Genomic DNA, 140,621 nt, shown 5'->3' with positions numbered 1-140,621 from the left:
GGGAGGGGTTGCTTTGAAGGAAGGCCCAGTTGGAGAGAAGCATGAGTTCAGACAGTTTCTCATTGGCTGAGTTGCTGGGGCAGTTTCTCGTAGGAGATGTGATGTGCATCTTTTCCTTTTGGGAGCTATAACTGAGGATTCTTTGCTGTTGGGGATTCTTCCCTTGGGACCTAATTGACCCTTCTTCCTGTAATTGGCTGCCAGTGGTGTGGTGTGAGAGCTCCCCCTTCTGGCCTCCTGGCTCCGTTTTAGCAAAGCTTTTCCTTTATTAATTTTCAGAGTAAGTCCTCTATATAGGTTAGCCATCATCATGATCACCATTTAAAAAATGGGGACATAGAGACTCAGAGAAGTAAAGATCACAAGTCAGGTGATGGAAAAGCCAGGGAATGGACCCGTGTCCATCTGACCCCCAAACTAGTGCCCTTTTCCTATAACCAGACCTGTCGGCAGGGGTTTGGAATGAGAATATGTGGGGGAGCTCGTGTCCTGTAGCCCACCTGGACCTGTCAGCCCCTCCGTGGCTCACACCCTTACTAGCAATCCTGGGAGAGGCACATGTCAGCATCCCAGAGCCCAGATGAGACAAGGAACCTGGAGGGGAAAGACAGCCTCCGTGGCCCCTGGACGGTGGGGCAGGGCCAGGCCGAGGGCACTGTGGCAGCACCTGGGTAGGTGGCTGTCTGTCTGCTTTTGAGCTGGGGCCTGGAGAGATGAACGGCTTCCCTGTCCTGCCCTTGAGATGCTCTTCGGCCGGAGGATGCATATTGGGCTTTCTGCAGCTCGAATTTTGCAAGCAGAAAGTTAATTTTTAAAAATAAAACAGGGCGGGCAGCTGAGAAGTGCTTTGTGAACTGGCGTGTGCACAGTCAGAGCCGAGGGTCCCCGGACAGCCTGTCCCACCTGCTCATTGGGCAGACAGCACACGGAGGCCCAGCCTCGTGCCACCGCAGCTGGCTGGGGCGTGCTGGGCTGGAGGAGAGGGAAGGAAGGCTGCCCTTGTCCGAGGGCCTGCTCAGATCCTGGCTCGGTGCTGGCACCACCACCACTTTGTCTCTAGGAAACGTGAGGCCCACGGAAGGGTGTTAAGGAGCCTGACGTCCTGGCAAGCAAATGAACCAGAGCCCAATCCTGGCTTTCTTCCCTCAGTGTTCTTCTAGGGGATGGCAGGAGGGAGGGACAGAGGGGCCGTGTCGAGCGTGTGCAGAAAGTAGTGTCCGGAAGAGGACCTGAGGAAGCCCTCCCACCGTGAGCCACACGACCTCTGACCTCCCTGTGTTCATGCTCACAGTGGCCTCCCTGGGAAGGGACCTGGAGCCTCGTTTTACAGGCTGGGAAACCAAGCCTCAGAGAGGCACACGGCACTTGCCCAAAGCCACACCCAGCCAAGTAGTGGAGGAGAATGGGCTCTACAACCCCCCGCCCCACCACGTGCTTTCTTCTGCATTCCCTTGTCACTATTAGGGTTAAGACGCAGGTGACAGCATGAGTAGGAGCCATGCACTCTGCCGAGGAGGTCTCGAGAGAAGGGACACAGGCTTTGGAATTGGCCAGCCTTGGGCTCGAACCTGCCTCCACGACCGGCCTGCAGAGTGACACCGGGCAGGTAGCATCCCTTCTCTGAGACCCACTTCTCCCTCGACAAGGACTGAGCGAGATGACGGAGGAGGGGCTGTCGTGTGGTCTCTGGGTCATTCGAGGACAGGATTCGGATCCAGAGAGTGAGTGTGGGAGGGACCCTCCTGCCTCCCTGTCCAGCCCCTTGTTGCACAGGCAGTGCACCCGAGGCCTGGAGACGCTGGGCCCCTGGGAGGCAGTGTAAACACAGTGGCTAGAGCCGGGGTGAGCTTCCCTGCAGGGCCACTCCCTAGCTGTGCGCCCTTCGGTGAGACAAATCCCTGCCCTGAGCCCGCGTCTTTTCCCCCGGAAGACGTGCCGGCATAGGCAAGTGCTCAACCAATATCAGCTAATGATGCTCTTCGGATGGGAATGAGGCAGGACGCTTGCTCTCACAGTCAGAGCTTTCCAAAGATCATCAGGATGGCGGCCGACACAGCGTGGCGCTTCTGGGTTTACGGCACGGTTCAAGCACCGGCCGTGCACTGCCCGGCTTCATCCTCACGCAGCCGTGTTCGCAGACGAGGAAAGGGGGTGCAGGGAGGGTCTGTGTCCCAGTGGGGGTATGCTCCCCGGCTTGCCCCAGAGCCTGGTGCCGAGCCACTGTGTATGCTCCACCTTTGGGTGTCCCAGGGGGGCGTGACCTCCTCCTTCTGGAAGGTGGAGTGGTGGGGGGAAGGATTGCACATCAGGGGGCCCTCTGGCTAGGCCGTTTCTGGGATTTCCCACCCCTTTTCCTGCTCTGAGTGTGCAATGGCCTTGGAGCTCAGGGGAATGTGTCACACGCAAAGGGGGAGGGGTTCCTGCTGGGCCAGAGGCCCACTCCCTTCTGGGACCCTGGAGCCAGTGCGCGCAGCCTGCTGGTCGTCTCGGTAACCGATACCCAGGCGGCCAGACAAAGTTATGGTGTGTGGCTGGGAGGCTATTTTGTCTAATATGCTAAAAGGCCTTTGGAAATTCCTGGAGCCCATCTGGTCCTAGTTACACCACAATATTGCTGTCTCTTCAACTCACAGACAAGGGAACACTTTTTATTTCTCCTTTCGGAGCTCAGGAATGTGCCTTAAACGCAGCCCGCAGCCGCCCATTTGGTTCCCCGAGTTCCTTGATCATGTGTCAGACCCATCATCCTTTTAAATGCCCACCGCTCCTTCCCCTCGGCTCCCCCCACCTCAGACAACCCCTTCGAATCCTGAGGGCACCACGGGGAGGGCTGAGGCTTTAGAGGTGGGCCTGCTCGGCTTTGCGATATGCCCCCGACCTCTGTGCTTTCTTGGCCGTGCAGCAGAGACAGGAACCCCCGAGAAGCGGCATGTGGTGGTTGCTTAGTAAATGCGGGTTTCCCAATTAGCTCCATGAATTTGAGAAAGTTCCTTGACCCATCTCAGCGCTGGTAGCTTCTGTAAAATGGGCTCCACAGCTCTAAGGGGTGTCGGCAAGCTTTCTTTTTTCACCTGGCACCTGTCCACCCACTCACGGCCGCCCCAAGAACTGCATAGGTAGAGATGCTGCATCTAAAACAGCTCTGAGGAATCCAGGCAGGGCCACCTGAGCACTTCTCCCTGTGCTGGAGTCTGTGTGATTCTTCCCTGGATTTCTGGTCCCTGTGGGGCCCTCGGGGCTCCTGCTGGCTACAGTGTCCGGGGGGGCTGGGTGTGGCTGCTCTGTGCTGTCTGGCTGACACATGGCCCTCCCGCCCTGCGCTGGCTGGCTCCTGGCTGCTACCCTGGGCAGTTGTTGGGGTAGCCGGTACCCTCCCCACTTCCTGAGGAACTCCTACTCCCCAGTCCCAGGCTGTAACAATCACAGTCCGCTGCCTACTCCCAGCCTAGCTGCCCTGCCCCAAAGGTAACAACGTGACTCAAGTTCAGAGCATCCTCATCCAGACCCCTCCTTCCAGGCCAGGGCAGGGCTGTACCCCCCTCCCCAACCCCCTGTCCTCTGAAGTTGGATGTAGCCGTGAACTTTCTTTATGGACTGTGAGCTCAGGGGCTTGTGCACCTCCTGGGTGGAAGCTTTCCGAGCCAGTGGGTGATTTTCTGGGTCCTCCCGTCCCCTTTGTCATGGTGATGGTAGGAGCACATTTTGAGCCATAGCATCTGATAGTCTGGGTCCCTGAAAGCCCAAGGTGAGCAGAGTACCCATTCAAACAGGGGTGGACATTCAGTATGAGTGAGAAATAACCCTTTGTCATTTAAGCCACTGAGGTCTTGGGTGGCTTCTTACACAGCATAACCTCGCCTGTTCTGACTGACACACGTCCCCTTTCCATGATCACAGAGGTGGTTTAGCGATGCAATGTTATTCAACCTGGACCAGAGTCCTTACCTAGACTTTTTTTTATTTTGGGGTGAGAAGGGAAGGGACCTTGTTTCTTGAGTTATAGAGCAGTCATGGTTTGACCACAAAGATAAAGCCCATCTAACATATGAAAGAGTAAAATGGAGGCAGAAAAAGATAAAATGTGATAAGATGTGATAAAAATTCTGGTGACATCAAAACAGAACTGCCATGAACAGCTGTACAAGTTGTGCACTACACAATTCTAAATAGGGGTATGTGCATTGCTATCACAATGTATTTGTGTATTTATCAGGACAATTTCCCAGCAGGTGGCAGTAAAGTGTCTTAAGGAAGTGGAACTTTTCTCTATTTGGCACAAATTTGCTATACAGGCTAAAACCATGCTGTGTCAAGTCCCCAGTTTCAGTCATTAGGTGCCCAGAGCTTCCTGAGTTCAAGCTCAGTAGAATTTATTCTTTTGATAATTGCCTTTGTTGCTGAGCCGTGCTCACAACAGAATCATTGACATTCCAGTCACCAACAAGATGCATCAAGCCTATTTTTCACTTTCCGGAGCAGACCTTGAAGTGCTTTTAGAAATAGAGTCCAGGGGTGCCTGGGTGGCTTAATCAGTTAAGTGTCCAGCTCTTGGTTTCGGCTCACAGGTTCGTGAGATCAAGCCCCGTGTCGAGCTCTACACTGAACAGCGCAGGGCCTGCTTGGGATTCTCTCTCCCTCTCTCTCTCTCTCTCTCTCTCACATAATAAGTAAATAAACTTAAAAAAAGAAAAGAGATACAGTCCAACAACAAGAGAGGACACAGAACAACCATTAAAAGCAGACCTAACGGGGGGTGCCTGGGGGGCTCAGTCAGTTAGGCATCTGACTCTTCATCTTGGCTCAGGTCTTGATCTCACGGTCATGAGTTTGAGCCTCGTGCTGGGCTCCACACTGGGCATGAAGCCTGCCTAAAAACAAACCAGAACAAAAGGAACAGACATAACAACAACAACAACAACAACAGCATCGGTTTGAGGCCATTTGTGTAGATACAAGTCATTTTCTTATCTCAATAAGCACCTTGGTTCTTACCCTACGGTGCTGTGGCCTAAAAATGGTTTGCAATAGTAATTTTTCTAGGGACACAGAGCAGACATTGTATAGACTTCATTTCCTCTTCAATGGTTAAATTATAACTATGTTGTTGCTTAACAGCATTATCTGGAGAGTTCACATATGTGTGGCTTAAGCTGGATAAATAATGTATCATCGTAAAAGAAAGGATGGTGTCCAGTGAGGTCCAGCCCCCCTGCCATTCCCAGCACAGGGGGAGGCTTCCCCACCAGCCGGGGCCCTGACCCCGCTCTGCCCTGTGCGGGATAGCGCACTCCCACGACCCTAAACGCCAGGAGTTTCCAGGAAAGGTTTAGGGGAGGCTGTGGGCCCAGGCGTCAGATGATCTGGGACGGGGTCCTGGCACTGCCTTTTTTTTCTAGCTGGGTGACACCAGACAAGTACCCCCCACCCCCTCATCTGGAGCCTCAGTCGCCACTTATCCAAAATGGGAATGCTGACACCCACCTGCGGGGTCGTTGGGAGGGTCAGGTGGGTGTGGGAACCACCAGCCTGTAGTTGGTGCTCAGTGAACAGCCTTCGTCACAGCTCATCCCACTGTCCGCCCCCCCGCGGCCAGCCCGTGAGGGGGCGGGGATTGGTCTGCCCTGCCAGCCTGCACTCACAGCAGGGCCTGTTGCCACCTGGTAGGTGCTCCATAAACACCCTGTCACTGTTCCAGTTGTGAGGGAAATTGGCTTGTGCCTGTCGGGGCTGTCCCTGCCCTCCAGGCTGCGGGGGAACAGGCCAGGAACAGTCTTTGGCCGGTCATGCTAGAGATCCACTTCTCCCTGACACTTCTGGGGGCAGGGGGCCCCCGTGTCCCCTCTGGATCCATGGGGCCCCCACCCCACTCCTGAGCAAGCACTCCCCATTCCCTACGCCCCTCCGGGCCCTTCCCTGCTCTCCCAGTCAGCACCTCTTGGCAGCGGGACATAGAGAAGGGGAGCTCCCAGGCCCCTCCAGGAGCCCTGGGCCAACACAATGGTTTTTCTGCCTAAGGCTTCTGGTTTGCTGCTGGCAGCCAGCCTGGGGGGCTCCGGGTGAGACACCAGTGGGCGTGGGAGGAACCAAATTCTCTGTCTCCGCCCAAGAGGGAGCTCTGGGATCCGCTGGACGGCACTGGTTGGGGTCCACTTTCCTTTGACCTTGGGTGAATGACTTAACCTCCCTGGTTTCGGTTTCTTTATCTGTAAAATGGGATAATCTCAGTACGGTGGGGGGGGGGGAGGTGAGGGGGTGGGGGGGTGGGTCTTAGCCAGGCTGTGAGGGATGGATTAGTGGGCCCAGGCCAAGCACTTACAACAATGCCTGGCAAGTAGTGAATGCCCCAGAAATGAGTTGTCACGATTATTATGACCGTAAGTCGTTCCTGGCAGGCTTCTAGTGGCGCAGGGCTGTCATTCCCCATCTCCGAACCTCAGTGTGCCCAGCGTGTGGGAGGCTGTGAGTGCCCCGAGGCTGTGTGAAGGAGGCGGAGTGTAGGTGAAAGTTGCCTTCCTCCCTCCCCACCCCCCACCCTTCCTCCATTCCTTCTTCCTTTAGCCTGGGAGCTGCCCCCGAGGCCGGGCGTGGGCCACCTGCCCCCTGGGAGGGTCTGCCAGCTCCATCAGCAGCAGAAAAAGTGGACCTGTGGGCCCCGGGGTATTTCACGTCCCACCTTCCTTTGCATGGGATTAAAAATGGAGGCCTGAGAGGGACAGGGCTGGCTGCTGAGCAGATGTTAGGTCCAGCAGAGCTAGGTGTGGTCAGCCAGGTTCCCCTGGGCCCAGCTATGGGAACAGGCTGTCCCGACTCTCTGGCTGCCGTCCCCTGCTGTTGTTTGGAAGAGAGAGCAGTTGTCAGCCGCAGCCCCGCCCGCCCCTTGGCTCCCCTGTCTCCTTGGCCTGCGCGGCCCCTACCGGTGGAGGTCATGCTAGGTGACCCGGGGTAGCCCTGCTGCCCCCAGGACCTCGGTCCTTCGCCTCCACCTGAACACCAGTGCACGGAGCTGCTGTTCTCTGAGTGCCCCTCCCCCCCAAGACCATGGGGGCAAGAGGATAGGAGGTGTGGCGCAAAGGGCCGACACTTGGCGAGTGCCTGCTGGGCACCAGGAGCCACTCAGGACTCCACACCCCTGATGGCATCTGGGAGGCAGACACAGGCACTGCCCTTTTATGAGTGGAGTGTGCACGTCCGGCGGGAGGGGCGTCTTCCTTACCACAGCCTCAGCCATCCCACCTCGTCCACCACCTACCCCCTGCCCGGACCCAGCGTGGGTCTGGGCTGGGCAGAGCGGCCCCTGGGCTGCGCGGATGGACCACATTCCCCAGAACTGCGCAGGGTTGCAGAGCGAGCCGCGGGGGCCCTCGGGAAGGGGAGGGGCTGGGGGAGTGCGTCCTGGGTCCCGGGCAGGCAGATCCAGGGGAGGCAGACCCCAGTCTCATTCCTGTGCGCTGGAACCGGGAGAGGCAGCAGAACCCAGCCTTCTCGGCAGCAGGGGAAACTGAGACAGGAGCCCCCTCACGGGCCTGAGGAACATGGCTCCTGTGTGGACACTCGGGCCCCAGGGTCACTGTGAACCCGGGGCTCCAGGCCACTGACTCCAAACCCTACCTGCTGGTGGAAAGGAGGCTGTGGCCCGCTTCGTCACTGGTCAGGTCAGGCCCAGCCCCAAACAGGGAGAGACTGCCTTGAGGGGTGTTGGAGACTGGGTCCTGGGTTCAAATCCCACCCATATCACTTCTTAGCTGCATGACCTTGGGCAAGGCCCTTCTCCTCTCGGAGTCCCCACGTCCTCTTCTACAAACAGGAGAGTCATGCCCTCGATGTGTGAACTTTGGACACAGTGTGCACGAAAGGCCTAGGGTGTAGTCGGTGCTCCGTGCCTCTGTCCTCCTCCACCTTCACTTCCCTGCCTAGGGTGCCCGAGGAAGCAGGCACGGGTGATGCTCGTGCTGGCATCGGTTCCCAAGTCCCTGGCAACCTCTAGGCCAGGCCTCAGCTGCCTCTCCCAGATGATGCCAGCCCAGGGACACGTTCTCTGCCCATGGGAACTTGGGCCCATCCCAGGAACGTGGGCCGGATGGTGGGAAAGAGAGGGCAAGGTGCAGGCTTGACCGGGGCTCTGCCAAGGTCTCCTAGTCACAGGATGGAGAGTGGGCCCTGCCTGCTGAGCCCAGCGCCAGGGGCTGGCGGCCAGGGTCCAGTGCGAACCGTGGCGCTCCCCACTGAGAGCTGGAAACGGGAGCCTGGAGAAGCCTGCAGGCGGTGAGTAAATATTTTCCCAAAGGATGCTGGAACAAAGCTCACTCAGGGAGCTCCCTATGGTGGCTGGACACATGGAATTCTGGGTGGGGGGAGGGAGGCAGCACCTGCCGACAGTGAGAAGAGGGTGTCCAGCCGGGGTTGACAGTCAGACCGCAGGGCCGGGGACTGGGACCAGGTGTCCTGGCCTGGGGCCGAAGCTCCAGGGGCCAGAGCTCCCTCTCTGGGAGGGCTGGCAAGACGCAGCAGGCCCCAGTGCTAGACCTCAGCATGCCCCCGTGCACGTTAGAAGAAAGTGCCCCCTTGGCAGACACAGCTGGCACACTCCACCAAGTGCCCATGTCACTAGACACGGCAGCCCTGGGCATCCTCAGAGCTGATGCCTTCCCAGGCTGATCCTGAAACAGCGTCCTCCTTAGTCAGGGGCTGGGGGGCGGGGGGGGGGGGCGGGCTTGGATCACAGTGTCCCCGCTGACTCTGACCCACGTCCTCCCTCCCTCCCTCCCCAGCAACTTCAGGCCTTGCTGTGGGGGTCGGGTGACCTTTCTCTCAGACACCCTGGCCCCAGCATGCTGGAGGTCCTGCCCTGGGGCCCTGCAGCACCAGGGTTAGACTGTTTACAGAAACTTGTGATGACTTAGGACAAGAGGGAAGTGAGAGTGGAGCGTCACCAGTGGGAGACCACGGAGCTCACTGTGAATGACCGGCTGCCCCATTGATAGCCATGGGCTCATGGGCTGCACCTTCACCCTGTGCTCTCCTGCCTCCCTCCCTCCTTGCTTCCCGGCACGGCAGAGATGCCCCCTGCCTGCGCCCCTGGCCCTGGCCTGCCCCCCTCTTTCCCTCCTCCTCCCCCAGGCTGGGGAGGTCTCTGAGGGGCACCCAGCCCTTTGTAGTTTGAGCTTTGCAGAGATGTGGAGAGTCCCCCGCTCTTCTGGGCCTCTGTTTTCTCAACTCCGGCTCTTTCCACACTGTTCCTGGGGACTTCTCATTGGATTCCGAGGCCTGCAGCGGGAAAGGCTGAGTGGCCAGCTGCCCAGGTGGGGGCAGAGCTCTGTCCCACATCTGGGAGGCCCCTGCCCTCCAAGCATCCCTTCCCACCCATTAAAGAAAGAGCTTTGCAAAAATGCAAGCTCATTGGCTTTTCATTTTGAAAGAGTAGCTATTTTTCACACAAATATGTTATTTATTATTTAAGAAAATAGATGTATATTCAAACAAGTTTTCCATTCTAGTTTCCAAATATCCAATGGTGATATTTACAACTCGCATAAACTAAAATTGTTTGAAGTTCTCAATGCTATTTAAGAGCGTAAAGAATAGGGTCGCCAGATAAAATGTGAGTTTGTCCTACGCAGTCTTTGGGACACGCTCATATTACAAAGGTTATTTGGCAATTATCTGAAATTCAAACTGAACTGGGCATTCTGTGTTTTTATGTACTAAACCTGGCAGCCCTATCCGAAGACCGTGAGAGCCAAATATCTGAGGACCGCTGGTATGATGTACAAGTGTTATTCTGGGTAATAATCCAGAGATTGAGGGAGATCACTAGTTCAGTGTGGTCGGGGACACAGTGACATTGGGTGGACCGTGAAGGGGAGGGAGCTCACACAGGAGTCTCTGTGACTACCAGGGGCCTGGTCCAGGCTTGGGTGTTGGAATCGTGGCAAGGAGGGAGGGGGATGTGATCCCCCAGCACCCTCAGATATGTTCTGGGAGGTCGAACATCTCTAGATCCAGGAAGTGGGGCACAGGGCGACTCAGGAACGGGCCTGTATTTGTGTAGCTCGTGTGTGGCCATCGGGAGCAAACCCCCCTGGGGGGGACACCAAAGCCCACGCTTGGCCTCTCTAGCAACTTTCCCAGCTGCAGGACAAGGGCAGGCCAGCACAAAGCCTGCTGGTGGTAGAGACAGGGCAGGAAGCCTCCTTTCTCCCGGGCTGTGGGGAAGGCCGCGATGGGGGCCGGGGGCAAGGGGCAGAAGAACAAAGGCCGTTTGTGAGACACAGATTTCAGGCTGGCCCCATCCGCACGTGGGATGAGGGTCATCAGTCTTGGCAGAGCAGACACGGGTTAATCCAGGCCGCATGCCGAGCCTGGGATTCCTGCTGGAGGGGGGCTTGGCCACTAGGTTGCATTTCCATGGCAGTGGGCTCATGACCATCTGGGCTGGGAGAGTGAGGAAGGGACCCTGACAAGTGTCTTTCTGGAATAATAGGGCAGAGCCAGAAGTGTCCTCATTCTCAGAGACGCCCCCCCCCCCCGCCCCGGGGCTTGTCCTGCCACTCTCGTCAGGGGCCTGGTGGTTGCCCTGGCCAGGACGCCGTCGGGGTGGCGACCCGATTGATAACCGGCCTACCAGGTGGGCCGAGAGAAAAAGACAAAGGCTCCAGCCACAGCCCTGTGTGGGGGTCACAATGCTAGGCCCGGGCAGTAGGAGAAAGCCTCTTTCACAGCTGGTGCCACTCGAGGACCACGACGGACCAAGGGCAGGCGGTGGGACCAGTTTCTCCTGGCACAGCCCACAGGGGGTGTGTGGACTGTACATGATTTGATTTGAATCAGTAACAAACCCCACCAAAAGGCGGTCTGCTTTTTATTATCACCATGCTCTGGGAATTCTAAAAAAGGATCAGTGATAAAAATATTCCTCCCTGTTGTAAACAATTACAGTAGATACTGTTAAGTTTTAATAATATAGATGCGTGCCTCAGATTCGCATGTTTTGCTAATGTATAAACTCCCCCTACACAGACACGCAGACACGTGGGGACTTAACAGCGAACATATGTTTGGAGGGCAAGTTTGTGACAGTTTGGAAGCCTTCAGGCAATTTCATTCATTCATTCATTCATTCGTTCATTTTTAAGTAGGCTTCACGCCCAGTGCAGAGCCCAAGGTGGGGCTTGAACTCACACCCCAAGATCAAGACCCGATCCGAGATCGAGAGTTGGATGCTTAACCGACTGAGCCACCCAGGCACCCACATTTGGGCAACTTGGCATCTCCACCCGCCTGTGGCACCGTCTACTCTCGTGTGGGGCAGTGGACTTGAAACAATCACTAATTGCACAGTGATGATAACGATGGGAGGAGCAGTATTTGACTTAGGTCCTTTCTGTGTGACCACACAGAATTTCTATTTAAGCTTAAAATTTCGTACGGTGAAAAGAAATGCAAACTTGGAATGAAACGCTTTTGCTGGGTAAGTGCACATGTTTGTTCACACATAAAATATTTCCATTTTGTGATTATTACAAGCAAAAAGTTTGGCATATAGAGAACAGGGCTTGTGAACAGTGATCCTGAGTGTCCAACACGCTAGGTCGGCCACTGGGTCAAAGCAGCCACAGAAAGAGCTGAATTGGGTCTGAGAAACTGAGTCCTACAGAAGGTGGCTCTAAATCCCAAGTCGGAGTAGAAGGCAAGGCTGGGCCGGGGAGGGGGTTGCTGAAGGCACAGCTGAAGTAGGAGGAGGTAAGAGGTCCCAAACTGAGGCTGTGGATGGCCAGGTTCCAGATGGAGCCTAGAGAGGGCTGGGGGCAGCTGTGACTGGGACGAGTTTACCAGAACCACCACTCCCACTTTCTGCACATTGTATCTCTGTTAACATGACCTTTGGCTGCCTCTGCTTGGTGGACAGCCCCACCACTCTGCAGCAAATGATGGCTGTTCTGCCAAGCCCTAGCTCCTTCATTCTTTCTCTGCACTCATTTGTCTGACACCAAGGGCAGGACAGCACGGGAGAGGGGGCCTCAGGGCAGGGAGCATGCCCTGATGGAATGCCCCCTGTGCACCCTCTCTGCCACCCTCTGTGGACTGCGCCTCTCTGGGGCTTCCCACCTGGCTCCTCCCCAACCCTTTCTCTCTGGTTTCCTCTTGACTGGCTTCACCCCCCTCTTCACCCCACCCCAAGGTTCTGCCTCCATTCCCTGACTTTTCCCACCCAGATCTTCTGGAAATTTCCCTCAATCCCACATGTTCCTTTAGCCTCTCTCTTTTAGAAACCCCAAACCTGGTTTGGCCCAGAACACTCCCCTGAACTCCAATCCTGCTTCTGGGCGGAGCCCCGATGGACAGTCATACTCAGCACGTCCATCCCAGGCTCACCCCTGCTCCCTGAGCTGGCTCCACACCCCGTGCCCCCCTCTCCTCCTCCTCAACGTCCCCAGTCACCAAGCCCAGCTGGTTCTGCCTCTGTCGTAGCTGATCAGTGTCTCACCTCTCCAGCCCCCAGCCTCCTGACTGCTCCCTCCACCCCACCCGCTGGGCCCCATTCCTCACCCTGGTCACCACTTCCTGCACATCCGTATTGGGCTCACTGTCAGCTTACTGAGTTCCTGCTGCACACTCACCCCTGGGTCAGGCTCTGTGGGAGATCCACAGGGCAGATAAAAATGCCGTCCCCTTCCCAAGGGCCTCACCAGCAGCGGAGTAAGGAGAGCTGTCCCACCCTCTCCCTTCCCTCCCTCCGTCTGTCCCTCCAGTCACCTCTCCCTTGCTCCAGCCCCCTTCCCTGTCTTTTCCTCCCTCCATCCAGCCTCTGTCCATCCCTCCATCCCTCTGCCTAGTCCCCTCTCTACCCATCTCTGCCCCCATCCATCCCTGCATCCACTTATTTATCCATTTGGCCCCATTTTGTTCCAGGCCTTCAGCTGGCCATGGGGGGGTCAGTCATGACTCAGGTGTGAGGGTGATCAGAGCTGTAAGGCAGACACATAGGGGCGGGGGACCATGCCTGAGCCGGGTTCTGGAGGTAAGTGGGAGTTTACCAGGGAAAAAGGCGAGGAAACAGTATCTGCAAAGGCACGGGGATACGAACGGTGTGGTGTGCAAGGGGGGCAGATGTGTGGGACTCGAGACGGGGAGTAGGGGAGGGCTGAGCCCACTCACATGGGCCTTGAAGGCCAGGGTGATGCGGTCAGACTCCATCCTCAAGGCACTGGGGCCGAGGCAGGTTTCTAGGGAGAGGAGTTCCGCGGACAAGGTGCGTTTCCGAAAGCGCCTCCTCATGGCCGCTTTCTGGGCAGATCAGAGGGGAGCCAGGCAGCAGCAAGACACAGTGAGGTGGGCACAGGGGTCTGCGTGAACCAGGGGAGAGGTGGCAGAGCAGAAGAATGGGGACACAGGCGAAAGGGCCACACTCATCCTGCTGGCGAAGGACTGGTTGTGGGCCTGGGCAGATGGCGGTGGGGACCCAAGAGCAAAGTGGGCTGGAGGTGGGGTGTGCGGCTGAATCACCACGTTTCTCTTTGAGCATCCAGCCACCACTCACACCGTCAGGTTTTCATTCGGTGTCTGTTATGCAGCCCGAGAGGCCTGGGTCTCTCAGGCCTGGGTCAGCTCAGGTCACATCACGGCTCGTGGGTTCGAGCCCCGCATCGGGCTCTGTGCTGTCAGCTCAGAGCCTGGAGCTTGCTTCAGATTCTGTGTCTCCCTCTCTCTGTGCCCCTCCCCTGCTCGTGCTCTGTCTCTCTGTGTCTCTCAATAATAAATAAACATTAAAAAAAAAAAGTGGCAATGATATTCATGTTGGGGGGGAGGGGAGGCGAAGGCAGGCCGGGAGGCTAATGTGGTGGCACTGGGGCGGGTCCTGTCTGTTCCCAAACCTCTAAGGCATCTAATCCCTCTGCAACAGGATGAGGGCTCTGCACAGCCGATGAGCATGCTTGGTTCCACAGACGCCCTGGGCCTTGCTGTGACCTCCGCACCCAGCAGAGGGACGCTTGTTGACGGGAGGAGGGAACTGGAATGGAAGTGAGACGGGCGGGTTCAGCTCAGGCTCTACCTGCAATTTTCGGTAGAAGTTGAGTTTGCATATTGCGTATACAAGTTTACGGGTGTGCGTCTACTTTATCAGATGAAGGAAGCTGCCTTCTGTTCCTGGCTTGCGAGGAGATGCTGCCCTGAGGAAAGACATTCTTCTCCCCACACCTATGGGGACGCCCGTATGGTTGTTCTCCTTTCGCTTACGTACGTGACGAACGAAATGATTTGCTCTTCCAGAGTTAAGCCGGACTCGTGACGCTGGATAAATCATACTTGCACGTGCTGCATTACCTTTTTAGAGATGGCTGGATTTGGTTCGTCCCTATTCGTTTAGGATTTTTGCCTCTGTGTCTCGGGATGAGTCTGGCTTGTGCTTTACCTTCCCATACTTGCGGGGGTGGGCGGAAAGCTTCTATTTCTCAGCACATCCACACCCCAGCCATGCTCATGAGCTCAGTCAGCAAAGCTGGACAGGGCCCCAAGACGGAGGGCCCTGGGTGGGGCCTTGGGTGGGCATGAGCCCATCTGTGCAGCCTGGAGGGCTCTGGGGGGAGGGTTCATGATGTGTGAAGTTGGTGGCTCCTGGCAAAGTCACTGAGGGAGTAGAGACCACCCCCTCCCGCCGACTCCCCTAGTCTGCACAGTGGGTAGGGGCCTGGTGTGGCAGATGCGGACAGGGTTTGGGGACAAAACCTAGAGTTCTCTGACAGGAAGAGTCAGGTTCAGGTCCCTGGGCACTTAAAATCTCCTCCCTCCCCCACCCCTCCTTTTTCCTTCAGATTTGGATTCTGCCTGTGGCCCTGGACAGGGTGGGGAGGGCGTGGCCTCTTCCCCTGCTCTCCCCACCCTCTTCTGCAATCCAGCGTGGGGAGGCAGGAGGTTGCTGGGAGGAAGGCCAGCCTCTCTCTGTCCATCTCTGTAGCCTCCTAGGCTGCACTGACAGACTATCAATGCCGACAGTGTCCTTAGTGTGGCCTCCATCCCCACCAGCACATTCCTGGGCACATGTAATTCTTCCCAAAGCCCTATTGGGAGAAGCCCCCTCTGCAAAAAGCCCCTAGATGCCGCTGGATTCCTTCCTACCTGCTCATTTCCTGCTCCCAGCAAGGTCCCCTGCTGCTGTTGTCCCCCCATAGCCAGGCATCCCCATAGGGCAAGGAACTGGCAAGGCAGTCCACACCTGGCCCCCTATTGTGGTGACCATCCGTGGGCCCTGACAGGCAGTCCCTGTGCCTTCTGCCTGCCCTGCCCCATCTTTCCCACTCTCTTCTCCCTTGCGCACACAGGCCCAGGACCCAGGGGTCCTGGTCCATTCCAAGAGATGACATCCAAACTGAGAGTGGGGTGCCCACCTTCCCTCCTTGCAGATCTACCCAATCCCTTAGCATTCTGGCTTTTGAGGGGGCTTTACTTTTCGGGGGGGAAAGGAAGCTTGGCTCCTGCCCCCATAAGCAACAGTTTATGCCCCTCCTCCTGGTGGTCTGTATATGCAGACTGATGGGGTAGGGCAGAGGGTTCCTGGGATGACGGCTGGCGCTGCAGGCTGCTTCCGTCCCTCATTGGCTTCTGGCTTTCTTTCCTTCTTTCTTTTTACTTTTTTTTAACGTTTATTTATTTTTGAGAGAGAGAAAGAGAGAGAGAGTGTGAGCGGGAGAGGGGCAGAGAGAGAGAGGGAGAGGGAGACACAGAATCCGAAGCAGGCTCCAGGCTCTGAGCTGTCAGCACAGAGCCCGACGCGGGGCTCCAACTCATGAACTGTGAGTTCATGACCTGAGCTGAAGCTGGAGGCTCAACCGACTGAGCCACCCAGGCACCTCGTCTGGCTTTCTTTAAAATGTGGGCTTCGGGGACTTCTTTGTCCTCAGCTCTGGGTCATGGCCACCAGTTCCTGCTAAAGTGAGAATCTCAGCACCCTGTGCTACTACTGACAGGCTCAGATAAGCAGGTAACTTGCCCATGGCCACATGGGGTCTTCTCGTCAGATCTGGGACTGGCTTCCCTCCCCTGATGGGGACCCTCCCTCCGTCATTCTCTCTTGTCCTGACATTTAGGGTTACAAAAGATGATGTGGGGCAAGGATTTGAGTGCAGGTAGTGTATTTGGGATATGATTCCAGAAACCACAGTGACGATGTGAGGCAGGGGAAGGAAGAAAGCCAACAAAAGCTGCCTTTACCAAAGAGTCACCATTGGAGGCAATTGGGGCGCGAGCCAGCTGGGGACCCTGAGGGGACTGTGCAGGGCAAACCTCAGAATTGCCCGGCATGGGCCGAGGAAGCTGGGATGTGCGCCCACCAGTCCTGCCCCTTATTGGTTGAGGCTGTTCCCGGAGGCACGAACCGCACGGCACCTGGGGCTGTCCTGCAGGCCAGGTGCTCTCTTGTCAACAGAAGACATTGGTGTGTGCAGCGGGGACCACGGAGGCCACAGTGACGTCCCTCGCGGGCTGACAAGTGACGGGCAGGGCATGGATGTTGTCTGCCACTGGGCCACTCTCTAGCCATCCCTTTAGAGTCTTAATAAAAGCAGAAGCAGACCAGTGAGGGACATTGCGGCTTACCCCGCAGCCCTGTCCTTTATTAATTCCTTAGGCCTCCGTCCTAAGTGTGTGCATGCTGGATTTTCACAAATCAAACCCAGTCATGAAACTGGCACTCAGATCAAGAAGCAGAACCCAGCTGGCCCCCTGAGAGTCGCCCCCGTGCCCCCTTCCGGTCACCACCGCACACAGGGGACCTGCTCCCAACTCCTAACGGCAAGGGATTCGTTCCGCCCGTTGTCGAACTTGGTAAACAACGGACTCATACGTGTGTAATCTGTTGAGCCCGACTTGAGCTCGGAGCTGTATTAGTGAGCTACATCCGTGTTGGTGCGTGTGGCCGTGAACTCTTTGCTTTCGCCGCGCTGCGGTACCCTCGGCTGTGCGAACGCACTGCGACCTGCGTCTCCATCCTGCTGCTGTTGGACGTTTGCGTGGGTGTCCGGGCTGGGGAATCACGAACAGGGCTGCTGGGGACCAAGGTCTTGTCCTCACTTCTGGAGGACACATGCTGTCCTCCTCTGGATTCGACACTCAAGAGTGGAATTTCTGGGTCATAGGCTGTGCATGTGCTCAGCTTTAGTCAATCCCACCAAATAGTTTCCTAAAATGATTGTACCATGTGAGACTCCCACCAGCGGCGGACAAGAATTCCAGTTGCTTCACTTTCTTGCCCACACTTGATCCTTCCATTATTTTCCCTCTGCAACTCCGGGGGGTCGAGTGGCCTCGGCTTTGGCACACTCTCCGTGTTGTGCTGTCCCCACCCCCCCCCACTCCCCCACCCCCCCAGCCCTCATTCACATTTCGAGGGTGAGAAAATGCAGGCTCAGAGAGGGGAGGCCCTTGCCCCGCATCACACAGCTTGTGGGTGGCAGGCTGGGAACTTGAGTTCTTTGCAGGAGACCTTCTGAGGGCTGGCAGGCAGGCAGGGTGGATACTCAGATTTCCAGATGTAAAGTGGCGAGTGGGGCTGGGGCCTCCCCCTCTTCCCCTGGAAGCTGTCGAGCAGGCCGGCGCTGACACCCTGTCCCTTTCCACTCTCGGACTCTCTGAGGGGAAGCCGCACGGCCCGCGTGTTCTTGCAGGGAGGCCAGGGTGAGGTCTGGTGGAAGAGGACGCCCCCTGCAGCCCACCTTGATGGCAGAGAGTGCGCTGGGGTGTGGTCCCGGGCAGGACCCCTCAGGGCAGCAGAGCAGTGGAGTCAGGCTGCCCACATGTGGTCCGCCCTCTGCCTCTCCTGGCTGAGCCCAGGGCTCGTGACCATGACCTCTAAGCCTTCCGCATTTCTCATCTGCTAAGTGGGCCTGGTGGCAAGGCCTGCCTGGAGGGTTGGCGTGAGCCTCGCTTGACAGGAGAAGAGGGCACACGCTCTGGCTGGCTCCCCCCGCCCCACAGGAGACTCAGACGGGAGTGGCTGGGGGTGTGGGGGGCAGCAGAAGGGGGGCTCTTCTCAGCGTCTGTGGCCTCTGGCACTCTGGGCAGGGCCTGGAGTTGAGAGGGGTGCTGGGATGCTGCCTGCACACCCACCCCCTCCTCCCACGTGTTGGCATGTGGTTTTGTTCAGCTGGGGCCAAGCTGTTGGGGGGGGAGTTTCCGTGAAAGAGGCTGGGAACAAGGCCCCTTTGTCTGGCCTGGGGTCTGCCAGCTCACTGGGCCTGAAATTGTAGGTCAGACCTCAGGCCGGCCATCCAGGGGCACATCTCTGATGGGAAGAAGGCTGGGGATCCCTTCTTTGAGATGGGGAAACTGAGACAGAGAAGATATCAGGCTTGTCTAGAAAGCTCCATCCGTCAGCGGGGGAGGCAGGACCCAGTTCCCCTCCTCCACCTTAGTGTTGGATCCTAGTGGCCCCTGGGTCCCTCCCAGGGTCTGCGTTGGTGAAAGCGCTTCTCTTTAACAGTCCCGTGCTGCCCCTGCCATCCCTCCCTCCTTCTCCCCCTTCCACAGATTCTTAGAGAGCTGGCCGACTGCGGCCACATTTCCAGTTACCAGGAATATAAGCCTGCAGAGCAGTCACTGTCTTGGCCCTCAGGGAGTTTGCCGTCCAGTTTCTGGCACAGGGGTGGTGGCCGTGAGACAGAGTGAGCAGGCGCTGTGGCCCTACAGTCTGGGTGGGGGTGGGGAGAAGCCAGGAGGGTTCCCTGGAGGAGGTGATGTTTTAGCTGAGACTTGAAGGCTGAGAAAGAAGTAGCCAGGCAAGGATGTGGAGTCCGTAGGGAGAGGGAGGCATTTTCTGGCAGTGGCCCAGAGCAAGCAGGAGCTGGAAGGTTGCAGAAGCAGGGTGTAGGCAAGCAAGTGGAAGAGGGGAGGGGAGAATGTGAGAAGAGAGTGTCAGGAAACAGCTCCTATCAAGAATGGAGACACAGATGGGAGCCAAACCACTGTAGGGCCTTGTTGGCCAGGCCACTGGGCATGAGCTTTACTCTGAGGCCCCCTGGGAGTCACCGAAGGGCTTAAAGGCGGGGAGTCACATGGCCGGACTGTGCTTTAGAAATCAATGATTTCCAAGAAGAATACAATGTTTTTTTAGGGGCAAAAGACATACGCAGAAATTGCATAAAAGAGGCAACGCAGATGGCTGACAAACACATGTCAAGATGCTCATCCTCGTTAGTGACAAGGGACACGGAAATTGAAACCGCACCGAGATGCCATCTCACACCTGCTGTGTGGGCAAATGCTGACAAGGGTTTTTGAGGAGGTGCAGCCCTCAGCAGCAGCTGGCGGGATGGGTACGAACCCTCTGAAACAACAGTCTGGCATGAGCCAGTGAACTTGAACATGTGCACACCCCATGACTCAGCGCTCCCTCTCCTGGCCGCTGGCCCTAGAGCACTAAAACAAATGTCACAGGAAGACCGGTACAAGGATCATTACAGCAGCGCTATTTGTTAAGAGGAAAGAAAACCCAGAAAACAACCTAAACAGCTGTAGACGAGAGAATCGCTCTGTGTTAGCCAGTCGGAGGAATACTATACAGCACTAAAAAGAAAGGAAGGAACGGCTACAGGCACTGATAGGGGGCTCTCATCGATGCAAATAGGAACATTTACAGTGTGTCTGCTTACGTCAAGTTCACAACCAGCCCGAACTCAATAACAGTTTGAGGATGCATAAACTGGAGAGGGCTTGCAGCTAAGGAGGGGCGCAGGAGAGGATTTCTAGGTCTGGTAGTCTCTGTCTCTCAGAGTCCCCCATTCTGGTATTTCCACATAACTGGAATCAGACACTGGGCTCGTATCACATTCCCTCCTGCCGGCTTAACAGTTTTGCAATGGGCGTAACCTGCTTGTTTTATTATTAGTCACCAACCACAGGCGAGGACTTTCCTATCAGACGCATTTTGCGCTGTGCCTGGCCCCTGGTACCCAGCCTAGTGTGAGTCAATGACGTGTGAGATCCAGGAATCTCTGGGCTCTCATTGGCTGGACTAGCCAGGGGCTCCCTTGGCTGACAGCCAATCACCGACAAACTTGATGAAGTCCCCTTGTGACTGTTGGGGATTTTACAGAGAACATGTTTTAAAAATATGTGCTATTATCTGACACTGTCTGAATCTAATGTCGACAAAAATCAGCTTCAGGTCCAAGGCTGCAAGTCACCCACCCTGCCGGGGCCATTCATGGATTCCTCTCCAGCATCTGGCAACGGCCCCCAGTTTCCATTTAGAAGTTCATCTCACCCCTGCTTTAGGCTTTTAGGGGAGAGCATAGGACCTGGGCTGAGCCAATCAGCACAGCCCATTCTTCTGGCTGCAGTGATTCGTTTAGGCCTGGGCACCTGACTTAAGACCCTCCAATCAGAGAGAACTTTAAGATGAGTGGACTAGTGTTTCATTTTGTCTGGATGGAAAGGGTTGGAGGCGGGAGCTGCTGGGAAATTTGGTCACCAGGAGAGGTGCTTTTGGTGGTAAATGGAGGAGAGGGGAGGAGAGCTGAGGGACAAGGGGAGAGAAACTTGTTCCTGGAGACATTTGCAGACCTGGATCCAGCTATGCTTGAAGTCCATCCCTCTGCTCTTTTATGGAATTTACCATCTCCCTTCTTTGGGCTTAAGCCTGTTTGAGTCAAGTGCACTATGATTTGCAGACCAGCACCCCTCCCCAGCTAATCAGGGGCACCTCCTGAACCAGAAGCTGGGGAGTCATCCCTGCCTCTCCCTTTCCTGGCTCCCAACATCACGTCCTCTCCTGAGCCCCTCCCCAGCTGCAAGGTCTCAGCAAGTTAATACCTTCTCAAATTGTTATTTAGTTCGGGCTGGTTTTGGAACCAATGTAAACAGACGTACCGTAAATGTTCCTATTTGCATTGGTGAGACGCCCGCCTGAGTGCACAGTCTCTCTTCTCAGTATCTCTCCGATCCTGTCACCTCCCGGTGCCACTACCCCCATCTGAACCCTATCATCTCCCACCTGGAGTCTACCACCCGCCTCATTGGGGGCTCCATTGAAATCCTCCAAGGACTCCCCTTGCTCTGAGAAGAAGCGCCTAATTCTTCCTGTGGCCCTTTGCCTGCCACATCCTCTGTCCCACAGCCCTTCCTTCAAAAAGTGCCCCAGTTTCCACAGCACCCCCAGGGAGCACTTTCCTTAAGCATTTACCATGTGCCTGGCCCTGTAAAGGTCCTGCCCACCTGTGAGCGCATGTAACCCTCACGAAACCTGATGAGTTAGGCGCCATTGTCCCCATGTATAGAGGAGGAAATGAGGTCCAGAGAGGTTGGGAGCCTCCCCCGGTCATCATGCAGCTAGGACCCAGACACTGAGGCGCCAGCGTCTGTGGGCTGACCACTGCCCCACGCTGCCTCCCCTGCACGGCCTCTTCAGGGTGCTTCTTACTGTTTGTTGGCGAGGCTGCTGAATGTATATCCGTGGCAGGCTCCGTGACGGCAAGGGGGAGTCTGCCTTCCTGCTGGGCCCCATGCTTGGCCCAGAGTGGGTGCTCAGGAAAGACCTGTTGAGTGAATAGCCAGGACTCACTGAGCACTTGCCGTGTGGAAGCCGCCTCCTAAGCATTTCCCACGTATTAGCTCCCTCAGTCCTCACAAGAGCACGCTGCTGTTGGAGGTTACTTTCCAGCTATGAACCCTGAGACATAGACAGGGAACGTTCCCAGGTCACATAGCTAGTCAGTGGCAGAGCTTAGGCTCGAACCCAAGCAGCGTCGCTCCAGAACCTGTGCGTGGGTGGACAGATGGATGGAAGGACAATGAGGAAGGATTCCGTTGGGGGGGGGGGGGCTTCAGGGTGAGTGGAGATCAGGTATGTGAAGCCAAGACTGGGCCCACGTCCCGAGCGTGTCAGGAGGCCAGGGCTGGACAGATAGCGATGCGGGATTAAGATATACCTCACCGGGGACCTTCTTTGCCCGCTGGGGTCGGAGCCAGCTGGCTGATGTGCTGCAGAGGGTGTGAGTCCCCTGCCGGCTGCCTTATCAGGGCCTCGGTGAGGAGGGTGGAAGGAAGACGAGGCCCGGCAGGCTTCAGGGAGAACTGCGTGGGCTGGAAAGGGACCAGAGGGCAGCTCAGTGCAGATGCCCAGGACAGATGGCCTGGCCGGCTCACAGGTTCCCGAGCCCAGTTGGGTTAGCGCAGAGCCAAGGAGCCCTGTGTGCTCAGCTGGGAAGTTGAGAGATCCTGCAGTCAGTGTGTGTTGGCATGAAATAACTGCCTCTACCTTGGACCACATTACCTGAAGTCTAAAGGTTGGAATGTGGAAGGTGAATGCTCTCTGGGCCGTGCAGACCGCCCCCGGGTCCTGTGCTCAGCTTGGCCCGGCCCTGGGAGGGGGACAGGACGAGCTGTCCGCGGGGTACCGGAGGAGCTGGGGTGGCTTGGCGTGGACAATAGCAGCCTTGGGGCTCTGACTGAAGAAGAGAAGGAAAGTCTGGAGCAACAGAGGGCACGACTGGAATTGAAGAAGGCAATCACCACCCTGTGTGTGATTTTTGCTCAACACCTAAAGTTGCCTAAGAATGGGCATGCTGCCTTCCCATCCCATAGCTGAGTTTCTGGCTCCTTCCTCTGAGTTCGGTTGGGGCAGGGGGACCTGGGCTCCTTGCACCCAGGGAAGGGGGTTCTGGGCACTGTCTGTCTGACATTCATACGGCTTAGAGGGGCCTAAGGGTCTTAGAGTTGGAGGAGCAAACACAGAGCCTTCTGGGCTGTGGCCCCAGGGGAAATGCTACGGACCCGGATGCCCAGACTGAAGACCTTGGTACTCCCGGGGGGCCACGGGGCTCTCCCCAGATTCCTGGTGGGAAGGAGAGAGCCTGGATTTTGACCAAAGACAGAGATCCTGTCTCTGAGCCTCAGTCTTCTCATCTGTAAAGTGGGAACAGCGTTTAACCTCCAGCGTGTGAGAGAGGGATACAAGAGAGATGGCTGTAGCCGAGGTTTATAAGCATGTAACAGTGACGACTTTAGTTACTACCTTTATCATCTCATTAGTTTAGGTCAAGAAGCCGAAACTAATTTTGCCAAGACAGGATAGATGCGAGAGGACATTACTGGGAGAGGGAGTGGGAGAAGGCAGGAGAAACCCAGGCCAGTGCAGCTCAGACACTTGCTACAAGAGATGGGGAAGGGAGAAGGACGGGGAGGAAGCATCTCGGAATGTGGCGCAATTCCTGAAAGCTTCAGGCCGGATGAGGGGGAGCCCTTGGCCAGTTTCCTGCTGGGGGAAGCCCCAGTCTTGCTGGAATGATCCTGCATTAGTAGTCACGGGGAGGGGTGGGGTGGGGAGCAGCTCACTGTGGCCTCAGCAGAAATGCAATGGTGGCTCTACAGGGATGGGCAGCCACCTGTGCCGCCTGAAGCAGGAGGTCTCAGTGATGCGCCTTCCTGGTGGCCATAATTACCCGCATTCTAACCTTTTTGATATCCGAGGACTGCTTGGGCAAGCCCTGTCAGGTAACCAGAGATTGTTTTGAGTCTCAGAGGCTAAGATTTGTTATTTAAGCAGAGATGCCTTCCCTCCGCACATTCCTAGAAGGGGAAGCTTCCAGGGATTACTGGAAATTTCTGCCCCACAGCAAGGCAGTGTGTTGGAGGACCCAGCCGCCAGCTGTGCGGGGTGGGGTGGCCAGAGGCCTTGGGGTTAGATGCAAGGGCAACAATGAATGAAAGATGGATGGATGGGTGAAAAAGGCACCGTAAGAGAACATAGGTAGCTTACTATGTCTGCCTTAGAATGGGGAAAGCCTTTCCAGGCACAAAGGAAAGTAGCGGTAGGTTTTTCTACATCACATTTTACAGGTTCTGTATGTAAAAAAAGTATAGCACCAAAGTTAAAACAGGGGTGTTTGCTGCGTGTGCGTGGGAGATGAAGGGCCAGCTCTCCTACTATATAAAGAATGGTTAAAAATGGTCGAGCTAAAGTCGAACACTTCAGTAGTGGAAATGAATGACGAATATGTACGGGAGTTCTAGAAGAAACACAGGTGGTTGGTAACTGTTTAAAAAGATGGTCAACTTCAAATAACAGAATACTACCTTCACCTAAGAGATGGACTAAACATCAGCAAGACTGAGAACACCCAGGGGTGGTATTCTCACCATTACTGGTGGGAGGAAATTTGTACAACTTCCGGGGAGGGTCCTTGGCAGTATATCTCAAAAGCAGTTAAAAACGTACATGCCTTTTGCCCTTGCAACTTCTTGGAGGGGGACAAGTGTCCAAATACACAGATTGAGGGTTGTTTTTCCAATCAGCTTTTAATTTTTTTTAAGTTTATTTATTTATTTTGAGACAGACACAGACAGTGCGAGTGGGGGAGAGAGAGATAGATAGAGAGATAGAGAGAGAGAGAGAGAGAGAGAGAGAGAGAAAGAGAGAATCCCAAGTAGGCTCCACACTGCCAGCTGTGGAGCCTGACGTGGGGCTGGAACTCACGAACCGTGAGATCATAATCTGAGGCAAAACCAAGAGTCGGACGCTTAACCGACCGAGCCACCCAGGCGCCCCAAATCAGTTTTTATAATAAAGAAAACTAGGAATGATCAGTGGAGGGTCAAATAAGTAAACTGTGGTGAAAGCAGACAGTGGAATTCTCTGCAGCTGTTGACAGTGATTGTGTAGACACATTATTGACATAGAAAAATGGCTACGATATATGGAGAGGAAAATGGAGCAGAAAAAAAAATGTCCGTTAGAATTTGTGCACATCTGTATGTAAATACGTCCATGCATATGCACACTTTCCTATATATACACACATACGTATAGAACAAAAGTGGCTGGAAGGCGTTCTCTTGCGAAGGTAGATCTGCTGGTGTTAACTGTTCTATTGTATGTTTTCTCCAACTTATTTAGTAAAATCAGAGCCAGCCTCTCCCATTTCACAAGTGGGAAAACTGAGGCTCAGAGCGGACAAGACGCTTGCTGGGACCAGGCCTCCTGTCTCTGGGCTGCTTTCGCCGTCTCGAGGGCCCCTTTCGGCCCCTTTGGGCTTCACTGTGTGGCCTTAAGCAAATCCCTTCCCTCTCTGGGCTGCTCTAGTAGGGAAGGGGCTCTGAGACCCTGCAGCCCACTGGGTAGATCTCGGCCTCTGAGCTCAGCGCTCAGTGGGTCTTGCCCACTGCCAGGAGAGCTGGCTTAAACGGCAAGGCTGAACCAAGTCTTGTCTGGGGTGACCAGAACTTTTCAGAAGTGCCAGAAATTTCATCACACCAGGCGGAGAGACGGGTGGGAGTGAGTCACGAATGAGCCGAGCGAGCCGGGCTTCGAGGAGGTAGGGGCTGACCATTCCCAGATGGGAGGCGTCGGGCTGGCCAGCTTTCCTGTAAGAAGCAGACAGCTTGGGAAAGTGCAGAGAAGCCCCAGAGCAGAAGGAAAATTGTAACGTTTTCCCCACCTCTTCTCTCCGCGCACCCCGTTCTGTGTGCTTCAGCCCCTCCGACCACTATGGCAAGGGGCCACCCAGTCCCTGCTCACGTACCCGAGGAAGGGGAGCCCATGGCCTCACTGCAGCGTGCTCCATTCCTCCCTCTGCAAGGGCAGGGCGAAGGGTCCAGACTCTGAGTCAGACAGCTCTGGGCAGGGGCCCTGGCTATGCCGCTAAGCCCGACTCTTTCTAAAATGGGGGTAATAATATCCAGCATCTCTAGGATCGTTTGGAGGATGAAATGAATGAATCAATAGAAGGTGCCTATTCAAATCGATGCTTGGCACGCAGTGTATGATTAACAGATAGGAGTTTATTTTTCATTCCAGCCATTGTCTCCTTCATTCAGGACAAAGCACCTTTGGGGAGAGTCTGGACATCATAAAATCTGATCCCTATATTGCTGACTAGCCCCGGTGTCGGAAGCAAGCCTGGGGAGTGCAGGCGCCAGACGTGGTTGGTAACGTTGCCTCGATGAGACCAATTCTGTTGGTCATGACTCTTGGGTGCAAGTGATAGAGCCCCAACTGAAATGGGCTGAAGCCCCAAAGGGGATGTATTGGCCTTTGTGACTGAAACATCCAGGGGTGGCTTGGCCAGGCCAAGCTATAATCAGGTGCTTAAATGTTAGGCCATCCGAAAGCCGTCTCTCTCTCCTCTCTGCCCGGCTTTCCTCTGAGCTGGTGTTTCCTTCTTAGCAGGCTTCCCTACGCGGTGGCTCCCATGCCACAGGCTCATACCCGCCGCTGGGGAATGCGGCACAAAGAGCGCCTCCGTCCCGGGCTCCGACGCGGGAGGTCCTCCTGAAATAAAGGGGCTCCTCCCTTCGTCTGGATGGATTACTTTAGCAGGTGCCCCCCACTCCTCCCCGGAAGGGAGGATCGGCTCCATCCGAACAAAACCCATGGACTCGGAATGGAGAGAAGAGGGTTCTGTGCAGGACACTCAGGAGGCTGGTGGCCACGGCCGATGTAGATTGCACGGGTGTTTACGGAGGCCTCGGAACCATGAGCGCAGCGCCTGTGGAAGAACAGTGCATACGATGCGTCTGTGACTTGTTCATGGAGCACCGGGGCCAGCAGTTGAAGTGGGATGGGGGTATTAGTTAGGTACAGGTTAGGCTGCTCTATCCAAGAGACCCTAAGACACTGGCTTGTGCATTTGAAAGCTTATTTCTCTTCCAGGGGATGATCCAGGCCGGGTATGGTGGCTCCGCGATGCTCAGGGGTTCCTTTCACCCAAGCGCGACTTCTGCCCACTCTACAGGCTGGCTTCTCCTGCTCTCTATCCACCACCAGGTCCTCACTCAGCCAGCAGAAAGGGGGGAGGGAAGGGGAAGGCCACATCATTTCTGCTTCCGTTCAGTGGTGCCACACCTCCTACCTGGCCGCCAGGGGGGGTGGGGATGTGTCTTTAGCTAGGAGGCCAGTGGTCTGCGTAAAACGTCTACAGTTAGGTTTCTAACATGAAGAGTGGGGCATGACTGTTCTGGATGGAACAGCTTTCAGGTGGATGGAAAGGCAGGGAAGTGGGGTGTAGAATCAGTTCCCGGTGTATAATCAGCTCTTCACTGGGTTGAAGAGTAGAGACAGGGGTGTGTGTGGGGGCAGAGGCCGGAGGACCGGGTGAGGTCCGGGCCTGGGTTCCAAGGACCGATTGTGTGCCCACGGATTGGGAACGTCATTCACGTCACCTGCCGGCAGCTGCCCGCAGCCACCCCTTGGGCCTGGGATGTGTCTGCTGGTGCTATGGCCCAGTCCTGGGGAGAGAGAGGGATGAGTGGAAGAAGCCAGCACAAACCCTGGGGCTCAGGGCCACTCGGGAGGGAATTCAAGGACTGGTGTGAGGCGTCATGGGCCCCAGGTGGGCACAGTTCCTTGGTCTCTCCTTGGGGAGGGGCACAGCCGGAAGAAGAAAGCCAGAGGGAAGTCCTTGAAGCAGTGTTTTTCCATACTTGGCTGTTCCTTACAGTCGGCTGGGGGTTAGAAAAAATACCGAGGCCTCGCCACACCCACGGAGACATAGATTTAATTGTTCTGGAGTAGAATGCAGACATTGGCATTTGAAAAAAATAAAAATAAAAGGGCCTGGGTGATTCTCCAGGACTGCCTTGTTCCAGAGCTTGAGTGTAGATGCCGCCCTGGGTCTCAGTTGGACAGCAGGATGGCAGGCAATGCCTCCTCCCTGGGTGAGGAGAGCCTCTGTCTGCAAATCGCCACCAACATCCTTGAATATCATTCCCGTATTTGTGGGATTCTCCCCTTTGGCGGTCTGGCTGGGCCCAAACACCCTCTCTCCTAGCTTTCTTTGTGGCCAGGGACACACAGCTGCCTCATACTGTCCAGTCACTGTGGCCACAAGAGATGTGGGAGGGAAGGCAGGAGCTACGACTAAGTGAACCCAGCACAGAGGAAGGAGTCTCCCATCAGCTCTCAGAAGTGGCGGCCGGAGAAGTTCTGGTGTGGAGTCCCGGGCCCATCATTCAAGGAGTGGGCAGCCCCGTGCTGTCTGCACGCAGGTGGGTTGCGGGCTCACGCTGGTTTCGGCTGTGTGCAATTAACACCAACAAATCTTAAAGAGAAATTTAGGTTTATTTATTTTTCAAACAGTGAGAGAGAGAGAGAATGAAAGGGGGAGGGGCAGGGGACACAGGATCCAAAGTGGGCTCTGAGCGGACAGCAGAGAGCCGTGTCAGGCTCCGAACCCATGAGTGGTGAGATCGTGACCCGAGCCGAAGTCGGTCGCTTAACCGATTGAGCCGCCCAGGTGCTCCAACAACAACATTTAATTGAGGGCTTATCACACGCCAAACTCAGCTCTCCGAATCTTGACTTCAAAACTATCCTATGAAGCAGCAACTATTTTATAGATGAGGGCGCTGAGGCCAGAGGGTTGAAGCCACTTGCTGAATGTCACACAGGGGGATGTGGCTTTAAATCAAGGCCATTTGGCTGCAAGTTCACTGCTCCTAGAGCCTAGGCTGTTGTTGTATGGGGGGTGTTATTGTTATTCCCGTGTCTCAGAGAAACGGGAGAGGTGTGGTGACCTCCCGGAGGCCACCCGAGTGAGGACTCCGTCTCATGAAGCCCAGTGAGCCTGAGCCTGAGCCGAGCCTTCTCCTCCCCAGCCCCGCTGGCCAGGGAGTACAGGTGTGCTCCCGGCCTGCGAGCCGCGGCACCTTGGTGCCCAGGGGGCTGGTCACATTGTCGCTGATGTGAATAACTCCGCTGCCCACTGTGAGCACTATCTGCACCTTATCGGCCTGGAACTTCCTCCAACCCTGGCGTCTCGGCCAGGCCCCGGGCCCCAAATTCCTGGTGGGTGATGCGCACTCTGTGTGTGATAACAGCCCTGGCAGGACTCCGAGGAGTCAGCTGCCTTGGCCACATCTGCAGCTCAGATAACAGAGGACGGGCAACGTGTCTCCACTTTATCTTGTGAAAGCTGGCCAGGCCTTGGGTTCCGCCTCCGCTGCAAGGTGAGGCCAAATCTTGGCTCACTGCCTCTCCTCCAGGCCTGGGACCTGTGGGGGGTGGGGGTAGGGGAAGCGGGGGAAGGGAGCCTCGCCAGGGGGCGGTGAGTTAGGTGAGTTACGGTGCAAGGGAGGCAAGGCCCAGTGCCTTCTATGCCCCAGGACTCCTCCCCTGCTGACAGAAGGAAGGATTCAATCTATCACTCACTCATTAGCTATTTGCTAAACACTCCCTTGGGCCAAGCCCTCTTCACAGTACTTTTATTTTTTGATTCACTTAATCCTCCCAATAGCCCCTTGAGATAGGCCCTGTCGTCCTTCTGCACATTTCACAGTTGAGGAATTCAAGGCCCAGAGAGGTGCAGTAACGGGCTCAAAGTCACACAGCTGGTGAGTGGTGGAGTTCTTAACCGCAGGCTATGCTGCCTACAGCCGCTTTTATTTAAAAAAAAAAAAAAATTTTTTTTAACGTTTACTTATTTTTGAGACAGAGAGAGACAGAGCATGAACGGGGGAGGGGCAGAGAGAGAGGGAGACACAGAATCGGAAGCAGGCTCCAGGCTCTGAGCCATCAGCTCAGAGCCCGACACGGGGCTCGAACTCCTGGACCGTGAGATCGTGACCTGAGCTGAAGTCGGACGCTTAACCGACTGCGCCACCCAGGCGCCCCTACAGTCGCTTTTAAATGAAGAAAAAAAGTCAGCTAGTGACAAGTACTCTGGAGAGTAGAGAGGGTAGACAGTGAGAGAGTGGTAGTTTCCACCTCTGCCGGGGTCTTAGGGTAGTGACGTGGATGAGCCAGTCATGAGGATGCAGGTATGTGCAAAGGCCCTTGGGGAAAAGCAAGCTCCAGCTGGCAAAAGGGCCCAGAGAGCCCAGGGTTAGACAGAAAGCTGGGGCAGGCTGGACCGACGTTCTCAGTTCAGGCTTTGGCCCTCCATCCCCTCCTGGCTCTTCTTTGGTCAGCCCCGTCCTCGCCCCCGGCCACGTGACCTTGAACAAGCTGCTTCCCTTCTCTCTGCCTTTGCTCTTGGCGGCCTTATCCTTGTCCTGGGCTACAGCGAGAACTCTGGGTGGGGGTGGGGGGACACGGCTGCTGCCCAGATGGGAGGTGGCAACTGTTGGCTACCTGTCTCCGGGCAGGTGGAAGACGGTCCTGGAGGTCCTGGTCTGGGCTTCGGGTCCTAGAGGTGTGGCCCCGGGACTGAGAAACACAAGGAGAGCAAGAGATAGAGTCATAGGGAAATGAAGAGACCAAGGAAGAGAGAGTCAGATGGAGAGACAGAGTGGTATGAAAGCAGAGACAGAGACACGGACAGAGACATGGAAAGGAGAGACAAAGTGGGGCAAGAGTGAGAGACCTGAGAGAGAGAGACCCGGCCAAGATAGATGCAGATAGAAGTTGATTCACAGCAACAGAGAGAGACAGAGACAGACGGACAGACAGGTAGAGATGACGTGGCCAAGAGGGGACCACAGAGAAAGTTGTGAATGTTCTAAATGCCCCTGAATTGGACACTTTAAAATGGTTAAAATGGCGAATTTTATGCTGTTGTGTCTTTTGCCACAATAAAAAGAGAAATCAGGAGACAGAAGATGGCAAAGAGAGGGACAGAGAGGGATGGAAGGACAGAATTCCTGGATCCTGACTCTCTTCGGGGCTGACTGGCCTTTGGGACGCTAGAGAGTGGGGGGGCTGGGGGCTTGGGGTCCCTGTGCCAGAGTCCAGGCCTGCAGGGCCCAAAGGCTTGAGGGTCAGTTCTGTTCCACCTGGGCTGTTCTGGGGCTAACAGCACAGGAGTTAGGGGACTGGCAGCACCAGAGTTTGCTTGTGTGTTTTAGGGATGGGGCTTCGAGCCCTTGGCAGGGAGGAAGTGGGGGGAGGCTAGCTCAGGGCCAACTGCTGCTCCCCACGGGGCCTCCTGCCAGGCACAGGCTCCTGGTCCGCTCCTAGTCAGACGGGGGATGCCCCACTCTGCCTCAACTGGGGGCATGACAGCCACAGTAACTGACATTTAGTTTCCCTTTTGCAGTGTGTTCACCACCTGTTGGGGCCTGTGGTGTGGGTATGACACCCGGTTCTCCTGGGCTACCCATCACCAGTCGGGGTTAACCCATTCAAGAGATGAGGAGGCTGAGGTCACACCAGGGTCACAGGCAGCTAGCTGGATGCGCCGAGGAAAAGGACAAACCTGGACTGCTCCGAAGCCGGGGCTGGGAACCATCTGCCCAAGGACCTGCGGTAGCAGTGTGGGGGTGCATGCAGGTCAGGCGGAGCGCGGGAGCTCCCAGGGTGGGCAGCAAGGGGGACGAAGAAGCCTGCCTTCTGCCCCTATCACACCGCCTGCCCCTTGGCAGCGTGGTACCCACACCCTCAGGCCCTCCCAGCGTGCCCCGGTTGCTGAGCCCATCTCCCAGGTGGGAACACTGAGGCCCAGGCTGGCTGAGGAACTCGGAGTTTAGACCGGGCGGGGCAAGAGGGGTGCCGGGCGGGTCGGGTACTCAGGGCTCCACCGCTGACGCGCCGGGGCGGAGGCGGGGGGGGCAGTCTCTGGGCGTCGGTTCGCAGGCTCCGCTCGCCGCCAGAGGCACGGGCTCGGCCCCCTCCCCGGCCCGCGGCGAGACCCCGCCCCGGAGGCGGAGGCAGGGGAAGGGGCCCGGGGCCGGCTGGGGCCGCCCCTCTGCGCCTCCGCCCCGCCCCGCGCCGCGCACAGACGGGGCTCGCGGCTTTCGACGCGCCGACGGCCGGGCGGACTGACGGACGGGCGGCCAGACGTGCGGAGCGCCCCGCGGTGAGTGCGCGCCGAGCCCCTGCCGCGCGGGGTCCCCACCTCCTCTCCCGCGCCGCGACCCCGCTAGCCCGCCGCTCGCCGCTCGCCGCGGTGGGCTTGGGGGCCCTCGGACGCCCCGACGGTTCGGCCGCCCCGCGGACGGGCGCCCGGAGCCACGGGGTGTCCACACCCGCCCCGCCGCGGGCTTGCCATCCCGGTCCCGGTCCCATTGGACGGATGCGGGCACTGAGGCCAGCGCTGGGAGGGGGGTGCGGGGGGTCTCGGGGTCCGCGGGCAGGGTCTCCCCAGCCACCCCCCCTCCCTGCCCCCTGTGCTGCCGCCCCTTCCCTCCGCTGCACCCAGCCGGTCACCGCCCCCCAGCCCCAGCATGGCTCCACTCCTTCCCTACGCCCCCTCCCCCTCTCCCCCTGCCCCTCAGGTCCCTCCGTTGTCGGGCACCACCCCCACCGTCAACGCTCACATCGTCAGTCCCCCCCCCCCCCCCCCCCCCCCCCGCCCGTCACGCTCACTGCCACACAGGCACCCACACCAGTATCCAGAAGTTCCTGCACCCTCTGCCTGGGCGCACCCACCATCCCTCACCCCATCCCCCCAGTCATGAAGTCCCATGCTCAGGGCTGCCCCCCCTCCCATCTCTCACACACATGATCCGGGTCCTCACACTCATCTCCCACACACGTCGCTCTTGCACACCCATGCCTCATACACACGTGCCTCTCGCTCGGGCGTCTCCCAGACACGCACACCTCTCTCACACAGTTGTGTCTCCGTTCCACGCGTGTGCCTCCCCTAACACGCATGCGTGTCTGCCACACGTGTGTCTGTCACACAGGCATATCTATCTCACATGTGTCACACACGTGTCTTGCGCGTAGCTGGAGTAACAAACATCCCGCACGCACTGAGTCTTGCACAGAGTCACAGACGCCGACAACTTCACTGTCCCCCTGTGCCCTGACACTCCCGACTCTAACCGGCACTGCTCTCCTGAGTTTGCTGGGAGCCAGAGTAGGGCTGGGGGGATGTCTCTTGGCTGAGGCTGTCTTGCCCTGGGGCCTGGGAGGCTGTGGGAGCACTGAGAGCCTAGGGAGGGGCCTTCGGGGATGGGCCAGACTCCACCAGCCTGCTCACTCCTTATCAGCCCCTGCATCCTCTCCCCTTCCCTCACCCTGCTCTCCCAAGCAGGGTTGCCCTTTTCTGTCTTTACTGTTACCAGGTTGGACTGGTCCAAAGCTGGTGTGAGCCAGCAGGTGTTACCATGGCAAGCCAAACCAAAAAAAGATTTGGGTGCGGGGCATCACCCAGAGCCCCTCGAATGGGGACTGGTCTAGGTCCCTGGCAGAGCAAGCCCCCACAGTGGTGCCAGCGTGGGTTTGCAGCTGAAAGATTGGGGCCCTGAGCCTGCCTCACCTTCCCCACATGCAGATGAGGGTGAAGACCCCCGCCAGGAGGAGGGAGGGACCTGTAAGTGTTGCTCCCTCCACTTTCACCCTCCCCTCTTGCATCCAGAGCTGGGAGATGGGGGAAGTGGGCAGGGAATGGGTGAAATCAAAGAATCTTACTCCGGCTGTGCAAACCTGCCAGCCTTAGCTTTGACTGGCTCTGTGTGTTTTGTTTGGCTCTTACCATGTTGTTATTATTTTTAAATATTTAATTAGCTGCCAGCATTTGCAAATTGGCAGGTTTCACATAGAAGTCCGGATTTCCATCTTCACTTGAAAAATCGCAGTGCCTGGCAGCTCAGGGTCCACGTCCCCCTGCGGTACCCATTGGCTAGGGCTGCCTGCCTTCTGCCCCTGAGGGTGGGAGGGAGCACCATTTGGCCAAAGTCTCCACCAGGCCTGCTTGTACGTTCTCAGCTCCTACCTGCCTCGCACAGGCCTCTGTGTTGGCTGTGCCTGCTGTATAAACTAGGCTGTTTTTGCTGCCTTGCCCACCCTGAAGGGGTCTAGGCTAGTCCACTCACCCATGGCTGGGGAAGCCTTGAGTGAGCCTCATACTTCTTCAGTGCATTGAAAGGCATGCTAGGGCCTGGACCACAAGGCATCTTTGTGGTGATGGCGGGCACTTTCTGCTGGGCTGTGGGGGACAGTGTCCTGGGAGCCCCATGGAAGGGAGGCAATGATCTCAGAGCCAGACCTTGACCATCACATTTCTTCCTAGATCCTGTCATTGATTCTGCAAGGTCACATCCTTACCCTGTTTGACAGATGGGGAAACTGAGGCTCGGAGTTTTCCAGCAGACACATGGTAGAGCTGGGATTTCAACCCAGATTTTCCTGACCCTACAGCCAAGCTCTTTGTCCCCCCTCTCCCCCTCCCCCCAAGGAATCCACAAGAGGAGGGACTTGGGTCTCATCCACCCTGGGCGAATTCCCTGAGTCAGGTCCACACCTGGCACACGGTAGATGCTTAATAACTGCTTGTGGAATGACCGAGGGAAGTGCAGCTGCTTTCTCTTCAGGGGTCAGGGTAGAGCTAAATTCAGGGCCTAAAATGAAGATTTCATGCAAACCGACCGACCACCCAGGTTCCTTTTATCAGCCTGAAAGCTCAGCAGTTTTCAGTGCTTCTTAAATTGTACTATTATTTTTTTATTTTATATAGAGAGAGTGAGGCAGGGAGAGGGGCAAGGGCAGAGGGAGAGAGAGACTGAGAGAGAGGGCCGGGGTAGAATCCCAAGCCGGCTCCACGCTCAGGAGCTTGATCCCATGCCTGTGAGATCATGACCTGAGCCAAAATCGAGAGTCGGATGCTCAACCGCCTGAGCCACCCAGGCACCCCTCTGCTTTATTCTTTATGGTCATAGTCTCTGTGACCCCGTGACCACCAGGGTGAAGATTCCTGAGTCTCAAGTCTGTATGGCCTCAGGAGCATCATCGTGTGCTGTGTTGGACGTCAGATTTCACGTTGGTCTTACATCTGGGGGCCGTGGGTGTGAGCATTTTCCTCAGTAAGCGCAGGTCGGCCTTGGTGCCCAAGATGCCTTGCAAGGAGGGACCCAGGTGGGGAACAGGCTCCAGCTCCCGGCTCCCATTCCTTGGGTGGCCTCTCCATGGGTGGCATGGGTGGGGCAGTTGCTGTGTTATTTTAAGACCTAGTTCCCATGCTGTCTCTTGTGAGCACATGTACATGGCTACACTCACGTAAGTGAAGTGCCCTAGTGATGTGCCACCTCCTGGACGTTTGCTGGCCTGACTGAATGAGGACCCGCCCTTCCAGAGTGACTGGGGGTGATGGGCAGCCCTGGCCTCTTCCTCATACTTGCTGAAGGTTTTCTTTCCTGCTGGGCTGTACAAGGTAGTGCAGAGGGCCTGTCCCTCCCTTCTCTGGGCCTCAGTCTTACCTTCTGTAAAGTGGATATTCTCTGATGGCTTCCCGGTGCTCATGGTCCTGAAGTGGGGAGGGGAGGATGGAATCCTGGGTTCTGCTCTCCAGGAGGCATTTGGGTGTAGCCCGCCTCCCGGGCTTCCTGAACTCCGAAGGGCCTCCCCCGGACGAAGGCCTGGCCCCGGGATGCAGTTCAGTTGTAGCTTGCAACAGGATTCTGGCCGCTGTGCTCCCATGGTCCCATGATCTCTGTGAGGGCTGGCAGGAATAATTCTGTCAGGCGGGAGCTGCTGCAGGACCTTGGCTCCCCTGGGCCAAGTGCGGGAGTCACATCCTAGGTGAGGCACCGTCCAGGTAGGGACTCACGGTGGACAGTGCAGACATTGTCTTTGCTCCCATGCAGTTTATATTCTAGTTGGAGGGGTGAGGTGGGGTGAGTCAGGTGACAAATGAATTAGGTTGATTTCAGATGCTGTAGAGAAGTTTAAGTCCGCAGGACAACCAAATCCAGGTGGGCAGGGAGGGTCCTTTGAAGAGAGGATTTCTGAGCTGAGACCAGAGTGGTGAAGGAGAATGCCAGGCAAGGGGCACAGCTAGTGCAAAGGCCCTGAGGTGGGACCCTGCTTGGTGTGTGTGAGGGATGGAAAAGAAGGAGGTGGGAGTGGGTAAGGGAGGGGAGGGAGGGGGCTGAGGAGTGAAGAAGGGGCAGGGCAGGGAGTTTGAAAGCTACTGAAAAGTTTTGAGGGAAGGAGCAGTGAGATCTGATTTCTGTTTTAAAACATGCCCTCGAGCCATAAGATCCGGAGGCCTGTGCCAGGCCCCGTGCTGGGGTGCAGTTCTCACCCTTGAGAAGCTATGGGCGGGTGGGGGAGACAGGTCTGTGGGCAGACGTTTGAGATCCAGGGTGATGGATGCTGGTTAAGTAGATGGTGGCACAGCCTCGCCATGGAATATTGCGCAGCTACAAAAAATGAGGATGCTCTCTGTGGAAAGAAAGGTCTTTCAAGATCTGTTAAGAGAGGAAAACAAGGTGCTGAATGGCATGTAAAGCATACTATTTAAAAAAATTTTTATTAAAAATTTTTATTTTTTAATTTTTAAACAAGTTTTTTAATGTTTATTTATTTTTGGTATATATATAGAGAGAGACAGAGCGCAAGTGGGGGAGGGGCTGAGAGAGAGACAGAATCTGAAGCAGGCTCTAGGCTCTGAGCTGTCAGCACAGAGCCTGACGTGGGGCTCGAACCTACGAACTGTGAGATCATGACCTGAGCCGAAGTTAGACGCTTGACCAGCTGAGCCACCCAGGTGCCCCTAAAACATGCTACTCGTATGTCAAATAAGAAAAACAAATTCATGGGACACTTGGGTGGCTCAGTCGGGTCAGTGTCTGACTGTTCATTTTGGCTCAGGTCATGATCTTGAGGATTGTGAGTTCGAGCCCCATATCGGGCTCTGTGCTGACAGTGTGGAGCCTGCTTGGGATCCTCCTTTTCTCCTTGCTCTTTCTGCCCCTCCCCCCCCCAATAAATGAATAAACTAAAAAAAAAAAGAAGAAGAAAGAAATACAAATGCACATTGGCTTGTATTTGCATAAAGAACAAGGTTCACCGGTGTGGTTACCTGGGGGTGGGGGTGGGTCGGAGTGGGCAGGTGGGGGCCTAGGGTGCAAGGGTTAGGTGACACCCCCCACGCTGTGCCTTGTTTATATTTTCTGCTTTTTGAACCATGTGACTGGATTGCCTGCTCAAAACATCAAATTAAAAAACAGTTGGGCAGTTGGTGGGTGACTGTTGGTTTGTGAATTTTAAGTGGGAGTGTTTGAGGATGGTTTTTAAATTCCCTGCTTTACTGACCTTGTTGTTGAGCAGACGGACTTCTTCCTGGCATGGCATGCAAAAGTTTCCACTGTGATCAAATTAGATGGTAACAGAGTCACTTTTTGCAAAGTTTGGCCAATGGACAAAAGAAAAATCCCACCCTTTTTCTCTCTCCTTGTTTCTTACCCCCTTTTCCTGTGGGTGTGTTTCCTTCTGGTGATTTGACTGCTGGCTCTTCCTGGCGTGGGCACCATGGCATTGACTGTTCAGTCCTGAGACTGTTTCCATAGTCAGCCCCCCCGCCCCGGGCTGGCTACAGGTCCAGAACCGGGGGCAGTCAGGTGCAGGAAATCCCCTGCTTTGGCATCCTGTAGGGTTCAGATTCACAGTCCTGACACCACAGGCTGTGCTCCCATCAGGCCAGTGACTTACCCCACTGAGCCTCAGTTTCCTCCTCTGTAAAATGGGTGTCATCTCTCTCTCTGTTAGGGTTAACAGAAGGAGAAAATGAGATCACTCATTCCTTCATTCAGCAGATATTTCTTGGGCATCCACTGGGTACTGGGTTCTGCTTTAAGTGCTGGGAATAAGTGCCCAAGACAACATCCTCTGCCCCCACAGAGCACGTTCTGGCAGGAAACACACACAGGAGACTTACGGGTGCTCACTGTGATGTCCTGTGCTGGCCGTGCATGCAATGAAGAAATGGCAAAGCTGGTCCAAGCCTGGGAGGTGGGGTAGAGCATCGGAGGAAGCAGGGGAGCAGACACTTTGGGAGGAGTAGTCACAGCAAGTACAAATGACCTGGAGCAGGTGGAGATCAGGACCCCCATGCTCAAGGAGAGCCACTGGTAGGCCAGGTCTGGGGGGGTCGCAGGAGGGCTTTCATTTTTATTCTTGGTGTGACACATTCAATTCAGGGAGGGGTGAGCTCTGAATGAGATTTAAAACTTTTTATTATTATTTTTTAACGTTTATTTGTTTTTGAGAGAGAGAGCATGGGGCAGGGGCAGAGAGAGAGGGAGACACAGAATCTGAAGCGGGCTCCAGGCTCTGAGCTGTCAGCACAGAGCATGACACGGGGCTCGAACTCACGAGAAGTGAGATCATGACCTGAGCTGAAGTCGTACGCTTAACCGACTGAGCCACCCAGGTTACCCATATTGAGATTTTAAAGTTCCGCACCCCTGGGCTGTTGGGGGAAGACCACTGGGGCCTAGAGCTGGGCCTTATATTGTGGTCGTTCTCTGGGAGGGTTAGGAACCATGGCTGAGCATTGCTTTGAACAGCCAGGGAGAGGCTTATGAAGTCAGGGTTCCTGGTCAGTGGCTCCCTAGACATCACGCCAAGGATGTGTGCCCAAGGTTTTGGGGTGCTTGCAGTAGCCTCTGGTGTGGGGTGGCTCGGTGTCCCTCCCATGCTAACCCGAGGGCCCCAGGGATGCACACAGGCAGTTCTGACATGCTTCAGTCAGGGCTGTCCTGAAGGATAGCCTAGAGGTCATGAGAGCCAGAGAGGCACCTAGCTGAGTCTGGCAGTGGTCCGGGAGGGCTTCCTGGAGGAGGTGATACAGGCACTGTGATGTGAAGGTAAAAGGGTGAGAGAGAGACAAGGACGGGAGAAAACCCAGCGTGTCTTAGAGAAGGGCAGGTGGGTGTGCTGGTGGACTAGACTCCGACAATGGAGCACCTCACATCCTGGTCTGTGAACTGGAGCTGGGCAGCCTCGGGGCATTTCTTAGAAGAGGATGGACGTGGCCAAAGCATTAGAGGGTCCCTTTGGCAGCCCAAGCACGAGGGTGGGACCGGAGGGGGTAAAATGGTAGGTGGAAGTCCTGTGAGAGTGACAGGGCAGGGAAACTGAGGCTCAGAGAGGGGCATGCCTGCCTGTAGTCACACAGCAAGTGTGGAGGAGGAACGGAGCGGGAGCCAGGTCTGTCCGCCTCTGGGTCCTGCTCCGGATGGCCTGCCCTTTCATTACAGGCACGGCTGGCACGCACTGCTCATTCTCCTGCTCCGGTCGGGTCCCTTCCCGGGGCCCCTGTCAGGTCAGGCCATGCGTCATTTTGCACCATTGTCCTCCCGGTTATTGGAATTTGGAAACACTGCAAAAATGCCTCTGTCTTCTCATATATGGAGATTGTTGCAAAGAAAGTGCTGGTTTGGGGAAAGGTTATTTCCTTCCTTGAGGGTGGGGAGCCTAGCTTTTCTGGTGGGGGGGATGCTGCATTGTAGGCCAGAGTGACCCCACCCGGGTCACAGTGCTCGTGAGGAAGTGGGCCGCCTGCCTGCCCGGGGCTGGGAGACTTGGCCGGGCCCAGAGGGTGGGGGCAGGGGCAATGCACACCGTTGCTCCTGGGGTGGGACGGCCGCCTGCGGCCACCCGAGGCTTCTTGCCTTCAGGCAGACCCTGGCCTCCTGGGCCTTTAATCTCACCTCCTAGGGTTTCAGTTTCCTCATCCCGGCTCTGCTGTTTGATGCCCAGGAGTGGCCTGAAATGTGGGAAGAGGGCCTGATGTGTGGAGTGACGGTGGGGTGAGGGCTTTGCCAGGCCAGGGAAGCAAGGAGGGTGCTGGCACACGTCCCATGACCCTGGATAATGAGGGCTGTGTCTCCCAGCCTCAGCTTCTCCATCTGTGAAGTGGGCCTGGTGGTCGTGGCCTGCCTAGTAGCCTGAGTGTGCAGACTGCAGGACATGTGGAAAGCCCCAAGCACGACTCTTGGTAGGTACACAGTGCTTCTCTGATGCGTGCTAGCTAGGCTCTTTGAGTGCCATGACCCCATTCTCCTGTCTTGTGTCTCTATATTCTGATCACTGAGACGCCATGGTCTGCGTAGGGGCCAGCCCTTGGCCTTGTGGTCAGGACACATCAGTTATTATTACTTTCTTTAATGTTTATTTATTTTTCAGAGAGAGAGACAGGGAGGGAGAGAATCCCAAGCAGGCTCCATGCTTTCAGCACAGAGCCCAACACAGGGTTTGAACTCATGAACCATGAGATCATGACCTGAGCCGAAATCAAGAGTCAGACACTTTGGGGCGCCTGGGTGGCTCTGTCGGTTAAGCATCCGACTTCGGCTCAGGTCATGATCTCGAGGTCTGTGAGTTCAAGCCCTGCATCAGGCTCTGTGCTGACAGCTCAGGGCCTGGAACCTGCTTCGGATTCCGTGTCTCTTTCCTCAGCCTGGGTCTCCCATCCTGGCCCTGAATTCCCAGCTGTGTCTTCCGTCCCTAAGTGAGCTCTAGGTGACCCAGAAAATTCTGTTCTTCTCCTGTCTCCTCACAATGAAAATACAACATTAAAAATACTGTGGTAGAGAACTCTCAGGACCCCTGAGAACACCTCCCCAGCCCCCAAAGAGTCTGTAGCCTGAGTCCTAGGGACCAGGCAAGGAGTCTGAGCAGGAGAGCACAGCCAGCTGGGAATGCATGGGACAGGCACAGTGGGGCAGGATCTCGGAGGACCAGGGCAGCACAAGGGGTCAAGGCATGGGTGGGCTTGACCTGTGCCAACTCCTCAAAGACACAGACACACTGTACCTTCCTTGACCCCCCCTGCAGGCATGTGCGCACGTGCGTGTGCGCACACACACACACACACACACACACACACGGCCACAGCTCTTCACTGTGGTTTCCGCGTCAGCCTTCCTGGTCCTCGGGAGCTGAGAGATTAGCTGTCCTCGTGGTGGTTTGGTGCTGGCTGAGCATCTCTGTGTCCCTTATCTGCTCCCCTGGCATGTCCTCAGAGCGGATTCCTTCAAATGTTGTCTGACCATCGGCACCCCAGGGTCTCTGGCTGCTGTTGTCTGATTACAGGGGCTGATGAAGGCAGGCCCTGTAGGGGGCCTTGTGTCCTTTCTTGGGGAAAAAGCCAGTGGGTATAGGCTTCCTCTTCTGATAAAGGGATAATTAGCATAATACTAGCACATTTTCTGCCATATCTCCCAACCTCCTGTGCCTTGATGTTATACATAGTATATTTTTATTCTTTATTTATTTTCAATTTTTAAAAAAAATGTTTATTTTTGAGAGAGAGAGACAGACAGACAGAGTGTGAGCAGGGGAGGGGCAGAGAGAGAGGGAAACACAGAATCTGAAGCAGGCCCCAGACTCTGAGCTGTCAGCACAGAGCCTGATGAAGGGGCTCAAGCCCGTCAACTGTGAGATCATGGCCTGAGCTGAAGTCAGACGCTTAACTGACTGAGCCACCCAGGCGCCCCATAGTATCTTTTTAAAAATCCTTCCCCTGTTAAATTTATTTAAAAGGAGATCTTTTGTCACAACTGTAGACAAAAAAATCAGACTTGCCCTAAATCAGCAATACCCATGAAAATGCAGGTAACAGCCTCCGAGCAGGACTTCGGGTCCTATAGCTGCTTCTGTTCCCTGCCTCAGCCTGCGGCTGTGGGACCCGCCCTTTCTTGGTACAGAGGAAGGTTGGCAAGTGTCAGGGAGATGTTCTCTGTGAAAGAGAATGAGGAGGGGGATAATTACTGTCCCCAGGCCTCCGTGACCCCTGCTTTGTGCCTGATCTCTGACCTCACCCTGCACGGTCTTCTGTAGCCCCACTTGGACAGACCCCTCTAACTGGTCATGCCACACCTCCCCTCTGCTGGGGACCCCCCTCCCACTTTCTGGGCGCTTGTTGGCATGTTTCCTGCTGGGCAGGGCTGTGAGAGGAGGCTGCAGTTCCTCCAGCAGGGATGTCTTCTCTGAGACCAAGTCCCTGGTTCTCAGGCCGGGGGGGTGGGGAGCCTTCCCTGAGGCGTCGGGTGGCCCAGGGTCCATGCCAAGGGGGTAAGGGGCTGGGGCCTTAGGGCCAGGGCTCCAGCGCTGAGGAAAGAGGTTGATGGTACCTGGTGAGGTGAGGCTGGGCCCAGTCTTTGGGTGACATGGGGAATTTAGGCCTGCCTAGGCAGCAAAGTGCCTCGCAGGCGGTGAAGTGCAGTGAGCGGATGCCATTAACGTTCCTTCTCATGCGTCATGCCAGTAACAGGCACAGTCATGGCCGGTGAGCCCTTAGTTAGCCACGTGCCCTGGCGTGAGGGAAAGTCCTACCCTACTCCCCTCACCCCTGCAACTTGTTTTCTTGAACGGAGTGGCTGACCTTACCCCCTGACGAGGGAGACAGATTAGTTTACTGGAGTGCTGGCCGTGGAGAGGATATGGTGACGTCAGTTGCCTGTGCCTGAAATGCCCCACTGTGACCCCAAGGCAAGACATGCCTGACCCAGGTGTGCTCCCTTGGAATGGCTGTGGCTTCCTGTGCATGGGCTGGGAGCAGTGACCCTCCCTCGGTTCCAGACCTCGGGAGTCTCACGGGGGTGGTAGGGCCTGAGCGTAAGGCACAGTGGCCCCACCACGCCCTGGCTCTGTCCCTCAGGATGGTTTCCTCTGTTCCCGGCTTCCGAGGGGGCCTATGTGTTGTGGGGTGAGGGATTTCTCCTCCATGTGGAGTTCGCTTGAGGCCTCTCAGGAGGAGCAGAGGGCTCCGCTGCATCGTCAGGAAAGACTAGGGACCTGTTGGCCCCAGAAGGCTGCAGCTAGGGACCCCGATGCTGCCAAGCCTGCCTGACACCCCAACTTCGTTTTGTCTCTGCTTTTCTCTGTGTGCCTGGTTGGTTCTCTCCAATTGACTGAAACGTGCCTGCCCTCAGCTTGGAGGCCTCCTGGCTCACAGTCTTTTCCACCGGATGGTCCGTGTGTTCCTTTAGTTCCAGTTCAGAGTCCCGGGGAAGAGCCCTGATTGGCCTAGCTTGGGCAAAACTTCCACCCCTGGCCAATGGGCTGTGGCCAGCGGTGGGGTCGTGATATTGACATGGCTCTCTGGGCTGTCTCCAGACGGTCCCTGAGAACCGGCCCTGAGTGGAGCAGACTGCCAGTGCCAGAGGGGCCTATGGCAGGGACCAAGTTTACTAATTCCAGAAACAAACATCCTTAGAGTCATGTCAGCAGCAGACAACACGGTTGCTAGTCTGACTTTCTCATCATAAGTGTCAGGAGTATTTTGATTGTAGGTGAGAGAAAGTATCACATAAACAAAAAAGTCATGGAATGGGGACACCTGGGTGGCTCAGTCAGTTAAGCGTCTGACTCTTGATTTCAGCTCAGGTCGTGATCTCACAGTTTATGAGATTGAGCTCCAGGTTGGGTTCCATGCTGACAGTGTGGGGCCTGCTTCTGATTTTCTCTCTTTCTCTCTCTCTCCGCCTCTCCCACGCTTATTATGCTCGCTGTCTCCCAAAATAAATAAACTTAAAAAAGAAAAGTCATGGAATGAAAAGTACAGGGTGTAGTTTCAGGCTTGGCTGTATCCAGGGGCTCTAAAGATGCCCTTAGCACTGTGTCTCCATCCTCCGTGCTGTGTTATTCTCAGGCAGGCTTAGCCATGTGGCAGTCAGGTGGCCTGGCAGCTCTGGGATCATGTGGTCCATGTAGCCCGAGAGAGGATGGCTCCCCAGAGGGAAATTGGGGTTCTCTTGCCAGGAGAAAAGGGTGGGAATCCCCACAGCATCACTGGATTGCTCTGTATAAATGGCCTACACTTTCTTTCCCCATTCCTATCTCACTTGAGGGGCCCATCTGGGCTAGACCTTCATTAAATAGGGAGTTGAGAGAGGGGGTGGGGGCTGTGGGGTCTTGGCCTCCAACCCAACCACACTTACCCCATGGTGAGGATGTGGGCAGAGTCCATTACTCCCTGAGGGTTTGGTCTAACCCTCTTGTTCACATCCTTCTTGTCCGTGAACCCTGTGAAGATTCAGGGACTCCACGTACAGAGTGCAGGGGGGTCAAAAGAAGCATCTGTGAACTCTGAGGAAAGCTTTCTCAGAGGAGGGGATGGTGAGGGGATGGGATGAATAGGAGCTTGCTAAGAGGAAGAAGGATGTGCCTGGCAGAGGGAACCGAGGAAACGGGCAGATTTGAGGAGGTGTGACAGATTTAGAGTAGCTGGGAACAGTAATTTTTGAAAATATTGAGCATGTATTGAGTGCCTGTTGTTTGCCAGGCACAGTGCTAGGGTCTCTACATCATCTCCTTGAGTCCCTTCCCTACCCCCCATCCCCCACTGCCCGTGTTGCTGAGAGGCTGCTTTGATTGGGCCCGTGTGCAGATGGCTTCTCAGAGGGTCACACACTGGAGTGGCCCAGAAGCCTGGGCGAGTCCAGAGCTCGGTCCTGCTTGCTGTCTGTCTGTGCTGTGGCGGGGCGGCTGATGGCACCAGGGGGCCCAACGGTTATGCCGCAGCCTGGGCCAGAACCCACCATTTGCTGCACACTGCCGCCCCACTGGCAGCCCTGAGAAATTCCTGAATTTCAGGGCCGTGCGAATAAATAGGGGCGTTGGGCACAGCAGAGGCCGGAGGGAGTCACAGAGTTTCCCCGGCTGGTGCCTCCTTCGAGATGCCGCGGCAGCCAAGGGAGCCTGGGGCTGCTGTGGGCCTGCCCTGCCTGCTTGTCTCCATCATCTCTTCCTCCTGTCTGTCTGTGTCTTGTCTGTGTGTCTCCTTGGCTTTTGGTCTTTGCTGCTCTCTGTCTGCCTTTCTGTCTCGTCTCTTTCTGCCTGTCCCTTTACACTCCACCCCTGCCTTTCATGGAGTCATGAGGCTCAAAGAGCACACATGAGAAAAGGGCTTCTGTATAAAGGGTGGGTGTGCACCTGCGGTTATGGTGTGGGGCTTCCAGCTTGGGCCGTGACTCTCCAGGTGACCTCAGGCAAGTTTTTGCCAATTTCAAAAACCCTTCTTGGGTGGGGGCGGAGCGCCTGGGTGGCTCAATGAGTTGAGTGTCCGACTTCAGCTCAGGTCATGATCTCGCGGTCCGTGAGTTCGAGCCCCGCGTCGGGCTCTGTGCTGACAGCTCAGTGCCTGCAGCCTGCTTCATATTCTGTGTCTCCCTCTCTCTCTGCCCCTCCCTGACTCATCCACTCCTTCTTTCCCTCTCTCTCTAAAATAAATAAACACTAAAAAAAAAAAAAGACCCTTCTGGGATGAGTGTTGGTAACACGTTTATAAGTCATCCTGTGTCTTCTGTCAGTCCTTTTCTGGGGCCATACACACTAATTAATTAATCTACCCACCCACCCAAAGCATTTTGAGCACCTGCTGTGGCCTAGACCCTGGGTCAAGGCTGAACATGAGGGCAGGATTCCTGCCTCAGAATCACAGTCCAGTTGGGGAGACCAGCAGGTGGACACATCAGTGTAAGATGTCAGCTCCTAAGTGTGGGTAAGGAAACTTCCAGTCTTGGCATTCCATCTGGTTAGGTGGGGGATAGGATCCCTGAAATGCGGTTGATGGCAGAATGAGCCTGTCCAGGACAGCGTGTGGTGATGTCAGCAGGGCTGTCTACACTGGGGCTAGAGAAGTGATGTAGGACCGGATGGGCTCTGTTGGAGCTCTGAACAAGGTGGGGGGCCAGGGATGTGGCAGGGAGCAGGAAGCAAGTCCCTGGGGTGTTGAAGAGACAGCGTGGTCTGGGCCAAGGGGAGGGGGCAAAGGTAAGGAGAAGGGAATGGTCAGGAGCCTTGGGGAGCAGTGACCCACTGCCTGGGGCTGGAGAAGGGGAGGATGGCCCAGCACGTGTGGAGTGTGTGTGTGTGTGTGTGTGTGTACATCCTCGTGTATTCTCTCCCACTGGCCTGCCACAGTGCCTAAAATCCCACCTCTGTGTTCCTTTGGGAAAAGCATTAAATTCCCCCAGGGCCAGTTTATTTTCTGGGAGGGGGGGATGGGTGAATCCATTTCCATAGGAGCCTGGCAGGTGGTCCTTTTTACCAGAAGGAGCTGACTAGTCTCAGAGCTTTTAATCGCAAAATGTCAAATTTTATTGAATTTTTTTCCCCAGCATCTAGTGAGATGATCCTTTAGGATTTTTCTTTTATTGAACTGCATTGATTTTTTAATATTGAACTACCCTTGCATTCCTGAGGTAACGCTGTTTGGGCACAATATATTATTATCCCCATAATATGCTGCTGGATTCAATTTTCTGGTATTTTATTTAGGACTTGGCAGCTAGATTCATAAGTGAAACTGGCCTATACTTCTCTCTTCTTATAGTATCCACGTCTGGTTTTGGTATCAGGATTTTCCTAGTCTTACAAAATGAGAGAAAGCCATCCCTTTTCTTTTTCTAGGCCCTGGAACAATTTTATTTTAATGGGATGGAAATTATTGTCAGCTCTGACTATGCCATGCCTAGGGCTAGACTCTGCACATAATTCTTTATTTTAGCACACAGCACCCTGTAGGGAGAGCATGATGCTTCTCATTTAACAGATGGGGAAAATGAGGCTCAGCTTCTGGTCTGTGGTCACACAGTGGGAATCTGCTCAGCTAGGCTGTGAATGTAGGCCAATGCGACGCTGGGGCCTATGCTTCCGAGCTATTCACCGTGGCCAAGAATTGTCTGAGATGCTGGCCTATAGGAGAGCCTTTGGCCTTGTTCTAGGGTTTTCTGGGGGGTCTGGGAAGAGCACTGATTGAGCATCAGGAGAACTTACCTGTCTGCTGCCCGACCACCTGTGTACCCACCTACCATTCATGCCTCCACTTGTCCACTGATCCATTGCCTGCCTGGTCATCGAGTCGGGCCTCAGCCATTCATTCCCACGCTGATACACCCACCCATTAGCCCACCTTCCCCTCCGTCTGTCCTCTGTGTGCCATCCATTCACCCACCCATGTATCTATGATCTGTCCACCATCGGTCTGTTCACCCATCCATCTCTTCATCAACTCTCTATCTACGTACCATTTCACTTACCCATCCACTAATCCACCTTCTCATCCATCCATCTTCCACCTGCTACCCACTCATCAGCCACTCACCACCCACCATCCATCCACCCATTGACCCACCCATCCATCCATCCATCCATCCATCCACCCACCCATCCACCCATCCACCCATCCATCTACCCACCCCCACACACATCTATCCATCCATCCATCCATCCATCCATCCATCCATCCACCCACCTACCCACCCAGCCATCCACTTGTCCATCTATCTACAAGGCTTAGCCTTAAAGTAGGAGCTGGGATTTTAGTCTTCAGAGATTCATAACAGAGGGCACCCTGGTCTGGGACAGCGATATAAGCAAAGATGAGGGGTTGGGAACCAGAATTTCCAGTTTATCAAGAATTGGGTGAATGGAAGACAGCAGAGGGAAATGGGCTTGGAAGATAGGTGGGGCTAGATGGTGATGGACTTTGAATGCCACCCTTAGGGGTTTTCACTTTATTCCTGGGTCAGGGGTCTTCAACCAGGGGTCTGTGAGACGCCTAAAATGATACACAGAAGTTTTTGGTATTTGCCCGTTTTTCTGTTAAGACTCTCAATTGCAAGTGACAGAAAACCTGGTCCCGGTTAGCTTAACACGCTGGGTTCCTGTCAGTTTTTCAATTAGGCGTGGCTGGGTCCAGGTTCTCGACAGCTATCACTGTTTCTGTTTTCCCCACCTCTTGGTTTTCCTTGTTTGGGTGTTGGTGCCATCCTCCACCTGAGGATGAGATGGCTTCAGGGATCCTGGACATTAAATCACTTCATGTCCAGTCCAGTGGGAAAGAGAGAGACCACTTGCCCCAAATCTCACCTGTATTGGGTCTCTTGGGCTCGTGCTGGCCTGGTGTCCGGGTCTGAATTCCGCATGTCGTGACAGGAATAGGAAACCCTGATAGTGGGGGACGGGGGGGGGGGGGGGTGTGTGGATGCCAGAATGAAGCCCCCAGGCTGCTCTTGGAAGGCAGGTAAATATACAATGGGATGGTCAGAAACCACCCCCTGTCCACTACCAAGCTTTGCTCACATTTTCCCTTTCATTGGTGGAGGGTGGTGTATTATGCATAGCTTTTCCTGGGTTCTCCAAGGGAACCATTCAGGATGTTGAGCAGGGGTGTGAGGAGATCTGACGAAAAGCCTCCTGAGGGTGGGACAGGGCGGGCTGGGTGGAAGATGCCTGGATCTCCCGGAGAGGTCAAGGGTGTGACACTGCCCATCCGTCTGGGGCCGGGTGGAGGGCGTTGGACGCCAGGTGGGGAGAGCAGTGAGCTCACCGTGGCTGTGGGCAGGCCCATTTCTCATCGCTCCTCTCTGGGAGCATTTCCTCTTTCCAGAGTTGTGACTTGTGGGGAAGGAAAATAGCAGCTCCCTCCCGGTGCCAAAAGCAACATTTTCTTTCCTCAAAGGTTGATTATAAGTCACGGACATTCATCTTTGTAATTTTTCACCTGCTTATGTTGGTAATGAGATTAGTGATTATATGCACAGGGTCAGCTCTCGCTCAGCCTGTAAGGAGCTTTTTATTCATTTCCTTTTTTTTTCTTTCTTTTTTTTTTTTTTTAAAGGGAGGAGAGGGTAGGGAGGGGAAACTACCCTGGCTGTTCTATTTGAAGGATGATCTTTCACAGTGTTTTCATGAGCTCACCCCTTTGGCCATCCCCAAGGGCCAGTGAGCATGTGAGGACACAAGGCTCCCTGCCCCTCTCCACGGCCCCCCCGGGGCCCTGATGTTCCTCAGCACTCTGCACCCAGCTCAGAGATGCGGTGTCCCCCTGCACGCTGTCCCCAGCTCCTCCCGCCTCCTCGGGGATTTCAGGCCACTGACCTGTGCCTTCAGCCTTGCCTGGCTCTTGGCTGGCACACTCCTGCTGGGGCTCTCCCAGACTCCCACCTCCCAGACAAACCCTTGGCCCTGTAACCCTTCTCCTCACGGCCAGCCCTGTCTTCTTGCAAAGGATGCCAGCAATTACAAAGACTTTCTCCCACAAGGAAATGAAGGAAAATAAGACTGCAAAGACGGAAGCCAAACGTGATCACTTTTCTTTTGGTAATTTGTGACTGTTTTTCACACCCCCCCCCCTTCCCATGTCTCTGCCAACACCCTCTCTCGCTCTTGTTTTCTTTTCCTGGGCTACTATAATTGGCCCTTTTTTCTTTTCTTTAAAAAAACTCTTTTGTGAAAAAGCACACATACAAAGAAAGTACATAAAAGTCAGCGTACCTTTGAACAAGCCCTCGTGTAACCACTACCTGGGTGAATCGAGAGGACCCCCGCCCACCCCCAGGAGCTCCTCTGGCCCTTGCCTGTCTCCCTCCCCTGACCAGGTACCCCCCCACCAGACTTTTATGGTGACCATTCTAGCTTGGCTTTTCAGTTCTGCCTCCTATATTTGCATTCCCTGTATGATGTTGTTCAGATTTTACCTGGTTTTGGAACTTATAGACTGGAATCTTCCTCAGGCTCCTTGAAAAGGATGTCTGCAGTTTCCTCTTGAATTCTCAGTGTGCTGGACGCAGTGCTGGTCCCACCACCCTGTTGGAACAGTGTCTGCTAAATGCACTAGATGCTTCGCTGAGTTCTCTGGGGGGCACTGCACCTGGGGGACTGGTGGACCTCCTCTTCAGAGCTTCTCTGTTTTTTTTTTAAGTTTCACATCACTTCCTCCACCTTTTCTCCTCTTGCTGCTCACCTCGCCATATCCTGCTCTCTTCTTTGTTCCTTGCATATCAGCCACAGTGTGTCAGGCTGGTTCCTGCCTCAAGGCCTTTGCACATACTGTTACCTCTGCTGAGATGCCATTTCCCAGATCTTTGCATGGCCACCACGTTTTTGCCAGGCAAGTCTCAGCTGAGATGTAGCCTCTTACATGTGGTTACTCTGACCACTCTTGCCAAAGAAGGGTCCCAGTCCCTGTTCTAAACAATGCCCGTATTATCTTCTTATTTATTTGTTCCCTGTCTTTTCCCTACACCAGGACATTGGCCCCATTTGCTGGTTTTGTTTTCTGCCACATCCCAGTACCTATAATAGGAGCTGGGAGGTAGCAAGTGTGTGATAAATATCTACAAGCTAAAGGACTCTGGCTGTATTCCCTTAGCTGAACAGACCTGGGTTCAAACCCCCATGCCACCTTTTACTGGTGATCTGACCTTCCCTGGAAACTCTGGGGCCAGGGTTTGGCATTGTGTTGGCACTGAGGAAGTGATCGTTGAATATGAACCTAGCCAGCAGCTAAAATCCCCGCTAATATTTTGTGCCAAGAACAAGTTTATTTTTCTCGATGAACTAGATGACTTCCTCTGATCAGACAAGGAGCATTGGATCATCCTTTGATTTCCCTTCTGGCCTTGGCTGCCAGGAAGCTTACTATCAAGGGGAGGTCTCAGGAACAGCCCTGGTTTCCTGTTGGGCCTTCAGTGCAATCCTTCTTTCTTTGTCTTTCTGTGCTCTCTAATAACTCACTTCTGGCTCCACAGTGCGTGCGTTTTTGTTTCTTACTGTAGTAAAATACACATACCATAACAAACAAACAAACAAACAAAATAAAATAAAATACACATACCATAAAATGGACCATCTTAGCCATTTTTAACTGTGCAGTTTGGTGGCATTAAGTACATTCACGCTGCTGTGCAAACATCACATCTCCTGGACTTGTGTCTCTCAAACTGAAACTCTGTCCCCATTGGACAGTTCCCCACCTCCCCCATCCCCAGCTCCTGACAGCCACCATTCTACTTTAAATCTCTATGAGCTTGATGACACCAGGGACCTCATATAAGTGGGATCATACAGTATTTGTCCCGTCGTGCCTGCTTATTTCACTTAGTGCAATGTTCATCCGTGTTGTGACTTGTGTCAGAACTTCCTTTTTAAGGCCAAATAGTATTCCATTGTATATAGAGACTATATTTTATTTATCCACTCATTGGTTGATGGACACCTGGGCTGCTTCTCCCGTTCGGCTGTTGTGAATAATTCTGCAATGAACGTGGGTATGCAAATGCTGTTTCCGTACATTATTTCTCACCTTTCTGAGCTTGGGGTGATCTCAGACTGAATTATAAATTAAAGGTAGGTGTTGGGACACTTTGTAGGACTGTACTATTTTATCTGCCTCTGCCTGGTGTGTGTGTGTGTGTGTGTGTGTGTGTGTGTGTGTGAGAGAGAGATGCTATGGCCATTGCTGGTGCCCTGTCTGGTCCCTGTCACCTGGGGGCACACTCATCCCCCAGCTGCCCCAGGTGTTGGCTGCTAGTGGCTCCCACCTGCATCCTTCTCCAGATCCTCATCCTTGGCCCACAGGTCTTGCCTTCCACTGCATGCCCGGCAAGTTATCCTTCCCTCTTTGCCCCACCGTGGCCCTTGGCCAGTCACTGTCTGAAGTCCCTGAATGGGATGAGCCCTGGGGTGCCAGTCGCACTACAAGGCTCCCCAGGGATCAGGCTGGTGCCAGACTCCAGCCAGTAGCACATCTTTGCCCAGTGTTGTCCCCTCTGTCCCTTCCCTTTCTTCCAAGAGTCGTCCCCCACTAAGTCACATGCATGAGAACCCATGTCAGGCTCTGCTTCTGGGGGTCTCCGTGAAAGACAGTTTGTAACTCCCACATTCCTCGCCATGGTTGTGTATCTTATACGACTGGGATGCTGTCGGAATCTGCTAGGATTGAAATACTGTGGCCTCCTACGCCACCTGGACAGTAGGGGGATCCTTGCAAGGGGCAAAATCCCCACTGTCTACCACTTAGAGAAGAGGTGGGTCCTAACCCAGGAGACCAGGACTTTCAGGAGGTGACCCCAGGCAGGAGGGAGAAGGAATTCCCACCTCCTCTGGGCCTCCGTCCTTTGGGTGTGGACAAGAGAAGCCCGAGGCCCAGGAGGGTCCGAGGGGATAGAGAGGAACCAGGGAGTCCACTGATGCCAACGGGGAATGACTGTGGACCTGCCGTGGACCAGAGACACCCTGCTGTCAGGTCCTACCTTCTGGTTTTCCTGGAGAAGTTGGGGGTCTAGCTTCAGTGCAAAGTCTTCTTCTTCTTCTTCTTTTTTTTTAATGTTTATCTATCTATTTTGAGAGAGACAGACAGACAGAGAATCCCAAGCAGGCTCCACGCTCAGTGTAGAGCCCGACGTGGGGCTCAATCTCACGACTGTGAGATCGTGACCTGAGCTGAAACCAAGAGTCAGATGCTCAACCAACCGAGCCACCCAGGTTCCCCCAAAGTGTTCTGGTTTTAAATGTTATCATTAAGTTCATTATACATTAATGACACTGAAATGTTATAACATTAGTAACTTATTTCAAAAGCACACACGGGCCCCCGAACGTGGACGGTGAGCAGACGGCTGGTTTGTGACCCTCTCTGGCTGGACTTGCGGGGGGCGGGGCGGGGGGGGCGCAGGGGGCAGCTGTGTGGGCCGGGGTTCTGGAAGGAGCAGGGCCAGGTGGTCCTGATGACTCACATGTTTGTAACTGGTGAGTCTACAAGTGTCTTGTGTGTTTATTTCCCTTCTGTCATCCCCAGGTGCTTGAAAGTCCCATTGTTTTCATATAGCTGTCTCTTGTGTAAAAAGAGAGAACCCCCTGTGAATATTTAAAAAGTTTTGAAGCCATACCAGCACCAACCTGGGCTTTTCTTTCTGTCTGGGGTTTCCTGGTAAAAATGTGGGATGCCCGGTTAAATTGGAATTTCAGATAGACGATGAATAAGATAGACAGGACATACTTGTGCTAAACAATTACGCGTTGCTTATCTGAAGTTCCACTGTGACTGCATGTCTCATGCTTTTATTTGCTGGCTTTGGCAAGCCTGCTCTTGTCGAGACCAGAAGGATCAGAGAACGGGCGAAAGGAAGCATTTCCTTATCTTGTGATTTGACGTTGCATAGAGCCAGACCCCGCTTTTGATAACGGCCCTGGCGATGAATCGGTGTCTCCCAGGGCCATCTGGGGGACACCAGGGTGGCCTGGCCGGCCCAGACCATTCTCATCTGGGCCTGCTGTGGATGGGAGCTGTAGGAGGTGCTGCAGAGATGTGCGTTTGAGTTTGGGAGCAGCAGCAGTGAGGGCAGCAGAGAGAGGAGCTTGCAGACAGAGCGAGGGACGGTAGCTGAGGTTTGACGAGCACCCAGGGCACCTCTGACTCTGCTGTGCCAGGGACTTCCCTTCCTGATGCTGCCAGCCCCTGGAACCCTGCGAGGGGTGGTGAGAGAGCGGGCATGTCTCCACACAGTGTGCTTAGCCACCTATCTTGGGGGATGCTCCCTGGGAAGGGATCCTTCCTGAGTGTGCACCCACCCCCACCCGTGAGAACCTGACCCAGGCTACATCAGAATGCCTACTGGCCCCACCCACAGCAGGTGTCTGATCAACAAAGACGGAAGCTGTGGCAGCCCAGACTGTGACTGTGACCCCCCCCCCCCCGCTGGTCCTGCCTGGAGGCCGCTCTGGGATCTCCAGTTCAGGGAGTCAAAGAGTCACCCCCCCTGAGCGGGACACACTCCTGGATGTGAGTGTCGGTGGCTTCCTGGCCTTCAGTCCCCCCTACACACCCACTGTGGCTCTTCGTTGTAGAGAGTGGCAAACGGAAACAGAAGAGACCTGAAGGACACCAGACACCCATCACCTAGATCTCACGGTTGTGAACATTTTGCCATTTTGCTTTTGACCTTTGTTCATGCTGAAATATATTAGGGCATATTACAGACACAATGACCAAATTAAGTATTAATAAAAAAGGTGAAGTATTCATCTTTTTTTTAAATTTTTTTTTAATGTTTATTTATTTTTGAGACAGAGAGAGACAAAGCATGAACGGGGGAGGGTCAGAGAGAGGGAGACACAGAATCTGAAACAGGCTCCAGGCTCTGAGCTGTCAGCACAGGGCCCGACGCGGGGCTCGAACCCACGGACCGTGAGATCGTGACCTGGGCTGAAGCTGACCGCTTAACCGACTGAGCCACCCAGGCACCCTGAAGTATTCATCTTTAAAAAATGCCAGCGTGTGCCAGCCATCACAGCTCACAGAATGATGGGCTGCTCCTTACTCTGTTCTTGCAACCCCTCAAGTAGCTGAAATGTCTTTCTCATGTGGTTAGTTCACACCTGGGGCCGGTCAGGACCCCACACAAATTGGGCTGCTCTATCTCAGGTCTGTTTCCTCTCTCTGCTTTTCCTATGTGCCAAACAGGCGGGGGACATTTGTCCCGTGGGGTGTCCCCCCTCTGGATCATCTGCTCTTCATTGCTTAGATCCCAGTGGTTCTGGTTACCTGTCCCTGCATCACCAGCGACCCCGACCCTTGGCGGAGGAAAGCAACAACAACAGCAGCATGGAATTTGCTCAGGAATTCAGGCTGCCTTGGCCCTTTATTCAGCTCTACATGGCATCAGTTGGGGACATTAGTGGTGTTCACCTGGCCTCTGGGCTGATGGGGAGCATCCAGAGTGGACTCACACGCCCAGTGCTGTGACCAGGAGGGATGGATCTTGGGCTCATGTGGTCTCGCTGGCAGGGTGGTCACACCTCTTCCCTGGTGGCCCAGTGCCCTCAGAGACCCAGGTGGAAGCTGCCGGGCCTCATCCAGGCGGCCCTGCATCCCCACTGCCATTGCCCTATGGGAGGACTTGGGGTTCTGAGTCTCACTGGTATTCCCAGGCCCATCCCTCAACCAGTCACAGTGAAGAGGGGATAAGCTTTGTGGACCGTGCCCCACCCTGGAGCTGGGTGCAGGAAGGACCCCCCACTGAACCCTCCCTGAGGCTGGTGGGGTTCCTGCTTGTAGAGGGGGCCCAGTTAGGACGTGGGATTCTTTTTGTTTATTCAGCTAGACCTCAGGCACTAATAGTTAAGTTAATTATACTCCTCAATAATAACACACTATTATCTTGGTCTCTGCAGGGTCCTGCTTTTATTTTATTGGTTGGTTTATTCCCATTATCTTTGCTCCCCACGCCATTCCATTTCCCCACTATGGCAGACATCCAGTTCTGCTCAGTGCATTTCTGTTTGCCTGCGTTTTGCAAATGGTGTGTTTTACCTTGGGCGGGTGTATTTTTACTCCGCATGAACGGTGTCGGGCTGGCTTGTGCTTTTTCTTACCTTTTGCATTTAGTGTTCTGTTTTTAAGGTCCATCCTTGTTGCTCTGTGCACACCAAATCATTGACTTAGGGTTCTGTAGCGTCTTTGTGGGTGTGTGTCTGTCAGGGTCCTAGCCGGAAACGGGGTGGGGGTGGGGCTCACACGGTTTACCAGAGGAGTGGTTAATGAGGAGACCTAGAGCAGAGGTGTGGGCAGGGTTGGGGCAGTTCTTAGAGTCATGGCTGTGGGTGGGGAGTCCTTGGAGCCCTGGGCCTGCAGGGGTAGGGGAGAGGCAGCTCTCAGAACCCAGCAGGGTCATCCAACTGGAGTTGTGACCAAACCCCTGCCCTGGAGGGAAGAAGGGAGGGAGATGGGGAATAGATTCCCCGCTCTCTCTCTCCTTCCCTCTGGCTGCTGTTGAAGGATGCAGGAACCTCCAGTCTGAAGAGGTCAGCCTCCCAAGTGCAGAGCAGGGTGGATAAGGGTAGGGGAGTGGATCTAGGGACAGGTAACTGGCACAGTGGCCCGCACCTGCTGTGGTATCCCCACCGACCACGGGATGAATACCCGGTGACGACCGTGGGCCTGTGGACCTGCTGCAGATTTCTTTGGATAGTTTGCTGGCGGCAGAACTCTGCAAGCCCGCAGTGCGTGCCCATGCGGGCCTGATGGCATGTAGGTCACTCTCCAGGGTGTCTGCTCCAGTGGTCACTTAGGCCAACTAGCATTATAATAATAACAATTTTCTTGTTACTAATGTGCAAACACTTGCCAGCTTTGCCAGTCTGATCTGTGAGAGTTTTGCTTTGCATTTCCCTGGCCCTTAATCAGTTCCCACCTTGGGAGTGTGTGACCCAGCCTGCAGGCACTGGGCAGCCTGGCTCTAGGCTCTTTGTTTGTGACCACAGTCTGGCTGCTGGGGCTCCCCCCTGCAGGGAGGTCAGGCTCCCTTTCTCAGCCCCTCCTCTTGTGGCTCTTCTTTTTAGATTGGAGGGAGGGGGTGTCGGCAGAAGCCAGACATTAAGGGGGCCACTTGCTGTGGGGGCCGTGGGAAAACAGCAGCTGGAGTCTCCAGGAGGGACATGTTTGAATCTGAGAACCAGCAGTTGTGGAGATTGTGGCCTCCTACTTCTCACCTGTGTGTTTCCAGCCCTGCTTGCCTATCTCCAGGGACAGGGAGCTCACCCCTTCCCCTAGCAGCTTAGTCCATCCTTGAACGGAGGAAAGCTTTTCACCTGTGGACCCTTCTCAAAGGTGGGCACGCAACCTTCAGACGGCACCAGGAGGCTCTGAGCAGCGTGTAGAGGGCCCCAGGCTTCCATTCTCTCAGCTGGAGATCATAGAATGACCGTGAGGTTTCCAGTTTAGGGGCAGACCTTGGGGGACCTTGAATTCAAGCACACCCAACCACATGTATGTGAGTGATGAGGCCACGGAGACTATAGGAGCCCATACCCTGTGTGACATCTGAGGGTGGCCAGGGCTTGGTGGTTTTCAGGAAGAGTCAGAAACCTGGATTTCCTTTTTTCCCCCCCGTCCCTTCCCTCCCCGCCCCTTCCCTTCCCTTCCCACCTGAATTTTCACATGAACATTTCTAATTTGTAAATGCTGGTATAACTAATTTAAAACCGAAAACCCTCTGGGTGGGACAAACAAAACACACTTTCTGCTAACCAGCACCTGTGGGCCCCCTGCTGTGACTTGAGGTGTGATGGAGCCTCTTCACTATATACAAATGGCTCAGAGAGGGCGAGGGACTTGCTCAGGGTTGCACAGCAAATGAGAACACAAAGTCAGGGCCTGATGTTCTTTATGGTTCCCCTGGGCCTGGGGTGGGAGTGATGGGCGAACCCAAGATCTGGAATCACCTAGGTGTGGGCAGAATGTGATGCTTGGGGGGATCAAGGGCCAGGGCACCCAGGGGGCCGAGAGGAACTAGGGGACCAGCTCGTGGGAGAAAGTGAGGTGGGGTGGGTGGAGTGTGGCAGGGCTGGCTGGGACCAAAGTTCCTCTGGGAGAAGGTCTGGGAGAAGCCTGCCAGCCGGTGGTGGGAATGTTTGCCCCTGGGGGATGTGTTGTTTGTGTGATTGGGGTAGAGGTGGGAAGAGGGTTTTAGTCTTGGTCTGCGAAGATTTCCTTCCTTAAATGACACTGTTGACAGTGGACTCAAGGGCCGCTTTGGGGCCTTTGTGCCCCACCATCTTCAGGTAGAGGGCCATCCCCCTGGTCAGTGGGGATCACAGGCCCCGGGTCTTCCCATGGCCCATTCCTAGTCGCACGTTACGGAGCCACCCGCCTTCTGAGATGGCTTCTCAGCTCGGGTCGGGGGTGGGGATGTCTGTCCGTGTCTTTGCCATCTTTTGGGCTTTCCTTGGGCTTCTCAAACTTGGCATGGCTCAAACTGGGCTGCATCCCCCCCGCCCCCCACCATGCCCTCGTTTGACAGCTTTCTCTGCCTCAGGAAGCCACAGCTCCATCCTTCCAGGGGCTCAGACCAAAACCTTGGCTCGTCCCAGACTCCTCTCCTGTCACACCCCATCCAGTCCATCAGCAAATCTTGTCAGTTCTACCTTCTCAGTAATTCCCCTTTCCATCATCCTCTCCTGCTTCCCCTCCCTTGCCACCCTGGCTATCTCATGCCCTCTCCCTGGTCTCCCTGCTCCTGTCTAGCTCCCCTGTTCTCAACACAGCAGCCAGGTGAATTCCTTTAAGTAAAGAGTCCCATCACGTGGTTCCAGACTCCAATCCAAGGCTTCCAGAAGCACTGCTTGATCTGACTGTTGTTCCCACACTCATCCTTGCTCATTTGCCGAGCTATGGTGGCCCTCTGCTGTTCCTCATCTCCCCCCTGCTGGTCCTGCCTCGGGCCCTTTGCGCTTGCTATTTGGCCAGCTGACATACAGATATGCCTTTACCTCCAGAGATATTCACATGGCCGTCTCCTTTGATTCATGCCTCAGCTGAAATGGCACTTCCTTGGAAAAGCCTTGCCTGACCACCCCTGTTAAAATAGGCTTTCCCACAGCCCAGTGACTTCCTGTCACATTTCCTTGCTTTCTGTCATTCATTTCTCCATTGTGCTTCTTACTGCCGGGCATTCAGTAATCTGCCAAATTGCTGTGGGTTTATTACCTGCCTCCCCACACCAGAGTGTCTGCACGGGCAGAACGGCCGTGAAGCCGTCTTATGAAGCCATAACCCAGCACCAGTTCTGGTTGACTGGTCAGCAGAGGCAGACCTTCTTGTCCTGCCGTGCTGGGTGCTGCTGAGTTGCTGTCACTGTCCCCCTGACCCTTGAACTCCAGTCCCGCCCGCCCACTCTGCCTGGGCGCAGCCAGGAGGCGGGCAGCACGAGGCTGCGTCTTCTAGAAACAGTGGTGGCTCTGCTCTCTGCTTCCTCTCTCCTCCCATCAGAAACTTCTAAGAAGTTATTATTATATATTTTTAGGTTTGCAATGACAAACACTTAAAATACTAGAGATGTCACTTTATTGTGTATTTCTTCCCCTTCCTGTTTTTAGAAAGCCAGCCGGTTTTAGCAAAGTGACTGCAAACAATAGCTTAGGTCGCTGCGGTGGGTGGAGAAGGAGCCCATGTCTGGGAGTGAGGGCAGGGTCAGGGCGGTTCCCACCTGGATGGCAGATCTGCCCTTGCCGGAGCAGGGAAGCGTCGACAGGGCTTGGGGCCACAGCGTGTTGGGGTCAGCTGCTCTCAGGTCACAAGGCTTTGCAGAGAAAGGGCTGAGTGGAGTTGTGGAGGGCGGGGAGCATGACGGGCATATCCTAGGGCAGATGGGAGGTGAGGCTGGAGGTGGGGGAGGGCCAGGGAAATGAGGAGAAGAGGGCAGAGGGTAGAGAGCTGTTCTGGGGGCGAGTGGACAGGTCTTGTGGGGGTGGGTGGTGTGAAGGACAGAATTTTCGGGGATAATTCTGGGAATGGTGGTGACATTTGCTGAGGCAGCTGAGGACATTGGCAGGAACCTCTTCTGTGGCTAAGCTTGTAGTCCAAGGAGGTCTGTTGGGGGGTGTTCCTGAGCCCTGGGGTCTGAGGGCTACAGTCGGGGTGGGGTGGCTCGGCTGGCTGGGGGGGGGGGGCTTGTTCCTGCTCAGCGTCTGTCTGACCACATCCTCTGGCTGGCAGCCCGAGCCGCTGGGTGGATGGCTGCAGAACAGAAATCTTTTGGGTGGTCGTGTGTGTGTGTGTGTGTGTGTGTGTGTGTGTGTGTATGTGACTGTGGGCAGGAGGCTCCCTCTCAGGAGGCATATATCAAAAGGCAGGTGAGGGCGGGGGTGGTCAGCGGCCCTGAGTTGGGGCCGTGTTGGTGACAGGACGTCAGCACCTGTGGCGCCTGAGTGACTGTGGATGCCCCCGTCTGTGTGTCTGAGCAGTTGCGACCGGGAGCGTGTGCGTGGGTGTGCCGTGTTCCAGGGGCGCACATGCCTGCGTGAAGGTGGCCGAGGCTCCGTCCACCTGTGTGCTGACGGGTGTTCCTTCTGCTCCCCCCAGGGCCTCGCAGGAGAGGACGCAGTTCATCCTGAGGTGGCATCTGGACTGGCTGTGGGACCATGGCGCTGCTCTGGGAGCCCGCAGGAGCTTGGCTGGCCCTGGCCGTGGCCCTGGCCCTGGGCCCGAGTGCCGGCACGGCGGCCCCGAGGCAGGACTGCACGGGTGTCGAGTGCCCGCCGCTGGAGAACTGCATCGAGGAGGCCCTGGAGCCGGGCGCCTGCTGTGCTACCTGTGTGCAGCGGGGCTGTGCCTGTGAAGGCTACCAGTACTACGACTGCCTGCAGGGGGGCTTTGTGCGTGGCCGGGTGCCTGCCGGCCAGTCCTACTTCGTGGACTTCGGCAGCACCGAGTGTACCTGTCCGCCTGGTGGTGGCAAGATCAGCTGCCAGTTCATGCTGTGCCCGGAGCTGCCCCCCAACTGCATCGAGGCCGTGCTGGTGGCCGACAGTTGCCCGCAGTGCGGCCAGGTGGGCTGCATCCACGGCGGTCGCAAGTATGCTGCTGGCCACACGGTCCACCTCACTCCCTGCCGGGCCTGCCACTGTCCCGACAGCGGGGGTGAGCTCATCTGCTACCAGCTCCCCGGTTGCCATGGAGGTGCCGCTGCCACCGGGAACTTCTCGGATGCTGAGGAGGGTGACCCCGAGAGGCACTACGAGGACCCCTACAGCTATGACCAGGAGGTGGCCGAGGCGGAAGCTGCAGCAGCCCTGGCGGGAGAGCTCCAGGCGGGCCCAGGGGGCCCAGCCGCTCTGGGAGGTGGCAGTCAGCCGTCCTCCGCCATCCAGGCCACCCCCTGGCCGGCTGCCCTCCCTAGGCCCACAGCGGCTGCTGCCCTGGGTCCCCCGGCCCCCGTGCAAGCCAAAGCCAGGAGAGTGACGGAGGACAGCCACGGGGCAGGGCATGGGCAGACAGAGGAGCTGACCTTCAGGGAGCAGCCAGCCGCAGGTGGCCCCGGGGAGCTGGATGGCCGGCCCACTGAAGGCCCAGCTGGGCCTGGTCTCCCTGCCCAGGAGGACAAGGCAGAGGCTAGGGCAGGGCCTGAAGAGAACCTCATCCCGGAAGCCCAGGTCACTCCCCGCGGGGCCGGGCAAGAGGGAGCCGGGCCCATTCCGGTGTCAAGCACGGCCAGCGTCCCCCCGACACAGTCCACACCGAGCTCTCCCGAGGGCACGACGAAGCCCAGTACCCACACCATCCTGACGACATCTCCTCGTGAGGCAGCCTGGGTCCCACCTACCCAGGAAGCACCCAGGCAGCCGCCGGTGCTGCTCCATTCTCGGCCAGAGGAGGACACGGATCCCAACTCTGTCCATTCTGTCCCCAGAGGTAACCCTGAAGGTAAGACTCTCTTCTAGTTCCTCCAGGAGCACTCAGCCCAGGGATGGGCAGCCTTAGGGCCCCTTCAGTGCCCCAGGTCCCTGCACATTTGCCTGGGGCAGGGGAAGCTGAGTCTGTGGGGCCAGGCTAGAGGCAGCCAGCCCAGCCCCCACACTACGGGGCCGGGGACTCTAACATGATGGAGCTTTCTCCCTGGCTTTGCTCCTGGGGGTGGGGTGGGTAGGTAGGGGTGAGGTCCCCATTGCGGTAGGCGTTGGGCTGCCTCTAGGGCTGTGCTTGAGGGCTTCTTAGGCATACCTTATCAGGGCTGGAGGCTCCCTGAGGAGGGTTCTAGCTCAGGGACAGGCGGTGCCCAGTGGGGTCCACAGGTGCCCTGGCAGGAAGTGGGGAGTTTTGCAGACACAGCTAATTGCTCACATCCTCCCTGACAGTAGCCTCTGGGCAGGGCTGTGTTCTCTGTCCCGCGGTGGCAGCAGAAGGGATGTGGCCTCTTGGGGCCCCTTGTGAGAACCCGGTACCAGGTCGCCATCCCTTTCGGCCAGGGGTCCTGTCTACACACCTGTCATTCTCGTCCCTGCTCTGCTCAGCACTCTGCTCTAGCTCCCACCTACTCAGAGTAGAAGCTAGAACTCACTCTCGGGCCACAGGCTCGGCACAGTCTGGAGTGTGACCTCCTGGACCACCTCTCCGTTACCCTTGTCTTGGTCTCTTCTGGCTGCTCTTAACAGAAATGCTACAGACTAGGGGGCTTAAACAACAAGTATTTGTTTCTCACGGTTCTGGAGGCTGGGAAGGCCGAGATCAAGGTGCCGGCAGACCTGGTGTCTGGTGAGAGCCTGCTTCCCGGTTTGCAGCTGGCTGTCTGCTCGTTATGTCCTTGCCTGGCCAATGAGGGTATATCTCACCTGAGATACACGAGAGAAGATGCGTTTTCTTGCATCTCTTAGAAAGGCACTAATCCCATCCTGAGGGCTCTACCCTCATGGCCTAATTATGTCCCCAGGGATCCATCTCCATATACCATCCCCATTAGGGTTTTAACATATGAATTTGTGGCTGGGGCTTAAACACTCAGCCCCTATGGGTCTCTCCCCCTCACCCACTCTGCACTGGCTTCCTACCCCCTGTCAGGTAACTTCTAGCCCCAGGGCCTTTGCACTTGCTCCCCCCTCTTGAAATGTTCTCCCAGGTGTCCATCTGGCTCATTCCTTCCTTCTTATAAGCTCTTTTTCAAGGTCACCTCCCCAGAGAGGCCTTCTCTGACCAATTAAAAGAGCACCCCACCTTTCTCTTACCCTGCTTGAATTTCTCCTAGAAATACCTGGCATTATAGTATATAGTTTCTTTAATGTTGTCTCCCCTAGTGGAATGTTAGTACCACGAATGAAGGGACCGCATCTGTCATCTCCTCTGCTATGCCTGAGGGCCTCCAGCAGGGCCTGCAACACAGTTGGTGCTCTGTAAACATAAGGTGAATGAAAGGGAATGGGTGGGGGCTTTCTGGCCACCCCCTGTCACCCTCTCTCACCCTAGCTCCCCTTCCATCCCACAAGCACCTTATACTGACACATTCCCTCTCTTCCACCCATTTGCTCACACTGTTCCCAGCCAGCTCAGGCAGCACCTCCTCCAGGAAGCTTTTCCCTGAATCTTTATGCCTTGTCTGATCCCCTCACCACCACCCCTCCCTGGCTCCCTGGCTCACCTCCGAGGGTCTAGAGATCCCTCCCCATAGCTGAGAGTCTGCGTCTCGTTCAATCCCTATTGTGTTCTGTGTAAATGTTCCTTATAAGCCTTCTTGAGGCATCCACTGTGAACAGGCCCTGGTGGGCCCTGGGGAGGCAGAAATGGACCGCTATGGCCCATGTCCGTAGGCTGGGGGCTGTGAGGGAGGAATGCCTGCCTGGGTGGTGTCTGGGAAGGTTTCTTGGAGCGGGGGGCACGAGGGGGCCTCCCTCTCGCTCTCCCCCTGTCTCTCTTCCTCTTGAGCGAGAGGGAGAGGGAGAGAGAGAGAGGAGAGGGATCTGGGATTTCTGCAGCATTCCCGGACGCCCACCCTGCTGCCCACAGCTCTCAAGTCCTGCGGCTCTGGTCGGACATAGACTGTGCACAGCTTGTGCCTCTGCGGCGAGGGGGTGACGCCGCAGGCTTCCCGTCACCTGCAGTCAGTCTCCCCAGCCAGATGGCTCTCCTTCCAGCCCGGTCATGGCGAGTGGGGCGCAGAACTTACCCTTGCCGAGCACCTCCCGGGTGCCAGGCCCCGTTGCCGTGGCTGGATCCTTCCCACACGCCGGGGAGGTGGGCTCTTCTTGAGCGCGGAGCTCGTGCGGGTCAGAGAGGAGTGGCTCCAGGTCCCACAGGGGGAGTTGGTGGGCCAGACCCAGCAGTGGGCTTCAGGGGGGCTCCTCCTCACTCAGCCCTGAGCCTGCAGGATGTGGGGAGCCTGTGTGGGGTGGGGTGGGGTGGGGGCTGTAATGAAGTACATGTGTAGCCGGGGAGAGCTTGCAGGCCTGGCTGGAGCATGGTACATGCAGTGTGTTTGGGTTGTAGCCTCCGCCCCCACCCCTGCCTCTTGCTCCAGAGGCCTCTCTGTGGTTCTGGGCCTTTGGAATCTTGGAGACTTTCTTTGTTCTGAGGAGCCCTAGTTTTTTTTTTTTTTTTTTTTTTTTTTCTCTGCCCTGAGCTTTCTCAGATGGATTTTGGGGTGTGGCCTTTTAGGAGGGCTGCTTGGGGGCAGGGGCCCCTGATTGGGTGTCCCTTATCCCATCTGAGGGCTGTCCTGGCAGAGGGCCTGGCACATGGAAAGCCCAGAGAGAGTCATCAGGGCATGGACAGGCGGCTGCACTTTTTGGTGTGCAAGAAAAGGAAGGTGTGGGACGCTGGGAGCTGGGGGAGCTTGGCCCTGGCCAGATAAACAAGGACCAGCCTGCCTCCCCGTCTTTCCTCCTCGTCTCACCCGGTGTTCCCACCGTCACCCACCAATCCATGCACTCTGCTCCACTACCTGTACAACTTAGGCAGGCGGCTCGCCGTTTCCGGTCTCGTTTTCTCTATCTGTAAGCAGGAAAGTCCCTGCTTCACGGGGATGTCTTGAGGTTTCAGGGAGCTGATGCGTGCCCAGTGCTCAGCATGGAGCTCAGCGCTTGCTGAGTAGTTAAAACTGTTAGCCGTGCTTCTTCCCCCTCTCTTCTCCAATCTACAGATGTTTTTGGAGCCCGCTGTCTGTGCCAGGGGTGTGCCAGCGAACAAGGCTGGCACAGCCTCTTCCCTTCCGAGGTCTGATGGCGGAGATGGGTATTAAATGGATAAGCACACACACAGATTTCTTCGTGGCCGCAACTGAGGACACACAGCTCATGGGTGAGGGTCAGGTGCCCGACTGAGCATCCTTTGGGAAGTGGGGATGTTAGAGGCCCCTGGCTGCTGCTGTGGGGAGAAAGGACTGGGGCATCCCAAGTGATGGAGGGGCCTTCAGTGGGGAGAAGCTGGGGAGGTAGCTTTGCCCTGCTCACCAGTGGGGCTGGCTGAGAGGCAGGCCGTGGGGCCGGAAATGACCCCCAGCCATGTTGCCATGGCAGCCCTGGGGCCAGGAGAAGGAGGTTTCCAGCCATTGCCCCAGGCCCTGCTGGGGTGGGGGTCTCGTCTTTGAGGCGGAGCCGTGCCAGGGATCCCGGCTGCCTCTGAGCATGTCCAGATGTGGTCTAATGGAAGCCACATGCCCGGCTCTCTGGGCCGGGGAGAAGGGGTCTGATGTCTGTTGTCACTCAGGGGGCTTTGTGAGAGTGCCTTCCCCTTCTGCCACTGGGCTGGCATGATGGAGGGAGCCAGGGACTTCTCCCCACTGCCCTTCTGGGCCCCAAGGGGCAGGGTGGCCCTCAGGAAGTCGGAGTTTCCCCCTCCTGGGAAAAGGCTCCAGCCAAACCCCTGTGGGCCCCCAGACCACGTGGCAGGAAAGGGGCCCCTTACTCAGGACCCTCATGTAACCAGATTCTGCAGGGCAGGCATCCTTGGATGCTTTGACATTCCGGTTAACAGAGAAACTGTAAACTCAAATAACTGTATTAATTGCACACCCCTTGTAGTGTTTGTGACTTGTGCCCGCACCGTCGTGAGAACTCTGTGATAATTAACCCCTTTAATACTCACTGCCGCCCCCTTAGGTCACAGCAGAGGCATCAGGCAGCTTGTCTGCGGACACACATGCAGGGAATGTTGGATCCAGGGTTCCCTTGCGTTTCTTCTTGTCTTCATCCCGGTCATTTCTGAGCGCCTGGTGTGTCCATGGGCTGTGGCAGATGCTGAATGGACAGTGTAGAACAAAACCCAGCACTATCCTTGCTCCTGGGGAGCTTACGGGTTAGTGGGGGAGATGACCCAGTGACATTCTGAGCCATGACTAGGGCTGAGGAAGGAGGCGGGTGTGCTCTGTGAGTCTGTCTCGGGGATCTGACTTCTCCTGGGGATCAGGGAAGGCTTCCTGGGGGAAGTAATATTTGAGCACAAGGGCTTGTTGAGTGGCCAGTAGGTGGCAAGCAGAGAGAAGAGAGTGCTTCAAGCCGAGGATGCAGCACGTGCAAAGGCCCTGTAGCTGGAGGGAGTGAAATCGATGGAAAGGAGACTGTGTGGCTGGGATGAAGCTGGGGAGGGGTAGGGGACCGTGATGGTGTTGATCCTCAGGATGAAGATTTGGGTCTTTGTCCCAAGAGCAGTGGGGAGCCATTGAAGGTGTAAGGCAGGAGGTGGTATGATCTTATTTGTGCAGTGCAGCACTCCCTCTGGGTGCTGGAAGGAGGGACACAGGACAATCACTGGGCCTTCCCTATGTCTGTGGGTTTCCAGTTGCCCCCTCCTACCTCCTGCCCAGAATCACCAGGCCGTGACTCTAGGAAAGGGACTTGCCTAGACTCTTCCTGTTCCCCAGAGGATACTCACAGACCCTCCCTTCTCTTCTCGTCTTGGCCTGCGGGAGATTTAAATTTGTGTGGGGCCTGAGGGAACCTGGTTGGGATTCTGACCCCTGAGCCCAGGTCACATGCAACAGAATTACCTCCTGCAAGAGCTCCAGGCTCCTGGAGCAGGCTGGGGACGGAGTCGCCCTGTGGGGGCTGTGACCCTACTCAGCAGCAGAGCCCGGCCGGGAGAGCTCACAAGAGGGCCCGGCCAGCCCTTCCTGTCCTCACTCCAAACCACAGGGCCTTGAAATGGGGTATCTGACTGCTAGGGCCGTGTGGGGCCTACCGCGAGCGACAGGATGGGCAGACAAGGGTCCCGCCCCCCCCCCCCCCCCCCCAGACCCTGCACGTCCACCATCAGTCCTGTCTGAAGCCCACCACTGACTTGTGTGACCTGGGGTCTGGGACATCTGGGACGTCACCCCCTCTGAGCCACACTTTCCTTGTTGACAGAATGGCACGGTTGCACGGGCCCGAGGCTGTGGTGAGGACGAAGGCGTTATGAGCAAGGCCTGCGTGGAGTGAGGACGTGGGCCGGTGTTGCCCACGCGTCTCCCTGCTGTGCTGTCAAAATGGCGCACGCCCCTCCCCTCGGTCTGCCCGTTACCTTCTTTCTGCAGAGCACTTGTGTAAGCAGTGGAATTTTGTTGGGAATAGGTTGAAATGGGAAGGTTTCATGTAAATTTCAGCTTTCGGGCTTTCCTTGAACATTGGCAGCTGTGGGCACACCAGGCCTGTGTGCCCCAGGCGGGCTGTCGGGGGAGCTGGGAGGGGGCTGCCCGCCCTGCAGACTGGGTGCATGCTCTGTGCTTGGCTGGACCAGCGCTGCCCGGTTCCACCCCCAGCCTGGCCCTGGTTGGCAGTGGGGTCGGGTCCTGTGCTGGGGGCACCTGTGAGAGCAGAGACTTTCTTCCCGTGGTCTGTGCGGCCATTCTGTTTCATGGAAGAGAAACTGGCATCCTGAGAGGGGATGGGGGCTTTTCTGGAGGTGTCGGTAGAGCTGGGCAGGGGGCTGCAGTCTCCCAGTGTGGGGGGTGGGTGGGTTCCTGGCTCCCACGGGGCACCTGGAGACACAGTGGGTCTGAGTGGCCTTAGCTGGGCCCTCCCTGTATTTGCCTGTCCCACAGCATATAGCACTTGGAGGAAATGGGTGCATTTCATGGCCAGTCCCCATAGTTAGGGTCACAGGCCAAGGCTAGGCCTGTAGTGGGTTTCTTTGTTTTAATTTTTAAAACTATGTTCCTTCCTTCCCTCCCTCCCTTCCTCCCTTCCTTCCTTCCTCCCTCCCTCCCTCCATCCCTCTCTCCTTTCCTTTCTTTCTTTCCTTCCTTCCTCCCTCCCTCCCTCTCTCCCTCCCTCCCTTTCTCCTTTCCTTTTTCTTTATTCCTTCCTTCCTTCCCTCCTTCCTTCCTTCCTTCCCTCCTTCCTTCCTTCTTTCCATCTTTCTTTCTTTCTTTCTTTCCTTCCTTCCTTCCTTCCTTCCTTCCTTCCTTCCTTCCTTCCTTCTTTGTTTCAGAACAGCTTTATTGAGATATAATCATGCACCATAAAGTCCCCTCTTTAAGAGTGTACAATTCAGTAGTTTTTATCAGAGTTGTGCAGACATCATCAGACTCCACTTTTAGAACATTTTCATCACTCCCAAAAGAAACCCCACACCCAGTAGCAGCCCCTTCTCGTTTCCTCCTTCTCTCAGCCCCCCGCAACCACCAAGCTACTTTCCGTCTGTGGATTCGCATATTCTGGACATTCCTGGATGCAGAATCATACAATATGTGGTCTTCGGGGGACTGTTTTCTGTCACTTAGCGTAATTCTTTCAAGGTTCATCCGTATTGCAGCAAGCATTGTACTTTGTTCCTTTTTGTGACTGAATAACATTCCGTGGTGTGGATTAGTGTGTTTTTCATCCATGCATCCCCTGACAGACATTGTGTTTCCACCTCTCAGCTATTAGGGGCACACTGCTGCTATTGATGCCTACGTACGTACTTTTATGCGGACAGCTGCTTCTGGTTCTCTCGGTAGAATTGCTGGGTCATGTGGTGACGGCATGTTTACTCATCAAATGAACCGCCAGACCGCTCTCCACGGCAGCCCCACCATTTTACATTCCCGCCAACAATGCGTGAGGGTTCCAACTTCTCCGCATCCTCGCCAACACTTGTTATTGTCTGTCCTTTTGAGTACAGTCATCCCACCCGCTGGGAATGGTACCTGCAGTTTTGATTTGCAGTGTTTCTGATGCCTGATGATGTTGACCATCTTTTCATGAGCTCACTTTAGAAAATTCTAGAAAACACAGAACACACAGCACATATTCCATTAGCCACTGAAGCGATGGCGTCACCACAATGTCATGTTGTCTCTGGAAAGCTCTGCTGTATACTCGTGGGACAAAGAGCATGAAGAAGGCAAGTGATGTAGTGTTGTTATGAAAATAATGCTGCCTCAGGGATCCCTGGGAAGGCCTTGGGAGCCCTCCAGGGCCTGGGACCACACTTGAGAACCACTGGTCAGTATGCAAACACTAACATATCATGCGCACCGTTCTGCCCTGTGCTTTTTTGCCATTAACAACACATCTTGGAGTTCTTCCTTGTCAGTATGTGGAGAGTTCCCTTACCAGCCAGTGTTCCAGCTTCACTTTCCAGTCCCTCCTGACGGATGTTCAGCTTGTTTCCAGCCTTTTGCCATTGAAAAGCAACGCTCTAGCAGTTCCCCGGGTGGCTCTGTCGCTTAGGTATCTGACTCTTGATTTTGGCTCAGGTCATGATCTCACGGTTCATGAGATGGAACCCCAAGTCGGGCTCTGTGCTGATGGTGTGGAGCCTGCTTGGGATTCTCTGTCTGTCCCTCTCTCTCTCTCTCTCTCTCTCTCTCTCTCTGTCAAAAAAAAAAAAAAGGCAATGCTCTAGTGAATATCTTTATGCTATGCCATGGTGTGGAGCGCTGGGTCATTGTGCATTTCTTTACATATTTTAGATATTTTTTGTAACATTATTGAAGTATAATCAATAGAACCTATCAGAAGCACACAGCGCATTAATATGTCTTCACAAATGAACACATCCATGTGACAGGCACTCAGATCATAAAGCATCATGCGACAAGCCAGGTCACCCCCTCAGTGCACGTCCCGGGGACCCGCCGCCCTGACTTCTAACAGCAGACGTGAATTTTCTGCTCTCAGACTTTTATAAATGGGACCATATAGTCTGTTTTCTGTTGCGTCTGGCTCCTGTTGGCTCAACACAGCCTTTCCGGGGTTCCCCGGGTTACGTGTGCTCTAGCTGGTCCTTCTGATTGCTGAGGGGTGCTCCGCTGTATGTGTGGACCACAGTCCCATTGTTCATTGTCCTGTCAAGGGGTGTTGGGGCTGTTTCAAGTCTGACCATTAGGAAGAGTATTGCCCTGTAACTGCTCGAGCCAGTCTTTTCGTGACTGCTTGCACACACCCCTTTTGGGAGGTGCTGGCTCCCGTGTGCTCCTGTTTAGAAAACACAGGATGCGTACTTAACAACCTTGGTAGATGTCAGCTCAACCTCCTTTGAAAAGGGTGCCGTGTTTTGCTCATACCTGTAATACAGGAGAATGTGTTTTCCTGTTTCTTTATTCCACAAATAGTTACCGAGTGCCTCCTGCATGGCTTCGGGTGCTGGGGACACAGCACAGTGATCAGAATATGGGTGGACCTCCCATCCCCCTCACAGAGCTCCCACTCCGTGGCGGGCTTGGAGGGGGACACACAGTCACAGGAGTATGGAAGATCTGTGTTAGATGGTGCAAGGCACTAAGGAGAAAATGAAGCAAGTGCTCTAAAATGTTCTCAACTTGGCCAGCCTGGGAGGTGGAAGATGGCATGTAGGGTGGGGTGGATTTAGTGTACATGTGGGTTTTGTGCTCCCCCACCCCTCCCGCCTTGGCCTAGGGCTCCTCGGCAAGTCTGGCCAACCCCGTGTGGGGGTGCCAGCTGCTCTTTCTGCCCCTCTCAGCACACCAGCGCCAGCCCTTCCTTCTGGGGACATACCTTGGTTGCGGTATGAACGATCTATCGCCATAGTAGTGTGAGGGGCGACCAACCGCACAATCAACGTTCATTTTTGCTCCCAAGTCCACGGGGCTGCCAGGAGTGGCTGATGTCAGCTGGGCTCACGCTTGTGAGTGTCTGTGGTCGGCTGGCAGCTCCGTGGGGACTGGCTGGTCTGGGACGGCCTCCGCCTGGGTGTCGCGTCTCCGCTCTCTGCACTCTGTCCCCTTCAAGCGGGTTAACCCTGGCTTGTTCTCGCCCCGGAAACAGGGCTCCGGGTGAAAGACCAGAAGCAGGCAAGGATTCTTGGGCCTAGGTTCAGAACTAGCAGACCTGTTTCATTTGCCACGTTTTGTTGCCAGCTGGTCATGAGGCCAGCCCAGGTTCAAGGGCTGTGAGGTCACGTTGCGCAGGGTGTGCATAAAGGAAGGGAGGAGAATTGGGGCTTTCAGTGCAGTGAATCTACCTGGGTGCCCTGGGTGCCCCATGTACCTCATTTCACTTAGTCCCAAATGACTTTACAGTGAGTCCCTTCCCACAACGGGGGAAACGTTTGTGTGGCCCATGGCCCAGGAGCAAGTGGCGGACCCAGGTCTGAACCCGGGTTCGTCAATGCTTAAGGCATGTCTGGATTTCCTGCTTGCCTCCTTAGGTAGGCCTGGTACAAAGCTCCCTGGGTTTGAGCTGGCTCTGCCCCTCGCTAGACTGTGCAACCTTAGGCAAATTGCGTTATTGCCCGGGCCTCGGTTTTCTCATCTGTAAAATGGGCTTTCCTGACGGCTGCCTCCTGTAGGAGGCTGTGTTCTCAGTTGGCAGAAGGCTGGTGTTGGGCTGGGGTCTGTTGCATAGGAGGGCTCTATTCACAGCTGGTATCCTGTGTGCTGATTCCAGCCCCAGGGTCTCTGTCAGGAGGGCAACAGCTTTTGTGCTCTGGGCTGCTTCCTGTTTATCTACTGAACCTGAGACAGCAGATGCGGCTGTCCTGAGGCTGAACCAAGCCCTTTGGCCTCCTGTACCCTGAGCCTCCCAGAATCCTGGGTGCCTTGCTGAACTGGAGCTGAGGAGTCTGTGTTCAGGGCTTCCCCGAGGGCGGTGTCAGTATCTTCTGCCTGCCAGCATCTCCTCCAAGCCCCCGCTAGGATTTTTTGTGGCCTCTGGGTCCTTTGTCCTACAGCATCTGGGGCTTTGAGGGGGAGGCCTCTGCAGACTGAGGTCAGCATCGTGTGGGCTGGAGTTCTCCTGGGCCCTCCTTGTCCACTCCGGGAGTCTCCATACTGGGAAAATGGGCTTGGGGCCCGTTGTATCAGAGATGAGCCAGCTTGGTCCTCAGAGGGTGAATCTTTGGGTGTGAATCCTGCCTCTGCCACTGTGGCTGTGTGACCTCAGGCAGTTGACTCTCGCTCTCTGGGCCTCAGTTTCTGCATCCGCAAGATGGGGGAGCCATCTTACTGGCCCAGGATTACTAAGAGGAGTAGGAGAGGGGATGTCAGCCCCCACAGGGCAGCTGCTTAGGACTGAGTTGCCGTCTTTCCCGGGTCAGAGGGCCCCTGCTCTCTGGGGGTGGGCGTGCGGGTGCGACTTGTGTTTCTGTTTACATGAACAGATGTGTGTGTCTTTTCTGGTGGCCGGCAGTTGTTCCCGCTGGTGAAAAAGCAACGAGGCCAGGCCTAGTGGGGTTGGGTGGGGGGCTTTCACTCCCTGCTCCCCACCCCTGCGCTGTCACTCCAGCTGCCTCCAGATGTGCAGGGCTCCTCCCCGGCTGTTCCCTCCCCACCCTGCACTTCTGTTTCAGCACCTGCCAACTGAGTCAGCGAACGCCCCGTCCCTGAGGTCTTTGCTTCAGTGGCGCAGCCTGACGGTGAGGCCGACAGCCCAGAGATGGGGAGGGGCTGCTCTCCGTGAGTCTCCACTATCACAGGTCGGCCTGTGTGTGGGAGCCTTCGTTCCACGGCTGCTGCTGTGCTGGTCACGGGATGTGTACCGGGGTGCTAAGCCTCGTGACGCCCCTGTCACGAGAGGTGGGGTAACTGAGGTGTAGAGAGGTTAGGCGGTTGTCCACGGCCACTGAGGGCAATGAAGCAGACGTTTCCCACCACGGACTCTCAGCCCTTTGCCCTGACTGCCTCCTCGGGTTTGCCTAGTTGCCTGACACGAGTATGTAGTTCTCGTCAGCAGACCGGGGCTCCAGGACTGCCCTGTGTCACAGGCCCGCAAGGGGCACACAGGGTCCAAGCGGTGTGTGTGCCCTTGGCCCTCAGAACCCTTTCTGGGATAGAGTTTGGGATTCCGGGGTTCTCTGGGATCCATGTCAGGGAGGGTGGAAGAGGCTGAGGAACACAGTCTGGCTGCAGGGAGCCACCTGCCTGGGTACAGAGAGCACTCAGCCCCTGAGAGGGGTGGGGTGGGGTGGGGGAGAGTGAGAGAACCTGTCTTATTGAGCCCGCAGCCTCCACCCTCTCGTCTGTCCCACTCACTCACTCAGCATGTTTATGGGCCACGCGATCTGAGCCAGGGATCCGGTGGGAACCGAAAAGGAGAACACCCCCCAGCCCCACCCTGGGGTGCATGTACCTGCTATAATGAGCAGACCTTTGGAGGCACAGGATGGGGAAGCAAAGCCAGATGCTTGAGGTGAGGCAGCTGGAAGGCAAGAGCTGCCAGCTGATGGGGTCCCGTGGGGGCCGTGGGACCAGGAAGGCACCTGGAATGCAGCTGCTCTCCAGCTCCGATTGTTGCCCTGGGGCAGGGGAGGTCCAGCGTGGCCCCTAAGTTTGGGTTGTCCAAAAGAAGCCAGGGACCTGGAATTTTATATGAAGGCTCCCAATTTGTAAATGTTGCCAACGAATTCACATACATTAAAGCCCCGGTGAAGCATGCAGTGGTCCGGTTTGCCACAATTTAGACCCACAGAGCACTACCTTCCCTACCCCTTCCCACCCCTAATTACACAGCTAGGACACAGAGGCCGGAGGTGGAGGGGTGGCCAAAGACTCTCCGTGAGTTCAGGGGATGGGCCCCGAAATCCCGACTCCCAGCCCAGCGTGCTTTCCTCCCAGGCCTCCCTGCCTGGCAGAGTCAAAGCCCAGGAAACCAGTGACACACTCGAAGGGCCACTGGAGAGAGTGAAGAGGCCACATGCACAGTGAGGGTGGGGTTAGGGGACCAGCAGGGCCCGTGCAAGCATTGGCATCTCTCACACCCAGGCCTGAAGGGGAACCTAGCAAGAGCTGAGGTCCTATAGGAGCTGTGGTCTTCTGTAGAGGTGGCCACGCCTGCTTGGGGACCCATGCTGCAGCCCCTCCAGGCCAGCCTCTGTCTGCGAAGAGTGGGGCCAGGGGCAGATCCAGGACAGATGGGGACAGGCAGCAGGTTTGGTGGAGGATGGATGTGTAGGTGTGGCTGGGGAGGGGTCAGGATCTCTCCAAGATGCCACACCTCCCAGGTATGGTTTGGGGGATGTGCTTCCTGAGAGGAGTGACCCCAAATCTGCGGGCAAGGGCTACTCACAGTCTCGTTCTGGAGGCGTGGGAGACAGTTGCTGACACTCCGGTAGAGACATTGCCTTGACAGTGGGTGTGTGAGTCTGGAGTGCCAGGCCGAGATCTGGGCCAGAGGTGGGAACCTGGCTAGAGAATGGCTGGGTTTCTGTCTCTTCCCCATCAAGTTTGCCCCACTTGGCAGCTAGGCAGTGGGTGGGTGGTGGGTAAGCACCCAAAGAAGGACCCTTGATTCCCTGTCTGTCACCCATGGCCCCTGAAACCTGGATGCAGGAACAGAGAGGCCAAGGGTCTTGCCTGAGGGTGCTCAGTCAGTGGAGGGCAGAACGGGGCTCTGGGTGGCTTCTCTGGCGTCCTAGCTCTCTGCTCCCACTGACACCCAGATGTGGCCCTCAGTGTAGACTGTGGGGTTGTCAGCCCACTTCTCCTGGGCTCCTGGGATGGGCTCATTGCTTTGCTGAGTACTGAGTCGCCAATCCCTTGCAGGCTGCAGGGGACAGAAGATGCAGGTACGTGGGGGGTGGGGGAGAGATCCGGTAAAGATCTAGGTGGAGTCAGGGCTTGGTGGGGCTGTAGTCCCAAATATGTCAGTTAAGAGAAATGTAAAGTTGCTGGGCGGAGTCACTGGGAATTTGGTTCTGGAAGGGCCCCAGCCTGGCCCTGTGGTATCCCCCCTGGGAATGCTGGGAGCCTGAGATCCCAGGTTCGCAGCCCCTCTGCCTCTTCTGGTGACTGAGCCTGGGGCACCCACTGCCTCTTCTCCAGGCAAGATTTCCACGTCAGTACCGCCACCTGGGGCTTTGCAGGAAACCTTGGTGACGCCCTGCTTCCTGTTTGCCTCTAAGAGGAGAAAAAAAAAAACTGACCCAATTTTTTATGCGATATTTTAATTTTTGTGATTTTTCAACCAATCACTATTAAGGTAAAAATAAATGTTTACCTTGCTCTTACAGAAAAAAAAAACTGGCCTGGGGAAACCAAAATTGCCTTATAGTTAAACCTCTCTTCCTAAACTGTACATATGTGTAGTGTGTATGGACTGGTAATTAAATTGAACTATCCAGAAAGACCAGTGAAATAGAAATCAGTCATTTGTCAGATTCAGGTATAAAACAAAACGCTGTCCCGAGAACCAGAATTTCATCAGACTCCTCTGTGAGCAGAAGTCCATAGAGTGTCTTAAGTAGCAGCAAGTTTCTTAAACTCCTAATGAAGGAGATGTAATTCACAGTGCTTTTTGAGGAGGAACAGAACACGTCCCGAGCGTCTTGAAGTTCTGGAAGGTCCACACACTTGCTTTGAGGTTGGAGTGGTACTGGAAGGCTGCACTTGGGTGGGGGCTGGGAGAGGCCTCCTCCAGGAGCACAGCGAGCGAGGGGTCTTGCCCTTGGATCTGGTGCCTCTGTGAGCTTCAGCAGGCCATGGATATGGCCGGTAGCCTGGAGTGATCCTGAGCGGAAGGAGGGATAGCTCGTCTTGTGTTTTAGATGAAGGCCAGCAGTTGGTGAAGGACCGTATGGGACACGTGTACTGTTTCGGAAGGCTCTTTGCCATGTTCTAATTCTGGAGTGATCTTCCAATGACTGGTTCATTCTTAGAATGTGAGCTGCCCACTGCTGTGTCCCAGCGTATGGACCTTTGTCCTGTCCCTGTTCTGGGAAAGTTATTTTCTCAGAAGATGGGGCTGGTCCCATTCAGCTTTTCAGAGTTTGCCTCAAGGTTTTCTATGTCTGGTGACTCTTTCTAGGGTGGCATCCTCTAAAAATGATGCCACTTCCTTATACTCCCTTTGTTTGTTTGTTTTAATTTTATTTATTTTGAGGGAGGGGCAGAGAGAGTGAGGGGGAGAGAGAGAGAGAGAGAGAGAGAGAGAGAGAGAGAGAATCCAAGCAGGCTCCATGCTATCAGCGCAGAGCCTGATGTAGGGCTTGAACTCACAGACTGTGGGACCATGACCTGAGCCAAAATCAAGAGTTGGCGGCTCAACCGACCTAGCCACCCAGATGCCCCTGCATACTCCCTTTGAACAGAACTAAGCTTGTCAAATGTTTTTGCACTGTTCTTGATCAGGAAAGCCTGTTCTTCTGTGCAAGCTACTTTTCTTTTTTTGCACAGAGTTGACTTTTCATCAACCATAAATGCCTCAGCGAAAATGGCCAGTTAAAATGCAGAAGGCAGGCACACACCCCATCCCACCATCTGCTCCCTGGAAAGCCGTGGAGGGTAGGGCCTGTCCATGGGTCATCCTGCTGCTCAGATACCACCTCCCAAAGCTTCCCAAAGATCATGCTGCGGCCACGTGCCGTGGGGCCTCACAGGCCCTCCACATCGGCAAAGCCCACCAGAGAGTCCCCTTCGTATCTGTGGCTCTACCAGCCACAACATACCAGCATCCCCGGATTCCACTTGGAACCCAGCCCACACCAGGCAGCTGGGATGGACCCTCAGTGGGGCTGCTCTAAGGGCTCAGGGAAGTCTCAGCCCCCTAATTATGTAGGTCTTGCTCCTCTGTCCCCTTTGAGATGGAGTGCGTGTGCACACGTATGTGTGTATACGTGTGATGGAAGCATTTCAGTCTTGGCGCCGTGTATATGGCGTAACTCTAAAAAATAAAGACGCTTCTCTCCAATACTACTGTGTACCATGATCCTACTCTTAACTCAGTTACTAATTCCCTAATGCCATCCGATTCTCAGACCATATTCTTATTCCTCACCTTGTCCCCAAAGTGTATTTTTGCCTAGTTTTGTAAAGTAATATCTAATCAAGGGCGATTTAGACATTATTTGGTTCATATGTAGTTGTTACATCTTCTGAGTTTCCTTCTTTCTAGAAGTTTGTACTAAATTATGCCATGGATACTCTTGAGTGTTTTTAAGTCTTGATTAATGTAACAGTATTCCCTTTACAACTTTTATTTTCGTATTTTTATTGTATTTATTATGCTCTTTGTCAAGTGCAGCATATGTGAAGCACACAGATCTTAACAGAAGAGCTCAGTGGATTTTCACATATGAATACACCAGGGCAGCCCCCCACCCCAAATCAAGATATAAAACACTTGAAGCACTTGAGAGTTTTCCTGGTGCCCCTTCTCAGCCATTCCTACTCTCCCTCCCCCGTGGGAACCACGATGCTGAGTTTTATCGCCATCTTGCCTGTCCTTGAATTTATTTTGTATAATGGGAACCGTGTGGTGTTTTGCATTTAACTTCTTCCACTCAAGATAGCTGGAGACTCACCATGTTGCATATGGCAGTGGTTCGTTTAGCAAGATGGCTCTTTGTTGTTCCATTGTGGAAACAAGTCATGGTTTATTTTTCTATTCTAGCATGGAGGTCCGTTTGGGCCACTATCAGTTTTGGGCTGTGATGAATACAGTTGCTGTGAATGTTTTTATCTAGAGTCTTTGGATAACAGAGGCATTCACGGTGGATAGACACCTAGGAATCAGATTGCTACGATAAGGGATTTGGTCAGCATTAGCCGACACTGCCCTTTTTCCAAAGTATATCACCGGTTTGCCTCCCCACGGGCAGTTGCTCTCCATCTTTGCCAACGCTGGATGTTGTCATTCTTTTTCATTGCAGCCAATCTGGTGGCTATGTAGTGATATCTCATCATGGTTTTAATTTGCATTTTCTCATAACTCATGATGTTGAGCACATTTTCATATTACTGTTGGCCATTGTGTCGTCGTTTGCTTGTTTTGAAATTGGCCTTCTTTGTCTTGCTGATTCGTGGGAGTTCTTTATTCTGTGTGTCTTTTTTTGGATCGCATGTTACCATATTTTGTTCTGTGACTTTTCTTTCCACTTTCTTCCTTTTTTTTAAGAGAGAGAAAGAGGGTCCGTGGGGGCAGGGCAGAGAGAGAGGGGGAGAGAGAGAGAGAGAGAGAGAGAGAGACAGAGAGAGACAGAGAGAATCTTAAGCAGACTCCATGCCTGGCGAGGAGCCAGAGGTGGGGTTCTGTCTCATGACCTGAGCCAAAACCAAGAGTTGGATGCTCAACCAACTGAGCCACCCAGGTGCCCCTCTTTCCACTTTCTTTACAAAAAAAATTTTTTTAATGTTTATTCATTTTTGAGACACACACAGAGAGAGACAGAGCATTAGCGGGAGAGGGGCAGAGAGAGAGGGAGACACAGAATCTAGAGCAGGCTTCAGGCTCCGAGCTGTCAGCACAGAGCTGGACACAGAGCCTGAATTCAGGAACCGTGAGATCATGACCTGAGCCGTAGTTGGACACTTAACCGACTGAGCCACCCAGGTGCCCCCCTCTTTCCACTCTCTTAATGATGGTATCTGATGAGTACATTGCAAATGCTGTCTTCTGAGGAACCCAGATCCCTAATTTTAATGAAATCCAAGTTACTGATCTTTACTTTTACGTTAATGTATTTTGTGTCTCTTTACAGAAATCTTTGCCGCAGAATTGTGAAGATATTTTCCCATGTTATGTTCTGGACATTTTAACTTGATTCACCTTTCACATTAGATCATATTTAGATGTGTTTCTTCACGGGGGGGGGGGGGTGAGTAGGAATCAAAATTCATTCTTTTTTCTTTTTGTAAAAATTTTTTTTTTTTGAAACAGAGAGAGACAGAGTCTGAGCAGGGGAGGGGCAGAGAGAGAGGAAGACACAGAATCCAAAGCAGGCTCCAGGCTCTGAACTGTCAGCACAGAGCCTGATGTGGGGCTCCAGCTCACAGCCTATTGGTCATGACCTGGGCCTGAAGTCCACCCAGGCGCCCCTTCATTCTTTTTTTCAAACGCATATTCAGCTCATCCAGCACCAGGTGTTAAAAAGACTGTCCTTGTTGGCCTTATCAGAAATCGAGAGGGGCTGTATACAAGTAAGTCTCTTTTCTGCCCATGGTGACAATGGGGAAGGAACCTGAGGAGTTGAGGGGGGGCTGCTTCCCATGGAGCAGCTGCTACAGAGGATCTTGGACTCCCCCTGCCTGCCTCCTTCCTCACCCTCTCCTTTGCTGGCTTCCGCACTATGCTCAGTGGCCTGCAGTCTGGAGGCACCACTCCCCTAGGATCCTGTGGCTGCTCCTGGCTGCTTATGTGGTCTGGGGCGAGTGGGACCTCCTCTTTGGGCAGCAGACTGCTCCTCTGTAAAATGGGGTGCGCATAGGAGCCCCTTTCTAGAGCTGAAGGGAAGATGCAGTGAGTGCCAGCAGGGCCCCCACCCCACCACCCCCCCATCCGCCCCTGCAGGCAGCTCAGCCAGAGCAGAGACCCAGCCTCCAGCCCATCAGCAAGAGCAGCCAGCCCAGCGCCTGTGACTTGGGCAGATGTGGGCAGGCAGTAAACACCCCCACACAAGGAAGCAGGATGATGGGAGGTGCTGGAAAGGGCACTGGAGGGTGGGGACTGCCCTTCCCGGGTGCTGGGTGGTGGGTGGCAGAGGAAGACATCTCGGAGGGGCTGAGTTGGGTGGGCCCTGGTGGGTGGGCTCAGCCCAGGAGCTCCGGTTGTGTGTGGCCATTGTGTCTGTGATCCTGGTGCAGGGACACGGAACTCAGGAATCTTCCTTGTTTGTCCAGTTTGCAGTCACCATAAGAGGATTCCAGGCACTCCCAGGGCCTGCAGGTACCCGCCCCTAAGAATACCAGGCTGCAGGGAGCATCAGACCTGCAGCACTGGGCTGTTTGCTCAGGCCCCTCAAACATCCTGTCCAAACAGGGCGCTGGCGGAGATGGCCCGCTCATCACCCTCCTGCCAGGTGCACACATTTTTCGGCGGCATTTCCCAAGCACAGTTCTTTAGGGCTTTAATGTCTGGGAGGTGGGGGACTGTCTAGAGGGGTCGCGACCTCTGGGCTGGCTTGTTCAGAGCACCCATTGTCCTGTGATCAAAGGAGGGTATAATCTCCAGAATTCAGGACCTTTTTATCACAGAATGCCTCTTGAATGGGCAGTACCTGCACACGACGGGAAACAGATAAACAAAACAAAAGGGGCAGACAGTGAAATGTCAGTTTGCTTCCTCCCTCCCACGGTCGGGTCCTTCCCCAAGCCAACCAATGTCATCGGTATCTCTGAATGTCCTTCCAGAAATACTCCACGTACGTCCGCACGTCCCTTTAAAGTGATAGATGGTGACATCTTTACAGCGCTGAGCCTTTTCTTCTTAATGCTTCATAGTACATTCAGAAATTGTACCATAGAAGTGCAATGAAGTTCTGTCTAATTCTTTTTAACATCTGCGTGAGAGTGGACGGATAGAACATCAGTTATTTAATCACTGCCCTCTTGGTGAGATTTGGGTTGTTTCTGGATCTTTGCTGTCACAAATTCAGTTGTAACAAGCATCCCAGTCCTGCATGTTTGAGCCCGTGGGGAAGGGGAGTCTGTCAGTTTAGATTTCTGGATGGGGAAGTGCTGGGTCACTTTTTTTTTTTTTTTTACACTGCAATGCATTTTTTTTTTCATTGCAGTAAGATACACATAACAGTGGCCGCTTGAACTGTTTTGTTTTGTTTTGTTTTGGTTTTTGAGAGAGAGGGTACAAGTGAGGGAGGAGCAGAGAGAGAGAGAGAGAGAATTCCACAAGGGGCAGAGAGAGGGAGAGAGAGAGAGAGAGAGAACCAGGGCTCACCTGAATGAAGCAAGGCTTGAGCTCACCCCAAGTGGGGCTTAAACTCACGAACCCTGAGATCATGGCCTGAGCCAAACTCAGATGCGAGCCACCCATGCACCCTGAACTAGCTTTAAGTGTGCAAATCAGTGACACGTGTACATTCACATGGTACATCATCCGTCTCCAGAACATTTTCGTCTTCCTAAACTGACATCCTGTGCCCATCCAACAGACTCCCCATCCCTCCTCCCCCCGCTCTGGTAACCTCTAGTCTACTTTCTGTCTCTCTGAATTTGCCTATTCTAGGTCCCTATGTAAGTAGAATCGTATAATATTTGTCCTTTTATGTCTGGCTAATGTCATTGTTTAGGTCACAATTTAAAAGACTCTTAGACTTTATTTTATTTATTTATTTTTTTAAAGACTCTTAGACTTTAGTCTGAGTCTTAGACTTTTGTAATCATACTACTTAAAAAAAATTTTTTTTAAATGTTTATTTTTGAGAGAGAGAAAGACCACAAGCAGGGGAGGGGCAAAGAGAGGGAGAGAGAATCCCAAGCAGGTTCTGTGCTGTCAGCCTCGAGTCCAATGTGGGGCTCGAACCCACGAACCATGAGATCATGACCTGAGCCAAAATCAAGAGTTGGACGCTTAACCGGCTGAGCCACCCAGGCACCCCGCTGTTTCCCTTTCTTGAACGTCATGTAAAAGGCAGTACGCCGTATTCTTCTGTGACTTGCTTCTTCCCCCCCAAGGTCCTGTCTGAGATCCGTCCATGTTGTTGTGTGTGGTTGTAATGCATGTGCTCACATCACATGGTCCTGTCACGGCTTATTCACCCTTTCTCCTGTGGAGGGGCACCTGGCTTGTTTCCAGTTCGGGGCTTCTGTTTGTGGGTCTCCAGGTGGAGCCCGGGGGCACCTGTTTCTCCTGGGCGTATACCTGAACGTGAGATCACTGCATCATTGGCTTTGGGTACCTTCCGCTTTAGTAGATGAAGGTGATTGTTTCCCGGAGTGGGTTTGTTCCCCCTCTGCTACTCGGGGATGTCAGAGGCAGGCTCCCTGCCAGAGTCCGTGAGGCAGATGGTGGTGGAGTGTTCGGAAGCCAGGATGATGTGATGCTGGCCCATGTCACTGGAGGCCAGAGAGAGGCCAGGCTGTAGCTGTCACGGTGGGAGATGCCCCTCCCGTCCTGTCCACAGTGCTTGCAAATAACCAGCAGGCGAGGGACACCGCACGGCCTCTTGGCCAAGAGCTCAGGCAAGGTGGCAAAGTGGCCAGAAATGAGGGAGTCTGTGAAAGCCCAGAGGAGAGCAAAAAAGGCAGGAGAGATTGCTGAAAGCCCCATCGGCTACCTGTGCTAAAGGGATTATTGTCCTATCTGCCCCTTTATTAGTCTATTCCTTGCGTTTAAAAAATGTTTATTTATTTTTGAGAGAGAGAGAGAGACAGAGACAGACAGAGTGTGATCATGGGAGGGGCAGAGAGAGGGAGACACAGAATCCGAAGCAGGCTCCTGGCTCCAAGCTGTCGGCCCAGAGCCTGACGTGGGGCTTGAACTCACGAACTGTGAGATCATGACCTGAGCCCAAGTCAGAGGCTTAACCGACTGAGCTAACCGGGCACCCCAGTTCCTTTGTGTTTTAATTAATTAGTTAACTGGGGAGTAGTCCCCAAACACCTGCTGTGTGCCAGGGGTGGGGAGGAACCGATTCCTGAGCATCTGTTTTTTGCCAGACACTGAATCTTCTCACCTCCCCACTTTGTGAAGTATGTCAGGGAGAGGTTATTCGCCCATCTTACAGGTGAGGAAATGGAGGCTCAGAGGATGAGTGGCCTGCCGATGTCCCCCAACCCATGTTCACGGTGATGGTACGGACGTGTCTGGGCCCACTGGGACCCCCGGTAGAAACTGCCGCATAGAGGCGGTGCGGGCAAGGTGGACGGGCCATGGTGTGCCTTCTTTCTCCTTCCTCATTTTCCTAAGCTTGTGCCCGGGGCTGTGTATCTTAAATTCTATTTACACATCTGGAAGATCAAGATAATCATCTGACTTCATGTTGTTGATGTAAGCTTTCCCTGACATGATATACACCAAGGGCCTGGGATACTTCATTCAGCACCAGGCCCTGGGAGCCCTGAGAGGACTCAGACCCAGTCTCGGCTCCCGAGACCCTTTCCATCTGGTGGCTGAGACAAGCATGTCATCTGAGAGTGACATTACGGTGAAAGCATGTACCGAGTGCTGACGTGAATGAAGCCAGAGGAGGGGGCTGCTGGTTCCCCCGGGATGGAGGTGGCTGCCAGTGGGAGCTCAGAGGGAGTCATATATGAATTGGCTGGTTAGGGATGGACAGTTGGACAGAGCAGAGAAGGGCATTCCTAACATGGACCAGCATGTGCAAAGACAAAGTGGTAAGGGGAAGCATGTGTAGCTAGGGTACAGGGTGAGAGCTGGGACATGACTCTGGGCTGTGATTGCCACACCAGGGAGGGGTGCTTCATCCCATACGTCAGTGGCCATCCAGTGGGGTCTGTGGACCACAGGTTCCCCGAGCTGACACTGGACTGGGGAAGGCCAGGGTTAAAAGGCGGAGTAGGGTGTGTGAAAAGGGTTGGCATAGAGGTTAGTTTAGATACAGGAGTCAGGGAGATCCTCTCTGAGGAGGTGAGAGACCTGAAGGAGAAAAGAAAGACAGCCCTGTAGACAGTGGGGGTGGGGCAGGGCACAGGAAAAGGGCAGAGGATTCCAGGCAGAAAGTACAGAACACGCAAAAGCCCTGGGGCAGGAATGAGCCCAGGGAGTTCAAGGAGTGGACGGAGTGAGTGAGAAAGAGGGTCAGAGAAAGGAGATGAGGTGAGGCAGTCAGCAGGGCTTTGTAAAGAAGGGATAACAGTTGGGGGCCTGTGGGTCCAGGAGAGACACAATCTAATTTGTATTTGTGAACTCATTCTGACACCCTCTGGAAAATGGCCTGGAGGAGGATACCCGTGAGAGCAGGGGCCCTGTTGAGCCAAGTGGTGGTGGCAGGGTGAGGGGCCAGGTGGCTGGACTGGGATCACTTCCGAGGTGGCCCCATGAGTGATGGAGGGACGTGAGCAAGGAGGAATTGGCCCGGGAGGGTCCTGAGGTTTCCAGGGGCCCCTCATTGACACAGGGAAGACCCGGGGAAATCAGTTGCCGAACAGATTCTGGCAGTGGGAACACCAGGGAGCATCGGTGGTGGTTCCTTAGCCAGCTGCATGTGTGTGCAAAAAACTACAGCTGGAGACAGATGTGGGGGGAGGGCATCGTGTTGGAGAAGGCACTTGAAGCTCGCAGACTGGATGAGATCAGCCAGGGCCGGGGCGGAGATGGAGAAGAGAAGAAGTAAACCCTAGAACTGGAAATTTGAATGATTGGTGCCTGGGAACTTAAAAAGAACCAGAGGGAAAGACAGAGTCTGGGGAGCTCAGAGGGGGTGGTCAAGGAAGGAGACCTGGAGGAGAGGGCCTCTGGGCCGAGCCTCGAAGCCCTGGGGTAGGGGAGGCGGGTGTGTCCTTTGGACAAGGATACAGGGGTACACATCTTGTTGGGCTTTGCCCGGCTCTGCCTCCCACATCTTGGACAGTGCCGAGCAGCACCAGGCTTGGCCCCTATACGGACTCCCCCTCCTGCTCCAAGTGGGTGGCCCTCCCAGCATAAGGGTTCATGGCCTCTGAGTTCCTTTGTCTGAAACAGAGGGAAGCTGGAGTGGGAAAGGCCAGGGGAGAATGGTGGGAAGTCTGCCAAGCACAGGCTGGAACCTGGCTTCTGATCAAGGAGGGGGCAGGAAGAGAACTCCAGTCGATCCACAGGGAAGCAGCACACCCCCTCTCAGGCTGGTTCTGGTTAGATTTTCAGACAGCGCCTTCAGGATCAGCTACATCAAGCAGCCTGTGCCACAGATGTGGGGAAGCTGAGGCCTGGAGAGGGGAAGAGAAGTTAGGAAATTGAGGCTTGGGAGTTCTGGCTCGCCACCTGAGCTGTAAATAAGGCAAACGAGAGTACTCATCGAAACTGTGAGGATGAAAGTGCTTGGACCTGAGCCCAGCTCCCACTTCATTTTAGCTGCTACTGTTACTTTGATAGGGCACCCATCTCATATCAGCTGGCTAAGACCCAGGGATCCACTGTAATCTCCTAATGTCAGTAAGGCAGTCTTGGAGAAGGCTTGGGGCAGTAAGAGTTCGGTCCAGCAAAAGAAAGCTGTGAACTTGAGCTGTGAAGAAAAGGGACAGGCTGCTTGGGTGGAGGGAGCTCCCCATCACCAGAAGTATTTGATCTAGGCGTGACTCCCACGTGCCCGGAGCATAATGCGAAAGGATTCAGCACAGAATGGTGGCATCACTTTCCGTGGCCACAGAGACCCCAGTGCCGTTGTAGAGAAAGAAACAGGCAAGCGGAAAAGTAAGCTCATAAGTAAACAAGATTTCACATAGTGATGAATGCTACTCAAGGAGCCTTGAAAAGGAGTGACGGGGTAAGAGAGTAGCTGGGGCTGATTGGATATGCTGTCTTTGGCCATACAGGTATTTTACACTTTATTGTATTCAGGTTTTCCTTTGTACTTGTGGATTTTGTTCCCTCCCCCCACCCTGCCAGCTTTATTGAAACATAGGTGACATACAGTATTGTGTAAGTTTAAGTATACAGTGTGATGATTTGCTCTACATATGCCCTGTGAGGTGATTACAACAATAACACTAACATCCATCACCGCACATAGTTGCCATTTTTGTTGTTGTTTACGGTGAGAACATTTTAAGATCTACTCTCATAGCAACTTTCAAGTGTACAAACACCATCCTGGGCATTAGATCACCAGAACTCAGTCATCTTATAACTGGAAGTTTGTGCCCTTTGCCCAACATCTCCCCATCTCCCCAGAGTACCCCCCTGACCCACCCAAACTACTCTGTTCCTTTGAGTTTGGCTTCTTTTGATACCACATATAAGTGAGATCATACAGCATTTATCTTTCTCTAATTTATTTCACTTAGCATAATACCTTCAGAGTCCAAACATGTTCCTGAAAATGGTAGGATTGCCTTCTTTTGTTGTTAATGGCTGAATAACATTCCATTACACACACACACACACGCACGCACGCACACAGAGCACATCTTTCTCCATTCGTCCGTCAGTGGACACTTAGGTTGCTTCCGTGTCTTGACTATTGTAAATAATGCTGCAATGAACATGGGGGTGCAGATATCTTTTTGAGATTGTGCTTTAATCTCCTTCAGATGTATACCTGGAAGATTTTGTATATGGAGTTGCTAGACCATAGTTTTTTGTTTGATGGTTTTGTTTTTGAGAAACCTCCATACTGTTTTCCATAGTGGCTGCACCACTTTACATTCCTACCCACAGTGCAGGAAGGTTCTCTTTTCTCCACATCCTCACCAACCCTTGTTATCTTTTGCCTTTTGACATTAGCAACCCTAACAGGTGTGTGGTGACATCTCATTGCAGTTTTGATTTGTATTTCTCCGGTGATGAGTGATGTTGAGCCCCTTTTCACATACCTGTCGACTATTTATATGTCTGTTTTGGTCCCTTGCCCATTTTAAAATAAAATATATATATATATATTTTTTTGGCTATCATATGAGTTCCTTCTGTATTTTGGATATTAGCCCCTTATCAGATATGTGGTTTGCAGATATTTTCTCCCATTCTGTAACTTGCCTTTTCATTTTATGGATTATTTCTCTTGCTGTAGGAGCTTTTTAGTTTGATGTCATCCTACTTGTTGATTTTTTGCTTTTGTTGCTTGTGTGTTCATGTCATTACCAAAAACTCGTTGCCAAGACTAATGTCAAGAATCTTTGCCTGTGTTTTCTCCTAGGACTTGTACAGTTTCAGGTCTTACGTTTAAATGTTTAATCCATTTTGAGTTGATTTTTTTAGAGGAAAACATATTTTTTTAAAAAATTTATTTTAGAGAAAGAGATCGAGAGAGACAGAGTGTGGGCAGGGATGGGGAGGCTGATGGAGAGAGAGAAAATCTTAAGTAGGCTCCATGATTAGCGTGGAGCCTGATATGGGCCTTGATCCCGCCACCACAAAGTCACGACCTGAGCTGAAATCAAGAGTCAGAGGCTCAACCCAATGAACCACCCAAGCACCCTAAGTTGATTTTTGTATATGGTGTGAGGTAGGGTCCAATTTCATTCTTCTGTGGATTTTACTTCTGAAGAAGGCTCTCTTTATCCTAAAATTATTTTCTTAGGTTTCTTCTAATCCTGCCTTTGGATTTGGACTTTATTTTTGTGTGTAGTGTGAAGTAGGTCCCAACATTGTGTATTCAGTCCTTTCCACACTGAGTTTGAATGCCACCATTATCACATACTAAATTCCCAAATGTATATCGTTCTGTTTCTAAATTCTGTTGTTTCATTGATCTCCTCGTATCTTTAGGTATTGGAACTTTAAAGTATGCTCTTCTTTTCTTTTCAGAATTTTTCTTAGACACTTCTTGTTTTGGATGAATCTTAGAATCTTAGCCTGACAAGTTTCATGATAAATTGTGTTGGGATTTTGGGTTGCATTGACTTTGTAGATTAAATGGAGGAGAATTGACATCTTTTAAGGTATTGAATCTTCCCACCTTCCTGTCCAGCCTCATGATATATATTTCTAATAAAATATATTGTTATACCTTTTAGACAATTAAATTTTTTTCTTCATGTGGATTTAGCATGTTTACGATGGATTTATTTCTAGGTTTGTTTCTGTTTTGAATGGAATTTTTTCTACTACTTTCCTATTTAATTGTTGCTCTTGTATAGGAAAGCCACTAAACGGAGTACGTTGGTTTTGATTTTGGCTACCACATAATAATAATTATTATTAATTAGTATTCATTTTAGTACTGTGTGAGTTTTGATTCCTTTGGATTTTCTAGAAAGATGAAACCGTAACATCTACAAATAATGACCATCATCTCTCTGTAAAATTTTTTTTGCTGTTTGTTTATTTTTGAGAGAAAGAGAGAGAGAGAGACAGAGCTCAGGTGGGAGAGGGGCAGAGAGAGAAGGAGGCACAGAATCCAAGTCTGTGCTGAGCTGTCAGCACAGAGCCTGATGTAGGGATTGAACTCACGAACCGCGAGATCATGACCTGAGCCAAAGTTGGACTGAGCTGCCCATCATCTCTTTGTTTCTATTTCTACTGCCTCTTTTTTTTTCTCTTGCTTTATTGTATCTGCTAGTATCTATCTCTAAGACAATACCAAATAGAGTGTTGTAGGCATTTTTTCATATCTCTCACTTCAGTGAGGCAGGCGTCTAATGTTGAGTTTGTTTCTGGTAGATGGTTGTTATTAAGAATTGTTTTCATTCCTCCTGGTACAGCCCTCAGGTTGTTACTGAAATTTATTTTCCCTCTTTTAAGGAACAGGACTTGAAACTTGAGTTCAATAACTTGAAATGCCCACTCAGGGGATGAAACTGATGATTCTTAGTGAGCTGTCACTCTTTTCCTGGAACCTTGCAGACTGCTGACATCCCTTGGTACATTTATTCCTCAGCTTTGCTGGGTTATATGACCTGCTCAAAGACGTTTAGAGAGTCTTCGTAGGTTTCAGTGGTTGTGCAGCTAAGGGTTTTCATAGCAGAGAAGGACATGGAGTCTTTAGAGAGAAGAAATGCCTACACATGGTTGCACAAAGAGGTGGACCCAGGCTCAAAGTTATTCTGTGACACCCTGCTGCCCCCCAGCATGCATGTAGGTATTCTAGACGAGCTTTGCTTTGTTTTTTTAAAATTATTATTCAAGTATAATAGCATACCGTGTTATGTTAGTTTCAGGTGTACAAAATATCCATTCAACAATACTGTGCATTGTTCAGAGTACCATAAATGTAGTCACCATACTATGTTATTACAACATTATCCACCGTATTCCCTATGTCGTACTTTTCATCTCTGTTTATTTTGTAGCTGGAAATTTGTGACTTGTAATTCTCTTCATTATCCCACCCACCCCACCTATCTCCCCTCTGGCAGCCACCAGCTCATTCTCTGTATTTAAGAGTCTGTTTTCTTTGGGGTTTTTTGTTTGTTCATTTGTTGTGTGTGTGTGTGTGTGTGTGTGTGTGTGTGTGTGTGTTTACATTCCACATGTAAGTGAAATGATATGGTATTTGTCTTTCTTGGTCTGACTTATTTCACTTAGCATAATGCCCTTTAGATCCATCCATATTATTGCAAATGGCAAGATCTCATTGTTTTTTTTAGGGCTGAGTAATATTCCATTATATATAGATGTACATATAGGTTGCTTCCATATCTTGGCTACTATAAATAATGCTGCAATAAACAGAGGGGTGTTTGAAATTAGTGTTTTGTTTTCTTTAGGTAGATACCCAGTAGTGGAATTACTGGACCATAGGCTATTTCTATTTTTAATTTTTTAAGGAACCTCCATATTATTTTCCACAGCGGCTGTACCACTTTGCATTCCCTTTTGGGAACCCCTTTGGGTTCCCTTTTCTCCACATCCTCGCCAGTGGTTGTTATTTCTCGTGTTTTTTTAATATTGTGGTTATGATTTGCATTTGCCTTATGATTAGTGATGTTGAGCACCTTTTCATGTTTCTTTTGGCTTAGATGTGATTTATCTTTGCCTGTCATTTATTTTTAGATCTCAGAGCCAAATGGTTGGGTGAATTGTACTCATCTCTGGCACGTGACATGTTATTGTCTCTGTAAGACTCTCTCTTGTTTTATTTATGTATATATTCCCTTTTGGCCCTTGTCCCCATCACCAACTTCTGCCCCACCCGAGGTAAATGTTCTCTTCTGTTTAATTTGCATGTGTGTGTTTTTTAATTTATGTGCAAAAACATATTATAATTTTGTGTGCAATATTTTTAATTTGTGTAATAGATCTCATTTGGTTTCTTCCTCCCCCTCCCGCTCCCCCCCCCAGCACTCTGTTTTGTGCGCTTCCACATTGCTGTGTGTGTGTCCTGCTTCATGTTGTTGGGTGTACGTCTATTCTATTATTTCTGACAGCTGTGGAGTCCTCCATGGAGCACATCCCCAAATTCTATTCATCCACCCCTCCACTGATGAACACCTAGGCTGCCTCCAACCCCTTTCCACAAATGGTGCCAAAGCATTGCATCCTTGTAGTGAGCCTGGGGGAGGACTTTCCTGGCATACACAGCCAGGAGCAGGACCACTGGGGTCAGGATGAGGTATATACTTAATTGTGTCAGCAGTACCTCATCTCCTTCCAGACTGGCTGTGCCGGTGACCCCTTCCACCCCCGGGGCAGGAGGGTTCCCACCTGTGCCTGGCATGCATTGCTTTTTAAAATTTTTCTAGTTTAATAGGTATTTTACTTTTTTTTAATATTAACTTTCAGGAGATAATTATATTTTCTCACTGGCAATTCTTTGCCAGTTTTTTTTAAAGTTTATTTATTTTGAAAGAGAGAGAGAGAGCACACACGCACATGAGCAGGGGAAGGGCAGAGAAAGAGGGAGCGAGAGAAAATCGCAAGCAGGCTTTGCACTGTCAGTGCAGAGCCTGATGTGGGGCTTGATCTCATGAACCATGAGATTGTGACCTGAGCTGAAATCAAAAGTTAGACACTTAATCAGCTGAGCCACCCAGACGTCCTGCCAGTTCTAGACATTCCAGAAATGCCTCCTAACCTGTCAGCAGTCTCTTCTATTTGTCTATGGGGTTCTTTTTTATACAGTTTGAATTTGGGGGTGGGCAAATTCATCTGTTTTTTTAAGCTGTGGTCTGTGCCTTTCAGTTTTAACACATTCCCCTACCTCTGCCTCCTCCTTCTCTCCCCAGGCGCAAATATTTCCCCCACGAACTTTCCCGGACAAGTTTTAAATTTCCCTCACTGCTGCTGTTGCTTCTTATGCCTTGTCTTGGTGTCATGGGTCAAGTTCCTTAGAAGCAGAGCCTGACTTGAGGGTTTTGTGCGTGTGGTGGTTCATTTGGAGAAGCTGCCTGGGGAGGGGGCAGGGAGGGGGCTCACCAATGTTCTCCATCCCACGGGAAGCTCCACAGGGCTGTCCCCTTAGAGGCAGGGCTGGGCTTTTGTACCCCCACTCGTCCCGTATTGGCCATACTTCCCCAGCCTCCTCCCCCGTGGAGTGGACTTAACCTCGCAGGCAGCTCTCCGAAGAAGGTCGTCCTTGTGGGCTGGGGGCGAGTGAGTCTCTGGCCCAGTAACGGGGATCTGGACAGCACCAGCAACATCTACCGTGCTTGCTGGCCCTGGGAGACCTTGGAACCAGATGCCTCCTCCACAGTAGTGACTCTGCCTATGTTGCCACCCACAGTCTCCACGAAGGATCTGATTGAGACGTGCTGTGCAGCCGGACAGCAGTGGGCCATCGATAACGACGAGTGCCTGGAAATCCCTGAGAGTGGCGCTGAGGGTGACGCCTGCAGGTAGGGGTGGGCACACTGGAGCAGGAAGAGCTGCCCATTTGCCTTTTCCAGATCCCTGTCTGCTTTGGCCCCCGGGGCCCCGGCAGTGCAAGGTCAGCACGAGCCTCACCTGTCTCCAGGTGTACAAGGGCAGTTGGGTTGTGGCTGCTGTGAGCCTGCTGGCCGGCTTTCTCCAGGTGTGGAGAGCCCAAGCCTGGCTGCAGGAGTAAGCTAAGCATGTACTTTTGTAGCTGGACTGAAGAGCAGAGTAAAAAGATCCTACAATTTGGAGCAAGTGTTAAAGAACCACTATCATCCAGGAACGGTTGGGTGCCTCACTCGCTGTATGTTGCCCTTGCTGCTGGGGCAGTGCTTGGCCCGCATGGGCTTTTCGTCCTTGGCTTTGAGCTGGGAGCCTTCAGCCCTCTTTCTTTCCCCACTCTGCTACCCTGGGGTCTCCAAAAGGCTGGCCTCTCACTGTCTTTTGCTGTCCTCTGTGTTGATTGTTTCTTCTGACTCGTATTGTCTGCAAAGGAAGAATTTATACCCTTGCCCCTTCGGTGCCAGGCCCCGAAGATGTCTCGGCCGGCCATTCACCTCCTTTTCCCCAAGGATGCCTTCTTTTCCAACCTACTGTTTTTCTAGACAATGAGGGCAAGGTTCAGAGAGGTGGTATGACTTACCCAAAGCCACACGTCTCCCCAGGAGCACGGCCAGGGTTAGACCCCCTGTCACTTAATGTCTGGACCACTGTGCGCCCTTTGGAAACATTTAAGTTGTAGCCTTGTCTCTTTCCTTTCCCTTCTGTCATTGCACCAGTTCAGGAGCTACTTAGGAGTTAGAGAATGTTATCATTCAGGAGTTTTGAGCTTAGGGGCCCTGAGAGTGTGCTTGTGTTGTCTTGTGATGGGAAACTCACTCCTTCATAGATAGACAGCCCCATCACTGAACAGCTCCCACTGCGACATGCCCTTTCCCAAGTGAGGCTGAACCCCACCTCCCTGTGAGCCCCCCTATTAGTGTGCTGGCTCATCAACTACCTCTGCCCGGGGTAGCCCTACAGACCCTGGGAGGCATGGCCAGGGAGCCTGGAGGCTACTCTCTTCCGGGCTGAGCTGCCCTCTGCTTCCTGGGGTTGAGTCCCCCTGTCTTTCTCAGCCCTGTGGGGACCTCAGGATGCTGACCCCCTCCCACATTGGTCAGGAATAGACAGCATGGAGTCTGGTGGGCTCCAGGCCCCGAGTGTTCCTGGTTAAGCTCAGAAATAGAACACGTGTTCTTGGGTGGGGGATGGGCTAGCTTTGCTGATGCCCCTGCCACCAGCATTGGTATTGCTTGCAGTGGGTCTTGGGAGGGGCTTCCTTCTCTGATCCTCAGTTTCCTCCTCTGTGAAATGGGACCTGTGATCCCTCCTGGATGGGGGCAGGCGCTCAGGTGCGGCTGACGCACACCTCTGTTGCAGGACAGCCCAGAAGCACTGTTGCGTGTCCTACTTGAAGGAAAAGAGCTGCATGGCTGGCGTCATGGGGGCCAAGGAGGGCGAGGCCTGTGGGGCTGAGGACAACGACACCTGTGGCGTCTCCTTGTACAAGGCAAGCCCGACCTGCGGCATTCGTAGCCTGGGCCCGAGGTCCTTGAGGGCTGGGGCGTCAGGCTCCCTGGGGGACTCCCCCATAGGGAGTGACACTCTTGCCTGGGGTTGGGGTGGGGGGCCTCTTCATCTGTACAGAAAACATCATCAGTTATTATAGCGGCCAATTAAGGCAGGAAATATTTATTCAACACCAGCATGTGCCAGGCTGTCCTAGGCATTAAGGATGCAAAAATGAGTAACACGTGAAAATTCCTGCCCCCGGAGGGCTTTCTGTTTCTTTTTTTTTACTTTGTGTGTCCAGCTCATTTCACTTAGCATCTTGTCCCCACGGTCACCCATGTCGTAGCATGTGTTAGACTGTCTTTCCTTCTCAAGGTGAAATAACACTTCGTTGTACAGAAGTAACACAGTTCATTCAGTCTTCTGTCAGTGGGCACCGACAGCTGCCTGGTACCCTTTGTGAATAATGCTGCTGTGAACTTGGGGGTAAGAAGAGCCTTCCTTGAGGACAGAAGGCATTTCCATTTCCACTGCATTGGCTAGAACTTAGCCCAGTGGCCACACCTAGCATCAAGGGAGGCTGGGGAACGCAGTCTGTATTCTGGGGAGGTCGTGTGTCCATTGAACATCAGGAGGAAGGGGAAACAGACCGTGGGGGTGGACAGCTGTCTGCAGCAGGGGCCGAGAGCAAACCTAAGACCGTAGAACAGTCTCAGGAACAAACCACGGAAGGAGGTGTTTGCGGGAGACTGGGAGAGAGAGGAAGGGAAGGAGTGGAAAGAAGCCTGTGTCACGAGCCCGGATGACTGTGACAAGGAGGGCACCATTTGGGAGAGGATTTGGACTTTGATTTTTGTCATGTTGGGGTCAATTTCCTAACAACTGATATTAGGGAAAGGACTTTCGTGCCAGGCAAGTTTGGCATTCCACTGTGTGTGTTCGACCCTGGACCAGTCCTCTTTTCTAGGCCTCAGCTTCTCCATCTGTAAAGTGGGGCTAATAATCCCCGTCTTCTGGGGTGGCTGTGAAGGTCAGAGATAATGCAAACTATTAAGGACATGGTGGCTGTGCTCACCATTGGGAAGTGCAGGTCTGGAGAATCCATGAGCTATTGCTACATAACACACCAGCCCAAAGCTTAGTGGCTTATGCCTCACTTAACTCATGAGTTAACTCATGAGTTGCTGACCTAGGCCATGCTCAGCTGATCTGGCTGGGCTCGCTTACCCGTCTGCCACAAGCCGATGGCTGTCCTGGCACTGCTCTGGGATGATGACGGCTATGCCAGCTTTTCTTTGCTGCATGTGGTCTCTCAACCTCCAGTAGCCTAACCTGGGCTTATTCCGTTAGTGGCTGGGTTCCAACACTGGGCGTAGAAATGTGCAAGGCCTTTTGAGGCCCAATCAAGCCGTTGGGACATAGATTCTCTCCTTTGAAGGAGAAACTGAGCTATCACATTGCAAAGACAGCAGAACAGTGAAGAGTGAACGAACGGGGCCGTTGTTGTAATCCATCTACCACAGGAGTTTCAACAGATTAAATATTTTGTTTTTGGAGGTAGACAGTTTGGGATGGGGTGGATCTATGTGATACCTTCAGGTACCCAGGCTTCTGCTTCTCTGCACAGTCATCTTCAGCTTGTAGCTTCCATCTTCTGGGTTACTTCATGACCCTAGATAGCTGCTGGGGTTCCAGCCATCACACCAACCAAAATCAAGGAAAGAGAAGAGCAAAAGAGATACACTTCCAAGCTGAGTCAGCCCTAGTTTAAAGCTCTCCTGAAAGCATCATATCACTCCTGTCTCTAACTTCAAGGGAAATTCTGTCTTTTAGGGGGCCTGAGTAGAACTGGGTTCTGCTAGTCAATATTGGTGTGTGGGGGGGTGGGTATGTCTGGGGTTAGTTTGTGGTTCTTTTCATAGGTGGCCAATTGTTAATTATTGCAAAAAGCTTATATTGGCCCTGCTTTGAGCCAGACATGGGAAGTGGAGACAGGGAGCACTGCTCTCAGGGAGCACATACGGGGCCGGAAGAAACAAGACAAGGATGAATTCATCCCAGTCCCCGAGCCTGGACCCAGGCTGTGCCCTGGGGGCCCTGAGTGAGTCCCATGGGCTCACGGTCTGTGAGGAAGGCAGATGGGCTCTGAGGGGCCAGAGTGTGGGCAGTGATGGCCCCTCTCCTTCCAGCAATGCTGTGACTGCTGTGGGCTGGGACTCCGTGTGCGGGCCGAGAGCCACTCGTGCGAGTCGAACCCCAACCTGGGCTACCCCTGCAACCACGTCATGCTCTCCTGCTGTGAGGGTGAAGACCCCCTCATTGTGCCCGAGGTCCGCCGGCCTCTGGAACCTGAAGCCGTACCGCGGAGAGGTGAGTGCTGCCCACTGGGCCACGGTGTATAGGCCGGTTGAGTGAGAGGCAGAGAGAGCTTTGGGGGCTTCTGGCCAAGGTCGGATGCCCTCTTGCCTCCTGTAGGAACCTTGTGTGTACTGTCACCTGTGGCTTGAGGCACAAGTTCAGCTCTTAGGTAGAGTTCTTCTGTAGCCTCCAATGGTGACTCTGCCCTATTATTTCTGAGATGGTAATCGAATACAGCTATGCATGTACTCCAGCCACCAAACCACCAACCCCCTACCACCTTTCCACTCTCCACTCACCCACCCTCCCGTGTCTTTGTTCTTCCACACATCCATATGTCTTCCTTCCCGTCCGCTCTTTTATCCATCCATCCATCTCACCATCCCCTGCACATTCTCCTGGCCCCTGGTCCATTCCTCCATCCATTCATCCTTCCAGTACACCATCCATTCCTCTGTCCCTTATCTATCCACTCACACATCAATCTTTGCATCAATTTGTTTACTCACCCATCTACTTACCCAGCAGCCCATCCACTTACCTTCTGCCTGTCCATCCATCCATCCATCCATCCATCATCTATCTGCCTTCTGCTCATGTATTCACCTACCAGCCCAGCCAGGAAACCTTTTACTCATCCATTCATTCATTTACCCTTCCTTTATCCATGTGTTCTCCATCCCTCTCACTGTGACATTCTGTGTCTTCAGGGTACAGGATATAACCAGTATAGAGAATGCATTCATAAATGTTGCCCTGCCCACCTGATCGGCCCCTTCAGACCAGCCCTGTCTTTTCTCCCTATATTCTCAGTGCTCGGCCCCTGAGAGTCACTCGCCAATAACTGAATGGATTATGGGTTTGTTTGGTGGCCTTCCCTTCACCACCACAAGCCCTCTGAGGGCTGACCAGCCCTGCGCCCTCTTCCTCTGTGTCCCTGTTCCCAAACAGCCATAGGCTATGGGTATGAGAACTCTGGTGCCAGTGCAGAACTTGGAGCTGTTTGCTGCTGCCTGAGCCCTCAGTGTCTCCAGGGTCTCCTCCTTCTGACCTCCACGTGCTGTGGTCACTGTTCTAGGTGCCATGTCCAGCTTCTGTCACCCTAGCCAGGGATGTCTTCTGGACTCATGACTGTTAGCCTCCACTGTGCCTGTGGGCCAGCAGGAGCCTGATGCAGTGTCCCAGTGAACCCACAGAGACTCCACTAAGAGGGAATGGCTAGCCTTACCAGGCTAGTATGGACACTGATCTGTGTCCAGTCCAAGGAAATACCATTCGCTGGGGTTGGCTCTAGGGGCCTGTTGTAGCAGTGTGAAGGCCTGGTGAGTACCCAGAAGTGTTTGGTTCAAGGTGAAGTTTGGGAGGAAGTTAGGCTTCAGGAGTCACAAGACGGGGACAGGGCTAGTCAGGGTCCAGATGCAGAGGTACATGTTCCTGTCCTCTAGTGGGGAACTGGTGGATAACCTGGGCCTTAGGGGATGTAGATGGCAGGGTCAAGTTGACCTGGGTTCCAGTCCTGCTCAGGTGACCTTGGGCAAAATCATTTTGCTCCTCTGAGCCTCAGTTTCCCCCCTGCCAGGAGGATTGTTTGAAGAGCATGCTGATGAGGGTGGGCTGAACATGAATCCTAGAAATGCTGCCCAGGGTGTGGCATGCTTATTGGAGCCCGGGCCCAGGTCTGTCTGCTGCCCACCCATAGTGCCAGGACTCCGGGCTGGACCACCAGCCATCACGGCCCCACCTGCATGTGCCAGGCCAGGGCTGACCGGGCTGGAACGCAGTGTAAGCATCCTCAGCACGAAACATGTTTATCAGATGTGACCTCATGCAGTTGGTCTCTTGTGGGGCTCAGCTGTCTGGGGCTAGTGAGCAAGGCTGAAGCCCCATGCCAACTAGGAATGTGGAGGGCTGCGGGCCCCCCTCCCTTCCCCATCCTATTACTGTTATATGAAGAGCTTCCAGTGCAGCTCAACTCCGGGAGTCTTCTTTGCCACACTCACCTGCTCCCCACTGTAGCCTGGGGAGGCATGGAGAGACCCAGTACTGCCCAAGTGACATGGCTAAGGGAGGCCTGAGTAAGAGTTCAGATCTCTGTTTGACAGAACACATGTTTGGGGTCTTTCTGTTGCTAGAGGTGGTCCTCCCAGATGTCACTGAGACTAGGGGTCTGGATCCAGTTCAACACTTTAGCCAAAGCTTCCTGAGGACTGTTGTGGGCCTGGCCCTGTCATGTTGCAGGGCACAAAGACTTGGACCTGGCTCTGATGGGTGCATTCTTGTTGCTGGAGGTCTGTTCCTTCATCCTTCCATCCATCCATCCATCCATCCATCCATCCATCCTTCCCTGCATTCATCATCTATCATCCTTCCATCCATCCATCCATGCATCCATCATCCATCCATCCATCCATCCTTCCCGGCATTCATTATCTATCATCCATCCATCCATTCATCCATCCCTGAGTTCATCTATCATCCTTCCATCCTTACATACATCCATCTATCCATCCTTCCCCACATTCATCATCATCCTTCCATCCATCCATCCATGCATCCATCATCCATCCATCCATCCTTCCCTGTATTCATCATCTATCATCCATCCATTCATCCATCCATCTATCTATCCTTCCCTGCATTCATCATCTATCATCCTTCCATCCATCCATCCATGCATCCATCATCCATCCATCCTTCCCTGCATTCATCATCTATCATCCTTCCATCCATCCATCCATCCATGCATCCATCATCCATCTATCCATCCATCCATCCATCCATCCTTCCCTGGAGTCATCATCTATCATCCATCCATCCATCCATTCATCCATCCCTGAGTTCATCTATCATCCTTTTTTTTTTTAATTTTTTTTTAACGTTTATTTATTTTTGGGACAGAGAGAGACAGAGCATGAACAGGGGAGGGGCAGAGAGAGAGGGAGACACAGAATCGGAAGTAGGCTCCAGGCTCTGAGCCATCAGCCCAGAGCCCGATGCGGGGCTTGAACTCACGAACCGCGAGATCGTGACCTGAGCCGAAGTCGGACGCTCAACCGACTGAGCCACCCAGGCGCCCCATCATCTATCATCCTTCCTTCCATCCATCCATCCATCCATCCATCCATCCATCTATCCTTCCCTGCATTCATCATCTATCATCCTTCCATCCATCCATCCATGCATCCACGCATTCACCTATGCATCCATGCATCGATGCATCGATACATCCATCCTTTGTCCATCCATGCTATCTTAGCTGGGCACACAGAGGTTCTGACGAGGACCTACACTGATTTCCATGGGGGCTTGTAGTGTCAGCCACCCGCTGGGTGAACTTGTGTCCCATCATGAGCACTGACCCCCGCTCCAGTTTCAGAGGCAGAGTTGGCGAGCCGGGAGGCCCTGTCACTGGGCACGGAGACTGAGCTGCCCAACAGCCTGCCTGGCGATGACCAGGATGAGTGCCTGCTCCTCCCAGGGGAGCTGTGCCAGCATCTCTGCATCAATACCGTGGGCTCCTACCGCTGTGCCTGTTTTCCTGGCTTCTCACTGCAGGACGATGGCCGTACCTGCCGGCCAGGTAAGGGCCCAGATGGCTGGGGCAGGGGCTGATCTTGCCAGTGGAGCATGGTGGTCCTGTGATGGCCACAATGGGCTCCTTCCCCTCCTGTCACCCTACATGCTGGAATCTCTGGGAATCGGAAGCCTCTAGCAATGGGATTTGTAAGGCCAGGCAGGCAGGTTGAAACTCCATCTGCTCCATCTGAAGCTTCGTCTGCACGGGCTGCCCCAGCACCCCACCCTAGACCCCAGTGCAGGGCCAGGACCCAGGCTGCAGAGGCTCCCACCAACCCAACTCAAGCTGTGTCCCCAGCACTGGGCCCAAGGGGGTCAGGCTCTGACAGGCAGCCTACAAGGCTGCCTTAGCCCCTGCTCTGGGGGTGCTTTCTGCCTGCTGCTTTTCCAGGGATAGATACTCACTCCCCTGCTTCCTCTCTTCCTCTGCCCCAAATAGCTGTAATGTAGTATGTTGCTTTCTGAGCCTCAGTTTTCTCTCCTGTGAAATGGGTAGGAGGAGAGGATTAAATGAGGCAGTCTCTGACACATGCCTGGCGTGGTGCCCAGGGTGTGAGTTGAGTCTGAGGCCAGGCTGAAGACATGCATCCTTCCCCTCCTGTCTGCTTTGCCCATGACAGACAGTGACCCCCCACAGCCGGAGGCCCCAGAGGAGTCCGCGTTGAAACCAGAGTCCTCCCAAGTGGCCTCCAACACCATCCTGCTACCGCAGCCACAACCCAACACCTGCAAAGGTAACCTGGGCCATGGGGTGGGTCTGGGCTGCCTGCAGGGGGTGAGCTCCCCAGTGCTGGGCATGTGCAAGCTGGCCTCCTGCCAAAGGGGTGCTTCTGCTTTGGGGATTTGGTTGGTCTCACCTGTCTGAGGTCAGGAGTTGAGAGTGTAGCTGGTAGGAGGTGAGGTTGTGGATGGGGGGAGCTGAGGGCCAGGGTGTGACCCCAAGCAAGTCAGTTAGCTGCTTTTGTCTCAGCTCCTAGAGTACTGAGAGAATAAAATCCTTGCTTGAGAACTGTCTTGGAGACTGCTTGCAGTACTGCGTAGAAAGTTCTCTTTGTTCTTCCTCTCTTCCTCTTTCTTGTTCCTTCTGTCTCTGCATCCTTGCTCTCCCTCCTTCTCTGTCCTCTCTGTCCCCTTCCCTTCTGGCAGCACTGTGACTCCCGGGAGGGGTTTGGTATCTGAGTGTTGGTGGCGATTGTCCCAGATACCAACCAGTTGTGCGAGCTGGTTTACCGGGGACCTCGTGAAAAGGACCAGGAGTGTGGGGTTCCTTCTGCCTGGAGGGCGGAGCCGGGGGTAATGAGCCCAGTGTTCCCTGATCTCTGTGTGGTTTCTTCCCAGACAACGGGCCCTGCAAGCAGGTGTGCAGCGTCATTGGGGACACAGCCATGTGCTCCTGCTTCCCTGGCTATGCCATCATGGCGGATGGTGTGTCCTGTGAAGGTGAGATCCACGGGGGCTGCTCTCGTACCTGTGCCAACCTGAGCTGGCCTGTGGTGGGGGCCCCGGAAGGGAGACAGGGCAGGCAGAACGAGGCGGCCTGGGTCCGGGGTGGGGCCCGAGGGTTTGTATTTCTGACAAGATCCCTGGACCACACTCCCGACTCACTCTGTCTGCGAGGCTGAGGTTGGTTTGTGACCACCTTGTCCTTGTTGTGGTCATGTGTGGAGAAAGAGAAAGGGGGATGTCCATGCCCCGCTGTGAAGGCGGGACCTGGAAGTGACGTTTGCCTCTGATGGGGAGCGAGGCTGGGGAGTAGGAGCCCCAGTTGAATGGCATGCGCTCAGTTCTGTTATTGAATCCAAACAAGGGGCAATAGATGTTGGTAACTCTGCCATTCACAAAAGGGCCAAAGAAGGTCCAAAAGCCTGTGGCTTTCACACCTGCTACCCCATCAGGACTGGGTCTTGTCTCGGTGGGACATCGGTGGACCAGGACTTGGGGGCATTTGGATCCGACACCTGCTGGGGTGGTTCCCACAGTGAATGATGCCTGAGAGACCTCTAGACTACACCTCCTCATATCTGGTGGCAGGACCTCCCAGGCCTGGAGCGTGGGACGGGCTAGGAAATGCTTTAGTTCAGGTTCAGGTTCTGGAGATGTGACCTTGATGGGTGTCCAAGGGTAAAAGGGTTAATTTAAGTCTTTTGTTTTTTATTTTAATTGTATTTATTTATTTTTAAAAATTTACATCTAAGTCAGCTAACATAGAGTGTAATAATGATTTCAGGAGTAGAATTTAGTGACTCATCACTACATACAACACCCAGTGCTCATCCCAACAAGTGTCCTCCTTAGTGCCCCTTGCCCATTTAGCCCATCCCCCTCCCCACAACCCTCTAGCAACCTCAGTTTGCTCTCTGTATTTAAGAGTCTCTTATGGTTTGTCCCTCTCCTTGTTTTGTATTATTTTTGCTTTCCTTCCCTTATGTTCATCAGTTTTGTCTCTTAAATTCCACATATGAGTGACGTCATATGATATTTGTTAAAAGGGTTAAGTCTATCTGAGAAAATACCCATATCCCTGCCACATCCTAGGACCCCACATCCAGCCCCTTGGCTGAGACTGTGTTCCTATTTTATTTCACTTTACTTTTTTTGTTTTGTTTTATTTTATTTTACTTGTGTTTTGAATGTTTATTTTTGAGAGAGAGAGAACACACATGAGTGGGGGAAGGGCCGAGAGAGATGGGCACAGAGGATCCCAAGTAGGTTCTGTGCTGATAGCAGCAAGCCTGATGTCCATGGGGCTCAAACTTATCAACTGTGAGATCATGACCTGAGCTGAAGTTGGACACTCAACCAACTGAGCCACCCAGGTCATCCCAAGACTGTGTTCTGCTGTGGACGAAAACCACCCCATGGTCAGGCAGTAGGAGCAGATCTCAAGTGCCCTCTGGGCCCTGCTCCCCATCTCTCAGGGCCCTGAAAATGTGAGGAATGTGTCTCTCCTGTGTCGGGACTCCTCCGGGTCCCAGTCAGGCCTCAGGCCAGTGTCTGTGTGTCTCCAGGCCTCTGCAGGACCCCTGGTGGTGATGGCTGTGGGGTCCAGGCCAGAGGTTACAGGTGGCATTTGGAGTGGTGCAGCCAGCCCTGCAGGGGAGTCCTGCTGGGCTCTGCTCCGTTTAAAATAATCAAGCAAGTTACCAACCGTGAAAACTCAAGAACTTAAAAAAAAAAAAAAAAAAAAGACAAGATTTCAGGTTTCTCTTCAAACTTCTGCCCACAAGGGGTTCACAGTCCTGGTCCCCCAGTGGAACAGAGCACAGACCCCAAAGTGCCCCATAGAGCCCCCCTCTTGGCCCCTTCTCCTGTATATGTTGCCAGCCTGGTCCCTTAGGCACTCGAGTTTGCAGCACCTGCCATTGTGTGGCTCCTTTGTCTGCCTCTGGAGGTGGAATATTTCTGGAGCTGGGTGGGAGACGGCCTCTGGTCCCACACTGCCATCCTCTCTGAGCCTCACCTTGCCACCTGTCCTTACTGGGGTTCTGGCTCTGATATCACGTGACTGTACAAATGCAGACTTGGGCCCAGAGGTACGACTGATGCACTGGGAGGCCCTGGGCAGGTCCCTGCCCCTCCCTGGGACTCAGTTTCCCTCTCTGTCACTGAATGCTCCACGCCTCTCTAATGGCCCTTCTGTTTTCCCTCCTGCGGCTGTCCTAGACCAAGACGAGTGCCTGATGGGCACTCATGATTGTAGCCTGCGACAGTTCTGTGTCAACACCTTGGGATCCTTCTACTGTGTCAGCCACACGGTGCTCTGTGCTGAGGGTTTTATTCTCAACATGCACAGGAAGTGCGTGGGTAAGCGAGAGCCCCCGCCTGCCGCCACTGTCACGGCTCTCTGCTCTGCTCCACACCAAGCGGCCATGCCGTGGCCACATGCTAAAGGGCCTGCCCTTTGCATATGAGCTCTCAGCACGGCCGGCACCCCCCTGCTCCGTGCCATGCCCTGTCTGTCCTGGTGTCCTGTCCCGCTTCTCTACTGACACCACTGGGAGGCTGCTTTCCTCAGGGACGTACGTGCCTGCGAGTCAGAAAGGTAGTTGATATGTGACTTGGCTGGGGCGTTGCGATGAGGAGGTCGCGCGTCCAGGCAGCAGGATGGGGGTCCGTGGGGTCTGGAGGCAGGGAGGCCTGGGTTTGAAGCAGGAGCCCCTAGTAGCTCTGTGGCCTTGAACAAATGTCTTCCCTTCTCCAAGCCTCAGTTTCATCATCTGTGAAAAGAGGAGACATTGACGCTCCTTTGGAGATTATATGACATGTGCATGCCGGAGCCCAGACCTGGGGCATCATGAGCACGTGATGTCAGCTGCTGAGGTTGTCCTTAGGTACAACTAGAATCCCCTCCAGAGGCGGAAGGATGGAGCTGGGGTCTGGCAGACCTAGCATTGCACCCCCACTCAGTGTTCATTTGCTGTGTGACGCTGAACAGTGGAGCTCCCTCTCTGAGCCTGGTTCCTTGCCTCTAACCTTGGGGCCAGAGGACTGGGCAGGGGGTGGTACCGAGTGGTACCCAGCTCCTGGCCCAAGCATGGGTGGGGCCGGTGCTGTGTAACGGCCCTCCCCTCCTGCCTCTTGGTGCACATGTGGGCCAGTGGCTAGGGCTTCAGGTGTGCCCCACAGGGAGTGGGGAGGGCACCAAGTGTGGGGGCCTGATATTTTCATGGAGGAAACGTGATGGTTCTGTACAGAGAGATAGACCCAAAGTAGCAGGGACTCAGGACAGACTCTTGGAAATGCTCCAGCAGAGGCACAGGCAAAGGAAGAGGTCACTCCACCTGGTGGCATCTGGACACACTTCCCGGAGAAGGTGGCATTTGCAGTGGTCTCCACGGATGGACGGGACTTGGAAATCGGGAAGGGCGTGCAGGGTGGGAGGAACAGCTTGAACACAAGTGTGCAGGTAGGAGCAGTGCAGAGCGCGTCCAGGGCACGTGATCAGAGCCCCGTCTGTCTTCTTTGTGCTTGGGGACCATGTCCAGCCTGGACATGTCCTCTTCTTCGTCACCCTCCGCCGCTGGGCAGATGGGCCCACGGCGCTGGGCTGAGGGGCGGCTGCAGACATGTTTGCCCTTGGCCCCCCAGCCGTCGGCACAACATGAGCCCTCCCGAACCTGCTTGTCAGTGGCTGGGCGGCTCTTCCTGTCTGGGTCGTGTCTGTGTGTGTATGTCTGGGAAGGCGGATCCTGCCCAGGCCTGCAAGCACCCCTCCCAGGATGCCCGTGCCTGGGTGTGCGGGCTCCCCTGGTGGCCTGGACAGAAGATCTTGCAGTAAAAGGGGTCACCAGGTAGCCAGAAAACAGGTTCTTGGAGTAGAAGAGCAAAGGTGTATTTCATTCAGCAAAATTTATGAGCTCACATTCTCATTCTTTCGTGTCTCCCTCCTTGCTCATTCTGCACAGACACATGGGCGTCTCCTGTCCTTCCTCTTGTTCCACTGACCTGCTCGTCTTACCATCTGTTAGCACTTGGTCTTTCCATCATTTATTCATGCACAAATGGGTACCGATGTCTTCTGCCGGTCATCTGTTCGCTCCACGCATGCTCATGAACCCTGGCTGGTGACATGGGAGATTCACACGCGGATGAAGAGTATGGCCTCTGCGGCCAGACTGTGTGGGTTCAAATCCTGGCTCTGAGCTTTCCTGTTGTAAGACCTCAGACAAATCAGTTCAGCTCTCTGAGCCTGTTTCTTCATCCGTGAAATGAGATAGTGATAACATCCACCTTAGTCACTGTAGAGATTTTCTGTGTGAAGAATGTCCTGGTATTTGACGTCATTGTTATGATTCAACAAATGTGTCACGCCGAGGCAGCCTGCATAGGTAGTGAGCCCCCCATCACCGGAGGTATGGAAGCCACAGTGGGATCGGGTGGGGCCAGGTTCAGAAGACTCCTGATGGACGTGCAATTTCTGCTGTTTGCCTTTTGTGCCCAGCCCTTTGAGGACCATCTTGGCTCCTGGGAAAAGTGTCCCAGATGGGCTGTGCTGCTAGATGATGGGAGGGTTCTGGGGCCTCTCCCACAGCAACGTGGAAAGGGCGCAGCTCTAGGCTGGGTGCTCTGGGTTCCGTTTTTGCTGCTGCCACGTGCAGGCTGTGTGACTGGTCCGGTCACAGCCCCTCTGGGAGACCTATTTCCTCGTTTGTGAAGCTGCATCTGTAAACCACCAGGCCCCTAGTGAACCTCACTGAGCACCGGCTGCTTTTATTTGTTACCATGATTCCTCCCAGGCTGTTGGGGCTCTGGCGTTTCTGGGGTCATGGGAACATACCTCCCCTGTCCATCCATCCTGTGAATCAGAAGTCTTCATCTTGCCCAGCCAAGCCTTCCTTGGAAACTGCTGGCCCCAAACTCTCCCTTTCCCACCTCCTCACCCCCACTGAAGTCTCATGGTCAGCCTGGCCCGTATGCCATTTGGCTCACCTGTGAGGCTGGGGGAGCCTCTTGCCTCACTGCCCTGCTCTGCCCCCTTCCACCTGGTCTCCAGCATCCTCGTGGAATTAGCTCACCTGTCGCTGCCCCCGAGAAGTGACTCTGACAGGCCAGGGCTCTGAGCCTATCGCTTTTCTCCCCAGCATCTCTCCTCCCTGTCCCGTCCCCACGGCAGGCTGGCAGTTCCCTTGAGGGCAGGCGCTGTGGCCAACGCCCCCGCTTGGCCACCTGGCACAGGATAGATGCTGGTTACTGTGTGTGAAGGGAGGAACGCATCAGCGAATGACTGGGGCACCTCCCTGCCTGCTGGAGCGTGGAGGCGGCAGGCACTGGGCCGGCCAGCCGTCATCCAGAGCGCCAGGCCTGGGGCAGTTTCTGGCTGACTCTCCAGTGTCCTGCCCTCCCTTTGCACACCGTCACCGGCTTCTCCCCTTCCCACTTGCTCATCCCAAGTGGGTTCTTGGCCTCTTCTGTGTCCTGTGCCCTGGGTGACCTCAGCGACTGACCACTCCCTGGTTAGTGTCTCCGCTCAGACCCCTTCAGTGAACTCACGTGTGTGCCTGGCTGCCTCTTGACACTCGAATGCAGTGTGTCCACAGGCTCTGACCTTCCCTGCCAGCCTGGTTCTGAAAGCCGTCCCCATCGCCAGGGCTGGCACCCCTGCCTATCTGGCTGCTCAGCCAGAAAGCTCTGCACACCTCTCAGCTCCTCTTTCTTGCTCACCTCCGTCTCATCCATCAGTGGATCCAGTCGGTTCTACCTTCACTGCATTTCCAGAAACAGCTGGCTTCTCCTCACCTCCGTGGGTGGTGGTCTGAACCCCAGCATCCATCTTCTGTCCTAACAGCCTCCACGCTGCCCCCCCCCCCCGGAGCATTCCCACCCAGCCAGGGGACCCTGTTACAAATGAGCGAGGCCATTCCAGTCCTCTGCCGGAACCGTCCGTGGCTCCCACTTTGCTCTGCCATCTCCAAACACTCTCTTCTCTTCTTTCCCCTGCAGCCACACCCCCTCCTGGCCTGTCCTTCAATCTGCCTGGCAGGCTCCCTCCTCGGGGCCCTGGCGTCCATTGTCCTCTCTGCCAGGAATGTCTGCTTGGCTCATTCTGTCACCCCTTCAGACACTTGCTCCAAGGCCCTCTTGTCGGATGATCCCTCCCTGACCTCCCTGCTGCCCCTACACACTCCTTACTTCCTTGGCCCTGCTCTGTCTTTTCCACAGCACTCGTGACCACCCCCCTCCCTACTTTGTGTATTTATCTGTTGGGCCTCCGCCAGGGCTGTGTCTGTCTTAGTCACTGATGGATGTGATCTGGTGCCAGGAACAATGCTTGTTGGCACAGCAGATGCTTGATAAATCTTTGTTGAATGAATGGATGCACAGACAGGTGGACACCAACCACGTGTGAGTCTCTGGGTGGTGAGCACCTTGAGGCTTCGAGGGCAGGGCTGGCCGAGGCAGGGCAAGGTCCTGCCGCCACCCCATGGCCCCTGACGGCCCCTCCCCCCGCAGACATCAACGAGTGTGTGGCAGACCTGCACACGTGCAGCCGGGGAGAGCACTGCGTGAACACCGTGGGCTCCTTCCACTGCTACAAGGCTCTCACCTGTGAGCCCGGCTACGCCTTCCAGGACGGCGAGTGCGCAGGTGAGGAGGGCAGGCTGGACACCCCACCCCTGCCGTGCCCTGCCCCTGGCCCCACCCTCACTCTGCCCAGAGCCTTCTCCCTCTGGCAGGCCCCAAGCACTTGGGTTTCTTGCCTGTGGGAAGCCCCCACGGATGACAGTGTTTGGGGCAGGGTTGGGGCATCTGAGGCTGGTGGTGGGGAGCCAGAGTGTGCTCCTGGGCTTGCGACCTTTGCTGGTGTCTTGGTGTGGAGTTGTTCCCCTGTTTGTACGTTGGGGTGGAGCTCCACAGAAGGCTCACTCGTGTGCCTTCCACTGGAAAATTCTAGTCTCCTAAGAAGAGGGAGAATTTTCCTTGAACCATTTGAACAGATACATCCTGAGCTGCTGGGGCACGGTGTCCTTCTCTGTCACCCCCTGATGAGGGAGACAGAGGCTGCACAAGCAAATGGGGGGGCAGGAGTGTCTGTGGGCTGGGTGCTCCCTTCGGTGGGGGTCCAGAGAGGCCTCCCACGGAGGTGATGTCCGAGGAACCCAGACGTGGAGTCATGGGGCTCCAGGCAGAGGGAACAGCGAGTGTGAGGCCTTTGAGGACAGGGGAGATCTTGGCATGGTCAAAGAACGGAAAGTCTCGGGGTTACAGGCAGGCTGGGAGTGTGGAAGGATGGGGGTGGGGTTGGCAGGCCCCATTAGGGAGGGGGTTGAGAGCCTGTTTCACAGGTGATGGGAAGCATGGTTTTTTTCCTAACTAAAAATGTCCAGGAGGATGTCACCAAAGAGGTAAGACCTACAGAGGTGCGTAATTGTTGCAAACCCGGAAACCGTGGATGAGGAGTGGCCCAGAGTTGGGCGTGAGCTCGGGGCGGGGGGTGGGGGGGGGGCGCTTAGCAAGCTCTGTGTCCGGCCCTGAGCTGGGGGTGGGGGCAGCTGGGAGGGGGGATGAGAGATGAGCCCCGTCCCCTCGGCACACATGTGTGCACACATGGATCCAGGGCCAGCACCCCCAACCCGAGAACGCCGACGCCTGGCAAGGGGCACCGCCACCCTGGACGTGTCCCACGCCCGCTGCCGCTCTGTCGCCTCGAGGTGCTGGCCACCTCCTTCTTAGCCACTCTAGTCTGTGGAGGGGCTGCCTCCGCAGGCATGTGGTGGTCCCTGAAAGGCGGCCGTGCCTGGTTCACATCCGGGTGCCTGGAACCCCGTGCAAGGCCTCCCAGAGACTGGGCTGCTGTGACAAAGTGGTGGAGGCCTTGGAAACCAGACAGGGGGTGGATGGAGGCGAGGACGGACAGGTGGCAGGAGCACAGACAGACACGCAGGCACTGGTCTGGCAGTCAGTGGCAAACCTGAGCGAGCGTCCGCCCCGCGGCTGAGCGTGTGTGTGGCCCTCCCGCGTCCCGTCTCCGTTTCCTCGTCTGTGAAGGAGGCCTCGTGTGACTGCTGCAGGGAGCGTGAGAGAAAGGGCAGCGCCAGCACTTCGTAAACAGTGGAGTGCCGTGCAGAGGTGAGGGGCCCTCGGTGACCTGCTTGGAGCTGTCTGGGTGTGGCTCCATCGGCCGCACCGCCTCCAGAGAGGCCTGGACGCAGGCCCTTGAGCATGAGCGCTCACACTCCTTTCTGCTGGCCCCGGGAAGTGTGCAGCAGGGCCCAGCCCAGTGCCGCCGAGTGCTCCAACCGTGTGTGTGTGCCTCAGTCCCCCCTGTCGAGGATGGGGTTTGTCACAGCACCTGCTTCCTAGGCTTGTCGCGAGCGTCGCGTAAATAAATCCATCTCGGAGTGCTTGGGACAGTGCCTGGTACTGCAGAGGAGCTCGGTCAGTGTGGCGATGTCGTCGTCAAGGTCATGGTGGGGAGTACGGACAGGGGCCTGCCAGCCCCCCCCGCCCCCACCCCGCTGAGCCCTGACACCCCGCCTCTGCGTGGCAGATGTGGACGAGTGTGAGCTGGGCAAACACAATTGCCAGGCGGGCTTCACGTGCCAGAACACCAAGGGCTCCTTCTACTGCCAGGCACGGCCACGCTGCATGGATGGCTTCCTTCAGGACCCCGAGGGCAACTGCGTGGGTGAGCAGGGCCCAGGGGCGGGGCGGGGGGAGGGCGGTCTCTGGGAGGGGGCGTTGGGGCCTCCCTGCTGGATGCTCGTCCCCTCTCCCAGCCTCAGCGTCCCTACCCGTGAATAGACATGTCCGTGCCCCAGGAGGCACTTGGGAATCAGAACGCTTACTATCCCGAGCTGTCTGACCTTGGCTGAGCTCCTTGTCTTGTGGCCTCTGCTTACCCATCTGTGGGCATGAGTGCGTCTCAGATTCTTTTAGCCTAGCTAGCCGCAGGGAATATTTTTATATCTTGACTTGGTAGAGACACATTTACATGCGGCCGGAACACAGACACCACAAAACGTTACTCTCTCTGCTATATGTGATACTCGCTACAGTTTCTATTTGTAGAGAATGCTAGTGAGGCGGATGAGGCGAAAGGACGGGCTGATTTCGTGCCGCACTCCTGGGTTAAGGCCTGCATACGGTGGCCTGGTTGTCCTTGCGTGGGTCTGAGATCTCACACTCTCCGACTCCATCCGCACAGCTGCTGGCCAGCAGCCTCGCCTCCCCCAGGGCTCCTGAGTGCGTCTGGCCCAGAGGCAGGGCGCCAGAGCCCCCGAGGGACTGACGGCGTCTGGTGCGGGCATGGCCAAGGCTGTGCTCAACCCTGTGGGGGTGGGGCGGGGTGAAAGATGCAGACAGAGAGGTGGGAAGGCGGGCAGGTGTGCAAGGCCGGCCGCTGGGTGTGGACGGAAACCGGGGGTGTGTGAGAGTGTGGCTCTGTCACACGCCTTTCTGGGGCACCGCCTTTACAGCTCCTCACTGTGTGACCCTAGCAATGTCACAGGGTCACTGCAGGGTCGTGGGCACAAGAAGGTCCCTGTGATCTGCCCTGGGATACCCAGCTGGGGTCAGGGCAAGGTGGGGAGGCGTCTGCCCGATGGCCAACAGTTCCTCACTGATTCGTTTGTTGACAACATTTTCGGAGCACCTATTATGTGCCTGGTTCTAGATGTCAGGGAGTTCTGGCACTCCTTTTAAGTTTATTTTATTTTGAGAGAGAATGAGCAGGAGAGGGGTTGGGGGTGTGGAGAGAGACTCCGCACACTCAGCACGGAGCCCAACGCAGGGTTCGATCCCACAACTGCAAGATCATGAGCCGAAATCAAGAGTCAGACACTTAACTGACTGGGCCGCCCAGGTGCCCCAGGGAGTTCTGGCACTTTAATGAGACATTTTGGAGAAGGAGGGACTGAATAGGCAAACATATTTATAGAAGTGGCAGTTATTCAAAGGTGCTTTGATAAATAATAAAGCAAGTGGAGAAAACAGTCTTAAAAAGGGGGGCGGGCTCATCTACCTAGAATGGTTGGAGGTGGCATTGGGGCAGGGACCTGAGGAAGAGAGGAAGCCAGCCCTGAAAATATCTGAGGGCAGTGTTGGCCAGAGAGTGGGGGGGGGGGGGGGCAGCTTGTGCCAAGGCCCTGTGGTGGGCTGGGGCATCATGGGATGATGAGGAAACAGTGAGGCTAGGGCAGAGTGTGAGGGAGAGATGGACGATGAGCTTGATGGTTTGGTGGGAAAATGCAGAGCAGGGGCACAACTTACTGTCCTAGGTCCCTAGGGGGACCTCTGCCTTCAGCTGCTTCATCAGGGCAACTGTGAGAATGTAGGAAGCGCCCAGCAGGTGAGGTTCTTGGAGGAAAAGACCCTGGGGTCATAGGACACGGGACGGGGACAGTGTGAGCCTGCAGCCCTATCCAGGGCTGGTCTGGAGCCCCACACCGGCCACCTCCCTGTGTGACCCTGGACTCAGCTGTGCCAGGCCTCCCATCACCCGCACCGCTTCTGCAGACATCAACGAATGTACGTCGCTGTCCGAGCCCTGTCGGCCAGGCTTTAGCTGCGTCAACACCGTGGGCTCCTACACGTGCCAGAGGAACCCACTGCTCTGTGGGCGAGGCTACCACGCCAGCCAGGACGGGACCAAGTGTGTGGGTGAGGCCAACCTCCCCCCTCCCTGCCTCCCATCCAGCCTGGGCCTTCCGAGGTTCCTCTGCCTGTGGGAGGCCCTCGCAGAGGGAGAGCCGAGGCCTCAGGGTGCCCTGCTCGCCTCCCCTGGCAGACGTGAACGAGTGTGAGACCGGTGTGCACCAGTGCGGCGAGGGGCAGGTGTGTCACAACCTCCCCGGCTCCTACCGCTGTGACTGCAAAGTTGGCTTCCAGCGGGACGCCTTCGGCCGGGCCTGCGTCGGTAGGTGGGCGCTGGTGGCCGGGAGCCCCCGCGTGGGGTCCGGCTGCCCCCGCCCGGCCCTCAGGCCTCCTCCTCCCTCCGCCCTGCTCTGCCGGCATGCTGGGCGGCCCCGGCTGGACCGCCTGCTGCCATCCTGCCCGGCGGTGCCTCCTTGCTGCTGTCCTCGCTGCTTCTCTCAGTCTTGATCGCTGCCACCCTCCTTTCTCGCCCCTTGCTGTGTCCGTCTCCATCCCTGGCTCTGCCTGCAGCCTCCTTCCGACACCCTTGCTGCCTTTCTCGTCTGCCCCGGTCTTTTTGCCTCTCCCGTTCCCTGTCCTGGTTCCTCCCTGTCCCTCCTGGGTGTCTGTGTCCCTGTCCTCACCCAGCCCCCTCTTCTACCTGGGGGTGGGGGGAGCGGGCTCCGGGCCACCCCTGCCGTCGCCACGGGCCACCCACGCCCTGCCCACCGCTCACCTGCAGACGTGAATGAGTGCTGGACCTCACCCGGCCGCCTGTGCCAGCACACGTGTGAGAACACCCTGGGCTCCTACCGCTGTTCCTGCGCCTCCGGTTTCCTGCTGGCCGCCGATGGCAAGCGCTGCGAAGGTACCACTGGCCCCGACCTTCGACCCCGCACAGATGCACAGCCACCATGGAAAGCCATCTCGCCCGGGCCCTGGCCTCATAGCTTCACAGACCCCGTCCCTACCTCATGCCACTTCCCTACGTCTGCAAACGCACCCTGGCCTCAGCTGGTCCGGCTCTTTCCTGCCATGGGCCCTCCTGGAGGTCCCCAGGCCCGGCCATCTCGGACCAGAAGGGTGGGTTTCTGAGGCGTCTGTACCCCTGGACGGCAGCTCCTTTCAGACCCAGGTGGCAGCCCAGCCTCTGCCCCTTCGTGGGTTCTGATCTGGTCATGACCGCACAGCCTGGGGGTCCAGGCAAAGAACAGAAGTGAGTGAAACATGAGGCAGGGTTCCTGGCCACCCGGAGAGCCCCGCGGCCACCAAATAGCAGCAGCTGCACGGCACCTGTGGATGGTGCCACCCAGCAGCACCAGTCCGGGGTGACCCGATCTTCCTGGTTTTCCAGATGCTAGACATTTAGGTATCTGTGTAAAATCTGCTGGGTTTTTACATGTTACAATGGATTTAAACTTATTTTTTAAATTTATTATTATTATTTTTTTAATGTTTATTTTTGAGAGAGAGAGAGAACGAGCAGGGGAGGGGCAGAGAGAGGGGGAGACATAGAATCTGAAGCAGGCTCCAGGCTCTGAGCTGTCAGCACAGAGCCCGATGTGGGACTCAAACCCACAAGCTATGAGATCATGACCTGAGCTGAAGTCAGACGCTTAACTGACTCAGCCAGCCAGGCGCCCTGGATTTAAACTTTCAAAAGACACACTGTGAGTTAAGCCAAGCATGTGAATGGGCTGGACCCTGCCCATGGGCTGGTATCTGAGGCCAAGTTCTCACATGTGTGGACTGTCATGCTGTTCCCATGTGTGTTTGCGGCATGGTCGGACCAGGCCTGGCAAGACTGGGACAGAGGGAAGTCCCGAGGTGGCTCGCTGAGGGGGTCAGCGAGGGAAGGGGATGTGGGTCTCCAGCCATGGTTAACTGGCACCGTCTTCCCCAGCCCTTCCCATTTTAGGGGCTCTTACCTCCCTCCTGGGCAGGAGAGCCTTTTGAGACCCCTGGGCTGGCCCTCCCGTGGGACAGGGCCAGCCCAGGGGCAGGGAAGTGTGACCAGGCTCCACATGACTGCTCCCCTGGCTCACTCTGCTCTGACCACGCTGGCTTCCTTGCTGCTGTCCCTTGAGGGCACCAGGCAGATGCTCACCCCAGGGTCTTTGCTCTTACTGTGCCTTCTACCTGGAACACTTCCCCCAGATGCCCACACGCCTGCAGAGCTTCAGCCCTCCCAGACACACTCCCTGTCCCTTTCTCTGCTCTTTCCCGGCAGCATTTGCCCCTTCTGACATACTGGTTATTTTACTCATTTAGTTGACCCCTCCCCCTTCTTTACCAGCACACGTGTGAGCATGAGCTCCACAAAGTGAAGGTTTTGTCCGTCTTGTTCCCGGCTAAGTCCCCAGGTTCAGCACAGACCCGGGGTGTTGTAGGAGCTCAGCAGTTCCTGGTTGGATGAGGGAAAGCCGCGTCCCTGCCCTCAAGGAGCTCAGGGTGCAGATGTTCAAGCGGAGCCACGAATTGACCTCTCGTTCGTCGGCTGCCACATCGTTTGGCCCTTATGCCCATACGCGCAGCTCTTACCCTTCCCCCCAGCCCCATGCAGTGGCAGGCCTGGGGATCAGGGCAGGCAGGCAAGGCCCCAGCCCTCGAGGGGTTGGCGTGTAGATGATACTTCCCAGAGCCGTCTCTCCCAGGCGCTACAGGCTCTCCATAGGGCAGCATCTAACTCCCTGCCCGGGAGACCTGAGCCCCATCTTTCTGTAGCTGCCTCCTCAGGTAGCAGGCTGAGACTCTGCCAGCAAGCCCCGGCCCCACCCCTGCCTCGGCTGCATTCCCCCGGTGGGCTCCTTGCCCTTTCCGGGGTCTCTGGTTCCCCACTGGCCCCTGAGAGGGGCTGGAACAAGTGGCTTCCCAAGCTAAGGCTCCAGGTCAGCTGGGGCCCTGGCCCTCACTGCTGGGCTGGGAGGACTGTCCCTCGACCACAGGCTGGTCTCCCTGCAGACGTGAACGAGTGTGAGACCCGGCGCTGCAGCCAGGAGTGCACCAACACCTATGGCTCCTACCAGTGCTATTGTCGTCAAGGCTACCAGCTGGCCGAGGATGGGCACACCTGCACAGGTACCCCTCCCCTGCCCGGGGGCCCCCTGACCCACTGGAACGCCTTCCCCTGCGGGCCCCCAGAGGCTCCGTGCCGGGCGGGGACACACGGGACACACACAGGCTTTAGCGTCACATCAGAGCTGGACTCTGAGCCCTGCGATCTGCTCGGCTGCGTGACCCAGGGCCGGAGCTCCCCAGCCCTGACCTCAGGCTTCTCCGCCGTAAAGTGGCGGCGATGGTCCTGGCCTCAGTGAGACGGAGGCTGCGCTAACAGACCTTGTCCAGGCCTGTGCCTGGTAACTTCTCAGCCCTGCGCCGATAGCAGCAATGATGGAGCAGCCCCAGGGAGTGAGCACTGGAATGGGAGTCCCGTTTTGCTGTGTGGGTTTTGGCAACTCTTTCCCCCTCTCTGTGCCCTGTTGTCCTCATTGGTAAAATGGGCCCCTGGGCTCCGGGGCTGTGGCAGGGCCAGAATGACTGTCAGTGGCTGGGCCCTGCGGGTACAGGGGCTTCACGAGGGGCTGACCTCTCTCTGACAGACATTGATGAGTGTGCTCAGGGAGCCGGCATCCTCTGTACCTTCCGCTGTATCAACGTGCCAGGGAGCTACCAGTGTGCATGCCCGGAGCACGGCTACGCCATGACGGCCAATGGGAGGTCCTGCAAGGGTAAGCAAGGGGTCCCTGCCCCACCAGTGCCTCGGGCAGGCTCTGAGCAGGCCCAGAAAGCCTTACACAGCTTGCTGTGCGATGGGAGCTACGACACCTAGTGCATAAACGGGGAATGGCCGATGCCGCTGGTGGCCACGTTAACTGAGGTCTGTGCCCGGGATGAGGAAGGAGACAGTCTTCTTCTGTTTGACTCACTTTGGGCTAGTCTTCCAGGCTTGGGCTCTGGGCCCTCTCCTGGGGCTGGGACAGGCATCCTGAGTGGTGGTCCTAAAAGGCGGGTGAGGAACCTGGAGAGCAGCCTCAGGGTTGTAGCTCAGGGGTTGTAATGTCCATCCGCAGGCAGCTACGTCTACTAAGCTTGGATGCAGAAAGACATTGTCCCAGCCGGAGCTATGCAGAGCTGGGTAGGGCCACACGGGGCTGGGGAGGGGGGGACTTCCCGTCACTGGGGATGTACAGACTAGGTGGGCAGTCACCTGCTTTTGCAGTTTGCAGCTACTTCCGTGGATGGGAACCAGGTTCTGTGACCTCTAATCTTCCTTCTAAGTTGGGAAGTCACTATTATAAGTTCGGTTCCATTGGGACTTCCTGAAGCCACCAAAGCTAGGCCTGGCAAGCCAGCTGGGCAAGGTGGAGGGCACTGGTCACCTCTCTTCTGTCCCTGCTACATCTGTAGCCTCCATCAGGAGGTCAGGTGAGACGGGGGCCCCACTGCACATGTGATAGCCTTTGCTTCCCCTCCAGATTCTCTTGCTGGAAAAGTCTCCGTGCTGTCACAGGCTGGACAGGGACAGAGCACGGGTTGGTGGTTCTGCCTGGTTATGTCCACTTCCTGAGTCACCAGTGGTATCCACGTCTATAGCCCGCTGACCTTCAGATCTAAGGGGTGACCCTCTTTGTGCTCCCTCGTCCTGTTGTGACTCAGGCCAACCACTGAGGTCTCACGGTTCCAGCGGGAGGATGGGAGCACAGCCAGCAGAGAACAGAACCTGCTGGTTAATATGTCACAGTAAATCCTGCCTCTCTTCAGTGGTCAAAAAAAAAAAAAGGACAGAAAAATGTGAAAGAATTGAGACTCGGCAGTGTGTTCTAGAAATGTGTTCCGTGAAGGAAGGGCCGTGACTCGTTCTTTGGCACTTAGGGCAGTGCCCAGCACACAGTAGGTGCTTACTGAACGTTCAACCACTCACCTGAATGGAGAGGCAACTACTCCTGATACTTAGATGCATTTTTTCCAGTCTCGTTATGCCAGTATAGATACGTGTGTGTGTGTGTGTGTGTGTGTGTGTGTGTGTGTGTGTGTACATACACCCCCTGGGTATATGGCATTGTCCAGCTCTCCCTTTGGCCTGACCTCTCCGAGAGAGGCTCCAGGGTCAAGGGCCCCGCAGATACGAGCGGCCTGGAAGCACTGAGGGGCGGCGACCCCAGGCTCACAGGGAAGTCCTTGGTAGCTTCCTGTGAGCGTGGTGAGGCCAGGCTACAGTGGTGCTGACCCTTGGCGCTCCTCCTGCTCACTTCTAGGCATCTCCATCAGCACTGGGTGGGCAGACAGCAAGAAGCAGCTCCCTCCTGCTTCCCGCCACACCCCTGCCCAAGCTCGGGTCAGGACTTCCTGCTCCCATTGTGGGCCGCCCAAGCATAGCTGGGGCCAAAGGGGGAAGAGCAGAAGGCCCTCCTTTCATGTGGATTCAGTTAATGAACCATCAGGACGACAACCGCGCCCATCCTGGTCCCACTGACTCCTGCCCTGTTTTCTCCCACTCGCCTTTGCGCCACCCTGGGAAATGGGGATCGTGACCCAGTTTGCATAGTAGGAAAGGGAGGGAGGCTTGGAGAGGTGAATGAATGTCAGCTGATCTGTCGCCACAGGGGGTGGTGGCCCACAGCCTGGAGTCTGGGACGGGTTGGGGGTTCAAGCCCTGAACCCTGAGCACACGTGAGGGTGGGAAGTGACACCGTTCCTGCCTCGTGGGGTTGTGGGTACAAGTGAGTGAGTGCAGCAGGGCCTCAAGCATCGGATGGACGCCAGGCGGCAGACTCGGGATGCAGCTTGGCTGCCGTTGTTGTAACTGCCACCGCGTGGCATCACATTTGGACCCCTGGCTTCCGGCCCCAGCTGCCTGCTGACTGCTGTGTGACCTTGAGCAAGGCTGTGACCCTCCTGTGTCTGGGGAGGCCCACGACCCTCACCCCACAGGCCTGGCATGAGGATTGAGTGAGGAGAAACCCCTAAACTGGATCAGTGTGGAGGATTGGAGAAAGAAACCAGAAGCTTCCCAGGGAAGCTCCTGACAGGAACTCTGCTCCCCTCACCCCAGGGGCAGCCCTTGTGGGGCCCCCAGGGGCCACGCTGTCTGAGCTGAGCAGCTGGTCTTCACGGACGGGATCTCCGGAACCCATTTATTTTATCCTACTTGACTTACAGGTTGCCTGTGCAACATGTGTGCACACACACACACCCATGGGTGCTTCTCTGAGCATTTGTCAGATACGTATCCATACGTGTGTGCGTGTGTGTGTGCGTGTGTGTATTTCAGCATCCTGAAAGGGCCCTCCTCATATGCCTGTGGCTGTGATTCTGTGTATCTCTGTGGGTATGCGTGAGCATATGGGTGTGCTCAGCCATCTGCCTGTTTGTGTGTGTGCACGCAGGGAGTGTGAGCACGTCTGTGCGGTGTGGGGGGGGCATTCATCGCCGTGCATCTTTGAGTCTGTATTTACAAGGGATGGGGGGGTCCCTCACTTCCATCTGGCCGTATGTGTGGAGCACCTGCTGTGTCCCAGGCACCCTGCTGGATGCTGGGGACACCACAGGACCAAGAGGGACACACACCCCTGGCCTTCTGGAGCTCACACTGAGGAGGGGAAGGCTGGACACAGGACATACTAAGTAGTGTGTTTCAGAGCAGGACAGGAAGTAGAAGGAGAATGAAATGGGAGGGGACCACTATACGGTGGACGGGGAGGGTATCCTGCAGGGGGTGGCCCTGAGCTGAGACCCAAGAGATGAGAAGGAGCCAGCCATGGGAAGATGTGAGGAAAGTTCCAGTAGTGGGAACGGCATATGCAAAGTCCCTGTGGTGGGATAGGGGTCAGGGTGTTGGAGCGGCCCAGACAAGTCCCATAGGGCTGCAGCCTAAGGAGAAGGAGAGAAGCTCTGACGGAGAAGGGCCAGAGGGGCCTGTGGTGTCCATGAAGGGACTAGGTTCTTATTCCGGGAGCATGGGAAGCCCTCAGGAGACACAAATGATTGTTTTTAGAGCAGGGTCCTCGGCCCCTGGGCGGGTACGTGTGGCATAGGGTGGTCTGGGAGCTGTGTGCTTACAGTTGGGATGAGCTGCCCTGAGACCCGGGCCTGCAGCATGGGCCAGGGTGGTGTGGACTCCTGCCCCCAGCCGGGGGACCCCACTCCTCACCCTCCTCTCCCCCACCCCCCAGACCTGGATGAGTGTGCGCTGGGCACCCACAACTGCTCTGAGGCCGAGACCTGCTATAACATCCGGGGCGGCTTCCGCTGCCTACGCTTCGAGTGCCCTCCGAACTACGTCCGCGTCTCCGAAACGTGAGTGCCCCCGCCCGGCCCCAGGCCTGGGACCCCCGCACCCGTCTCGTGCTGTCCGGGGGAGAGGCCGTGGCGCCTGCCTCCGCCCCCCCTGCTCCTCACAGGCCCCAGCCACTGGGTCTGTGGTCTAACCGACCACACGTGGTACAAGTTAGAAGCACCTTGCTCAGTGTGTGGAGAGCAAAGGGAAGAAAACTCGCGGAAAATCTCTGCTCCTGCGTGCGCGTGCGTACACACACACACACACACACACACACACACACGAGTTGCTGTTGTGTAATGCATTATCCCAACACTCAGCCTCTTTACAGACAAATGGCTGTTAGGGTCAGGAAGCCGGCAGCAGCTTAGCTGGGTGGTTGCAGCTCAAAGTCTCGTGGAGCCGCGTCATCTGAAGGCTTGACTGGGGCTGCAGGACCCTGCTGCTCGCTCACGTGGCTGTGGGCAGTAGGCCTCAGCTCCTCCCCGCGTGGGCCTCTCCATGAGGCTGCTTATGATGTGGCCTTCCTTGGCATGGGTCATCAGGAGAGCAGGTGACAGCCCTTTGTAACCTAATCTAATGTTAGAAGTGACATACCATCCCTTCTGCCGCTGGCCACACAGCTCGCCACTGCGAGAGGTGGGGTACCCTGAGGAGGGACCACGCGAGGCATGACCATCAGGAGGCGGGACACCCGGGACCATCTTACGGACCGGTGACCACACTTCTTGTTGATAACTTCTTAGCATTTTGCCATACTTCCTGTCCTTTTTTTTTTTTTTAATTTTAACATTTTATTTATTTTTGAGAGAGAGAGAGTGTGTATGAGCAGGGAAGGGGCAGAGAGTGAGGGAGACATAGAATCCAAAGTAGCTTCAGGCTCTGAGCTGTCAGCACAGAGCCCGACGTGGGGCTCGAACTCATGAACTGCGAGATCGTGACCTGAGCTGAAGTTGGATGCTTAACCGCCTGAGCCACCCAGGCTCCCCTTTCTTGTCCTTTCTTTACTAAACATACGTTCTTATAGAGTGCTTTTGTTTTTCCTATAATTTAGTTGTTTCCCACTTTATTTTACTTTGTAAGGTATTTTCCAGATGTACATTTTTAGAATTGCAAACGTGACGTCCGCTTTTAAAACTATCTTAACAACAGGGGCGCCTGGGTGGCTCAGTTGGTTGAGTGTCCAACTTCGGCTCAGGTCATGATCTCACAGTCTGTGGGTTCAAGCCCCGTGTTGACAGGCTCAGAGTCCACTTCAGATGCTCTCTCCCCCTCCTCTCTGCCCCTTCTCTGTTTGTGCTCGCTCTCTCAAAAATGAATACACATTTAAAAAAAGTAGTTCAACAACAAGTGGGCAAGGCCAAAGTTCTTGCCCCTCCCCCCCGCCTTGCAGCCAAATCTAATGGCTGCTGAGCGTGTCCACCTTCCCTCTTAGCCTGGCACAAGTTTCTCCCTCTTAGCTGTCTCACGTCTGTGCGTGCCGCACGCCACGAGCAGTATAGATGCGTTCTTATTCCCGGCTGCCCTGCTGGCAGTTTGCCATTTTTCAGCACCACATACACCGTAGCATCCATGTGCATGCGCGCTGGGACATTTAGGGGAGTGTGGCTGGGGCGGCCTGGACAGGTAGCCTCCCTTCTGTGGGTCTTGGTGGCCCCGTCTGCAACGTGGGGATGAGAGCAGCGCCACCTGGGGGCAGGCACGTGGATGAGATGAGGAAAGACAGCGGTGAGTTGCAGCCTCAGTCACTTGTGGCTGGTGACGTGGTGGTTGTCGTGGTGCCTGTCGTGCTTCGCCGGTTGGGGACCTCTGCTCAGAGGATCCTGTACAGCTGCTCGCTGGGGCCTGGCGCCTGAGCAGTGTCCGTTTTGGAAGCAGTGAGCTTGTAGACGGTGATTTAGTGGCTCCAAGAGTCAGGAAGGGACAGAGGGGTGCTGTGCTCAGAAATCGAGGCCCCCGGTGGCTTTGGTGGAGGCTCACCCCCCCATTGTCACTGTTGCGTGGCTTGGCCGAGCCTCCAGGCTTCCTCAGGCGGGGGCTGAGGTGGAGCCCCACGCGGGCCGTTGGCCCCGGTCTGCGGAGAGGCTTCCCCTGGAAAAGGGCAGGCCGTTCCGAGTGAGGAGAGGAAATGGCTCCAACGGAGAGTCAGTTGCAGAAGCAAAGGAATTTGGAAAATGATTAAAACCATCAAAACGCTGTACCCGGGGAAGGAATCTGTGCAAATGGCAAGCGTGCGAGTGCAAACAAGGCGGACGAAGGTGGGTAAGAATGAAGGGAGGGAGGAAGAAGGTGAGTGGGGGAACACACGCATGACCGAGGGCTGCTAACACACCGTGCCAGGCTGATCGCGAAGCCCTGCGCGTTTATTAACTCAGCCCAGCCAGCTGGCGAGACCACGGGCTAGTAGCCCGTCTTACAGATGAGGAAACTGAGGCCCAGAGAGGTAAGGTGACTCGGTACGCCGGGGCTGGCCGGCCCTCAAGCCCGCGTCTGAGGCCTGCGCCGTGTCGCGGACGGTCGGACGTCAGGGGCGGAGAGGCGCGGACGCACACGAGCCCCCGGGCCCACTGACCGAGCCCCCGTGCATCCCACAGGAAGTGCGAGCGCACCACATGCCGTGACTTCCTGGAGTGCCAGAACTCGCCGGCACGCATCACGTACTACCAGCTCAACTTCCAGACGGGCCTGCTCGTGCCGGCACACATCTTCCGCATCAGCCCGGTGCCCGTCTTCGCGGGCGACACCATCTCCCTGACCATCACCAAGGGGAACGAGGAGGGCTACTTTGGCACGCGCCCACTCAACGCTTTCACGGGCGTCGTCTACTTGCAGCGCTTGGTGCGTGAGCCCCGGGACTTTGCCCTGGACGTGGAGATGAAGCTCTGGCGTCAGGGCTCCGTCACCACCTTCCTGGCCAAGATGCACATCTTCTTTACCACCTTTGCCCTGTGAGACGCCTGCCCGCCTGTGCCCGCCTGAGCGCCCCGCGGGGGCCACGGAACCCCAGGATCCTCCTGCTGTGTCCCTGCACCAACCCGTGCGCCCCCTGCCGGTGCACACCTTTCCGTGGTTGCTGAACACCGCATGTGTGGGGCCGGGTGACGGTGGTGTTTTTACTATAACTCTGTAAATTAACTTAATTTTGCTGACTCGATTCCTACTGGATTCCTGGGCGTCTCCCGTGCCCCAACCCGAGGGAGGAAGCTTTGAGGGCAGTTCAGGGTCACTGTAGGTGCTCTGTGGGTGGAGTCAGAGGGCCAAAGGCCGAACAGTGACTGAAGAGGAAACACAGCGGCCACGACGCGTTGTTTGGACTTCGCTGGGTGACCTGTCCCCAAAGTTGATATTCCATTTCATATCCCACTGTGATTTGCTCTTTACTTAAAAAAAAAAAAACCATGTTAAGTGTTTTGTTGAATTGTAGTACGTGCACATTGCAAAAAAATATATTCAAATAGTAACAAAGGGTTATAAAGTGAAAAAAGAAAAAAGTTTACTTATTTTGTAAAGTGTTTGCGTTTGACGACCGTATCTGCGTGTCTCAGGGTTCCCCAGCCTGACCCATGCGTCTGTTGATCAGGACCTTCCTCGAGGCCTCACTCAGGGAGTTTGCCCCGAACCAGGAGCTCCCTTGGGGGTGAAGGGATCGCAGTATAAATGCATGCCAGCTTTGGGATCCTTCTTATTTTTCTACTCTTCCTTTTCTTCCTCCTCCTTCCCCAAATGTGGACCTCTGCTGGTTTGTCACTCGGGATATTGTCTAGAGACTCCAGGACTGGTCCTGGTCACAGGGGCCTGAAAACATCAGGTCAGACAGAGGATGGGGACAGGAACCCCAAGATGAGAATGCATCTTTTTTCTCCCATGTAGGTTTCTGGGGCCTTGAGGCTGGGGCGGAGGAGGAGGGCTGAGAAGGGAAGAGACAGGCCCAAGGCCACCCGGGTGTCTGGGCCCAGGTCTGAGACCCCCACATGCACCTTTGCTGCCCCCCTTGGCTCTTTCTCTAAGCCAGCGGATTTCAGATGGAGGCAGTGTGTGACTCCAGGGGCCTTGAACGAGATGTGGTGGGTGGCAGGTGGGTGGCAGCCAGCATTGAAACACCGGAGACAGAATCACAGTGCTCTGTGCCTGGCAGTGGAAGGAAGGCTTGTGCCACGGAACAGCAGTGCACATGTCTGTGTGTGTGTGTGTGTGTGTGTGTGTGTGCATGCGAACACGTGTGCCACACGGCTCCAGCCATGCTGCCACCTGGGAACCCCCACCGCACGGCCAGATGTTCTCATTCTTCAAGGCAAGCTCCCAGACCACATTTTGATGTAAAATCTTCCAATGTAAGATGCGGCGATTATTTAAACGTTTTCAACAGTGGGCATGAGCCGGCCTCAAAGCTGGTTGCTGTAAGCCTGCCAGGGAGGCCTCACTGTCTCATGGCCTTTCCTCCCCTCCCTGCCCCCCTCACTGGCTCCGTCCTCAAGGGAAACCAGGGCTAGTGGCTGTGTCAGGCATAGTCACTTAGCAGGTGGGGACCGGCAGGTGCCAGGCCCCCACTCAATAGGCAGGTTAGGGACACCAGCAGGGGCTAGGGCAGCATCTGGCTGGTGGCTGTTGGCCCTGTCCTACACGGTTATGTCTTCTTCCCCCAGCTCAAGGGAGACTCCCTGTGCACCCTCGAAGTGACATCACCCCTCTGGGCTGCAGTTGCGTCATCAGTGGAGGGGAGTGCCCGCACTTTTTCCGTCGCGGGGCTGCTGTGCGACCCGCCCACAGGATCTGACTTGGTGCCTGGCTCCCCCGGAGGGTCTCGGAGAGCAAGATTTCCTTCTGACTTTAGAGGTTTTAAGGTTCAGCTATTCTAGAATTCCACGTCTGTGAGGAGTTTGAGGAGCAAGTGCGAGGAGCAAGCCATAGTTTGAGGGACTGTCTCTACAAGACTGCTCTTGCTTAGGATGCCGGACACAGACTTGGGGGTCCCCGTGACCACCCTCAGGTTCGTTAATTCACCTGAACAACTCGGGGAAGTGCCAAGTCCAGGATGATAGCCTTGTTACGACAAAGGGGTATGAGGTAGAATCATCCAAGGGGAATGATGCATAGGGTAGGAGGGGTCCGTATCCCCAGAAGGGGTGCCTCTCCTGGTGTGATGGGTGACAGTTCTCACACAGGGTGTTCCCAACCAGGAAGCCGTTGGTGTCCAGCACTTTTTTGGAGCTTGGTCATACTGACAGCACGGCTGACCTTTGGTGTCCAGTCCTTCCTGGAGGTCAGAGCCATCTGGCCTGCCCCAAAGCCCCCATTATGAGTCACATTGTTAGACTGTCCAGTGCCCCACGTCCCCAGGCCAAGCCAGTCCTGTCGGGACATTCCAGGGGCCTAGAGCTCACCTCCCAGGCGCTGAGAGCTCTGCCCTTAGGTAAGCCGAATTCTAGCCCCTGGAGCGGTCATGTTTGGGCATCTGCGTGTAGACTTACTTCTCTCACCCCCTGATCTGCCGCCGTTGGTACCTCAAGATACGCTTGTGCAGAGCTGTGAAGCACAGAAATGAGCTAGCGGTTAGCCAGATTCAGCTGTTGCTCAGACCAGCTGTTTTCCTCCATCCCGAGGAGGCTGTAACTCAGCGTTGCCACCCGCAGGGCCGTCGATGCCGCATGGAAACCCACCCACGGTGCGGGTGCTACAGCGTGTCCAGCGGGTGGGTGAGGCCCGGCTGATAAGGCTGGGTCCCACGCTGTCATTGACACCTTGCCCAGCCCATTGTGTGTTGTAGGACTAAACGTCTCCCAGGTTGGCCCTCTCGGGTTGGCAGCTTCCGTTCGACCTTGGCAGGTTCCAGAGGCAGGAGAGGGCTTGGCTTTGCCCATCGGGTATAATCGAGCTAAGAGACCATACCACTCCCTCCAAGCCTCTCCTGAGATATTAACGTAACGCTGGATAAGTGGAATGCTAGGGTTCCCTCACCGCATAACCCATTCCTTTCTTCCCCCCTCAGCTACAATGCCCTTTCTCTCCGTGTGTATGCCACTTCTTCCACCTTTGGAAGGGACGGCGGGTTCAGCCACCGTGCTGGTCTCCGCTGCGGGCACACTTCAGATCAGCCGGCTGCAAACTCAGAGGTCCTGTGACCACCCTCAGTTTCGGTAACTCTCTGGAATGACTCAGAGAACTCAAGAAAGTGTCCTGCTTATCTTCACAGCTTTATTGCAGCAAAAGGATATAAATCAAAGCGAGCCAATGGAAGAGACACACAAGGCAGAATCCAGGAGTCTCGGAGTATGGGGTTTCTGGTTACACTGTCACTGTGGCCTCCCGGATGGCATTACCTCCTCCTGGGCTCAATGTGTGATAATCCCCACAGACCATCACCCAACAGGGACGCTCACAAGAACCTTTGGAGTCCGGAGTTTGTATTGGGGCTGATGGGTGGTTGGGGCGCGCAAAGTCCCCGGCACAAGGTGGCAGCACCATTGCTAATGACGTCACCCGGAGCGTGTGGTCCCAGCGGAGGGGATGCTGCAGCAGGTGCGATGATGCACGCATTTGAAAAACATGAGGGAGCCATGCTCATAGAGATAGCAGAACTGGCCGGTTACTGCTAGACTGTATTGGCCTGCAGAGGGACAAGGAGAAATCTGGGGCTGTTAACAGGTAATGGCTGGCGGTGAGGCAGAGCCCTTCAAAGGCAGCTTACGAAGAGGCACCTGCCTGCTGCAGGGGAAGGAAAGACACCCCTGAGTGGCAGACTGCAGACCTGGTTGATTGTGGGAGTCACGGAGCTCCAGGGACATTTGCTGCTCAGCCAAGATCAGTCATGGGAACCCACGGGCCCCAGGGTGAGAAACCCGAGGCCTTGAAAATGGAGGGAAACTTCTGGGTGTTTGACCCTCTGGAGATGCGCCGGGGTGGGGGGGCTTGCCACTACCCTGCGAGGCAGCCCGTGCCCCCTCGGGAGCCACCCTCACCTCTCCTGGCTGCCGGGCCAATAACTTGGGTTAAATCCCAGCATAACCTGGCAGGAGATGTGCTGGACTTGATAAAGAAGGAAAGAGACTGCACACCCAAGAATTGTAAAAACTCCAGCAGGTGCTGAGAAGAGCCATCCTGAGATGGATTTTGAGGGTGCTTGACCAGCAGAGCCAGAATGAGAGGCTGGATAAGCAGGACTTCCCTGAGCTCGGGGCACTTTTGTGGGACACCTGGGCAAGGAACCCGGGGGATGGGGCATACTCACTGCCAGAGTGTCTCTTCGTGGCCTGGACTAAACTGATGGCTGATTCCGAGCCGTGGCAGAAGCTGCCAGCTTTGGGCGGGGCTGCAACGGGAAAGGGGTCTGCAGCGGGTCCGGATAGACATGCAGGCGGCCTGCCCACTTGGGCCAGATGTGTGTTCATCTGGGCCCTAGTGGAGGCCACACAGTCGACCACAGGCACCACGTGGCTGTGTGTCTGGAGCCACTCACTCCATGCTGGGTCTGTCAGACCCACCAAGTCATAAAGTTGGATGAGCCCATCACAGTCCGCCGTCAGGTGGAAACATATCCACGGGTCAGCCTGAGCAGGACCAGAGGCATGAGCGGGCTCCACGAGCAGGCGGTTCAGACCCCCGTGTCACCCATGTTCCAAGCCTCTCCCCTTTGCCTTGTGGAAGTTTCTCTACAACCAGCTGGAAGAGGAAGAAAATGCCAGAGCTTGGTTAAAGGAACGGTCAGCTCAGTACAGGTGCTAATTGGAAACGGATGCACCTGCCTAACAGCCACATCCAGAAGTGACCTGGGAAGACAGCGGACAGGGAGCATCTTCCCAGTGGGTGGTGCTGTGGGCAGCGTCCCAGCCAGCCACTTTGTGTGGAAGGAGAAGTGACCTGAGGTGAGGCAGGGTGGGTGGTGGCCGTTGACGGGCCATCTGGCCAGAGGTCTAGACACGAAAGGGCGGGATGACTGGAGGCAGGGGTTCTGGGTGGAGGCCTGTGGGTAGAGAGGTGGGAGCGGGCACAAGCGTGAGGATTTCTGCGTGACACGTTAATGCCGACGGGTGCGTGTCCGCCGGGGAAGGATGACGGCCGGCCAGGAGAACAAAATGGTTCATCCGGGCGACGTTAGCCGGTCTTCACGACTGGCCACCCTACATGAGCACACGAGTTTTGAGGTCATGTGCGTCTGAGGACAACAAGCATGAACGCAGAGCCCCCGTTCGTCTCTCTTCCACAAGGAGACCAACGGACCACTTGGTAGCGAGGTGACTCTGTGGTCCCCCTTCCATTCTGGGATAGATGGTTGCTCAGCAAGAAGCATCGTCTGGAGGCTTACAGAGTATGTGGCCCTCCGGCACATGGCGCAGGGGAAGAGCTGAGACACCGGCCCATGACCAGGGGACCCACGGGTCATGTGCATACCGCATGACCCGGAGGCCGCCAACCTCACAGAGTGTGGGAACGGCTTTCTGAAGGTGCAAGCGGAGTGCCAGCTGGAGGGAAGCAGGCTAACACGACGAGGGTGGGGGCACCCCGTTAAATCCGAGACCCCCTATGATGCTGTGTCCCCAAGGAAGGGTAAGCCGTCTGGGATCCGAGGCAGCAGAAGAGGCCTTGCCTGCCACTGAGTGGTTTTGTCTTCCTGTCCTTGCGACTCGGGGCCCCCAGGGTTGGAGGTCCTGGTCCCTAAAGGGGAACACACTTTTCCCAGGGGGAACGGCAAAGGTCCCATCAGCCTACCCGTGACAGCCGCTGTCCAGGTGCGTTGCTCTCCTCATTTGCCCAGGACGAGTAGGTGATGAGTGGGGCCTCCACCCTGATGGTGTCTTTGACCCTGGTTAGCAGAGGGGGCAGGGCCGCTTTGACACAGCAGGGCGGGGAGGGTATGTGAGGAGCCCCGACCGCCTCAGGAGCCCTTGCGCCCCTGCGCCTGTGAACAGACGCACACGGCAACCCCAGACAGTGACAGGCATGACGGTCAAGGTGCGAAATAGCAAGCTATCTCGGGATGTGGTTTGAGTCAAACCACCAGCTGAGCCCCCAACTCCTGAAAAAGGTGTGAGGGGACTTTCTGATGGCAGAGGGAGGAGGGGACGAGTATCGGCGGTCACCTGTGGGCCAGCCCCAGTGACAGGAGCTGTGGTCACCCTCCTCACCTCCCTTTTCTGAGTTTTCCTGCCACACAGATGGGCTCACCAGACCCTCTGTGTGGAGAGGGAGGGCGCCACGAGGATATGCCTTGCAGACCTCCAAGTATGGGTGTGTAAGTGACCCAAGACCCCAGCTGCCAAGCTTTCTAAAAAATGTAGTTTTTAATTATTTTTTAGAGAGAGAGAGTGAGCACAAGTGGGGGAGGGGCAGAGAGAGAGGGAGACACAGAATCCGAAGCAGGCTCCAGGCTCCAAGGCGTCAGCGCAGAGCCCGACGCGGGGCTCAAACCCATGAACCGCGAGATCGTGACCTGAGCCGAAGTCGGACGCTCAACGGACCGAGCCACCCAGGTGCCCCACCCCCACCCGGAGCTGCCAAGCTTTGCAAGCCGTTGCCATGTTACAAGAACACACACTTCCCAAGGGATGCTCCCAGTAGGGGCTGGGCTTTGCAGGGATACTGAGGCAGGCGCCTTCCTGATGTCCTCTGATGGATGGCCGACCAGACAGAGGGTCCCCAACAATGCTGTTCAGCTTCCTCAGACTGATGGCGTCAGGGATGCTTCCACTCGGCACTTCCCTCTCCCTCTCCTTCCCCCGGGTTCTTGCCCAGACCTCTCCCCATTCTCTATCTCAGGCACTTCCCCTAATGAAGTCCTGGCACGTTTAATCCTGTCTTGGCATTGGTTTTAGAGCTGAATTCGTGCACACACACGGATGGATGATGCTGAAGAGGCGATAGTTACTCTGTGATGTCATCTCTGTCGCAAACCGATCCTAGCCAAAAGGTTCAAGGGACCAGGGGAGAGAGGCACTAGGCTTACGCTGGGGTTTTTGGGTTATGTGAGTCTATGTGAACCCCTTTCTGCATAAACTGGTTTAGGTTGGGGTTTCTCTCACTCACCACTTAACGGCCTGTGCAGAAACCGGGGCCGGGAGTGTGGTGTTAGAAAGGGGAAGCCCCGAATGTGGCTGAGTGATGGGGAGAGGTGGGGGTGCCCCTGCCGTGGCCCAGAGATGGTACTTCTTGCCGTCTGGTGGTGGTGAAGGCGCTGGACGGTCCGCCTGCCATATCACCCAAGGTCTTAGAAGGAAAAATAAGGAGGTCAGACAGCAGCGGGCACCTCTTTCTGCTGTCCTTGCGATCCCACAGCAAGAGACAAGCTGAACCTGAAGTTGATCTCATCATAAAGCACCCAAGGGTACGAATGCGATGGGGATTATTGTGGCTGTTCTCTGCCTCTTTCTACCGTGGACATTAGGTATGGAGGGTGACTTACAGCATGAGGAGTTATACCCACATTTCACGGCCGCCAAAGAGCCGAGGCTCGGGCTCAGTGGTGCTTGGCTTTGATGCTTTCGATTGATGTGTGAGCGTGTTTGGGAGTTTGCAGAGGAAGGAAAGTGTGTATAAAGCTGGGAGGCCAAAGGGGTGGGCTTTTCAGGGCATCTGCGTTTGCAAGCCCCCGGCTCTGAGCACAGCACCTCACTTTCTGTTTGGGACTCCCTGCCCGACCTTGGAGTCCGTCTGTGCTCTGCCTCGACCGATTAGCACCTGTGTTCCTGCTACGGTGATTGGTTCCAGGGTGGGCCCCTGATGCAGTCCGAGAGGCAGGAAGGTGCCGTGAGACCTTTCCTGGGAATACCGGGCTGACCTTGAAGCTGAGGGGCCATCAGGCCTGGAGCTGCTGCCCCCATGTTGCTGCAGGCCCCATGTTGCTGCAGGTGAATGCTGAGGCAGGAGCCAGCCCTGCTAAAGGCCACCAACAGTCCCCACGGCAGCACCTGAGCCCCGAGCCCCACCAGCCCTGCGGTCCCAATGGCCTTTAAATTTTCCTGTGATTACTTTCTTTTCGGCATAAACTAGTTTGGTTGAGTCGTCTGTTAAATGCAACAGGAAAATCCAACGGGATGCTGTAAAAAGTGGGGAAGGGTGTGCCAGGTAAGGGGAACAGCACATGCAAACTCCCGAGATGGGCACAAAGGCTGACACGCCTGGAGACTGGGTGAGGAGTGCGGGGAGTGACCGAAGGCTGGACAGGGAGGCCTCGGCTAGGGCTCTGATCTCATCCAGGCGGCGTGGGGCGCTGTGGAGCCCCTGTGGGGCGGGGACAGGGCCAGATTTGTGTTGTACAAACATCCCCCTGGCTGCAGTCTGGAGAATGGCTTACAAGGCTCAAGGCAGGTCCTTAGAGGGGTCGATCCCTCTGGGGAGGTAAGCACCTTGGTGGGTTAAGGCCTCTGGACCTGGTTTTATCACTCCAGCCTTATCTCATGCCCAGGCCCCTGTCTTCCTTACCTCCAGGACAAGCCAGTGACTCACTCACCACACTAGACAAGCCTGCTGGAACTATCTTAGCCAAAACTGGTGACATTTAAGCTCCTGTTTTTGTTTTCTGCTCTTCTGCGTGCACTTTGCCCCCCAAGACCCTGGGGATAGGCAGTTCATGGCAGTGTGTCAGGTGGAGGCCAGCCACCCTGCAAACACACACACACACACACACACACACACACACACACACACACCTTCCAGCAGGCCCCCTGCCTGCCCCCTGACCTCCCTTCTGAGGCTTCCTGGTGCCTCTGGGGCCCAGCTGTGCTCAACCTGTCTCCCCTCTCTGGGCAGAGCCAACTAGAGACAGAGGCACCCACACGGTGGGGTTGGGAGGGGTGTCTGTGCCGATGTGCCGTCACAATACTTACCTCCCTCCTGGGACCCACGAGGGATGGCCAGTGTGTCTGTGCACAGAGGGCCGTGCAGGGAGCGCCAGGGCCACTGGCCTTTCTGTTGCACTGATTTTCAGACCTTGCCGGGAGGGCTGGCACTTGCCCACACGCGTGTCCCTGGGGTCTGGGTCTGCATCCCCATCCTGCCCTTCCCGGCGGGGAGGGGCAGAGAGAGAGGGAGACACAGAACCCAAAGCAGGCTCCAGGCTCTGAGCTGTCAGCCCGGAGCCAGACCCGGGGCTCTACCCACGAATGCGAGATCACTACCTGAGCCGAGGTCAGATGCTCAACCGACTGAGCCACCCAGGCGCCCCAAACCCTCTATTTTAGAGTAGTTTTAGGTTTACAGAAAAAGTGCAAAGACAGTGCAGACAGTTCCCGCACACCTCCCTGCCCAGTTTTCTTTATTGTTAGCGTCTTACGCTATTCCACACATTCGTCATAATGAGTGAGCGAACACTGATACGCTTTTATGAACTGAAGTCCGCCTCTCGTTCAGATCTCCTGGGTTGTTAGTCAGTGCCCTTCTTTGTCCCCGGACGCCACCCAGGGTACCACATTACCGTTAGTCATGGCTCCTCTTGGCCCTGATGGCTTGTCAGACTTTCCTTGTCTGAGATGACGTTGACATTGGAGGAGTGCCGATCGGGTGCATTGTAAGACGCCGCCCCACGGAACTCGTCTGCTGTTTTCCTTACGACTCCACAGGGACTGTGGTTTGGGGGGAGGAAGACTCCGGATGTCACAGCATATCAAGGGTGCGTGCTGTTGACATGACACATCACTGTTGGTGTTGACCTTGACCACCTGGCTGAGGTTGTGTCTGTCGGTCTTTCCCACGTAAAGTTACCTTTTCCCTCTTCCCCTGCTGCCTTCTTTTGTGCGCATATTTTTAATTCTTTGCTGGTCTCGTGTTACAGATGGGCTTCAGTTGCTTAATCGCTTTGCACTTGCTCCGTTTTATTTATTTTTTTTTTTAATTTTTTTTTCAATGTTTATTTATTTTTGGGACAGAGAGAGACAGAGCATGAACGGGGTAGGGGCAGAGAGAGAGGGAGACACAGAATTGGAAACAGGCTCCAGGCTCTGAGCCATCAGCCCAGAGCCTGACTCGGGGCTCGAACTCACGGACCGCGAGATCGTGACCTGGCTGAAGTCGGACGCTTAACCGACTGCGCCACCCAGGCGCCCCTACACTCGCTCCGTTTTAAACTGTTACTCTTGTTGCTGCGTGCGTCTGGCCTGTTGCTGCAGAGCCCTCCGGGGGCGCCCCCTACACCCCACAGTTTACCCTGTGACAACACCCAGGCCACCCCTGGGTACCGACGCCCCAGACTCTGCCACCGCGAACGTCCACGTCCTCATGCCTCTGGGCCTCTTTCGGGACTTCTCAGGACAGGAAACCAGGAGTGAACTGCAGGTCACGGGACGCCTGCACCCCTATTTTGGCCACATTTTGTCACGCTGCCTTCCAGAAAGGCAGCACGTCAGCCTCTGTCCCCGTGGATGACCTCACTGTCCGACACAAGCCAAGCTACGGGGTGAGCAGTGCCGTGGCCCCTGTGGGGGTGGGGGTGTCTGAGCACCCCACCGGGCATCCAAGGCCTGCTTTATCCGAGTCCCTGAGCTACACCACAAACCAGGGCCCCGTCCGGTGAGCCTGGGCCCATGTGCTCCATTGCTTGGTTGACCCAGTATTTCACATCAGCTTATAGTTTCCCAGGGTAAAGCCATTCTTTTAAAATATCTTGATGAGGCAGCCCCTGTGGTCCCTTAAAACCTCATGGTGTCCGTAAAGATCAAAGTCCGCTTTTCTCACAAGAGCCAGCCTGTGATGGCCAGGCAGCCTGGCTAGAGGTAGTAAGTGCCCCGTCACAGGAGGCATGCAAGGTGGGCCTGGAGGGTGAGGACACAGGATGGAGCCTTGAAGTTCTGTCTTGCCAGATCCCATGGTTTTGTTAGGTCCCTTGTCCTCCCCTCCCTGCTGCTGTGCAGCCAGTGGGATAAAGGCGGCTCCTTCCAAAGTTTTCAGCTGAGTTCTGGCATATCTGTGGAGCAATGGCGCCTCCTGGTGGCTTCAGCCTCAGCCCACGCTCTACCTCCAATGGAGAGGGATGGATGGGGACCAGTGGGCATGAGGGAAAGGTGTTTTTGATGGTAAGGAGGACCGTGATACCACATGGACACACTAGAGGCTCTGCCAATGGCCCATTGTGGCTGGGGGGAAGGGCATGCCAGGAGTAGTGGCTCGAGGTCTGGGGGAGGCCAGACGGGAAGAGCTTTGGATGCTGAGTGAGGAATGGTCCTCAAGGGGACATGGCCTGGATGGCGCCCTGACTTCGGCAGAGTGGTCAACCCTCCCTTTGAACAGCAGGTGTGTCCCTTGCCCCAAGGCTGTGGTCGCCCTGGGGTCTGCTCTTTTGCCTCGCCTGTGGGACCAAGAATTCCCACCCATAAGAATTTTCCTGGCAAATGGACTTATTGACCTGGCCGGGCCTGGACTGCCGTGGACGGGGCCACTATTGACGGCCAGTTGCCGTAATGGTGGAAGTGTGGGCAAACTGCACCACCCAGAGAACGGACATGCCTCCGTTCCACCAGCATCTACCCGGCAACCCCTGCCAGGTTTCAGCCTCTGTGCTTAGAAGCTCTGCATTGCTAAGATTTCACTCTACCCCTCTACAACCAGAAGGGAGGGCTTCTGTTCCTATTTTACAGAAATGGAAACTGAGGCTTAGGGCATGTGACTTGCCTAAGGTCGCATAGATTCAGGCCCAGGCATTTCTGACTGCAAAAGCTCAGGGCTCAGGAGAACGAGAAGACAAGTGACAGACCGGGAGATAATATTTGCTAAAGATATCACTGATAAAGGACTGTTATCCAGAAAATACAAAGGACTCTTGAAACTCAACAGTAAGAAAATGAATAAACTGATTTAAAAACGGGCAAAAGACCTGAACAGACACCTCACCAAAAAGGATATACAGATGGCAAACAAGTATGAGAAAAGATGCTCAACATCATATGTTATTAGGGAAGTGTGAATTAAAATGAGATAGTGCTACACATGTAGTAGAGTGGCTGAAATCTAGAACATCGACAATACCAAATGCTGGTGAGGATGCGCAACAGTGAAAACCCCCATTCGTTGTCGGAAGGATTGCAAAGTGGTGCAGCCACTTTGGACGACAGCTTGGCAATTTCTTAACCATACCAAACATACTCTTAACCGTGTAATTCAGCATTCACCCTCCTTGGTATTTACCCAAAGGAGTTGAAAACTTATGTCCACGCAGAAACCTGCACATGGATGTTGTGCTTTATTCATAATTTTGCCCCAACGTGGAAGCAGCCAGGCTGTCCCTCAGTAGGTGAATGGGTACATAAACAGTGGTCCATCCAGACAATGGAATTATTTAGTGCTAAAAGGAAATGAGCAATCCAGCCACAAAAGACACGGAGGAACCTAAGATACATATTATTAAGTGAAAGGAGCCAGTCTGAAAAGGCTATGTAGTGTATGATTCCAACAATATGACATTCTGGAAAAGGCAACACTAGGGAAACAGTAAAAAGATCGGCAGTCACCAGGTATTAGGAGTGAGGGAGGGATGCCTAGAAGGGGAGCCCGGAGAATTTTTAGGGCAGTGGAACTACTCTGTATGATACTTTTAATGGTGACACATATCATCATACGTCTTCAAAGCATGTACACCACCAAGAGTGGTCCTGTCTACTGTGGACTTGGGAGATGATGACGTGTTGACATAGATTCATGGATGGGTGTTGATGGTAGGGGAGACTGTGCATGTGTAGGGAAAGGGGTACATGGGAGCTCTGCACTTTACACACAGTGTTGCCGCGAGCCTACAACCACCCTGAAAAACGGTCTCTTAGAAACACAACAAAAGAAAAACCTCATTGTGTTGCCCCACCCAGACTCCAGAAGCTCACAGTCTGCTGGGGAGTTAGACATAGAAACAGGTACGACCATTTGCACAGTCACTGCGATGAGAAGGAAGCCGCAGGGGGCTGTGGACTCTTAGAGGGGCTATTACACTGGCATCAGAGAAGGCTTCCTGGAGGACGTGCTACCTCCAGTGGGTTTTGCCCAGTTTCCCACGTGGAGAAGCAAGGGCGGGCATTCCAGGGAGGGGAACCCGCTGGCACCGAAGTGAGAGGTTTGGGGAAGCATCGGAAGTTCTCAGGCGCGGAGTGGAGACGCAGCGGTAACTCCCCAGAGGCGGGCCGGTGGACTCTTGGGTGCCGTTCCCTCCAGCCTCACAGATCCCGCCCCAGGTTGAAGCGAGGTCTGGGCTTGCGGAGGCTGCCGCCCGCTGAGCGCGTATGCGGCGACACCTGGCGTTGGTGAGCGGGACTGCAGGCGGCCGCGCAGGCGCCGACGGGGAGAGTCCCTGAGGGGGCGGGGGAGCTGGGGCAGAGGGCTAGAGGCTCAGCATCCCAGGGCAGAATTCAGGGGATCTGTGCCTAGGGATGCGCAAGACCGACATCTTTTGTTCGTTACTAACCTAATGGAGTTGTAGAGTTTCCTTTCCTTATTCACACAGGCAGCAGACCCACAGCAGCATTAGCTGTGTTCACACCGCCTCTCGGATTGTCTCAAAATATCATCGAAGCTCATCAGTACTTTGAAATTACCGTGGGTGTCAGACCTGCTGCCAGACCGTGCTAGTCACTGTGTTAAGAAGGGAGCCCACATAATGCCATATTATGGATTTCCTTGTAGTATTTTGATAACCGTAATTTCAGTCTAATTGGCGTTTAAAAGCTTACAGATGCCCCCATACGGCCAAAGACGTTTCTGGCACACACACAAACGTGCATGCACACACAGAAACACATGGGCACACACACCACGTATACACAAACGTGTGCACGTATACACACAAACACAACACGTGCACACACACGTATTTGCACACACAAGGACACAAATTTGCACACAAATTTGCACACAAAACAAATTTGCATATGTACACACCTACTTAGCTGAGAAGCCCTCTTAAGAAGAAAGGCTACAGCAGTGAGTGTCCGTCCAATGTGAGGCGGCCGTGCATATAATTTAGCCCCTAGGTCTGTACACTTGAGAAAGAGGCACCACTAACAGTTAGGCAGGGACGGCAGCTGTAAAGGAACTCTCACAAGCACACCAGCTCAAGGGCTACCCTCTATCCGGGGCCTACAGTGGTATCTGTGTCAGTGGAGGTGTCTGTGCTTGTGTTTCTGTGGCCGAGTGGAAACTCGGCAGGGAGCTTCCGGTGGGGGGGGGGGGGTCCGCCGCTGTTCCGGTGGCAGGGGTGGGAGCGTGTAGGGGGGGATGCTGATCTCTGGTGCCTGGGTTCTGGCAGCCGCCTGACCTATAGCCCCTTGTTCAGCCCAGTCTTTCTGGCCTCCGGAGGAGACCTTCCCCGGGAGTGCCCAGGGCTAGCGAGTGGTCTGGGGGGGGGGGCCTGCCCTGCCTCCCTGCCTCCCTGCCTCCGCTGAGAGAGGCAGGTGGGCTACAAGTGAAGCCTCCTCGCCTCACCAAACTCATCCTCCTTTCTGTGACCACTCCCATTTTACAGATGTGGAAACTGAGGCCCAGAGAGGTTCGGTATTTTGCCCAGGGCTGCTCAGGTTGTCTAGCCATGGATGATGAGGGGCAGGATGCCTGGTCTTTCTGAGCCTCAGCTGTCTCCACCTGCCATGTCAGGAGATGTCTGAGGCTGACCCGGCAGACGAGGCCCTCAGCTTCGGTCTCCCCTGTGTAACTCCCGCCATGACTCCCCATTCGCCACAGCATCAGGTCCAAGTTCCTCAGTCCTGCGTTGGGGACCCTGACCTCTCTGGCCTCATCACCCATCACTCTCGATCTGTTCCCTGCGCTCCAGCCACCCCAGCTGCCAGCCCTTCCCAACCCCCTCCAAGCACCTTTGCACCTCCATGCCTCCGCTATTCTGTTTCCTGTGCTGGGAGTGCCTGGCAAACTCCTACTCGTCTGGACTGCCCCCAGAGAGCTGGCACCTCCTTGCTCCGGCCCCCGCTGCCTTCACACGTCCTTGCAGGGTAGCCCGTAAATCTCGGGATTTATGCGGATAAACGGCATTTCTGCGTCTCCAGCACTTAGCGCCAGGCGCAGCATAAAGGAGGCACTAATGAATGTTTGCTGAGTGAATAAACGAACATATTTGTGCATTCCCCACCCCCATGAGCTGCTTGGGAGAAAGGCTGGGGCCTTTCCAGCTATTCAGGTGGTAATCTGAGTTTGTCCAACTGTCTGCTGAAGGGAGGAGCAGGGCGGAGTGGTGGTGACAGCGGCAGTCAGGGTGGGGGGTCCTAGGCTGGGGCTTGTCTGTGGCACTGCCACCAAATAACTGAAGCATCTGCCCTAGGTTCCTCTCTGTAGGCACCTTGAGGGGGCTTTGCTGCTTCTTCCACACAGGCCCCTGAGGGTCCCCAGTGGGGCTCAGCCCTCGGTGGCTCTCTCTCTCTCTCTGCCCTGAAAGGTCACTGCTGGGCGAGGCCTCATCCTCTCCTCCATCCGTGTATCAGGTCGGAAGCTCAAGGCTGGTCCGGCCCGACCGGGGCCAAGGTTTATGAGCTGGTCCTCCCCACCCCAGCCACTCTGACCCTGTGAAACACGCCAGGAAGGGTGGGGACAGGAAGGGGACAGTGGGTCTCTGCGTCGGCCCCAGGGCGCTGTCGGCCGAGTCAGGATTTATGCCTTGATGTTCCCACCCCAAGAGCTGGGGGCCTGGAGGAGCTGGCCAGGAGGGGGGCAGGAGGAGCAGAGGCACTCTGAGACAACCGTCCCCTTGCAGACTGGGCCCAAAGTGAACACAAGTCACCCTGTCAGTGCCGTGGGACGGGAACTCTCCGGGCAGGCCCACCCAGCAGCCGTGGTGAGGGGCAAGTCTCCGACCGGTGGGGCCTGAGGCCAGTCCAGCCTTGGTCTCACTGACAATGGCTAGGACGTCCCGCCTCCGGGAGCCTCAGTTTCCTCAAGCGTGGAAGGCATAAGGGGCGGTGTGGGCTCACTGACGAGTGTGCACCGGCAGGGGGCACCAGTAGTTCGGGTCTGCCTGGTGGCCCTCCCCTTCTTGTACCAGCCACCCCTACACTGTTAACTTTGGGGGAGCTCCCCTCACCCCCGAGCCACAAGGCCTTAGCTACACCATCCCCCTGCACCACTGCCCACCCGTCCCTCCAGGCCCCGGGAGTCAGAGAGGAAGCCCCCTCAGCAGGGCTCTTCAGGAGCCACAGTGGCAGCTCAGATGGTGAAGAAGTAAGGGGAGAGGTTTGCTGGCTTCACCGGGAGTTCCAGAAGTCACAGTGGGAAGGGTGGGGGCGGGGGAGGGGCTGGCCAGCCTGAGAGGGATTGGGGATGCAGGGGACACAGCACCGTTGGTCAGCTGGTTGCTCATTTAGAAGCCCAGAGTAGCGGGGCGTCTGGGTGGCTCAGTCGGGTAAGAGTCCGACTTTGGCTCAGGTCATGATCTCCTGGTTCGTGAGTTCGAGCCCCTCGTCAGGCTCTGTGCTGACACCTCAGAGCCTGAAGCCTGCTTCTGATTCTGTGTCTCCCTCTCTCTCTGCCCTTCCCCTGCTTGTGCTCTGTCGTCTCTCTCAAAAATAATAAAGAAACATGAAAAAAAATTAAAACAAAAAAGAAGCCTGGAGTAGCCAGGCTCCTCTCTCTCGACCCCTACCTACATCAGGGAGTCTGGCCTGCTGGACCCTCAGAACATTCTAGACCCAACCTCTTCTTTAGCTTTTACTTCTTGCTAACCCCCACATCCAATCACAGGCAGTTCCTTCATCATCAGTCCTCAGAACACTTCAGAACCCAGCCATGTCCCCTGCCTGTGCTGCCCCCATCCTGGCTCCCGCCCTCATCTCTCACCTGGAGCCCTGCACCTGCCTCCTCCCTCATCCACACCCCTCCCATCCTCGCCACCCTTTCTCCTCAAAGCTGCCTGAACATTTATTGTAAATAACTTGTCCGTCCTCAATGCCTCCCACCTTCCGTGGTTTCCCATAACACCCAGGATAAATTTAAATTCCTTCCCGTGGTCTGTAAGGCCTCTGAGTTCTGGCCCCTGCTCACCTCTCTGACCTCATCTCTGTTTCAGTCTCTTTCCACGTCCGCTGTAGTGCTGCTCGCTGTTCCTAACCTTGTCTAGTATGTTCCCACTTTAGGGCCTTTGCACTTACTGATCCCTCTGCCTGCAACATTGTTTCCCAGGTGTTCATAAGATTCCCCTCCTTTTTGTCAACTGTCACCTCTTCATGGAGGTCTTCCCTGTCCTCGTATCTACAGTAAGTCCTTGCCCTTCCCCGCCCCCGTATCATTCCCCACATCCTTACCCTTTTATATTTTTCTTCCAAACATGTTCAACTGATGTTATTTTATGTATTTAGTTGTACGATTATTGTCTGGGGGTCCCTCGTAGATGGACTCTGTGGCGTGCGTGATGAGTGCTATGATGGGGAAGACACAGGAGGCTGCGGGGGGCTCAGAGCAAGCCTCTGCCTCAGTTTCCCCGTCTGTACGCTAAGGCCTGGGCTCTCCCTCTCCGGCAGCCTGCCAGCATGATGTGGGTAATTCAGAAGCCTCGCTTTGTCCTGGGTAGAGAGGTTGCCATGGAAACAGAGGCGCTAGGCTCCAGCAGAGGGAGCGTTAACCTCCCTTTGTGAGATCCGGGAAGGGCTGCCTGATGGGGGCCACCCCACCTGCTGCTGGATTTGGGGAAGGAACTCTGCCTGAGGTCTGTGCTCGTTGAGGGCCAGTGCCCAAGACTGGGGACCCCCAGTCTGGCCATCCTCCTTACCCTTGAGCCTCCCTTTCGTATCGTGTGTGAAGCAGATGATGAAAGGGCCAAGTGTACTGCAGAATGGTGAAGGATCAGGGGCACAGGAAACCCAGGGCATCTGGACCACCGGCATGGCCCCAACCCACTGTGTTTAGGTGTTCCATTCCCCTGCCCTCCTTTATGTCCCCAGCCCTGGCATTTCCACCCGCACACGGTTCTGCTTTAAGAAAAATCAATGCTGAGCCCATCTCCCTGCTCCCATGCCCATTGAGGCACAATGTGGGCCCTGCTGGGTGGGTGTCACTGGCCACAGTGACAGCTGTCAGCAGGATTGCAACTGAAGACATCCCCTGGGCTCCAGCTGTCCCCTCAGGCGCTGCAGGAAGGGAGGGCCTGCCTGTTGGGCACAACTGATTGGTGGGGAGGTTGAACCCCTGCCCATGCCTCCCCAGGACAGAGCTGCCGGCCGGAAGGTCCGTGACCTCTGGGCTCGGGGGTGTGGTCTCTGTCTTCCGGTCTGTCTGGCTGCTGCCCAGGCCTGGAAGGGGTGAGGGTGGGGGTTGGGGAACGGAGTGTGGGGAAGGGGGCAAGAAGCCCAGGGCTCTGTTGAAGGGCCAGTCAGTCTCCTCTGGCAGGTGGTGAGGCCCAGCCCTCCAGGCAGCCAGCCGCCCTGTCCCTGAGCGGCTCCCAGCCAGGCCTTGAGCGCCTCTCCCCTTCCTGGGGCGCGCCCCTGCCCCGCTGCCGCCCAGGGCATCCCCTCTCCCGGCAGGCCGCTCCAGCAGAAGGGCCTCAGGCGCCCAAGGCCAGAGCCGGGCGCCGCTGGAGCCAGACGCCGCCAGGGGGCGCTGCGGCGCCATGGGAAATGTGTACAGGAGCCCAGGCCCCGTGGGTGGTGGGCCTGGCCCTGAGGGTCTCGCCCCCGTTCCCCAAGACCGGGGTTATGTGGGGTCCCACCCTCTCCTTGGTCTGGCCACTCACCACTGCTGGTGGGGAGGCTGATGGGGCCGGCTCAGACTTCCCCCAGTAGCGCCTCTGTGAGTGGACTGGGGTTGGAGGGAGCCAGAGCAGCGGCCCCAAGCCCACCTTGGGGTGCCCCTTCTCAAGGAAGCGGCCGCCCAGAGGTAGTAAGAGATCATGGGTCACTTCTCGGAAGGGCATGGGCACCCAGAGATTTCTGGGCACCCCCGTTTTCCCAGAGAGGGAAGGCCGAGATCAGGGGGACGTTGGATTAAGGAGGTTACGCCCTCTTTTGTGTCTGTGATACTGCAGCTTTCGTATCTCAGCATCAGAACTCTGGACTCCGTGTGCTCTGAATGTCAGTATGGTATAGAGTGGTGAGGAGCACAGACCCTGGAGCCAGGCCCTGGGTTCAAACCCCGACACTGCCGGGTACCAGCTCTTTGTGGGTAACTCCCTTACCTTCTCTGTGCCTCCGTTTCCTGGCCCGTGAGACGGGGTTGATGACAATACCAGCCTCATAGGGTTGCGGGGAGGGCCGAAGGAGGCAGCACAGTTCCGCCTCCATGGAGTGGGAATTATTATCACTCATTACATCATGTTTGACTCACGGGCTCAGAAACCGAGACACTTACAGCAGGAGCTGCAGAGCCTCCGGAAGTCGAGAAAAGCAGATGGATAAATCCTCAGGGCCGGGAGCATCCAGGAGACCTTTGGCCCAAACTTTCCCTTCCGGGGGAAAAAAGGAACACGGCAGGCCCCAGCAGGTCGAGCTGTAGAAGACAGGGTCTGTGCCAGGCCACGACTGTGAGCAGCTGCTGAGCACTTGGAGCTCCAGGGTCCCCACCTGTAGAACGGGACGCAGTCACCTCCCCCATCGGGGCTGAGGGGGCGCATCCAGGACGGGCTATGGCGCACAGTAGGTATTCAACAGACCTGAGCGGCTGCCTCCCCTAGCTGCGTCACACAGTGAGAGAGGCTTGTATAGGGAGCCCTGGGACAGGCCATCCCCCGCCATCCAGAAGGGGACAATGACAGCTGCTGTCAGGCCATCTTGGAAGGGTGCTGGGTGAGTGGGTGACAGTCGCTCTCAGTGCCATTGGCTGTCCCTCTGGGCCTGGGCGCAGCCCCTCTCCCAGCCATATGTCCCTCTTGCCTGCGGAGGCTGCCATTCCCTGAGCCACGGACGGAAGATGGCAATAGCTACAGGGGTGGGAAGGCCTACCAGGAGGCGGTGCTTTTGCCAGGCACAGGTCCAGAGGGGCGACACACTCAAGAGCAATGACCTGGGGGCCCCCAGGGTGCCAGGGAACTTGGTGGCCATTCTCACTAGCCCTTCACGGTACCCAAGAGAAACCGAAGTCAGAGGCTAAGGGACTTGCCCAAGGTCACATGGCCAGAAAGAGGTGGGTGGGATGAAGATGGCTGAGCCTATATGTCTCTTCCATGATCAATATCCAGACCAAATTCACTTCTGCAAACCTCTTCGTATCAGCACGGAACAGCATGAATTTATTTTGTTGAGTGCATGGCTGCGTCTGTCAGGCCACATTACCACAGATCTATGCTTGCAGTGAAGGAGATGTTCAGCTCAACTTTGCTCTTCTCTGAGCTCCCTGGTTCCTGTGCTCAGGTCCAGACCCTTCAGTGGACTCTGAGATGTGCAGTGAACCCTGGAGACCCCTGTCTGTGAGGAGTGGCTCAGCCAGAACAAGTGCAGCCCCAGGGGTCCCAGCTCCTGTCCCTCATTCTGGGCAAGATTGTCCTGGGGCAGGAGGGACAGGAGGGGTCAGTAGGTCTGTGGGTAGGGCTGGGACCCTTAGGAAGACAGGACCCAAGTTTGTGAGTAAGTGCTCCCATTTTAGTCACAGCTGCCCCATAATGGGGGTGAGCAAGTTGGAATGACCACTGGATGGGAATGTTGAAGCAGTCATTTGTTCAAAAGTCATTATTGAGCACCTACTGTGTGCCAGACACTGGAGCTGACATTATTTTGCCGGAGAAATGGACAGTCCACAAATAAGTTTAGAATGTGATGGCAGGTGGTGACA

At 55.1% G+C, this 140,621-nt stretch overlaps 1 protein-coding gene across 2 annotated transcripts; it reads left to right on the top strand.

Annotated features, from left to right (window-relative positions):
* The first annotated feature begins 31,567 nt into the window (after positions 1-31,567).
* On the top strand, positions 31,568-120,303 carry FBLN2 (fibulin 2). 2 transcript variants are annotated; one of them, XM_043588235.1, is made up of 18 exons: positions 31,610-31,718; positions 59,244-60,584; positions 89,997-90,108; positions 91,550-91,679; positions 93,871-94,051; positions 97,410-97,619; positions 98,236-98,349; positions 98,954-99,055; positions 101,279-101,419; positions 105,566-105,700; positions 107,604-107,741; positions 109,571-109,714; positions 109,842-109,970; positions 110,430-110,555; positions 112,649-112,765; positions 113,287-113,415; positions 116,860-116,983; positions 119,558-120,303. In XM_043588235.1, exons 2-18 carry the CDS (start codon positions 59,303-59,305, stop codon positions 119,913-119,915), a joined length of 3,672 nt encoding a protein of 1,223 aa, XP_043444170.1. In that variant the 5' UTR covers positions 31,610-31,718; positions 59,244-59,302; the 3' UTR covers positions 119,916-120,303. The 2 variants fall into 2 exon arrangements, with proteins under 2 accessions (XP_043444171.1, XP_043444170.1); XM_043588236.1 differs by lacking the exon at positions 101,279-101,419 and having other exon boundaries at positions 31,568-31,718.
* The last annotated feature ends 20,318 nt before the right edge of the window (positions 120,304-140,621 follow it).

Source organism: Prionailurus bengalensis, chromosome A2 (genome assembly GCF_016509475.1).
Source record: "Prionailurus bengalensis isolate Pbe53 chromosome A2, Fcat_Pben_1.1_paternal_pri, whole genome shotgun sequence".
NCBI lineage: Eukaryota > Metazoa > Chordata > Mammalia > Carnivora > Felidae > Prionailurus > Prionailurus bengalensis.
This window is presented reverse-complemented; position numbering and strand designations above follow the sequence as displayed.

What these genes read in the sequence shown, in the direction of transcription:
- FBLN2 (XM_043588235.1), top strand. Translation starts at nt 59,303, where the DNA reads ATGGCGCTGCTCTGGGAGCCCGCAGGAGCTTGGCTGGCCCTGGCCGTG. An exon ending in TGGCCGTACCTGCCGGCCAG is followed by an intron (nt 97,620 to 98,235) that starts GTAAGGGCCCAG and finishes TGCCCATGACAG; the next exon opens with ACAGTGACCCCCCACAGCCG. An exon ending in CCAGGACGGCGAGTGCGCAG is followed by an intron (nt 105,701 to 107,603) that starts GTGAGGAGGGCA and finishes TCTGCGTGGCAG; the next exon opens with ATGTGGACGAGTGTGAGCTG.